We start from the raw sequence: 126302 nt of genomic DNA on the forward strand, positions 1-126302 counted from the left end.
TAAATTAAATTAAACAGTATATCAGCTGGACCAGAACAGCTTTTATAAAATGTATTAGGGATAGAGTAGGAATGAGGATGGACAGGTCTCTGCTCTGATTCTGTCACTGTGGTCCTCACATAGGTTACAGCTGTGCAGGAACTGCTCAAATGTGATACTACCCAAGAGATTTCCATCTGTTCCAGGAGAACAGGAACACGATACCTCTCCCTCTCTGCACCTTCCTTCTCCCTGTGTAGAGTGCAAGGAGCACAGTCTGTCATCTGTGTTCACTAGCAATTCCCTAGGAAACTGCCAGCACAAAGGAGAGAGATGGATAGACTGTCCCTCCTGATGTGATACAGTGAGCAAAGTACACTGCAGAAAAGTAGGAAGGCTGGGCCCAATTTCTGGCTAGGAAGACTTGGGAATATTTGTGATTGCTTTAGAACCCTTGAATGAAAGATACTACCCAAAGGCAGCCTCAGCTATCAATCTTCCAAAAGGCTTCTTTTCTGAGGAAGAATACCAGGACAGCAGTAATCCCATCTCAGTTTGATGTCCTCTGCCAAAGTTAATGAGAGAGATCAAAGCTGATTATGACACCATACTTGGATATTGTGGGACAAAAATATGTGCTGTAGGTATATTAAAAGCCTTAGCTTCAAATTTCCTAAAGAAAGCCTACAAAATCTCATATGCATTTTGAGGATCTGTGAAGCTACAGAAATGTCCTGTTTTATAACTTTCTCCAGTAGAACATTTTATTTTTTTTAATCTATCCAAATCGAATGACATTTTGACAGAGAGGAATATTTGTCTAATTTAAGGAAACACTGATCAGATCTGCTTCGCTGTAAAACTTTTTATCATCTGCAAATCTCCAGCCATTCAAGTATCCAAGACTGCTTTAGAAAAAGACTTCAGGCATTATAATTTTACAAGAAGTGAGTAACTGCTTGGAGAGTTTTGCAGAACAAATGGTTTGCTTCTAAGCAATCATAGTGATGTTTTAGCTTCCCTAATGAGGTAGTTCCCTCAAGGAGCTGGAGAATACTGACACCAGATACTCCCTCTGTTGTTGCAGCAGATTCCTCTGGCATTGACAAATAGCCTATCTGAGCTAGCAAAGTCAGATGGACAGGAACAGAACAAACAAGAGTGCCAAACCCAGAGTAGTCTGGTATTCCTGGCATTCCTAAGCAGGTGGGAAGACGGCTGAACACACATTTTTGTAATTTGGGACACTTGTACCTTGATCCTTGACAGGTGCTTCAGTCATATTGTTTACTTTCTATACACCAGGATGTGTCCAGGCACTGAGTTTATTCATGCAGAACAACCCTCTGAATCCAAGAATCCAGTGACACAGTATGAGCTAAGAGCTCTCCACTCATGCAGTAGAGACAACAAAAAGTTGCAAAAGCAAAAATTGGCTCAGAGTACCTTCAGGGATGCATTAAATTCTGCTGGATTTAAAGGTCTCTGAAGGAGTATTGCTATTAAAGGATCACCAAGCAGTGCTGCCCTGATCTTTGCTCCCCTTAAATTTCAAGGACTAGAGCAGAAACAGGTAGGGCCAGCTTTCCTGAGTACATGGAGACTTTTCAGTGGCCAAAGCCATCCTGTTAGAGCATCTCTGGTCCCTGTATCCTCACAATTTAGCAGCTGGTCACCAGAGCAGTTGATAGTCTCCAGGCTTTCTGTGCAGTGACCCATTTGTGGAAGGGTTTATCCATATACGGCTACTTTAATGTTACAGAATTTAGGAGTCCAGATTTTAAATAGTAATTAATAGTAATTAATACTCAAATCCTGTAGCATATACAAAGCACAGACGTGTTTGGAGGGTTGTGTTATGGGCAGGACTGGGGAGCACAGAGAAGTTCCCAGTGAGACTGGAGTTGCTGTGTTGATGACTAGACACGCACAGCGTGAGCCACTCCTGCCCTGAAAGACTTTAGTATCCACACAGACAAAGCAGATGCGGGAGAAGAAAAAGCACAGAGGTACAAAATAACTTCTTTGCCTAAAGTTACTCATCAGCCCACAATGGCACACTGCTCTCCTGAATGCTCAATGAACTATTTAACATGGATATTAAAAGCTTAAGTGGGGAGTCATTAGGGCTTTAAAAGGCCCCAGCCCTAGATTTCTAAAGAAGGCTATCTAGAAGGAAGCTCCCAGATTTGTAACCACGTGGCAACACAATCTGCCTCATTTTGAAAGATGCTGAGCTGCCCGGTGGCTCCGACTGGAACCAAAGCAGCGCTGCCCTGGGGAATCCCTCCTCCCTGCGCTGCCCCTTCCCAGGAAAAGTCACCGAGCAGCCGGTTTGCTCTCGGCTTCAGCGGCTCCAAGGGCACCCAGGAGCTGCTGGCCCTGAAGCGGTGCCATCCCTGTGGGCAGGGCAGCACTGACCTGGCTCCACTGGCAGCGGTGGGCATTGTCTGATGCCTGGCATCTCACTTGCCTGTTTTCACAGGTTTCATCCATTAATTCTCAACCTCTACCTGGGTTTTTACCTATTATCCCTGATGATCACTCAGTTTTCACCAGATTATTTTTTCTCCCATCTTCTGAGAGGCAGAAAAACATTTCGTTATTTTTAGGGATGGACTCATGTCTCTGATTGGGAAACCACTATACAGAAAACAAAAGCAGAGTATTAAAGTCTTGAACAATATGAGGGTTTTTATTCCAACCATTTTCACAACAGACTTGATGAGTAAGGCTCCAGAATGCCATACATAAATGCCAAGAAATTGGATTTTCATTTCTGCTCTTTTTTTTAATGAGAAATAGTCCCTGGGTTGTTTTGGAAAATGAATGCTGAAAGCTGGAGATCCTGATGGTAATTGATGTTTTTTCATTTCCACATGTGCATCCTTCTTGCAAACTATGTAGCATCAGCACAGTAAATATCCTTTATGTAATTTAAAAGTAAAATGCAACATGGAGCATGCTAATAGAGCTTGATGGTAATATCATATAAACAGAAGCATGAGGGAATCTGAAATCATCCTGGGCAAATTTCTGCTCTTGGCTAAAATCCTACAACCCCCTTGAAGTCGGTGGCATTCTGGGCTTGCAAATACAAGAAGAATTTGGACTCTAATTCTGCAAATCTCTGAATGTGGGCATTGCAATGGAAAGCTGGCATTGTTGCTCATCAAGGCCACTGCCAAATAACTGTTGGGCCCAATTTCCAACAGGCCTCTGTAGCTGAAACTCCAGCTTATCCTGTTAGGATAAGGCTTAGAACAGGGGTCAAAGTACCTGTGGATAAAAAAAATCCAGTGAGACTCAGAATCAAATAAAAGAAAATTTAAGATACACTTGTTCAAGAGAACCTTGTGCTTATTTCTTTTATATTTTTATAGTCTGTCTCTCAGGAAGCAGGAGCTGATTCTGCTCTCAATAAACCTATGGTAAAAATCTCAGCAGAGTCAGGAGCTGCACATTGGGCCCCAAACAACAAGATTAGAACTGAAATGATGATAGCACTTAACACCAGATCCAAAGCCCACTGAGGTAAAAGAGAGACTTCCCATTTACCAGCTCTGAAGATAAATCTACCTCAAAATGAATACATTACTGAGATTCCTCTAATGACTTCTAAATCTTTAGCTAAAGAAAGAACAAGCTACTATAGCAGAAGCAAACATAAAAGGAGCCAAAGGAAAAGGTCCTCTGTGTTAGCAGATAGATTAAATGGATTTGGGAGAAGGGAGTAAAAATCAGAAGAAACCTCTTTCAGAAAAATTGTGCCCATATTTTCTAAAGAGGTATATGAATAGATAGTCCTTAAAACCATGAAAATAAGTTGTGCTGGGGAATGAAGGTGATGAGAGCATTAATATATGAAAGCAGATCTGAGTAATGTAGGTCAAGGAGAATAAACACCATTCCAGTTGTGACGTTACAGAAGAGGAAGTAATGTTCACTGATTACCACTCACCATTTTGCCATACATCATCAAATCACAGGCACAGCTGGGAAACCTTTCACCTCTCTCCTGGGTGTTTCAGCTTGGACTGGGATCCCCTGCCTAAATGTTTGGAGTTTCTTTTGGATTTCTCTGTCAAAGCAAAATGATGCCTGGTAGAATGAAGTTGTTCCTTAAAGGACATCCCACTGAATATCAGGCTCCCCATGCTTCAGGCAGTCCTGTGCCCTTCTGAGCATTTGTGGACTCTTAAAAATAAAAACTATTCTGATCAACTTAAGGTGGACCAATAGCCTCCAACTCCTCTGCAGTGGTCCACAGAAAACAGGCTTCTGTTTGCAGCTGCTGGCTCAGAATCACTTTTGACTTCTTCAGCTGATTTCAAAGCCAAAGATGCCCTTCTCTGGGTGGTTAACATCTAAGCCATTTCTCTGATTATACACTTCCTTTTTAATCCTTATCTTACTTGACTTCAGCAAGGTTTTTTAGCCTATCAGTCCCTAGATCCTCAGATCAGAAAACTGAACACTATTACTTCAATATTATGCTTTTCATTCACAGTAGAACAACATGTACATTTAATTTCTAAATGCATCCTTTATTCTACCCCAAGAATAAACCTGGCCATCTTCTTTGGGAATTTTCTTCCTCAGAGACAGCTTGACTACCGGCTTTTTTTTAATGCAAATGGCATAAAACTTTGTGTTCCCTTTTTTTCTAGAGGTTGTTTGCCTCTTCTGAGCTGTGGCAGCTTTTGACTGTACCAGACATAGTGATTCTGAATGCTCCAAAAACCCCACTTACTCCAGCATTATTGTAACTAAGGTTTCTCTTTTCAGCACATGAGAACTGATGAGCGTCACCCGCAACTTGAGTAAGATCACATTTGAACATTCTGCTGCTCCCCCTTGACATCTGATGCCACAACTTAACATTTGTTGCACCATGTGTTGCTGGTCAGTAACTCCTGGCGGGAGGTGTCCGTCTTGTTCACTGTTTGCATTTCCCTTGTATCGACGCTGCTGTTCTGCCAGCTGCTGTGCTGGTCACTCACAACTGCAGAACAATCAGTTGGCCTTTTCCTGAACGCTGAGGATGTTGTGCCCTACTATTCTGCATTTATATTTCCAATGATGAGATGAAACTTGACACAAAGAAAACAGTCCAGGAACAACCAGAGGGAATTAATTCAAGGTTTAAAAAAAATCATTTTAAAAAGAGATGATCATGGAGAGGTTGGGAGGAATGCAATCATCACTCCCTGCAGATCCTTGTGATTACTGCCAAGACCATGAGAGTGCTCCAAATAATGTTGTGGTGAATGCTGTGATACCCACATGCAATGCAGGTCATCTTCTGCTCATGCAACCTGGCATTTGGAAAACCGATTGCATCAGCGAAGACAGCCAAGACTGAATAATCTCTACCAAAATAGCTGTAAAGCTACGCTAGCATTTCCATGCTGGTTGTACTAGCATTTTCTAGTGTTGATCCAAGCTCTGATATTCAAAACAAACAAACAAATAAGGTGTTTTCTTCCCTTTTAGTACTTTTTCCAGGTTTATGGATCTACCTACTCAGCTCTCAACATGGGTTATAGCAAGCTCCTAGCAATGAGAAGCCTCTGCTTGGATTTTATCTTTGCTGAAATCTTTATGTGTCCTCTTGCAATGCCTTCCTCTGCTCTAAACAAGACCCCAAATTTTAAATCTCTTCACAGTACCTCTAGGAAATCAATGATTCTGATGGGTCCATTCCAGCTCAGTGATTATAGTCTGTGATTGTAGGAAATGGGAACATGTTTTACCCAACCTCAGCTTCTCTGGCTGCAAGACTGCACACTCTTCCTTCCCTCCTCCAAAACTCTCTGCAAACTCCACTCACCTCCTGCCAGCTACTCTAGCCTCGGCCCATTCCTCTCCCCTATCCACAGATAAAATTCTCCTTTTATTTGGTTTGTTTCATGTCCCTGGAATCCTGTACTCCATATCTGCATCAAGTCACTCATCATCCTTAAATCTCACCTTTAAAACCTGTGTGCATGGTATGGGCTGTGACAAGTGGGGAGAATGTATATTAAAAAAAAAAAAAAGGAAATATATCCATATATATCGGGTGTGAGCTGGAAATGGTGTGCATGTCAAGAAGCTGTAGTGGATTGTCTCAAAGCCCCACACGGAGAGAAGAAAACACAAGCAGGTGATATTACAGTTAAGAAGAAAGGCCAAGGCCACCGCTGCCTTCCCACAGGGCACAGAAGGCGAGGGGCCTGAGGACCGACCCCACACAGCGCCCTGAGCCCCGCAGGAAGCCCCGCCAGGAGAGACCTTCCCCTTCGCGGACCTGAAGGGCAGAGGGAGCGGCAGCAGGCGCCTCCACGGGTATTTTACAGCAAAATGAATTCATTGTGGGGCAGGAGGGCGGCTGCCGCTGCCCCAGCCCGCTCGTCCTGCCGCGTTCGCCTCAGGTCACCCCTGCGGGCGGGGGGCACGCGGGGCGGGCCGCTGTCCCTTTAAATAGCATTCGCTGGTTTACGTCGCCGCCGTCGCCGTGTAATAATTACTCGCGGGCCGTAGCGCCGCCTCCCGCTCCCCGCGGCCTCCCTGCCTGGGCTCCGCCAATCAGCGCCCGCCCGCGTCACTCCGAGGGCAACGAAACACGGAGAAAGGGGAAAAAAAAGTTTGGTGAGGAGCGAGAGGGGCCGGCGGGCGCGGCGGGCCCGGCGCAGGTGAGGGAGCGCGGCGGGGCCGGGGCGGCCGGGCCGGGGCTGCGGCCGCGGCCCCGGCCCCGGCCCCGCACCGCGACGGGGCGGGGGAACGGCGGCCGCCCGCCCACTTGCCCCGGGAGCGGCGGAGGGGCTGTGGGGAGGCTTCCCCTTCGTACCCCCGACCCCCGCACGCAGCGGGCGAGGGGCTGCGGGGCGACGGCGGGCGCGGGGCCCGCGGCTTTTTCTCTGCCTTTTTTGGTGGTTCCGTCCTCCTCTCCCCACCCCCGGCGGGCGGCTGCGTGCGCAGGAGCCATCCCGGGGCAGAGGTGTTTGTACTCGTGTCCTTGGGTGGAAGGGAGAGGCAGAGCCGGCCCTCCGCCAGCGCTGCGCCGGCCGGGCCCGGCCCTGCGCCCTCCGCACGGACCGCGGGGTTTCGGCGGCGCTGCCCTGCCCGCCCGAGCGTGCCCCCAGCCCGGAGCGGGCCCCGCTGCCCCTCGGGTGAGCCCAGTGCAGCGGGCTTGGCTGGTGTGGGGATAGGGCTGCTCGGGAATCAACATGCACTTTGTGTTGTACCACTCTTGTAGTTAAACCAAGGGTTAAGGCTTGTAAAGTCTGTCGTGCTTCGGCGTTTTGCTTTATGAGAAGTTATTGTTGTTGTTTTGGTGTTCGCCCAGGAAGCCTGTGAGATTTAACCCAATTTGCCTCCTAGGCTTTGCCAAAAGCCTGGAGTGATAGATAAAGGGTGTGAACATCCACTCGTGTTTCCACAGGATGTTAGGATTGGGTAACCTTAGAAAATAAAAAGGGCAGTTACCTTACTGCTAATAACAACAGCAGCAACAACAAAGTACAGAAGCTTCCACCATATGTGCTGGTATAACGTGGAGGCATTCAGCAAAACCGTGGTGGTTACTTCACCCTCTGCATGGCTTGACTTCAAGTGCACCGTTGTGTTCTGAAGTCCATTCCCGAGTGTTTGTCCGGGCTTGTCCTATAATAGGTGTCATTGCATAAGAGTTACAGGGAGCAAAGAGCGTGCCGAGTTTCTTTCACTCTTATAAGGTTCTGTGCTCACATCTTAACTGTGCCAAACTCTGCACTGAAAAGAGAAGGGCACAGCTTGGTAAGCTGCCCTGTGAAGTTCAGTGGGAAAAAAAAAAGAAATTCTCTTTTTCCTCCTACTTCCAAGTAAGTGTTTTTGTTTGTCTTGTGTCGTCTTAAATAATTTTTCGCACAGAGTGCTAATCCTCTTCTGAGCCGCGGATGATGGTAAGTCAACAATTGAGGAAGTAAATATGTCCATTCATTGCTTTGTCTCTTTCTTGTCTGTCCTCTAACTTTTACAGCTTTACTCTTTGAATTTTGTCTGATTTGTTTTTGTAGCGCTGAGGTACCTACACCTGTTCTTTACTATCACCTAACATAGAGCAAGGGGACTGGCTCTTTTCTGATCTGTCTTGTATTTGTTCAGGCCAAAATAAATGTATAATGGGAGGATTTTTGTTCCTTATGTACTGAATAGCCAAGTCTCTGACATTTCAGTGGCATAATTCCTTGAGTTTATTACTTTGCAGACAGAGAAGGAGATATTCTTCAGTAGTGGGAAAACTGTCTCCTGTATATATTTCATAGAATACCTCTTAAAATGTTTCTCTTAAAAACCTCTGAATCATGTTAAATTTATTTTAATCTGTTACTGTTGAGCTTCTTGACTAATCATGAATTTATGGCAAAAATTCACAACATTATATATGACAGTATACTTACAGGAGTGTGATTGAAGAATGTAAGTTTACATTTCAACTTCTTGTTACTTCATGGTCTCAGATGGCACATTCAAAACCTTACACAAATAGCTTGAAAGAGATAGTGGCAAGTTATCAGAGGGAGAGTAACATTAACAAAAACTACTGAAAAGTTGCTATGGTTACAGATAAAGGTAATCCCTGTTTCTGTGAAAGTGTGTCATTTTGTAACAGCTGTATTAATCGGTCTGATTTCTGAGAAAATTGGAAGTATACAAACTTCTGGCTCCATTTCCTTGGCAGTTAATTGCTATGCATTTTTTTTAAATACTGAATGGGCTGTGACTTGCTTTCAAGATACATCATTTGACCTACAAAGATTATTACAGCTTATGTATAAATGCACTTGGACTATGCTGAATTCAATGGAAACTGTAGTATACTTATTTTTTGCTCCACCCAAGAGATACTTAATGTCAAGGAAGTGTTTTTTAAAATGTCTAGATCCTTTTTCAAGGACTTTGGCTGAAGCAAGTGATGTAGTCCTCTGTCACCAGAGACCTTGGTTGTGCAGCTGTACAAGATACAGTTCCGTGTTCTGATTTAAAAAAAAAAAAGGACAAAACACCCAACCACATCACACACCCCCCAAAAACCCCAACAACCACCCCAAAGCAACCCCACGTGGCAGCTGCTGAGAAGCTGAGACCTATGAGGAATGTCCAGCTTTATAGGCCAGGAGGCCACAGGGCAGGGACAAATTATTCTATTAAGGGCTTTTTGCCTTTATAGAAAGAGTTGGGATGTAACATGCTGGAACTTTGATAGTATCTCAAGTCAGCTAAGCTTTGAGTGGTTTGAGATAGCTGCTAAAACAATCCAGTGGGATGTGTCTGTCTGGTGTGTCTGTGCTGCTGGCCAGACAGCTCAGCAGACCTCTCTGTATTTACCACATGCACCTCTTTGTTGTTTCCAGATCTGATTATTGTGGTGCAGTAGTACATCTGGGATTGAAAGCAGCAAGAGGAATCTCAGAAGTTCAAGATTACTGAAATCTCATCAGTCTGGTATGTTGTTCTCTTCAAACTCCTGGAATAGCAAGTTGAATTCTTTGTACGTGAGGGCCTCCTTAGTTACAGCTAAGGATAAGTTTCCTGCTAGGTTTCTAGGATCTTGGCTTTTCTTCAGCAATTTCATTCTCGGGAAGTAATGTGCTACTAAGAGCTATGAACTGTGTATTGTTGGGCTTCTGTAGAAGATTGTTTTTGGTAGTGGTGTTTGAAGCAGGACAATGAACCCAAGCTCTGGGGACCTTCAGTCAACATACACTCTGAACTTGTTTTCATTTTGCTTATCCAGCTTGGAAATTCCAGGTACTTTTGCAGACTTTCAAAACGAAAGTCAGGCTGGAAAGGAGCTACTGCTAGTAGACTTTGCAGAGACTGATGTGTTGAAGAATGCATAATATGAAAAGGAATGTTTGTTTCTTCATACAGGGATTTTTTTCCCTACTGCCTTTATGTAGACATGGCACTCATGAAATAATGGGATTTTTTAGGTTTGATAAAAAGCTTTATAATATTGTCTCAGAGTAATTTCTCAAATGCTAAAGTTCTGAAATTCCTACACTAATGTACTTTTAAAACTGATATATTTTAAGAAATATACAGCAAGTTTGGGAACTATTGTTTATAAATAGGATTACAGCATCTGAGGGTGTGAAAGGGATGAGAAGTTAAATATTTCTTTGAAAAGTGTCTCTAGTAATAAGAAAAGCTAAAAGTCTGAACTATAATAATAAAAAATTCAGCATGGTGTAGTGCAGACATCATTGACAGCCAGAGGGTAAAGTCCTTTATTTTAATGCCAGTTCAGTGTGTGTATGCAGCAGATCAGTTTCTTTGCTGTTTATTAACATGTACAGAATCCAGGAGGTGTCATGGATTCAGGACTGAAAGCCAGGTGCAAAATAGTGAAGAAAAGCTTTTGTGGTTCACACTGATCTGCTGGGGCCTGGATTGAGTAACCATCTCTTCATTAATCCCTGAACAGCCATCACATGTGGCTTTTGATCACTACTATTCTTGTCTCTGAACTGGTGACTTACAGAAGGAAGGCTCTGTTCGTGATCTCTTGAGCTGTCAAGTCTCCCAAACTTGCTGTCTTCTGTGTGTGTAAGATTAGAGAACAAATGGCCTTTTAGCTGTTCCATGATTACCATAGTCAAATGAGAGTCAGGTGCTCTCTTACTGCCCAAGTGCAAAGTTGGGTGGCAGCAAACTGATTTTTTTTTTAACGCTGCTGTGAAAGCTTCCCTGCTTAGTGTTCTTTCAGCTGCAATCTGCTGTTTTCCTTTTTTTCTGTATTGCTACAGATATTGTAATAGGAGCAAAGGCTTAACTTGAGCCTGAACCTTAAAATGTGCCTGTGCCGTTTTTCCAGAATGTATGTGTGTTTAGAGAGGAAATAGATGGCTTCTTGCAGAAGCTGAGGCTAAAAATTAGGCTTTTTAATCCAGTTTCACTACTTTTTCTTCAGTATGGGGTAATGACTTGAATAGCAATTTTTAAATGCGTGGATTCCCAACATTTAGATAGATATGTTTACCTGTGATTTCTAGTCCAGTGACCTTAGGGTCAACCATGAATCTAGTTTGGATACCCCACTTCACAGATGATGTGGGGATCTTCACTTTCATGAGGATAGCAAATTACTCTTGGGGCTTTCTTATTAGGACAGTACGGTATAGGTGTGTTTTGGTTTTAAATGAGATGAGGTGAGAAAATCTGGGAGGCCAGTGCTGAGTTTGCTTTGCCATCCCCCTTCTGCTCTGGGTAAGCCATACTCTTGCTCATCAGAGGCTGGCCAAACTTCTGCCAGCTCAGAGACTCAAGGCAGATGGAAGGGGCTGATTAGCACTAGAGCTGTTTTCAGGAGCTGGCCAGACTGCAGGGCTGGAGGGGGGAAGAGGTGGGGAGGAAAAGGGATGGAACATCTCCCCTGTAGTGATAAGAGCTGCTAGTTGCCTGTGTGACAGAAGCATGAGCTGAAGTGTGGGATGTTTGATGATAAAAATTATTTTTCATTGCCATTACAAGGTGGTGAGACTGCTGTGGTAGCAAATAGAGCTGGAGACTTTGGAATACTATATTAGGTTTGGGTTTTTTTCCCCTCTTCTTTTTAAAGAATCCCAACAATAATGTTGACTATAGGGTTGTCGTGTCTTCTAGCACTCAACAGTTTGGTTGATGTAGTTTGTGACTTGTGCTGCTGTTTCTATGGGCCTAAAGTTAATGTGCTCTGAATTGAAGCTTTCCAAGATTGGTTCCTGAGATACTTTATTGGTCTGTTTTGTTTGTGTGAGCTGTGTTCTTGGTTTTGATTGCTTAGATAAGGGTTGGTCAGAAAAAGTGTCATGCAAGTGTGAGTTATGCTCAGGGGACCCCAGATCAGCTTCCAGCAGTGCTGGCTCTCATAGGCCACTGAATTCTGATGCAAGGATTAAGGTCTGGTTGTTTCAGTTTATATTGTAGGTGTTGTGGAGGAAGGTATGTGAATATTGTTAATTCTATTCTTGTAGTTTTCCATACATACCAACTTATAACCAGTTGCTGCTTTTCAGTTGTACTTGGATTTGTGGCATGATAGGTTGATTTAAAGTAGGTAACACAAAATGTGCAATTTCATCGTTTTAGCAGAAGTAAATATCCTTCCTAAGGGTGTTTTTTATGCTCTTTTTGGTGTTATCACAGCTCAAGGGAGCACTTAGCTGTAAATATTTTCCTGATGTTGCGTAGTATTTGCAGTAAAGCAGTGTGCTGGACTGCCTTGGACTTCATTAATCTGTATTAGGGAAGTTAAAACTTCCCTGTTTTGTGGTATTGGTAGTGGCTGAAGTAAGGGAAGGCAGGCAGTTCCAGCACTGGGAAAGGTGACAAGAACCAGAAACAAGTTTTTCCTCTCTGCCTTCACACACGACAAAAACAGCCCCAATCTGCTTGTGCTGACAAGTGCTTTATCTTCCTCTAGCTTAATGTTTTTAGTTATTTTACACTAAACACGTGAAAATATTTTATGTAAGGCAGCCTTGCTACCCAGATAAGTCTTGTGTATCTATGATGATACTTGTGGGTGCAGGAGGGAACACTGACTGTGTTCTGGCTCTTCCCTGTGTTGCTTATTAGGATGGGGTAAGGTTTGTCTTGAACCAGGTGTCCTATCTGCACTTGTGAAATATTTGTTAAGCCTTGTTTTGTTTTTACTCATCTTTTCACTGGATAGCATAGGGAACCACATCTGTGTTTGCACGAAGGAAAAAGAACCACTTTCAATCTAAAATACAGGTTTTTGTGTAGTGCTGAGGGGAAGCTGTGCCGTGAGAAACGCTGCTGTCATAACGTGACCAGGATCTTGCAAATTTGTTCAGTCAAGTGAAGCCTGAATAAGCACAAAAAGTTTCTGGCAGAAGCCGTGGTACCTTGTGGGATGGAGACAGTCACTTCCTGCGGAGCTCCTGCTGACTCATGCTTTAAATGGGTGGAAGTCTTTGGAACCGGCGACCCGATGTATTTTTAGCCGGGGTTACTAATTTATATAGCGTGCTCGGCCTCCCAGGGTAACTCCAGTCACCCTTAAAGCGCGGATGGGCTCCAAACCCACAGCTAATTTTATCCCATAAGTGGAGCAAGCGGCAGTTGTGTAATTGCCGCGGGAGAAGCGTTCCCAGCCCGCTCGGGTGTTATCCGCTCTTCCACCCCCGACCCCCGTCGTGGAGCGAGGTGCCAGGAGGGGTGGGCGCCCCGCGGGGACCGGGGTCCGGGCATCAGTCCCGGGGTGCGCCCGCCCGCGGCTCGGGTTTGTCACGGCGGCAGCGGGGCACGGTCCCTTTAAGAGCGCGCGCCCGGGGTGCCCGAGCCCGCCCAGCCTAACCTGCTAGCAAGGAAAAGTTCTTTACGTGACGGACAGGCCGTTCCGCCAATCAGCGGGCGCGGCCCTGCCGGCGGGGCGGGCCTCCGCCGCCTCGACCAATAGGAGCGGGAGGGCGGGCCCCGTGCCCACGGTAGGTTGCGCCGAAGTGCAGCTCCAAGTGAAGTTAATCTGGGGTGAAGCGAGCAGAGAATTGTGGAGATCGTGTTGGTAGGAATTTTGCCCTTCTAATCGCGTCGGGTGGCGTCGTTCCGCCCCCCGGGGCAGTGGAGTTCATGTGCGTGGGGCTTTCCTTCGTCGTTTCGCTTTCTAATGATGGCAGGATATTAACATTTATGCAGGGAAGCAGAACAAAAGGGCTCTTTAGACAGGAAATAAGGTGCTGAGAGACTCAAACTTGACCGAGTTTCTTTTGTCATCTCTCGCCTTGCACTGGGTGTTCTGGCGTGGAAGAATCGAGCGGTTCCACATTATCTTATGGAGAAATGTTAATTCTAAAATAGCGTGGATAATGCTGCTGTTTTGGAGTTACACAATGTTACAGGAAGAGAGCTCGATTTTAACTCTAACTTCCCTGATTCTGATGAGATTGGAGGTAACTAATTATGACAGCTGCTCTGGGATTATTCAGTGATAGCATTTGCTCCAAGTCATTTGTCTTAAATTGTCCTTTGTTGTACCACTGAAGGCTTCTGTGCTGTTGTCTGTGTGTTTGTTCTTGATGAGAAGAATGTCTCGCAGGTCTTTAGCATTTAGAACAAAGATATGTAAAAACTATGTAAAACATGGCAATTTTTTCCTCAATTTAATCAGTTTTGTAGGGTGTCTGGGTTTGTAAGAGCTCTGATTACAAACACAGGCAGGAAAAATGAAGTGTTACTGCTCTGTGTTGCAGCTATTACCCTTCTAGCTAAGGGGAAAAAAAGGGGGAGGGGGAGAAATTTTATTTTCCTTTGGAATTGGTCTGAATCTCTTTGGAAACCTGTATTGCCTAATGGTAGCAGGTGTTTTATTTGAGGGAAGATTATTTTCAGTTTCTGCACCAGTTTTATCATATGTGGTATTTTTAGTGGCACTTTATGCATCTGAAAGGGCTTCAGGAACAGGAAAAGTATGAATTGCCATGGGTGGCATGGGATAGGGTGAGAGGGAGGAGAGCAGGAAGTGGCGAGGCAGGAAACAGGGGGGTTCTAATGAGAATGAAGACTTTCTGTTAATTGTCACCCTTTCTATATTAGATGAGGCCACATACAGAACAAAGCTTTCAGATTGGGAAATCTATTTTCTTACTTCCCTAAATACTTCCTGTTTTTATAAAATCACTTGGGTTGTTACACAGCTGCTCCTGGGAATTGGAAAGAAAGACTCATGTCCCCAATACTTGTTGAGTCTAAGAAGTTTGGTGGGTTTTGTATGATTAGTCATGGTGATAGAAGATTGGATGTGAAAAATTGAGCAACAGTCTGTCAAATGACCGTGGAAAGCAATTGCTTAGACCTTTACTGAATGTAAACAAGTGTTATTTTCAAAGTATAGCTCGTTCTTTCAGTTTTACATTGAGCCATTGTGTTTTCTCCTAAAATGTTGGGAGTAGATTGCTTTTATATATATTTATCAGTGTCTTGACACACTGGTGTCTTGCCATGGGCTAGTGGCTTATAGGCCCGAATTACTAATTTGCTCTTGCTGCCTTTATCTGTTTATGCCATTTTTAAATGTCCTGTATTGTATTTAAACCCTGAAAATACTATTTTAGAATGGGCAGTGACTATATATGGTCTTTTAGCAGAGAGCCGGGATAGGTTTCTTGTACTGGGTTTAAGACCAGGATACATAAGTGTTTAATACCTGGATATTAATTTCTTAACTTCCATGTGATGCTAGGCCTAAGACTTAAGTGGTTAGATCAGGTGTATGAGGTGAGGGCAAGAAGAGTTAGCTGGAATTTCTCTAAACTGATGAGTATGTGTATTAGAATTGCTGAAACTAAAGGAAGCCAACTGAAGTATTTGTGTGCTGTTAAATATTGCATTTAGCCAAAAACTGGTTTTATTTAGAACCAGATAAAAGCTGATGCATGATTCAACTTGGTTCCTGTTGCTTGATAAGTGAGCAGCCATGTTTCTTGAGTCCCCTCTAGCCCCCAACTTAGGAAAGATGTATTATCTGGGACCAGTTTTGCTGATTTATTCAACACAAGAGTGAAATGCTCAACTCTCTCGCCACATGTATACAGTTCTAATGCAGGCTGTTTGTAGAAAGCAAATCTGCCCTAAAGGATAAACATACCACTTTGCTGGCACAGCTGTACAACTTCTGTATTCAGGCTACAGCAAATGTTTCTTGCCTGCATTCAAAGCCGTTGCTGGCAGGACCCGTGTTGTCCCCGCACAATGATTGGTTGTTCCAGCATTTCTTGTTCATAAAAACCTTCTCCTGCACATGCTCCATCTGCAGATCTTAAACACTGTGAATGTGTTGTGTGCTGTGGGATTTATGTGTCTGCTTCTTGTGCCAGGATGGAATATACATCTCTGATGTGAATAAGAGATTCTTAAAATCCACTGTAATTTTATCTCCTTTCTTTGTGACAAAGGACATCTGTGCCCTACAGTCCACCAGCTGCTGGTGGCACTGCCCAGTGTGAGGTGGGTGGCCCAGCATGAGCTGGATGGTGACCCTGCACTCTGGTCCTGTTCTGTGCTACTTGGAGCAGGCTGTGTTTCTGCCATGGGCTGATCTCTGTAAAATATCCCCAAGCCTTCGGGAGGGCTGCTGCCCACCCTGAAACCAGGAATGTGGGCTTTGGATCCCCCCTGCTTGTTGGGCCCCCTCTGCCCCCCATGGGGCCTCCTGCACGCTCCCAGCAGAGGGGTTCTGTGAGCACTGCAGCCACAGTCAACTAGGCTGGCTCAAATTGTTCTCAACTCGTGGCTGGAGCCAGCCCAACTGGCTCTTTTCCCCTTCTCTTCCTCTCCCTGTTTCCCAAGTGGTTTAGGGATCATTTCTGCTAATTGCCCTGTGTCCAAGGCAGAAGGGAGGAGGGAGAAGAATAATGTCATCCTAGAGCCTGTCAGCCATACCCAAAAAGGGACACCTGCCCTTGCTTTTAGCTGGGAGGTTTGGCCTCTAACTGGTTTTCTTGCAGTTTCTAGGAAAGGGGTGAGCTGAGGAGGCGTGATCAGCACAGGGCTGCTGTTGCAGGGCAGATTGGTGCCCAGGACCAGCCCTCTCCTGCAGATACAAGGGCTCCTCAGGAGATAGTTGTGTGTCCTCCTGTGGTGTGGAGCTCGCTCTGGGTGGGGCGGATCATCTGCCCAGTGATGTTTACACTGTAATAAGGTTTTGTGAAAATAAGCATTTAATTGCACATGACCGACAAAGGAATAAAAATAGTTGGGATCTGTTCTTGGTTTAAAATCCACTTAATAGAGACATGAAACATGTTTGGGATTTTTAAACCTGCTTTGTTTTTTTTTTTTTTTTTTTTTTACCTTTAGAAGTATCAGGAACATTAAGTCTTTCTTCCCTGTTCTTGTTGGATCTCTCAGATGTGTCATAAGCTTCTCAGCCCTTAATTGAAGGGGTGGGGTGGTATATTTTTAACAGATCCCTTCTTCCAAGTGTGTTTATAGGGCTTTTGAGCTAAACAGAGATTAGCTAAAACAAAGCTTTGACAGTGCAAAAACTGTTTCTCCTCAATCACGTTGGGAATCTTTGCTCATTCTCCAGTTGTTGAAAGAAACTGAGGGTTTTTTTTCATTTGAGAAGTAACTTTTTGTCTATTAAATTATGCATTAAGAGATAAACTGAGTTAAATCCTAACCTGATCCATCTTCTGCTCCATTTAGATCAACTTAAGACAGTATTTTGAGAATTACTTAGACAAATGAATACACTTGTTTGAGTATTTCCTAAAAATAGCTCCTTTTTAAGCAGCAGTTTTATTAAAACCACAGTTCTTCCTTTAACTTAATGCCTCAGCAGTCTTGCAGGAGTTCAGACTGTCTCTGTGCTGAAGACCACCCCTGCTCAGCTGTTCTGCCCTGCCAGGATGTATTTATGTCACAAGACTCTAACCTTCAGGATATGGTATTTCTCAGTCTGAAACGTAATAATCCTGTATCTGGAGAACTAAACTATAAACAGTGTGGCTGGCTTGGCAGGCCCTGGCAGCCACCCCAGCAGTTTAGGTAGCCCAGGGTTTAAGGCAGCACTGTACCAGTGTGTCCTGTAATTCATGATGCTACTGCATCTTTATCTATGTGAAGGATTAGGGAGACAAATGTAAACTTCATAATCAAATTGGAATGGGAGCTTAAGAGAGGTATTTCTGAGATGGAAGTGAGGTGTTCTGGGCTCGTTTAAACATTTTGCATTGTGTGGGTTTTTTAAGCAAGGCCTGAAGTTTTTACCATTAGTTTGAACAATGCAGGAGGCTGGATGATTTTCATGTGTGTGCTATGGAATGTAATTGTGTTGATGAAAGTAGAATATTGCATGAGAAAGGCAGGTATTTTCCACTTAATGTTTAAAATATGTTTGTAGTGAGAGAACCACTGATTCTTCAGACAAAAATGTAGCATTCTGTTCCTAAATTGGACATATTAATGCATTTTATACAGAACGCTAGCTCTAATTTAGATTGCCAGAAGAAAACATTCAGTGAGTTGTTGATCATGCTGGTTGCAAGGATAGGGTGATGGCGAGGATACAAGACTGCAAAGAAGGATAAAATTGTTTCTCTACTACCCCTTGTATGAATTTTGTATGAATTCAACATGTTTTTCTAAAATAATATACAATCAAGTCCTTGATGCAATGCAATGTTGTCATGCACCAGAATATTTTCTGTGCAACAGGATGACCTTGCATTGGCATCTGCACCCTTATCAAGGTGGGGGCAAAAGAAGTGGTTGTGAGTGTTAAACTGAAAGGTTTAGAGATTGCTCTCCTTGCCCACCTCATTCAGATTCAGGTGAGGTGCTTATCAGATAAATTTAGTTGCTGATACCAGAGAGTTTTCTAAGTGAATTTCACCAGACTTCTCATGTTGGAATTAAGCTATCCAAATATCATGCTGTTGTGTGGCATGCTGTTGGATATTGGTGTCAAGTCTTTAAATGATTTTGTAGGTATTAATTAGAATTAGTTATCAAACAAATTTTGTTCTCCAGGTGAAAGGTGACAAGAAAAGTATTTTAGTGTTTTATGATACCAAAATATTTGATTACTAATGTGCAAAGAAAGAGAAGAAAATTGTGGCAACATGGAAGGACTTTGCTGAAATGCTTTTTAGGGGAAAAAAAAAACTTCAGAATGGCTCAGTAGAATTGTTTTGAGTATCAACATATTTTCATTGGGTTTGTTTAAGTATCCTTGGAGAGGAGGAAGGCAGCATTAGTAACAATAGGTCAAGGTAAGTGTATTACTCTTAGTTACATAACAAACAAATTATCAGTTGTGTGTGACAAACCATGCAGGGGCTAAGACTAGTACTGAGATAAAGGAGTGTTGGATTTGTAGAATGGTCTGGTATCTGGGCATGACTTTATTGCCTTCTTAATAAATCCAGTCGAACTTGGTGCTTTGAGTGCATTTAAAAGTGATTTTAAAACTTCTGTGCATAGCAGTGGAGTAATTGCTTTAATTTTTTCTTCAGTATAACAACAAAAAAAATCTCATTTCACACTCTGGTCACTTGGTTGATTTTGTTGCCTTCCTGCATTTGCTTTTCTCTTACTTGGTGTCTGTGAAGCTTTTGGCTCTTGCCTCTGGTCTCACTTTCTGCAGGAATTAGCTTGTTATTCTGCAAAGTCATAATGTGACTGTGACCCATGGTCTTAAGTTTATACCTAGTCATTCTGTATATAAATAAATCCCTGATTAGTTGCTACCTACTTATCCTTCTGTCTTCAACCTCAGATCCCACACTACACAATCAGAATGCTTGGAACATTAGTCTTCTCTGAATAATACTTGTGTCCTTGCTGCTGCTCTGACACCTTAATTCTCAGACTGTCAAGGCCTGAAATGAAGAATTTTTTTAAACTTTTTTGTATGGCCTGAAAGCTCAGCCTGGTGAACTTAAACAGGGTGGCATATGCAGTGTAAAATGTGCATTGCAGTGTTGCTGGGTTTCCTTGAGCAGCATCAAGTGTTACAGTGGGACAATTGATTTTTGAAATGCATGCTTATGGGTTAAAATTAATGTGGTTTTTTTAAAGTAAGGGATACAAATATTCTTCAACAGTTGTGTGGGGATTTTTGCCCTCACAAAAGGAGTGTGAGACAGAAGGAATTTCTGGGAGACAGTGTAAGGTCACTGGGCTTTTCTTCAAGCCGTAGTGAGGATGCCGTTCTTGTGGAACCAGCGTAGCTGAAGCTGCTGTGCCTGTGGCTGCATCCTTAGGCCCAGCTAAAGGCCCTTGTTCTTGCTGACAACCCTCCTGTTTCTGACCCAGTACTGTAATAAAAAGGAAAATACTTTGTTCTTTTTTCCACTGTTTCCTGATAGTAGCCCTGTTGGCCATAGTTTGTGAATAGAAAGGAATGAGCATCATGATAGGAAGCCACATGTTGTTGACAGTTGAAGCTCAATATCCTGTGAGCAGATTTTTTTCTCTCCCCATTTTTATCCATTCTGAAGTGTGACACTGCCTTTAATAAGCCAAGCAAAATAGTTGGTGATCTGGCCTGCATTTTTCTACGTTTGTGTACTTTCCCTTTATATTGTGAACTTTTTTTCTCTAGAAAGTGCTGTTACTTTGCCATGTGTCAATCTGTTCTCTGGCAGAATAAAATCACTATGGCAAGAGGATAAAAAGAGAAATTGGATCTACTTAAGGAGTTGTTCAAAATGCTTCTAAAAATGTAAATTTATGTTTATGTGGCTTGAGGAAAAAGGGGATATCCCAGGGCACTACTTAACAGCTTGGCCTTCTTGATTACAAGTCCCTCCTGTAAAGCCATTTATGGCTTTATTTTTCCATGTAGAATTGTAGAAGAAAACTCTGTACAAAGGTAGCACAGTAATAAGTGGGGAGACAGTGGCATCCAGCCATGCTATTTTTAGGTGATTTTGTTCTTAACTTGCTGATCTAAGTGTTGTGGACAGTGAGTGGGGGAGACATTGTACTAGAAATGTGTGCTCACATAGTGGAATCTTGTCTGGAAATAGAATGAATAACAGCCTTGGTCATCAGGAGGGCAGTTCAGAGAGTTGTAACTGGAGTATTTTGTAGGTAAAAAGGATGCCCTAGTGATTAAAGCACAGTGTTTGCAATGCAGACTCTTACTTGAGAGCTGTCAGCTCTGGCTTTCTCCTCAGTTGAGAAACTGAAATAAGTGCAGTCTGTTCTGTATGGGCTTAGGGAAGAAGTGTAAAAAACTGTTTTCTGTTCCATGATGGCAGTGGGGGAAGAAATGCCAGTTGTCCTCAATCAAGTTGCTTCCAGTATTTTTTTAAGCTTTTCTTAAGCAGTGACCTCTCCATCTGAGCAAGTGGTGTACTTCTGGAAACCTTCAGAAAGGAGAGTGTCTGATTGCAAATTTCTGATAGTTCTCTAGCCCCTTATCTGTTAACTTGACACTTGGATAGTTAAAGCTGACACAAGGCAACTCTCACTAATTCATGCTCTGACCTCCTGGTGATGTGGGCCTTTTTCCTTGGCTTAAGCTATAAGTGAGGCTATGCCTTAAATTTTAGTTCTACTACTGACTTGGTAAGGTTCACGTTCATTGTTAACTTTGACTCCTCTGGCACAGAGCTGCACCATAAACCAGACACAAGAGCCAATCCAAGCTTTTGAAGAACGAAGTCTTTAGGGTAGATCAGCTCCTGTCCCAGCAATGCTGTGACAGAAGTGTTTAATGCCCCCAATTAGCTGTATCATGAAATCATTGCATTAGTTGCATATGAATAGATACTGAAGTGTGTGTGTATAGGCTGCAGTTGGATGTTTACATGTTCATTGTTTCAGGGAGTGTAAAGTGACAGCTGAGAGGAAAGGAAAGATGCAAAACTTCAGAGTGTGACCAGTTGGTCTGTTCGTATCTTGAGTGAAACTTGACAGTGTATTAAAGTGATGGATAAATACCAGTTGTCCAACATGGCAGCTGCTGATCACCTGTGAAGTATTTTCCTATGCTTTGTGCAGAGTGATAAGTTTTAGTATGTAGACATCTACATAGTACATGTAATTTTTTGGGACCGTGTAAGCTGGCTTCCCCAGTGATTGAAATAATAATTAAGGGATTAAAAAAACAGCAACCCCCCCCCCCCCCCGAATGCATTGAGGTTAAAACAAAGTAATACCTTTGAGTCCCTTGACTAAATTTAAGTGTATTGCAAGAGATGAGGAATGCAGCTTTGCCACAGGGAATGCTGTACTTAGATCTCTTCTGCCAAAAACTTGTCCTTACGTACCCTCTTTCTTTGGTCAGGCTTTAGCTTTAGGTTGAGTTCCCCATCAAACCACAGTATGGGTATTGTATAATTTTACACACTTAAATTAGATACAATGCATAATTCTAAATAGAACTACACATCACACATGATAATCACAGTGTTCTTGGAAGTTAAGCTGAATTCAAGATGCCCTAGCCAGAAATGATGGTAGTTTTATTTATTAACACATAGGAACCCCGATATTAGAGCAGGAGCTCCCTTAGCATTAGGCCCATGTAGAGCTGTAGCATTATAAGCTAATTAAAATTCTACATAGTGCTGTTTATGAAAACAAATTATAATGTGTTTTGTGCTTACTGTCAGTTCTCAGCAACAGGTGCTTTGTTAACAAGAAGCTGTCTATTTTGGGAACTTGTGTTAAAGCGGCTTTTATCTCTTCTGGGTTTGATATGCTTAAAATAAGTGAAACTTATGCTGTATTGAGAGAAGATTACTTATTCACTGAAGCTCAAAAGAAGCGATTACTGAATCTATTCTTTCAGTAATTATGAGGGTAATCTTGTAAGTGTTTGAATCTTTCTTACAGATTATTTCTCATCAGTGTGTTAAGTCAAACCTGTTTTAAAATACAGCACCAAAGATAGTTTATGGAGTTGCTCTCCTGCATCCCTGTTGGCCTGGTATTCTAAAGGAATTTAGAGAATAGAAAATTCTAGAATCTCCTGATTCCAATTCTATACAACCTCTGATTTCTGAAATGGCCAGCTTCAATATGTGGTACCAGAGAAAGCAGAATCCAACCCTGCCTGGTCTGTTTCAGAGTAGCTTTCTTGCCTTTCTTAGAGCATTTTAAAAGAAGGCATTTCTGTTATTTGACAGATTGCAAGTAAACCTTAAATTTATGGGACTGTGAAGGGCAGCTCAAGTATTCCTGCAGCACCTGAATGCTAGAATACAGGTATGAGATGGCACAAACTCCAGAGGAAAGAAAAGGGCTCCTCAAGCAATGTCTGTGACTTGTACGGCTTGGCACCAGTTCAGCCACACATGATGGAAACTGTGAGCTGACATAGCCAACTGCTGATGAGCAATTACTGACATGGTTTGATTTTTCTAATGGGTGTAACTTCTGAATTTTTATTCCACTTGAGCAGAAATGCCAGAGCAAGCACTCTAAAAGGGTGCTCTTTTAAAAGTAGCTGTGCGTTCTGTCACAAGTGTAACTTCACGTAAGGTTTCAGTGTCAGTCTTAATCTCAGAGACAGCTATCTTCCAAAAATGGGCCTGCTCAGCCTTAAATCTTGGGTGAGCTGGGGAGGCTAAACTGAGTAAGTATAACTTCATATTTGGGGGGAAGGACACTCTTCTCTGGCTTGTGCATGGACATAGGGTGCTTTGGGTAGGGCAGCAGGACCAGCGGGGTGGCTGGCCAGTGTCCTCTCTGTGTTCCTCAGATATGCCTCTTGAACTTCTCTCACCATGTCTCCCCCAGGGATGCAAGATCAAAAACTAGCTTCCTGAAACACATGATGACTCTTGTCTGGTATTGACTTTTCTTTGTAACTCACATAGACCTTGTCTTTACTGTGTACTGAACAGCTATAGTTACTGCATTTGCTCTCAGTGCTTTTAATGTTTAACCAGTTATCTTTATTGAAAGTCCCTGTCATGGCTCGCTGTAAACAAGCATGTCTAGCTCCAAGGGTTATTTGCTGTTTTTTCTCTTGAACCCAAGAAGTGAGTTTAGTTATGTGTCTAGGTTTTGTTTTGTTGTTTTCACTTGCATTCAGGTTGACCTCTCCAAAAAGGCAGCTTTGTCAGCTTGGATTTTCTGATAGTCATCAGTGGAGAGACAGAAACTTAGAACATGCTGGTGGTGCCTCTTTCTGAAAGCATTTCTGTGTTGCTCTGGACTGGATTTTGATGGATGAACTGGGGGTGCCTACAAATGTATTGTGCTACTGGGGAATAAGAAGCTTTTAAATTTTCTAAGATGAAAAAATGATTTTTCTTTGAGTCTCAGGAAGTTTGTATGCTGTCATATGCAAGGGTCTAATTCTAGTGGTGCTACAGTGTTAGTCTATAACAACTAGGAAGTCCCAATGTACAGGCTTAAATGTACAAACAGCGATAATCCTTGGCTTCCTGACTTGTATTTTGCTGCTTTAGACTCAAATTGAAGTGCATGATAAGTAGGAGTGTTGAAGGCTTTTTACAGAGTGCTGCACTTAATTTTTTAGGCGTCTTAGCAGATGCTCCATAAAGTAGTGGTCATTCCTGCAAAAAACCCCCCATCACACCAGTAGATCCGTGTGGCAGCTTTCTGCCATTCAAGTGCATATCCTTTTGTCTGTACTCTGCCTCTTTGAAATCCAAAATAGATAAAATATTATTCTTCCTACTAGGTAATAAAATGTATATCTTACATTGCTTGTTAATTGCTGGAGTTTCATGGAATTGGCCCTTTATTTGGTGTATTGACTATACTAGAAAGTTTGGAAATTAAATATGAAAATTTTGCTTACACTTGTTTTCGCTTGTAGACTTTAAGTGGTTACTGCACGCAATTAGATACTGTTGTATGAGGTGAATGAGAGTCTGAGGTACCACTTTTACAGAAGTTAATCTTTGGGTCTGGTAATCCATGCTTTGCAAAGGTTAAGCGTGGTCACAAGTAGTAATTACAGTTTCAAAGTAACATCTATTAATAGTGTATGTAGACAAGCATGGAAAGCTGAGTCCTTACTATCAGTGATCTCCTTGATACCAGTATAGAATCTGTGCATCTTTGTTCTTGCTTAGCAAGAGTGGAGAGGTTGTAGTGAAATGTTCTCTTGTTCCTCGTGTAACCTTGAGTACAAGAGCAGTCAGCTGTACTTAGAGCATGCATGCTTTAACAGTGGAGGCTTTGTCTGTACCAGGTGTTCCTGGGTTTATGATATTCTGGCTCAGATTAGTTATAAAAGTTGCTAATGTTTTGTTCCTTCCTAAGACCTCAACTGTCTCTTTTCTGTCCATCTGCCACTTTCTCTCATGAGCGTATCTTTTTTTTCCACTAGTGTGATTCTTTCATAGTCTTTCTAACATCTTAAATCTGAGATACAGCTTTCTTAAGATTCCAGTTTTATTTATATTTTAGTTCTTGTATGGAAGGATTTAAGCTTGCTAACTAATAAAAATTGGAAGTGAAGAAAAGACTTCTCTAACCCTTTATACCTTTTTGTAAAGTTTCTGCTAGGAGTGTCTAGTATAAGTACTTGATTGTAGCCTAAATTAAGTGTGTGAATGAAACAAAAATAAAAAGCTGTTCAACAGGAATAGACAGGAACATAGTAGATATTAAATGACTTGTCAAGTGAGTTAAAAGAACATCTTATGTAAGTCTTCGGTCACAAGCGTGAGTATTTTGTTTTTGTTATGAAGTCATATAAATTCAACTTCACATTGCAATTTAAAACCTTAGTTTGCTTGAGCAGGAAGAAAACTGGAGACTCAGTAGAATAAGTGGAAAGCTTAAAATGTATGGATTCTCTTGGTGCTGAGGAAGTTGGAACTCCAGTGTTTTGAAAAATGCAGCAGCTGTGTGTTCTGCTGCTACAGGAACAAAGAGGTCGCTGCCCTTACAGATCTGCTTGCATAGCTGGTCCTTAACCATATTCACTTTTTTTAACTCAAAGCATTCTGATGAAACTGGGTCAGAGTGTAACTACACATGTAGCTGTGCTGGCAAATGTGAACCAGCTGCAGTGCTTTAGCAAGGGTGAGCTGTAAGATGAAATGACATGTCTGACTGCAACCAGCAAGCTGGGCTGAGCTGTAATGACTGAGGCCCCTATTCAAATCTGCCAGTTCTTCTTGGCTCCATAGCAAGTTGCTGGGACATGATAATGCCTTAAAGCAGCTACTGCTCAGTGATGTAAATTGGAGCCTTTTGGGACACAGCAATGGAGTAAAAAAAAACAGGACTGTTCTGTAGCTTGCTACTAATTTGTGATTCTATTGCTTTGTACCCTGATTAGTGTCCTGCTGGAAGCAGGACACCTGAGCAGCAAATTCCAATACTAATCCTCAATCACAGCCAGTGCTCTGGGAGCTTCTGCAGTAAGATTCAACAGAACTTTATTCTTGGGCTTTTATTTGCCCTTTGTTTTTATAAGCCTGTAGAGAAATGCATTTCCTATTTATTGCTTTTTGTACCAGCCTGCCTTTTCATATGGTGGGACAGGTGGTATTGGGTATCTGGGCCAGTACATGCTACAAAGTGAAGTGTATTTTTGTGTGCCCAACTTTGTGTCTTATTTGTGCTTGGAATGAAGCTTTGTATGTCTAAGCAGCACACATTACCACTTCTGCAGCTTCTATGCTTCATTAGCACAAAGAGAAAATGACCAATAGTGTTGATGCTACTTCAGTCAGTGCTGAGCTGCTTCATTATAAAGGTGATTATGACAGAGGAGGGAATATTTTAATCACTTGTTAAAATTGGATTTATCATTTGAGGTGAGTGTCAGGTAAAACTGTCAGTGTGCTGATTTTGACAGTGAAGAGTAGCTCACACTGTGTTCTGCTTTCTCTTTGAGCAGCAGTTTCAAAGCTGGCATCAGAATGGTTCAGACTGTGTCTGCTGTGCTGCTGAGGCACAAAGCTGTTTGGGTGGTCTCAGCATTAGCTTTTGGGAGGGATCCTTCCCATACCAGTCACAGATTTTAGGAGTATTTGCAGAGCACAAGACTGTACTGCAGGATGTGAGGATCTGCTTGTTTTCCTTACCAGAACTTGAAGGTAACTGGTATTCAAGAGACCTTTTTATTTGTGAAGACAGATGAAGAGAAAGCTGGCTTCTGTGCCAGATTTTTTTTTCTTGTCTAGAACTGGTGGAGGGGGGGCAGCAGTGAAAGAGATTATTCTTAAACCTTGTGTGTTTAATCCTGCTAAATGCTGCTTTCTCTGATCTTACTGATTAACATTTGAAGCCTATAAAGCTAGGGTATCAGTTATTTGAAACTAGTGGCATATAAACATTTTAATTAAAAGGAAAAGAAAAGTGGGGGAAGGGTGGGGAGGAACACCAGTATCACAGTGCCTGCTCTGTGGGGAAGAGATGTCCATGAGTATTTTGTTGCTTGCTTTACAGAGTATTGGAAGATGTGTCTCTTTCTCTAGAGAACTTGATGTCCAGAAGATTTGCTTTTCTTTCGTGTTTCTACAGCTTCAATTCTATACATTTTATAGGCATGTCCTTTGCATATTTTTTGCTTGGTACAGAGAGGAATTTACTCTGAGGATGTGATGGTGAAGGAGGAAAGACAGGACCTGTAGCAACAGGAGCAAGAGGGCATTATTAAATGAATGAAGCTGTGTATTGCAGGAGTAACAGGAACAGGTAGCCTGTAAGCACCTTATTTGTAGGAAAAGGAAGACAGCCTGCAGAGCTGTGTGTTGCTATGCTTCTAGTGGCAATAAATATCTTTAAGAACACAGAGGTAATTTCAGCTGAAGTTTAGCAATTTTTAGCTAATACAGAAAGAGGGTGTTTATTCCATAATCTTCAATGAAGTAGATGTTCTGGGGTTGTACTGAGAGGAGTTGTTTAAAGCTCTTGCACTTCCCTCTTGTCCCTTCCTTCTCATTAGGGCTCGTACAACTGGTTATACAACTATATTGTAAAGCAAAGCAGGGAATGTGCTTAAAACATTGTAAAGAGCTCTGTTGTTTTTGGTTTTTTTTTTTTTCTTTAAGATAAATCAATTCATTCAGAATAACCTTCAGAATTCATAGCATTACTCTATGAATCCTATGTAGGCAAAGCTCTGGGGGAGCAGGCAGAGCCCAGAGTCATTTCCAGGAGCTTGACAAGCTCCACATTTGTTTTGTGACACCTCAAACCATGAGGGTCATACACGTAGTCATGTTGATCCCAAGACCTTGTTGTCATTTCAGTTCTGAAGCTGCTTCAAGTGTCATACTGAAGCCAAGCTAGGGGAGGCCATTTTTGAAATTATGGATAGTGTATGCACTTGGGATTTATTTTACAGTAGGCTTGATACTCAGCAAGGGCTTGCTGCCCCTAATAAAGGGTTGTCCTATTTTTAGCCATGTCACTTCCTGTGCAGTGTATGTCATTTCTCTGGAGTTGATCTTCTATCCGATGAGCAAGCTCTCCAGTGCACCAGAAAAAAATAATTGTGTTGTTTCCATGAGATGGCTGAGCTGATGTGGCCGCAGGCAGGGATGGGGGGCAGCAGTGGCCAGGGCTGTGGGAGCATGCCTGCCCCTCTGACAGAGGTTTCAGCAGTGACTGCTCACCTTCACTGCCTTATGGGATGTTTGGGCTCAGTGATACTGTGCGTCTTCCTGCATGAGGCATTACGGTTTTGAAACAAAAATCATCTGACGCTGAGCCAAGAAGTGCTGATGGGAGGTCCTTCCCTCCCCCAAAAGCATCTGCTCAGTGATCTCTCGCTGCTCGTGTTTGCTGCGATGGGGCCAGATGGGGCCAGAGTCCGGCTGGTGGCCTTTGGCCTGGGGCCCGGGGTCCCTGCGGCAGCAGCGCTGCGTCATCAGCCCCTGCCCTCCACGGGAGTGTGTGTGTGCAGGAGAGGCATGGCTCGAGTGCAGTGGCAGGAACTGCCATTACTTGGGTCTCTTTCGTTCTGTTTTCAATGCCTCTTTTTGGCTAGTGGTTCTCTTAGCAGCTCTGCTGCTGAAACAGGCATTTCCACATGTGTCTGCAGCTAGACCCTCTCCTGCCCAAATAGCACGCACGTGACAAATGAGCTCAGAAACCAATCGGTGTTGAAACTAATTGGCAGAAGGTGGAGTGGTTGATTTTTTTTAAGTTTGATCATTTCCTTGTTTCATATTGGTACATGTGAGCACTGAAAGGGAGGGCTAAGCATGGGTGTGCTTATTATACTGGTTTGGCATTCTGTGGCTTTAGGGTTCAAATAGATCAGTTCAACCATCCCAGGAGCTTACAGGCTGCTAAAGCATGTGTTGTCCCTCCTGGTCACATGTCGTCCCTCACATCGATTCCAGAGGTTCTCCTGTGTTGGATTTTCTACTTGTTGTGTTTCTGCATGTGAACTGATTAAGCTCACTGAATTGTCAGAAAACTTTGTGCTGTTGATGGTGCTTTCTTTTCCTGATGGGTTTTTTTTGGTAGCTCACAGCAGTAATTGTGTGGGTCAGGTGGATTGTACCCAATTGTCCCCTTCATACCCAACAAGCTGTTGTCTTGGTGCAAGGTCTCCTTTGACTTCATAACATTGCATCAGGTTGATCCTATCTCTTATTCATTGTATTTCTCAAATATTAGCAACCAATGAAAGATCTTCCGCTTCCTGTAGCCCTTATTAAAACTCTTCAGAAGAATCCCTGGCACTTCCCCTGGAGATTGAAGTGTTCTGGAGCCTCATGCCAGTGGCTTGAGCTTTGACTGGTGACAGGATCCACTGGTTAATGAACTTGGGAACTGGCTTAGCTGGAACTCGGGCCAGCTTTTCTTGTTCTTTGTCTGGGCATCGTTGGGTACCTTTCACAGTTTGTTTATTGAATTGGAGCAGAACTTTTTTTTTTTCTTAACATCCATGTTAGAGATTGTTATTTCGTGTTTGCGTTAGCACTTGATCCCTTCAGCAATGTTGTGTTGGGGAATATTAGCAGTGGCTGGTACTGAGTTCCTGTGTGCTGCTTGAAGCTAATATTGAACAAAAAGAAAATAATGGTACAGTCTGGAAGTTAGTGTAGGGCTCTTTAATATGCTGCTGCCTAAAGTTAAAAGGATTAATACTGTATTGTGACATTGAATCTCTATTAGCTCTTGAAATATTCAGTTGAAAGTGTTTTTAATTAGTCTTTCAATCTTTAACATTCTATGCCAAAAGTGACTTGCGTAAGGTTTCAGCTTTAAATTGGTTCTGGTTACCAAAGCACAGCAAACTCATATTCATTTGCACTTCCCTGAAATGGCTTCTCTGAAATGTTGGGCCCAGCCTAAGAATTAAATTCCACATGCACTACTTGCAGTTTCATTCTGAAAAACTGTCTGGAGAAAAGCAGGAATGAAAGTGCTCTTTCAGCTACAAGCGCAGTACTTCAGCAAAAATCAAATTTAGCTGTTGTGTGAGGTCAATGGGGGCTTTGTATGTTGAAAGCAAGTGATTCTCTGTTGGGGTAGGGGAGTGTAGTCAACAGCTGAAATAAGCTTAATTGCAGGTTGAAGCTGAAAAAGATACTATCAGATTTTGGTTGTCTTCCTGTCTGTACATCTTTCTTGTCTTAGATCTTGAATCCTTCCTCGTCCATAGAGTACCTTATTGCTGTGAGCAGAAGACTTGACTTGTTTCTGTGTTGCTGTTGGCTTTGCAACCCAGAGGTTTGCTCTTGGTATCAATTTCTTATGTTTTGGGGAAATAAAAACAAAATGCAGTGGATGTGGGTGTGAGAAGAGATGAGGAGATTTCTCTGGAAACAAAATAATGGAAATGTTTGTGTTTGGCTTTGAATACATCTTATGTAAAAGGAGGTCTTTTTTACTGTGGCACTTCTTACTGTGGTTTCATCTAATTTTATAACATGGCAATTGGTGAAGTGTTCAAGTATCTTGAAACCACTTTCCCTCTGTATTTTTTTCTTTTTGTTTGAAATGTATGCTGATATTACTTACAGGATTGATTTTATTTTTCAGTAATATTGCTTCTCTTCAGCTTGACTTGCAAGAATTAAAATTACCTATTACCTATTGCTTCAGCTTACTTTTTAATCACGAAGTAGTAGACCTAAGTTGATTGTGAATTAAATATAAGTAACTTATACCATGATATATCTAGTTTCTTAATGTGAAGCTATGTTTTTCTTTCAAAATTGTTAAAAAAGAAATGCAGCTGTGTATTTATGGAGGGGGAAAAATGGAAAATTATTTTATCTCCTGAAGTAGCGTCAAAAATTATTTGGAAGTTAGACCACTTGATAACAGTTGGAGCCTCAGAACACTGGTGGATATTGTCATTTGTTTTAATTTTCTTGTAATGTCTTGCAAATATCTCTAAACTTGATTAATACAAGCCAGGGGAAAAAATGATACAGTCTTTTTAACAACGAAATTTAAGGATGTTGAATAATGCAGCAGCTCATATATCTCTTAAGTCGTATATTTCTTACTTCTCATTTTTATTATATTTTCACACAATATTTATAAAAAGAAGGTTATGTGTACATGGTCTAGTATTTTTGACTGTAAGGGCAATTTTCTCTTAGTGTGTGAAAAATCACAATACAGGGTTTGTGGTAAGCAGTTGTGTCGTCTTTCACTAATGATGCAGTGACTAAACAGTGACATGTGAATTCATGTGACTGTTGTTAATTATAATTATGCAGCAGGTAATCGTGTGTTCCATGGCTTGTGTCTATTTTACAGTTCTCATGCATAGTGTCAGGTGTTCAGGTTTCAGCATAAGTGTTCCCTCTCCTACTCCCCTTACCTGACTGCCAGAAACAGTAATACTTCCAATATTGAATAAAATACTTTTCTTTGTGGGGTATATATTGAAAATAAATTGGTGGGGCTGGGAGGGTGGGTCATGCAAAGCCTACGTATGATGTGAGTGTTATTGGGCAGACTTCATAGACTTTTTGGGAAAGGGCACTGAGTTACCCACAAGGCATTTTTTCTGGATGTTCTTTTTGCTGAGTTTTAGGAAATTGCAGATTTTCAAACGTCAGCTGTAAAATAAGGGTTTTCTCAGGCCTCTAAATACTGGGTTGTGTGTATCAATTTCAGGTTTATAGAAGAAGGGAGAATGGCTCAAGAAACTAACCGTAGCCAAGTGCCTATGCTTTGTTCCACTGGCTGCGGATTTTACGGGAACCCTCGCACAAATGGCATGTGTTCAGTGTGCTACAAAGAGCACCTTCAAAGGCAGAACAGTAATGGTAGAATCAGCCCTCCTGGTAAGTAATCCCAGCACATGTGTGTGTGTCAACAGCTCAACCTGACACAGCGGGCAGCAGCTTCCTGGCTGTGTCCAGATACTGATTGTCGGAGCATTAGTGCAAACCATTTCATTCCAGCATCTTACCTTATGGAATGAGCTGGGGTGGAATGCTCATAATGTAATTGTGTTGCCACTAATCTGCTCAGAAGTAGACTCTCACTAATACCTTTTGTATTCATTTGAGTGTTTCTGATTTGAAATTACAAATGTGCAGAAAAAACACAGCAACATATTTTTGCTGAAATTACTGACAGAGATAGGATTGAGTTTGGGGAATGTTTGTGAAAGGCATTTTAAGAACAGGTATTTCACTTCTGTGACCTCATTCTGAAAGATTAACCTGTAAACACTTGATAGCGATGCCTTTTCCTTTTGAAGGCTTTCAGGGGCTTTTGTGGGCATCTTTCCATAACAGCCCCTGAAGGCCTTCAAGGAAAGATCTGCTCTTACATTACCTCCTTACTAAAATTATCTTGAGTTTCATTTCCAGGTTGGGAAAAGGCAACAATAGTTTCTCCGTAACTTCACATACCTTCTGTTCTTTTTGGCCCAGTGCCCTCTGTACTGTTGCCTTTCCTTCAACCTGACCTTTAAATAGAAGCAATATCTTCTGTTGAAATCTGAAGATCTGGGTTCTACACCTTCAAAATGCATCTGGAGTTGGCATTAGGATGTTATCCTGATGTTCTCACAGATCCATCTTGGTTTTTTAAACAAAACATCAGTTTCTCATGTCAGATTGCAGCAGTTTATGCTGAGAAAGCTGCTTGTAGATGGTTTAATTAGTAAAAAAATTGTAACTGCTTTAAAACTCCAGCTTCAAAATTTTCTGCAGTGTAAGTTCTGGGGGCATAGGGCTGGAATGAGGTCAAAATATGGCCAAACATAATTACCCCAAAATTAGGGGTCGAAGAGTAAATGCAGTGTGTAACTTTTGTAATCCCAGGAAGCAGCATAACACATTTTCCCTGGGTGTGTCTTGCAGCAGCCTCTGTCAGTAGTATCACCGAGTCCTTACCGGTCCAGTGCACAGAGGGCAGTGCCCAGGAAACTCAGTCCACTTTAGATTCTACATCGACTCCATCTATGCAGCCGAGGTAAGGTGCTTCAGTCTGCTCTGTGTCTTTATAGGAAAATCCCTGCCAAAATTATTAAATGAAGTGTGCTGATCCTGCATAATTGAATGCTGGAACCAGGATTAGGAAAAGGTGTAAGATTTCAGTGCTAACTTTAAAGCATGGGATCTCAGGGTGAATGCTAGAAAATCTCTGTGCTTCATCTGGCATTCAAATGGAAATTTGTCTTTAGAATTTAGCCTCAAATAGAAGTTGTCAGCTTCTGTTCTACAGAGATTTGTCTGGCTGCTCTTCTGCTTCCTCAACTTGCAGTTGTACATTTACCAAAGGAGAATTCTTTTCATCCTAGAAATTTGAGGATTTTGTAAAATGGCAGGGAGCTGTTTACTAGAGCTCTCATAAATAAATGTATGATAATGTGTTAACAAGCCAGTTGCTTTGCAAGAACTGGAGAGTACTATAACGGGGTAAAGACCCAAGTCTTGGTACAAGTTGTGCTACTGAACTGATCTCCTATTAAACAAGTAATTTCCATCTGGATTATTCAAGGATACATAATGTCCTCTTATAAATCACTCAGACTCACTAAGTGTTCTCCATTTGTAAAAGCTAAATATTTGTTTATATTTAGCAGCTCCATTTCAGTTTAGAATGACACAATCAACAGCACCTTAAGTGCTTTGGAAATTTTGAGTGAAAAGTGTTAGTGTGTTATATACTATGGAAGCTAAACTTGCAGTAATACTCATTTCAACTTTTCTTTTAAAAAATGAATGTAGTAGAACACAGGCCAAGGGCGATTCCATCAATTACTGCTGACTGATTCTGCTCAGACTTTTCTGCTCCCTAGCTTTTTATAGGAGGTGTTATCTCATGCTTGGATCCTGCATATGAACTGAGAGCTAGGTGCCATGCTTGATGCTATATTTAGTCTTTCCATGCTGAGATTTATAGTTGGGGTAGAAAATACATATCTTACCCTGAAACAACTCTTCTGGTGTGTGTTAAAAAAAAAAAAAAAAAAGTGCATCCAGGTCAATGCACAGACGTGAACCAATCACAGTGCCTTGCCTTTGTTGTCTCACAACTTCAATAAAATGAAAGGACAGAAGTACCTCACTGATCACTGGCTTGATTACTGGCTGCAGGAGAAAGGAGTGGATGGTGACTGGCACTTGGAAAAAAAAAATCAGTGTCACGTGCTTGGGTTGTTGTTTTCAAAAAAACAAAAAAAAAAAAAAAACAAAACAAAAAAAAAAAAAAACAAAAAAAAAAAACCAGGAATTCAACTTTAGCTCTGGAAATCCCTCAGACTTATGATACTGAGGACAGATAAAATTAATTGACAATGCTGTTTTGTAGGTGGCCAGACGGGCAGTTCAAGACCTACATGCAGTTCTTGATGATTAAAATTGCAACTCCACTGCTCTGGTTGTGCCATGGAGTGCTGGTTCATGGGCTGCTGGATAATCTGGTTTTTGCCTTCAGAGTAAATTCCTCAGTGGAAAGGAAGAAAAAAAAAAAAGCAAATGAAATAGTGCTACCTCTTGCTTGGGACTTGAGCTCTGTCTTGTTCCATAGCTGCTGGATGAGCAGCTTGGCTGGGAGTCATGGCTAGTGTTGAATTGCTCTCTCTCAACTGCTCAGGGTGTTCATTGGTGAGTGTTCAGCCATGCTGTGGTTTAGCAGTTTGGCTAAAGGGTTGGGAAGCTTAGCCTGCACCACTTTACACTGTGAAAATCCAAGGGGTTCTGTGTGCAGCCACTGCAGCTTTATTACTGGAAACATTGACATGCTGCAATTTTCTCGTTCATATCACCAGAACACTGAAACTATCTCCTCTACAATTATCTTGCTGACTTCCGTTATAAAGATCCTTGCATATTGAATGTTGTGTTGTTGCTTCTGTGTGGAATGATGGTATGCCAAACCAGCCAAAATATTTTCCCTTTTTTGTAGTGGAACTGTTTTGTTGCATTCAGTATGAGTTTAAAAAAAATGTTTACCTTTTGTGTCAGTTCAGATTGTAGCAGTTTTAAGTGGTTACAGAAACAACTTCAGAGTGAAATGTTCTGGGATACCTTTTCATCAAGAGGTGTTCTAATATATTTTACTGGAAAAGAATGTGGAAATGCATCATAAAAATAATAATTTTCTTCTTTTGCCCCTCAGCCCTGTGTCCAGTCAGTCACTTTTAACAGAATCTGTAGCATCATCCCAAGCGGATAGTACGGCTGTGGACAAAACAGTACCTGAGACAGAAGAGTTGCAAGGTTGGTGCCTAGTTTTCAGTGACAGAACTTAGGAATAATGCTTTTTAAACTTCAGCTGTTCTTTATACACTCCTGCTCAAACATGTCTGATTCTCAAACCTAAATATTCTGTGAAATCAGAAGGCAAAATAAGAATAAAATTTCTTTTCTTAAATGGCAAGTGAAACCAAAACCTTATGTTTAATTGGCGATGTCAGTGTCTGCCATACACAAGTGTTTTCATTGGTGTTGGAAATGCACATCATAAATCAACATCCTGTTCTGTCTCTATGCCATGGCTGTTACACCTGAGTAGAGTTTTGAGTATCTGTTACTTCTCAGAGTAACCTTTTACAGCACATATCTGAAGTTTATGAGTATATTTGTGCTAGAGGGTGTTTGACATAGCCATTGCCAGAACAGGGTCAGTATCTTTTATAAACAGGAAACACCTATAAAAGTGCCTTTCACCTCTGAACTGTAGTGGTGTAAGATTTTGGACTACTAAAATTCACTTATCAAATATAAAATTACCAAACCACAGGCTATATTTGCTGAAAGTACAATGGCTAAGAGAGTTAGCTATATTGGCCTAAAATCCTTTTTGCTGGTACAATGTAAAGTTTCTTTTCACTTTTTTCTTGTTTTCTATGTGAAGACTTTCAGAGCTTAAGACTAAAGAAAATTTAGTAGTATTTCTTAGGAAATGCAAAAATGCCAGACAGTATACAAAACGTGCTCAGACTGGTAACCTATAGGCATTATGAAAGATATTTAAAGGTAAGTCAGTAAGTGTTCTGCCTTCTGCTGAGACAGTTTAGGTTTTAGTGGGGAGGATTATTTTTCTCTGGACTAGTCTAAACACAGAAGTGTGGGTTTTTTACAGGTACAACTTGTAATTCCACCTAAACATTGTAAATATTAGTTCCTTGACTGTATCTCTGGTATCAAAGCCTTGCTTCTCAGATACTTTTCTAAACCTGACCTGTCCCTTTCTGTAGGATGGAATATAGGTGTCATTAGTCAGCTACTGTGCTGAGTAAGGCCATCTCCTTGGTTAATAACCTTGGGAGATAGGCTTTTAATTCCATTTTTTTACCACTTTTACTAACCTTTGAGTTTTCGATTATAAACATGTTTACTCTTGAAAACATTCTAAAGATGCACTCTGCATTCTAGATATGCACTCTAATGCCTGTTAGAAAGTTTGTGTTCTGGAGCCGAGAGCTCTTGTCTCAATTTTGACAATGCATCTACTGGCTTTTCACTGGGAGACAGAGGCAGTACTTTACTGACCCTGGCACTGAGGTGTCTTGGGCCTGTGAAAAGACTTTTCCCAGCAAGTTTTCAGAGGCATGTCTTTCTTCTTATACACTTGGATAAATTTGTGCTGCTTCTAATTCTCCATCTCTCAAGCTCATTCTCCTTATTGAGAAGATAAAAGATTTCTCATCCAGAAGCTTTGAATTTAGGGATGTATCTGCAGGACCAGCGTATATCAGGTGTTTAGGTTACTCAGCTGTGTACTCTGTCCTTTTCTTTGTACTCTTCATTTCTAAACTAAGAACATCACCAGCATGTAGTTGAGTTCTAAATTACCATCTCTATTTATAACTCTCTGGCAGGGTCAGCATTACTTCCTTAAGAAATCCTTCTGTGTTGTCCTTTAACTGCAAATCATAGGAAATGTAGTGTTTCCAGTTTTAAAGTTTTTTTTTTATTTGAAAATGTTAGTTTGGAAGGAAAGCAGCTTGGAATGGATGCTGAGAGGGATTTTATTGAATTGCTGTCATAGTTGTGCATCCTGAAGTTTCTTTCTTTTTTTTTTTTTTTTTGAATTGGAGTTTTAGGTTGCTGACAATACAAACATGTGAATGCAAGGGGTTTTTTTTAGCATTGCCTAAGTTTCTAACATTTAGGAAAAAAAAATCTCAGCAATGTGCTAGTTGGTCCCAGAGTGAAGTGTGTCCTAATAGTACTTCTGTTGATGTAGGGGAACAGGAGAAATAATGTCAGTATTTATTTTGATAAAATCTTGCCTTGTGGGAATGTCTGTTCTGGGGCGAGTTGTTCTATGCTGCTGGTGTAAGTTAATGTATTGTGTTCAACTGAGGTCCCTTTAACTTGCCATTTAACAAAAATTACCAGGCTACAACAACATTGAAGGAAAGACTGGTGAATAATTAAGCTTTCTTAGATTACTATTATTACTCTTCTAAAGCAGACAGATAAATGTGACTTGAGCTGGGTGCAACACAGTCCTTGCTGTTTGCAGTCAAGCTAAAACTACAAAGGGATAAAATTCCCAAAGAGCAGTTCAGATTTGTCTTTGTTGGATTGATGCATTGCAGAAGAAATAGAGGACAACTCTAGAATATGTTAACAAGTGTAGACTTTAGAGCTGGTGTTTGTATGATGATGCTTGTGGAACAGTGCAAAAGCCCAGATGCTCTAAGATAGGGACTAATAATTTTTTTTTTGAACTTTAATGTTCTTAAATACCATGAACATACCATTAAAGATGACCTGAAATGAAACTCATTAAGTACAGTCCAGCTTTTCTAGCAGCTTTCTTCTATTCTGAGCATCTCTCCAAGTCATTTTAATTACCTCCTGGGCTATTGTACCTTTTGTTCAACTTGATGGCCCTGTTAGGATTAGCCAGTCAGGATTCCTGATTTGTTAGAGGATTAACAGGGCTGCCTCCAGGCAAGCCTGCAAGCAGGTAAAGAGGTGCTTCACTTCCCTGGGGTAAAGGAGTTAAAACCATCCAGGTTAGGATTCATGCTTCTGGTTCAGGGAGGATTTTAAAGGTAAATGAAACTGTCATGGAAGGCAGAAGGACTCCACCACAAGCATTATGGAGCTCCTACAACTGAAGCACGTGGGGATAAAAGTATAAATCCAACTAATGGATGGACTCAGCCGCTCTGAGGCTGAAAACTTCTGAGAATGAAAATAGCCTCCGTGATTTTCAAGCTTGTTGTGAATTGGAGAGGAGCATGTACTATTAGCATTGCAAAATGCCATCACTCACGTCATGTGGTGTGGTTATTATTTGAAAAACCAAAGTACAAAGTTAGATTGGATTAACTGTCCAAAAGGTACAGGGCTGTTCTGAATGAAGTCACCTGATTTTGTGCATATCTGGATTTTAGTGAGGTTGAACAGTGAAGTTCAAACTAAGTTTAAAAAACTTGATATTAAAACAATTAGGTTGCTGCAGAATTTTATGTTGGGGTTACTTGGACCTAAGGTGAATGCAGTGGAGCTAATGGCTTCAGTGGGCCTTATCAGGGTTAGCTCAGTAGACAGTACTGGAAAGGAATTGATGGATGCTTCTCACTTTCGTGGTAGTACCGGGGACTCAGAGGTAGAGTATGATTATGATACAAGTGTATCAAATAATACAGGATATCCTGATATACTGGGTGAATGCTCCAGGGGGAGAGGAAACACTCAACAGAAGGATTTAAAACTAAATTCTGTGGGTGAGTGTGCTCTCACGTAATTTGTTTTGAAACAGTGTATTTTAGGCTGATTATGTCAGTTTAAAATGTTCACAAGTAGTGATATTCTCCTTTAGATTAACTTCATATTACACTCCTCTGGAGGTGTGGGGATTCTTCTTACTAGGCCTAGTGAAATGCCCTTAAGAAGTAAATGTAGCTGTAAATGCTGTTCTGTAGGAATGAGAAACCTTTTTTTTTTTTAAATCTCTGCCCAGTAAGGCAGGGTGATGAATGTAAAACATGGAGAGAGAACAGGTGAGGCATTGGGTGTCTTGCTGCACACACAGAGCTGTGTTGTGTGTGCCTGCAGGGGTGCAGAGGCTGGAGTGCATTTTGTCATGTGGCTGCTGTTTCTGTGGTCAGTCAGAGCACACTGAAGCTCAGGCAGGGGTTTGCACTAGCAAAGCAGTAGGAAAAGCTTGTGCCTTTAGGAAGAAATCCAGGCTCTTCTTGTTTTGGTCAGCTAGGAACATGTTCTGTAAATTTGGGAACTTCTGGTGACCAGCCCAACTTGTTAACTCAGAAATATGACTGTGTTTATACTTTACTCCTTTTTGGTTAGTTGGCAGCTTGTACTGCTGCTACCAGGGCTTCTGTTCTTGGGCTGGGGCTGGGAGAAGGGATGACTTGGTTCAAGGAAAGCAGGCAGCAGCATCCTGGAATCCAGGTGAAATCCAGCAGTTGGGAGTGGCTGCAACATATTTCCTGCAAGCTCCAAGCTGGACAGTATTGCATCTTACTTGGCTTTTTTTCTGCTGTGGTCATCACTGGTAGCTTATAGACTGAACAGTGGCACTGGGTCATCTAAAGTGGTTGGGATATTTGTGATTATCATAGAGGATTTTGGTTCAAATCTCTAGCTTCTATTCAAGAGCAAATTGAGACCTAAAATTTATGGTCACTACAGCAGATACAAAGTGACTTGTGGTGCAGTAGAAGAATCTTCCCACTCTGTTCTACTCTGAGCAGTAGCTCTTAAATATTTTTAAACCTTTTTAATGCGAGAGCCATACGCACAATGAAAATGTAAGTAAGGGTGTATGAGAGCCTTGTTATGCAGGGAAGAGTGCCAAGTTTTCCTAAATTTAGCTAATAGTTACAGAGGCTCTTAGTGAAACTTAGATTGAGGTAACTGGATTTTGCTACAACAGGAAATACAAGCTGGAGAATGTTCGCTCATGGCATGAATACGTCTTAATGAATTAATAAAGACTGCAGTATCTGTTTTCTGTAAAACTACAAAAGTTCATTTGAGTAAGTCTTACCACTTCTGGTACTTATCTCACCTCTTTTAGTCCTTGCTGATTCAGGTTCTTACCTTGCAATCCTTTTGCTATTATGCCCACTTAGAAATGTGCCCTTTAACAGCCCTGTAAAGCCATTGAACCTTTTTTGTTTTGCAAACTATGAATTGTTATAAATTTCAGGAAAAAGAAGCTCTGCTTGTAACATAGATGGTGATTGAGAAGGATTTAATAGACCATGTATAATAGTATCTTTGCTAGATTAACCTGTGGAATATACTGTCCCCTCAGGCAAAGTCTTTGCTGATGATCAGGTATCTTGCTATCCATTGATGTTGCTTAGTACAATGTTTTGATACATTGCAAAAGTGATGAGTGCTTTTTCCTTAAAAAAAAAAAAATCAGAATAGCAGCACATGAAAAACCCCACTGGATTTGTCATGCAGAAGAGCTGTCAGCTGGTGAAGAGCTAGCACAGAACTACATCTGACAGTCTCTGACAAACAAAAGTCCAGCTGCACAGAGATGCCTGCAGCCTTTTCCCTGACAAATGTCTGAGCTTGCTGTTGTATTCCCTTCCTTACAGCACTGGTTCTAGCTCTGCTTCCATCCACACTCCTCCCAGCTGGAGCTTGCTTTTGTTCTTTGCTGCAAATACTCCCAACTTCTGTGTGTCTTACTCACTGGAGACTTGTTCTGCTGTGGTCCACCTGTGTCTGGTAGGCAGAGGTTGGCTCTTAGCCCTTGTTGAAATGAAGTTGGGTGTTTTTTTTTGTTTCTATTTCTGCTTTGTAATGTAAAGAATCTGCAAATACTTGAGGAAAACCAGCCAACTTCTATTTTTGACTCTATTTTCTGAGTCAGGCAAATACTACTATTACTTGTTCATACTCTCCCACACAACCTGTAACCTGTTTCTTTTAGATGTGAGAGAACACTAAAGCAGGTTGAAAGATGCCTTAGGAGAAATATCTTTAAAATTAGGTTTTTACCTGCTTCCTTCTGGGCTCCAGTGCAGCATAGTTCCACCTGTAGGTCTGGGTCTCTTGAGCTGGTGTTTCTCACCCCAGATAGTGACTTCTGTCCTGTGTAGGCTTTTTCCAGGTGTGCAAGAGCAGCAGCCTCACGCTGGTAGAGATTGTTCTGAAGCACTGTGTTTTTGCGTGGCCTCCATGTTGCAGTTTTCAGCAATAATAATGTTGATTCAGGATTTGAAAGAGGGTGTTTGGCTCAACTGATCCTGTGGCATAGAGTGCTTCTTGCAAGCAGATTTTGGGAGCTGGGCGAGTAAAACTGTGGGAAACACTTGGCTGTTGGATTTTCTTCCTGGATCTAACAGTGCTGAACCTTGCTGTTAAACCTAATGCTTACTGTTTTGGTTGGTTTTGTGGTATTTTCAAGGATTTGGTGTGTTCTTTTCTTAAGTTATATCAAAGGTCTACAAGGAGGGAGTTCCAGTTGCTACGGAGAGACCAATGCACTTCAGACGTGGAAGCTGCAGCAAAATGGCCAAATGTACACCATGGGCCTTAGATTATTGTAGAACTTAAAGGCAGAGACAGACTTTTTTCTCCACTGTTCTTACTAACTTTTTTAATGTCAGCTTCAGTGTCAGAGAATGCAGAGCCGACACCTGAAGAACAGGACAAGTCGCTTGACAAACCAAAACAGAAAAAGAATCGTTGTTTCATGTGCAGGAAGAAGGTTGGACTGACTGGTAAGAATTACTGATTTTGGTTTCCTTAGGCTTGTTTAGGCTTGGGCCCTTTGAAATGTTACCTTAAAGGGAAAATAGGGCATGGTCATTTGATATTGATTTGAAATAACAGTCAAATAAATGTGCTTTCAGTTGACTCTTACTAGATTAGTCATTCATGTATCATTTTGTTTTTCAGCCTCCTGTCTTAAAGTGCAGTTCATAATTTCAAATACTTCCTTTTGGAAGTCTGCTTAGCTGAGGAATTGGATGATAGCTTGCTGCCATTCACTAGCCAGCTTTGCAGTGGTCCAGTGAAAGGGCTTGAGTTCTGGAGGGTGAATATTCATAAACATAGCAAAAGAGCAGGAATTCTCTAGGAATGTTCTGTCCTAGAGTGTCATGTAAAAAGAAGGAATGGTCAAGTCAAATCTTGCTGTAATCGCTTAAAAATGTATTACTTGTGATTCTTATGCTTTCTGTAGCAGAGGCTCTTTGGCTGCTTGATTGACACTGGTGACTGAGATTTATTGCTAGTGAGTGAACACATTCAGGATTTCAAGCAAACCAGTGTAATTTAGAATGTTGAAATGCCTGAGCTGCTGTTTCTGTCCACAGGGTTCGAATGTCGGTGTGGGAACGTTTACTGTGGAATGCACCGTTACTCAGATGTACACAGTTGCTCTTACAATTACAAAGCTGATGCTGCTGAGAAAATCAGAAAAGAGAATCCTGTAGTTGTTGGGGAAAAGATCCAGAAGATCTGAACTGCTGCTTCTGCTGGAATACAAAAATCTTCTGACCATCTGCAGATTAAATTGACTTGAGCTTTTTTCCTTAGTCATCAGGAACGTAGAGCAGTGTATCTTGCCTAGACCTTTTAATCATGCATGTCATCAGATGAATAGATTTTTTTGTTTTCGTTTTTTTTTTTTTTGTTGTTTTGAAAATGACTCTGAACATTATTTTCATTGCAGTTTTCTGTGGCTGAAGACTTAAGTAAACTTTACAAGTATTATCCTTTAAGATCATTTTAATTTTAGTTGAGTGCAGAGGGCTTTTATAACAAACATGGAGAAAATATTGGAGGGCTGTGCTTTTCCAGGATAAAACATGCATGCGTTAACTTTGCAGTTTATTTTCTTGTTGTATATAGCTTTTCTCTGCAGCACAATTTCCTTTTTTTTTTTTAATTGATAATGCCTTGTATGGCACAACTAGTTATCAGTAACTGAATGTATTTTAATCATTATGGCTGCTTCTGGTTTTTTTTTCCCATTAACGAGGGGTTATACATGTTCGCATATTAGCTTGTTTGCACCCTCTACCTATTTATGTATGAATCATTTGTAATGAGAGTGTGTGCTGAGATTGTGTGGGGTTTTTGTTGTTTTTTTTTTTTTAAATTGGGGTTTGTTTTTGTGTGTGTGGGGGGAAGGCTGTATGCACTTCATTGACTGCAGTTTTCATTGGGATTACATCCATCAGTTTGTCTGTACACAAATATGAAGAATGATCTGAAGTACCTGTGCTGTATTTATGTTTATCCACGTCTTAACTTTGATTAAATAAAATTAAAAAAAATCTGAGCCCCTGTGGCTGTCACTGGCATATGTAAGTTGGATTTCTCTTCCTTTATTTTAATGGGGACCTTCCATTGATGGTTTCTTTACTTAAAGTTTATTTATTCACAGCTACCACATGTATCCAAATGCCAGTTAAATTCTGATTTTTTTTTTTTTTAGTATTTTCACCTGTAACTACCAGAGACACTGCAGATTCCAGACCTTGTCTGTTGATTTTAAAATTCAGAATGCTCTTAAAAAGCTATGGCTGGCAATTAGTAGATAAAAGACTACATTTAGGATATAAACTGTGCAGCAGAAGGGGCTTTCTCTGGTAGTTAAAGTAATCTGCAAGACCGAATAATAAATGGAGTAGATTGTGCTTGCAGAAATGGCCTAACCACAATCTACGAAGCACATGGAGTTTACAGTAAAGGAAGGAAGGAATAAATAACTTACTGGCAAGTTTCAGTAATAGTCTGCCTTATCATGGGTCAGAGATCCTGTATTTCCTCAAAGCATTTGCTAAACTTCCTCTTACACAGCACAGAGCGTGGAGGAGCAGCAGTGTCACCTTTGGTGGGTGTTTGTTTGCTTTCCTCTTTGCTGCTGTTTCCCTGTTCTCTAATCCTCACTTTGAGTTCTTCTTCTTCCCTATTTCTGGTCTCTCTCTTTTCCTTTTCTCTCTATGTGCCCTCCTGACCAATCTGCCTTTCACCTGACAGTGATGCTTCTGGGCCAGGCAGAGAGAGCACACCACAGATTTCACAAGGTGGGGGGAAGCCTGGTATGTTTGTGTGTTCTGGTGCCTGAAAGAAGAAAGGTACAAGAAAAGTATTCACATACTTCCTATCTGTTGTATAAGCTTTCATTTAGACTGGATGTCCACCTCTCCGTGACACCTTAGAATTGTGTGTCGTGTTTGTTTTGGCATGGCCCTGTGTGTTCTCCTGGTGGTTGATCTGCACTTCAATCTCTATTTTGTGTCATTAGTTTGAGGTTAGCAGATTAATATCTTAATTAACACCAGTACATTCACAGCACTACAAAATGCTTGAGTCTGTCTCCTCATGTTGGACACTGTATTGGAGCAGGTTTTCAACATGGTTTTGTTTCAGTTTCGGAATAAGCAGGTTCTATAGCCCAGATCTTATAATCTGTCCCCAAAACATCTTCACTGTGTTTAAAACATTTCCAACAGTCAGGGGAAATTTTACAGGAAATCTTCCACAAGCTAGGCATTGTGATGTTTAAATAAGACCCCTTTTCAAACAGCACCTTGTGAGCTTGTGTCTCAACGAGTGAGCAGCTGTCACAGATGATGCTGTTATATCATCTTGCACTGAATCTCTGCCTGCACCATTTGCTGCATTTCTTCTAATGACTCCTCTGCCAAAAAGAAAAAAAAAGGTTGAGCAGCAAACCAATTCTTTGGCTTGGCAATCACAAGTGTCTTCCTGTTTTTATTGGAAAGATTTGGCTTTTGCTATTTAGTTCTAATTTCAAGGATGTTCCCTCATTGGTTTCTACTTCTGACAATGAGTGAATTTCCTGCTGCAAGTGGAAAAATGCTGGGACTGGGAGCAGAAGCACCAGCTTCCCTGTTCTTTTATTGTTGGCTGCGCATATGTCTCTGGTTTTAAGATGGTGGAACTATCTGGAGAAAATGGAAGAACTTGACGAGGTGCAGCAGCATTGCAAAACTAAAAGCCACATAAGGTGCAGTTTCAGGTGTGAATTGTGCAACTTCCCAAGGCCTGCTGAGCTTGTGGTGGGAGAATCAGTGTGGACATAATCATTTCACTGGGGCCCTGGCACATAAGTGACCCCTCCAAAATTAAACCAGGGCAGTTACCTCTGCTCTTAGAGCTGCTGGGTCCTTCACCCCCAGCAAGTTACCTGTTACAGGAAAGCCTCGATTTCATGTGAGAGTTTGTAAAATCATGGAAGTGTTAAGGTTGGAAAAGACTTCCAAGAACATCAAGCCCAACTGCTCACCCAGTGCTGCCAAGTCCACCGCTGAATTAAGTGCCACATCTACACATCTTCTAAATACCTCCAGGAAAGGTACCTGTGAGGAGGAAGACCCCCCTCTGGCCAGGGTCCCTGCCTGTCTGGGAACAATTAACAGCGGCTGACTCAGGCAGACCTCTGGCACTGATTAACCATTGCCAGGGCCCAGGCAGGGGGCGGGATGGTGGCAGAGCAGCGATTGGTTTGTGCCTGAGGACAGGGTGGGATTTGATGCCCCTCTGCTCTGGCTTACAGCAGCTGGAGAGTGGGAGCTGTGTGTAAGCTGGGGCTGCTCGGGGTTCAGCATGTCTTTCATCCAGGTAGACAAGGACTCAGATTTTCCTCTCCAAAACCTCCCCTATGGGGTTTTCTCCACGAAGGAGGAGGTGAGTAACAGCAAACTCTGTTCTTGGGCTGTTGTAATTGTTCCAGGGCTATGAGAGAGCAGAATTTCCCAGCAATATGGGATAAAGGGAAACTTCCCAGCCTGAGACACTCATGGGCTTCCTGACTGATGGCAAAGCTGTAGGTGGCACATTGTCTGTTTCCTTAGTGTGGTTATTTTGATTACAGCTTCTTTGAAATTGCACAAAAGAAATTGGAAGTGTTAATACTGATGAGAAGTACTTTGGCTAATATGTACAGTAGTTCTTGTATGGTTTCCATCATTTCTGTGACATCATTAAATCTATGTTTGACCCTTCCACTCCTTATGTAGAGGCACAGCACGTTTCACACTCAATTTTTTTGTTTTTAACTCAGTCTTTAATTTTCTCTGTGACTGTAATCACACCATCACCCTTAAAAAGCCCCAGTAACTACTGCTCTTGGGGAGTTTTGTTGGTGGCTGCCAAAGCATTAAACCAGGGCGTCAGATGTGTGTTTTACCTGTTTTTGCAGCTGACCCATTGTGTTCTACTGAGTGTATATTTATGCAATGCTGCATTAAATGTGTGCAAATGTGTCATGTTTAAAGCTGGGCTCAAAGCCTGCCAGTTCAGTCAGCTCCAGGCCTTCTGTTTTACTACAATCACAAAAGAAAATGTGGCTCAACCTTTCTACCGAGGAGGTAGCTCTCAATTCCCAATTTCCATGAGAACTGAGCCTAGCTAGGCTGAACCTCACACCTCTGAGTGCCTGACAGGATGGAGCTCCAGAGATGTGTCCTCATGGAGGTAGGGAAACAAGCAAAGAGCTGCTTCTCAGAAGGAAAATGTGGGGAATTTATTTGTCATTCCTTATGGAAACTTCCTTGTTATCTTCTGGTTTCTGCTAGTTATCCATGTAGGTTTTAAAAAAATGAACCAGAAGATTGTGTTTTCTGATGTGGTATTTTCTGAAGATAAAATGAGATGGTGTGTTTAATCTATTCTGAGATGTGCATGCTGTTATCTAGCAATTTTGGATTATTTTTCTGCCTTCCTCAGTAACTGTTCTCTGAAAAAGACATCTTCACTCAAACCCTATGAAATGACAGGCAAGACTTACAGAAATTATTTCGGAGAATAATGTTCTGATAGTAGCTGAATGTTTTAATGATTTCAGGTTAAAACAATTGGTGTCATTCCTGACTATCCCAGTTACAAATTAACCTGACATGACCTTTTAGTTTTTTTCTGCAGGAATGCTTGCTGAATAAATGCCTACTACCACATTTGGAATCTTGTTTGGAAATTAAAGGTTGAAAAATAGGTTTAATAGCATGCATATTTGAAGATGGCTATTTTGGTGAGCTGCTTTTCAGAGTGGCTGTAATGGTTTGTCTCTCTTTGCCCAAAGACACAAATAATGGAGGCTGTGGTGTGTTCTTGCCCCGTGCAGCTGCCGTGGGTCTGTCGGTGCTGCTGCCCCGCCATCGCCGCCAGCTCCGCACGCGCCCGGGGCATGAACAGGAGCTTTGTCTCCTGGGCTGCATCTGTCCCATTTCCCCATGTGTGGGATGCTGTTCCTGCAGCGAGGATCCAGCAGGGATGCAGGCTGGGCTCGTTGTGCAGGTCCTGAGCTCCTGGTGTGGTGTGAGGACGGGCGGTGTAGGGCAGCCTCATCCGACGAGGCGCAGAAATCGTGTGCCTGGGCATGGAGTGCCTCCTGGTATCACCAGGGGAGTCCAGAGCACCCTCGGTCCTCTGGGGAGGACCTGGGGTGCAGAAATGGCTGTTTCTCCAGTGGCATACCCACAGGGATGGAATTCACCCTGCCCATGGCCTCTCTATGCTTCTGTTCCCCACTTGTAGAAGGAGCAGTAGTGTTTTCCTACTTCACAGCGTATCGAAGATGTATGGGCTTATTCTGCAATGCATGTCGTTAATGAGGGGTGTTAACGAGCAAATCAGCCTCTTTCTGGGGGAAAGAGGGCAGGGAGAAAAACCTCTCTTTGTTGTGCTATCCTTTCCCCAAAAGATGGGGATGAGGTTCTTTTCTACCCCTCAAGGTCTGTAGGGAGTCTGCAGTGATGCTCTGCCCATAGGGCTTAACATTTTTCAGCAGCCAGACTCAGACTGGCTCTTGAAGGTCCATTGCTGTGGTACCAGACCTTTGTCCTGGATGGGTTAAACTCTCTGTGGTCACTGTCTTCCCCTATGCCCTCTTTGGGGCATTTTTGGGTACAAGCATAAACTCTTCTTCTCTTCCCCCCTCCTCTTGCTGCTTTGCAGCCTCGGCACAGGCTTGGGGTAGCCATTGGAGACCAGATTTTGGACCTCAGTGTCATTAAACATCTTTTCAATGGACCAGCTCTTGCCAAACACCAGCACGTCTTTGACCAGGTATTTATCAGAGTCTGTTCTAATTTCCACAAGCATTTAAAAAATATTCCATAAGGCACTTTAGCAACTTGTGGTGAGATAAAGAACATGAACTGGAAATATGTTGTCAGGCAGGTTCTGGCAGAGCAAAAACCATCACAGCTGTGACAGCAAGGAGAGCAGGGGCATCGGGGGTCCAAAGGTCATTTTCCAGGAAAGTGTCATCATCCTCTGGCACAAAGCCTAAATGTTAATTCACTCCTGCTTGTACCCTCAACGCTCCATGGGTGGGATATTAATGACAGGGAGGTTGTGTTAAGGATAAAAGTAAATACAAACAACCTTTGTCTACAGCTGGCTGAGATCTCAAAGCCAGCGGGGTGCTGTGTAAGGATGGGGTGAGGCCACCATGCGGCAGGGCCTGCTGCAGAGGACTGGTGGGGTGTGATGGGGGTGTGGGCAGCCATGGGCAGGGGAACGGTTGACCTGGGCAGTCACGGCCACATAACGCCGGCCACGGGCATCCAACACCGGCACGGGAGTGTGGGACATCTTCCTGCATGTGAAGGATAAGCAAGATGTGGTCTTTTCTTTGCCCCTGCACCTCTGGGCCACTGTCAGCCCACCCTGAATGCCTTCATGGGGCTGGGCCGGCCGGCGTGGACCGAGGCCAGGGCTTTCCTCCAAAAGCTGCTGTCAGCTGGAGAGCCCACCCTGAGGGACAACGCGGAGCTGCGGAGAAGGTGAGGGAGCAGAGAGTGGCTGCAGGCACAGGGAGGTGTCAGCTGTGCCCTGTGTCACCTGAGTGACAGGACACCAAAACCAGCAGTCTGACGTGGCCACCTGCCTCCTACGTGGGAATTAACTGGGGTTTGTGCACATCGAGTGCTTCCTTCTCTTAATTACGTAAAGATTAATCTCTGATTAATCCTGTGACTGCCCGCAGATCCAGGGTGTCACCCTGCACCTGGAAACAGCCAGCTCTGCCCTAGGGTGTGTCCAGACCTGCTGCCTCTCTCTGGGGGCTGGGCTGGTCCTCTGGCCATCCCCCTGCACCTTGGCCTTCCATGGAGACACTGTTCAAGGGTCTCCACCTCTCCCACCTCCCCCGGGGCCTCCGTCCCTGCCTGTCACACCTGGAGCAGGCGTGGGGACACCCCCCAGTCTGTCCTCAGTAGCCGCTCGGCTTTGCTAAAACTGAGCATGTGGTCACAAGCTGGCTGCAGGTCTGGGGCTGTGCAGCGGTGTGGGGGCAGGAGGGGAGGACTCTGCTCTGTTCTGTGCTGCTGGAGAGCGTGCGTGCCCATTAAGCCCACACCTCTCGTTTGGCTGGAGTGCTGCTTTAGGCACCTCAAGTGCCTGCCCCGGCAGTGAGCAGGACTTGTTCCTCCCTGTCCTGCCAGGGGGACTGGGAGGATTTAGGCTCTCATGAGCGGGACAGGGGTCGAACTGCTGCTTGCCACGTGGATGTTCCTTGAACGGGGCCAGCAGTTCAAATCAGACCCCCCCAGGATCCACGTCCTTCCCAGCAGCAGAGGCAGTGGTGTCCTGGGCACGGGCTCTGGCATTTCTCTGTGCCCCTTGGGAATCCAGCCAGCCCCAGGGCTGCCCCCTCCCCACTCACACCCTGGCAGCTGCTCCTCTTGCTGTAGCCATCCCAGCAACAGCGGCCTGTGCACTCACCAGCTTTTCTGCCACTTTTTTATTTCTGCAAGGCTTTGCAAACTAAATTAAGGAAGGAGCTGGGGGAGCAAGTCAGCCTCTTTCATGCTTCTTACGGGTGGGAGCTGCAAGTTTTCCGAGATCTGAAGGCATCATTTTTCATTTCAGAGCACTTGTACCTCAAGCTGCTGCGACGATGCACCTGCCTGCCCACATCGGTGAGTGTGGGGGCAGCCAAGGGCTCCTTGGCGCTGCCCTTTGCTCCCACACGGAGCAGCTGCTTCATTTCCAGCTTGCTCAGACAGACAGATCATAGCTGTGACAGGGAATGGGGTTTGCAGCAGCCAGAAGTAGATTATTGTACATAATGAAAGGTAGGTGCTGTCCGTGGCACAAGAATAAAAGCCTGGGGAAGCTCAATAGCAGCCAGAGTACTCCTGGATGCAATTTCCACTAAATCAGGGGTGTCTGGTGGTACATAACTCCTGTCATCAGCTTGGCATCACCAAAGGCCTTTGTGACTAGAGCCAGGAAAGAAACAATTGTTCAGTTTCCAACAATTTCCCCTTTTGCCATCAGAAAATATTTCAGGTGTTGCAAAGTTTCCAAGGCAGATATTCCAGCCCAGCCTCATGAACAAGTATGAGTTTCCACTCCCCGACCATTACTCTGCATCCCAGATCTTGCCTCCACTCCCAGGAGGACTGCTTTGGGATTCCTATATTCATATAGATAGATAATCATTTTCTGGTTTTAGCAGGAGTTTGTATTTGGACCCAAAGCATCTTGATCAAAGTCACTTGAGGGCATGACCTGCACAGGAACAGGGCTGTGAACTTGCCCATTTTCTATCCAAGCTCTGTTCTGAGTTGGCTTTTGCCTTCCTTTGGGCACAGCCTTGGTTTGGGACAAAGTCTAGCCTGTCCCAGAGGAACCATGAGGAGTTCCCATAGGTGTGATACCTTCCTGAAAATAGTTTCAGGTTGAACATGTCCTGTCAGAAAATTGCTGGCTGCTGGCTCCCATGACTACTGGGAATGGACTGTCCTGGTGGGACTGGACTGAGCACACAGATCTGAGGCATTTAGGATTCCACAGCCCTTGGGTGCTGCTCTGTCCTGTGCGTGGTTCCTGCCTCTCCTGGGTGGCTGGGTCCTCCTCTGGGAGCCCGGAACTGCAGGGGATAACTTACTGCTGGATCCTCCTGGAGCTGCTGGATAACTACTGAGCTCACTAACCAGCACAATGCAAATGCACCCTCCCAGTTCGTGATTTCCCCTCACTGCCTCCGTTTTCCCGTGGATCCGGAGGGTGGGAGCTGTTTGCAGGGATGGCAGCAGAGGGCAGCAGATGTCCTGAGTATCGCCCGAATCCCTGAGCCAGCTGGAGGAAAAGCAGCGGCAATTGCCTTGTCTATGGAAAGGGGGCTGCTGCTTTATGTACTGCTTTTTCCCTCCTCTTCCCTACTGGCGACTCAAAAAAAAAAAAAAAAAAAACCAAAAAAACCTCACAAAACCACAACCAAAAAAAAAAAAAAAACCCAAAAAACAACCAAAACAAAAAAAACCCAATCAAAAGCCATTTTTGTCTGCATAATTTATAGGTGAACTGTTAATCACCCCTTTATGCTATTAGTGACATCCCCTGAGTTCTCTCACTCTCTCCTTCTCTTCTCCTTCCATTCCCAGCAGTGTATGACGTGCTTTAACCCCTGCAGATGAGGGACTTTGCTGCCACTGATCCCTGTTTTATGGCTTTTTCCTTCGTGCAGGAGATTACACTGACTTCTATTCTTCACGCCAGCATGCCACAAACGTTGGGATCATGTTCAGGGGGAAGGAGAACGCTCTGATGCCCAACTGGTGGGTGCCCAGGCTTGGATTGTTCTCTAGTGCAGCATTATTTTGCAGGCTTATCTGTACGTATACATATGTTTCAAAGGTCTGAGTAGTTTTTCAGGATCACACTGGTTTCAGTTCATAGCAGATGAGAATCAGTGATGTCCAGAGTTCAATACCAGAACCAAGTTCCACACATTCCCAGCCTCAGCTGAATCTGTGCTGCCCTTCATTGCAGTGGCCACACCAGTTACTGTGCAGCCCCCCCAGTTCAAAGACAAATATACCTAAAGAATTAGGTTTTGCTGAGGGACAAGAGGACAGAATTTAAGATCCAAGGAATTAATTGGAGCAGTGGCACAGCAGTGCATTAAGACTACAACATGGCTTTGTTATTATATTATATTTCACTTCCATCCTTACATGAGAGTAAGGTGCTGAGGTTTTGTGCCCATGCATGCAGAGCTCCTTCTCCTTGTACCTCACACTCCCATGGTGCTTCCACCCCAAAAGGCTGATCTGGCACCCAGCTAACCCAGGCACTGTGGTGCTCTTTCTCGAGGCTGCACTTACCTGTGGGTTACCACGGCCGGGCATCGTCTGTGGTGGTGTCTGGGACGCCCATCCGGAGACCTGTGGGACAAACAAAACCTGACAATGGTGAGTTCTGGGAGGATTTTCATCTGCATTCTTATTTCTTTTATTCTTTAATTTTGCTCCATATCCTAGAGTAGTAGAGTGGAAGGGTCTGGGATGCCTTGCCTAAAGCCCAGCCTGGGGTCAGGGCAAGAGAAAGCCCTGGTTTGAGTCCATTGTCTGCTCCCTGCCGAGCAGCACCAGCTGCTGCTTCTTTTGGCCATTACTTCTATTTCCCTAGCTGCCCCTTGTTGTAATATATTCTTGCTTCTACCCACAGACAAACCTCCAGTGTTTGGTGCTTGTAAACGTCTGGATATCGAGTTAGAAATGGTGAGAGGGTTTTTTTTTCTCTTTATGACTTCAAAAATATTAAAATAGAAACAGGGAAGAAAGAGTGGGTTTAGCTTCTTCTAAACTGAATATCCCATAAGGTCCATTCCTGTGTTCCTCTCTGAGCTGTCTGTGCTGCAGGCAGTAAGGATTTCTGTGGAGCACACCTTTGCTTTGGATGAGGAACAGGGTGCCTTAGCTCACTGGGAGGTTTGCTCATACAGCTCTCAGGCTGGAAAAAGCTCACCTGGCCAAAGCTGAGCACCAGTGGTGCAGTCAGGCAGCAGAATTCTTTCCATCAGCCACCACAGCCCATTTCCTGGTCAGCAGTTACCTCTGCACTGCAGCCAGGATCTGTCAATGGACACTGGGGGTTGGGAAGTCCAGGCTGTCTGCACCTTGTTCTAGAGCAGAGGAAGCCCTGAGTTCTTGGCAGTGGGATTCAAACTCCTGATTCTCCTGCCTGGAATGTTAAGAACTGTGCTGTGGGTGTTGTAAAAAAACTTGGTGGGAAGGCACATCATGCTGTGGCTTAGTGTGGTCCAGAAGGGTGGGTTTCATAGGATTCTATTAAGATTTATATAATTTTAATGGCCTATATAATTTTTGTATGTTTCATTCCCAATATTTTTCCCTTAAAAAAAAAAGGCATGGAAGAAGTGTAATATTGATGGAAATGGTTATAAAAATGTAGTGAAACTCTTTAATGCTGTGTGCTTTGCCAATCAGTGCTGTAAGGGGAGATGCAGTCCCATAAAGTGGGGTTCCCATGGTGCTGCCATAGCTCTGCTTTCCAGCCTGAGCTCTACTGCTGGCTGCTGCAAAAACAGAAGGAAAAACTTCCATATTGTACAGAGAAAGAGACAGCTGAGTTTTCTGATAAAATCCTCTGCATCTGCAGGCTGTGGATTCCTAAGGGAATGAGTGCAGGCACCCAGTTCATGCCCTACTTTACTTAGTGGGCACCTTTCTCCACCTGCCTGTTCTTGCCCACTGTCTCATCAGGCTCCAGCCACGTTCAGTATCCCCTTGGATGACTTTAAACTCCTTCCTGTTCACTGTCTGCAGCAATCAGTCCCTTCGGTGGGCAAACCTGTTCTGCATCCGGACTCTAATTAGGAGGGACCATTTGTTCCTCCTGCCTTTTGACAACATCATGCCCTTGTTTAATGCCTGTCTCTTAGCAACACAGAGCTCTTAAGTAATTCAAGCCTGCCAGCTCCATGGAGGGGAAGAAAAGGGGAGCAGGCCATGTGTTTTGTCCAAATGTGTGTGGGAAATGGTGCAAAACTGATCCTGTCCAGCCTCTATTGCTGTTGTCTGTAACTCTCTGTGCAGTAAAGACTTTTAGCTTCAAAAACATAATCAACATGTTGCTTTTTGATTTCAGGCATTCTTTGTAGGTCCTGGAAACAAGTTTGGGGAGCCCATTCCCATCAGCAGAGCCCAGGAGCACATCTTTGGGATGGTGCTGATGAACGACTGGAGTGGTAACCAGTGCTGTGGGAATCTGCCTGGAGAGGGGGTTACAGCTCCACGGGAAACCCTAGAGAGGCATAAATCACATGTTTTAATAGTAGAGTGCTGATCACTGAAACCACTGGGTACGAGTGAAAGGGATGAAAATGAAGTGTTGCCTGTATCAATCCATCTTTGATCAATTAGTAGAACCAGAAATTGCTGCCTAATGAAGATTTATTTACTTATGAAAGAGCTAATATCAGTCTGGTTTCTTCTGGGCAGGGATGGAGGAGTCCTAAGAATGGTAATATCAAGGATGGTGATTGATTTCAGTGTCAGGAAAAGGATTTGGCAATCACAAATGCCTCAGTCTCTGCAAAGATTTAACTTGTTGAAATTCTCCCTATGACTGGCAAAGACCATTAGCTGGGTATAAAAGGAATAATTAAAGTAGGGGTAAAAATACTGGTTAAATGGGGTTGATCTGGTTTGTTTTACTTATTGCTGATTTATCATCCTAATCTAGTTGATCTAAGAAATATGGGTTGAAAATGGACGGATTCAAATTAGGATTTGGGCACAACAGCTAGAAAAGGCTGGAGGTAGCAATTTCAATTCATGTTACCCTTTCATGGGTCTGATGGATGTGCAATTCCTAGTATATGTTTACCTGCATTGCTTTGAATGTTCTCTTCCCAGCCCGTGACATCCAGAAGTGGGAATATGTTCCTCTGGGTCCTTTCCTGAGCAAAAGCCTTGGCACAACCATCTCTCCGTGGGTTGTCACCATGGAAGCTCTCATGCCATTTGTGTTGCCAAACCCTGTCCAGGTCAGCAAGAGAAAAGGTTGAAATAAAGGAAAAGCAGTGCTAGAAAAATGTCAGCAGAACTGAAAGGTGCCATCAGTAGAAATCACTGAGCTGCCTCCATACCCAGGATTGTCTCCATGGAATTTACAGTTGTGATTCTGCTTCTGAGCAGATGAAGGCAACCAGGGCCCTCTGAGTTCGAGTGCTTATTGATGTCACTGGCCCTGGCACATGTTGAGCTGTCATTCTGCTTGAGGAGGGCAGAAAAATCAGTCTTTAAAACACCTGGAAAATGAACTAATCAGAGCTTCTTCTGGGTCTTTGGTAGCACTTAGCATCTCCAGTAAGTGGTGGAGAGAGGCTGGAGTCAAGCCAGAACACTTTGTTCAAGCACTTCCAGTTGTCTGCATTGTGTAGGTGGTTAAAACTGGGAAAGATAACAGAGGCTTGCAGAGACCAGACCATCTTCTCTGTGCAGGCACAGAGCAAAGGTGTGCTGGCACTCTGTGCTGGATTAACATCCACGCTGAAATGATGGGCATGGCTTTTGTGAGCCTTGTGCAGAAAAAGGAATTGGATTACAAGGATATCATGTCTGTTCAGAAAGATCTTTAAAAGTGTGTGCATGAGACCAAGAAAAGTGATAATCTGAGCAGTAAGAATGGTGAAATGAATGGGTTGTGCAGCACAGGCTGGGTACACCAAAACTCACTGGAATGTCTTGTGGATTTTTAAATTCCTTTTTATTTAGATTATGATGTGTTTTATGTGCTTTTAGGATCCTAAGCCGTTGCCCTACCTTCAGGATAAAGAGCCCTACACTTTTGACATCAAGCTCTTTGTTGCCATTAAAGGTATGGCAAAGCTGAGTGGGTTACGAAGCTGCAATTGCCAATTAAATTTTCTGGCACCACCACAACCTTCAGGCACTTTGCTCTGGGCCCTGTGCTCCTTCTTTTCCTGCTTTGCCCAGATTGCCCCTGTCAGAGGAAGGGGCAGAACTCCTCCTGCTCCCTGCTGGCTGTGCAGCAATGTGCCAAGCAGGGAATGCCCCCGAGCTGGTCAGCTCCCCTTGAGGAGGGTCCCTGAGGGGTCTCCTTGCATAGGCAGAGGTCATCAGGGCATGGAATAAGCAGATTTGTGTGGGATCCAGATGTTAACCCAGCTCAGCCCCCACCTAAGGGCCCTGCTGACCACTAGGTCCAGGTGTTTCTCCTGTAGGAGAGCAGAGTGGGAAATGGGAAGCTTGATGCTACTCCAGTGCAACACACACACTTGTTTTCTATGAAATCCTGATCTTCATAGCAATAGAAAATGTTATTACTGCTTTCTCGCTAGGGATCACAGTGATAAAAGAAGTCTCCATCCATCTGTAAAATAAAAAGACTCCAACATCATTCATCCAATACAAATTGCTTCTCTCTTTTTTATCCTTTATTTTCTGCAGGAGAAGGAATGAGCACACCAACTACTATATGCAGATCCAATTTCAAGGTAAGACTCCAGCATCTTTTGTTTATTTGCAATCTCGCTGATGCCATCAGCTCCAGCCCAGGCAATTTCAAACACTACTTTTTGCATTAGACTCATAGAACAGGATCACAGAACCACTAAGGTTAGAAAAGACCTCCAAGATCATTGAGTCCAAATGTTAACCCAGGACTGCCAAGGCCACGACTAAACCATGTCCCTCACATCCACACACCTTTTGAACACTTCCAGGCATGGTGAATCCCTCACTTCCCTGAGCAGGCCAAAATTTTCAAAAAAATGAAAAACATTCAGTTGTTTCTACCTCACAGGGAAGATGGTGATGGTTCCCCCCTGTGATGCTGATGAAGGGGGCTGCTCTTTCTGCTGCTCGCTTTGGGGTGCATCCTTAGCTCTGTGCCCATTTGGCAGGGAGCCACGAGAGCAGAGGACTACAGGAAGAGGGAATTGTCTTTTGCAATACAGCTCTGCAGCTCTAATTTAGATGCCACACACTGCTGCCAGCCTGGGTCTGCCCCATCCCCTCTGTGGGCAGCGCGATGGCTCTGCCTCCACCCACTGATTGAAGCCAGGAGATTTATGTGCCAGCTGCAGCAATTCTCAATCAATTTCATATTCACATTTGGCTCTTTGCATAGTAATTACCTTAATCAGTAAATCAGTAGTCAGCAAATCAGTAATAAGTAGATTTTTCTACAAGGCTGTTAAAATACTGGAGCCTGGGTCAGCAGTACTGGTCTTAGAGATGAAGAAGAGGAAAAATTAAATCCAGCTGAAATAAGAACAAAATTAAGGGACTAAATTGCATGTTAAATTGTGAGTTTTATGAATGCCATAGGCCAGGCCACATGACTCCATTCTGCACAGCCTAATGGCCCACCAGAGAAGTTTGTCCTTCGTTGCTTCCTTGCTTTAGCCCCTCTTCCTCCTTCCTCCAGCACATGTACTGGACCATGAAACAGCAGCTGGCTCATCATTCCATCAATGGCTGCAACCTCAGGCCTGGAGACCTCCTGGCCTCTGGCACCATCAGTGGACCTGTAAGTGTTGAAACAATGACAGTCACTGGTCAGCAAATCAGAACCAACAGAGCAGGGCTTGGGGCTAAGCCCTTCCTTATCTGAGTACCATGAAACCATCTGCAGCTCTTTCCCAGGCACTCTGGGGTGCTACTTTGGTAGCCCCAAATTCACACTGAGCAGTGGTTTGGTTTGGGTAAGGTTTTTGCTTGGCTGTTTTTTTTATGTTGTTGAGTTTTGGGGTTTTGATCTCTCCTGTACTTCTTTCCCTAAGATCTATTTTACAACAGATGCAAATTAACTTATGTGTGGAATCATCCTCACGATCTATTTACCCTCTATGAAATGCAGCTTTTTATTTCTGAAAAGAATGTAAAAGGTGCCTGGGTATAACTTTAAGCTGGAGCCAGCTTCACAAGCTGCTTCTCCCCTTGAACTGCCATTTGGACAGTGGCTGCAATATATGGGCAAGCCTCACTTTCTGAACCACCAAACACAAATCTTGTACATGCTGTCACAAAGACAGCCTCAGGTAAGTTGTTTGCAAGCTGGGATGCCTGTACTTCACTTTTGAGCATTTCTGAGGTGGTTTTGAATCTTCAGATTATTATACTGCAGAAGGCATTAAAGACACAAACACCAGCTTTGCTCTTCTGAAGAACAAAATGTAATTAAAAATCTGAAACATGATTACATAAAAGCACTGGACTTGTAGAATTCTCCTCCACTTGTTTCCGTTCTTCCTGTGGCAGACCCAAGCTGCTTTAACAGGTTGAACACTATGTTAAATACACCAGATAACAGCTGTAAGCACCACTGCTAATAGCCAGCAAGAAATTAAAATGCAAAGTCAGGAAAAGGACCCAATGTATTAATTCATTAAATCAACAGTAAAACTCGGTTCAGTAGAGGTAACATACTTGTGTGTCTGCTCCCAGCAGCAAGAAGCTGAACAGCAGGAAAGATACTAAAAAATTGTTTATTTGTTTATGAACTCTTACTGCAGGAGCCAGAGAGCTTTGGCTCCATGCTGGAGCTGTCCTGGAATGGAACAAAAGAAATCCCTCTTGGCAGTGGGCAGTCTCGTAAATTCCTGCAGGATGGAGATGAAGTAATTTTGACAGGTAATGGCTGGATAAGTGCTCTTACACTGCAGCAAGGGCACTTTTCCATAGGCTGATCCCAGCAGGACAAGCCCCTGGAGTGGAGCTGGGCTATTCTGTACATACCTGCCATGCAAGCAAAGTTGTTTCCATCCTACCTGTGAGGAGGCTAAAGCAGGTGGAACGAAATTTCCCTGCCATAAATGCTTTCTAGAATTATTATTATAGGATTGTTTGTTTTGCTAAGTCCTTAGTACTCTTGCTATGCCACTGTGTGAGCACCAAGGACATGATGGAGGTAGGTTTGCCTTTATGGGTAAAAATATCCCAGGACTAGGAGCAGTTGAATTGTTTCCACCACAGTACAAGTTTGCATGTGGAGCAGAGCTTGGCAATTGCTAAAAAAAGTTATTTCTCAAGTAATATTTCATTTGCAACCTAGGCGTATTCAATGAAGTGTGTTGCAAATCAAGTATGTGGGAAACAGCATGGAGCCTTCTAGAACAGCTGACCAGCTCCCCTCTGAAAAGGGCTCTGCTTGAGAGCTGTTTCATGCTGAGACATGGTTTTTGTTTTCATCTTGATAATCTAATGATTTTATGAATTAAAATCTACCACGGTGTTTTGTGATCTAAATCCCACTCCTACTTCTTTTTAACCCAAAGCCTAGTGCAAAACAAATTTATTTTTTCCTTTCCTCTCATCTTTGGGACGGCAAATATTTGGCAAGGACACCCATGAGAAACTTTTGTCTCAAGCCTGCAATGCCTTCGCTGTGTGACCTACTGGGATTTTAGGGAGTGTCCTTTGGGATGTTGTGTGTCACCAGCCAGTGCCACACCTGGCTCGGAGCAGCTCCATCCTGCTGATGTGATCACAGATGCCTGCACAGGAACACATGGCTCAAGCAGTGGAAAAAGACTTCACAGGTGTAACTGAGGGCAGAGAAAATGGGAGTGACAAACGCCTGGGCAGCTGCCTCGTGGTGTGATGTTGATATGTGCCTGTGTACCTGGGCCTGCTCAACCCAACCTGGACTCCTAGGATTTTTGACAAAACAGTTTAAAATTATAAACTGTTTTTCTCTGACAAAAAATTAAGAAAAGTCAAGAATTTCCTGCGATTTAAAAAAAAAAGTAGAATGTATGTGTTCCAGTTCCCTGGCAATTCCAGTGCCTCCTGCCTGGTAGCCCATCCAATAGCCTTGAAAATCGTGTTTCTGTGAGCTGCTGCCAGTTTGACAGAGGAAGATGCTGAGACAACTGGAGGCTGAGATGTACTAGGGAGAGCCATAGGTGATGAACCTGAGGAGTCCCCAGTGCCTCGGACACCCTCCAGCCTCCCAACAGCCCAGTGACTGCTCATGCTGACACACACAGGCATCTGAGACTGCTCTCTACAGGCTCCTCATGCATCCAGGGACACTCCTCCAGCAATGCAAAGTGCCACACTGCCCTCCAGAGTCCCCAGTAACTATGCCAGGAGCCCTAAATTGGGGTACAGTGAGGGATGATGAACATCCCTGTGGAGTTACACACTCATATCCCTTTTGGCAAGGAGCACCTCACAGTTTGGGAGCTGCTGGCATGGAGAGCCAGCCTGGGGACAAATGTGACCAGTCCATGAGCCATGCTCTTCCTGCCCAGGACAAGCTATGTCAATTCATTAAATACTTAGAATCCTGAATGTCTCTAATCTTTAAAGATGGCATGATGGCATTGCTGCTAAGCTGGGGAAGGCAGTGGGACAGTGCCATGTCAATGGATCTGCTGGGCTGTTTCACACGGGCACAGCTGGTGGCTGTGGGCACCACAGCCCACACCTGTAAAGAGCCAGGGTCTGCTGGGGCCATTTGGGAGCTGCTTCTGTTTATTTATTTAGTGATGTATGCCAGGTCCAGGGCCTTAAGGCACCCTTGGGGCAGGGCTGGTGCTATTCCATCCTCGCCCACACCTGTAAAGAGCCAGGGTCTGCTGGGGCCATTTGGGAGCTGCTCCTATTTATTTATTTAGTGATGTATGCCAGGTCCAGGGCCTTAAGGCACCCTTGGGGCAGGGCTGGTGCTATTCCATCCTCTCCCAAGGAGCTGCCATTAGCTCTTGCCAAGTGCTCAACACATCATTTCTGGTTTCCTGTTTCAACTTTGTATTCTTACTCCCCACGTGGGACCTATTTCAGCGCATAAAATGAGAGAAATGTATTTCTCCCAAGAAGTGTCTCAAGGAGGGAGCACGGCAGGGGAAGGGCTCCTGGTGCTGTTGGCAGCTGCCTGCAAAAACCCCTCAGTAGCTCCTTGGCACACATAGAGCTCAGGCCAGGGCTGCTGGCAGCACAGGGCTCACTTTGTTCAGTGTGCTGCTCCTTGGTGCTACTCTAAATTGTGCCTGACAGCAGGGATAACCAAACTGGGCTGAAATAATGAGCTGCTGTTCAAAGGAAAGCTGGCAATGAAGCCTAATGAGGCAAATGCAAGCTGAGCTGAGCCTTACAGTGCCTTACTCCACGGCTGCTTAAGGATGAGGATTACCTGGCGCATACCAGGATGGTGTCTGTGGCTTTGCACAAGCACTTAGAGACACCACTGTCCTTGGAAAACTTAATTTCAGCCTGGCTGTGAGAGCTGCACTGTGGGTTAGGGCTGGCAGGGTCTCTCTTTGTGCTGCAGTAACTTTGGCTGCCCTGCAGCCTGAGCCCACCCTTTCTCTTCCTCAGGGGAGTTTTCCACTGATCTGTGCTAAGAGTGGGTCTATTCTGTTGACCTCCTTCTTGGCTTCTTGAAGGCAGCTGTTTTTAATCACATGCAGGTGATGTATTCCATCAGGAAAATGCATCTCTAACTATGAAATCAGTCCTTAAAATGCAGCATATGCCACTTGTCCTTCCTTTGATCAGCTGCTGTAGCAGAAGGCTACAGTAGGTCTCCTCAGCTGTTCTTCCCAGAATAGACTTCTCAGAGGGGCCAGAAGGCCCTGGCTGTGTCCCCTCCCCTGCGTGGCCTGCAGCTTTGCTGGTGGCTGCTGTTTGTGGAGCAGCTTGGCTGGGCCGTGGCAGCAGGAGGAGCTGCAGCAGCCCTGTCCCAATGTCATCTCCTCCATCACGCAGGAGCAGGGAGACACAGAGCTGTCCCGTGGTCAGGGATGCTGTCACAGCCCCGTGAGCTCTGCAGCAGCAGCCAGCAGAGCTTCCACGGCCTCTTATATAACAGAGGAATAATGAGAACTTGGTGTCAGATGCTGAATTTCTCATGGAACTAAACCACTTGACTTTAGCAAGCAAAACAGCTTCTGCAAGGGTAGGTGCTGCTGTTTGAGGGGGTTTAATGAGTGCCTTTCTGGCTGTCAGCATCCTAACATCCCAAGAGCAGTCCTGATGCTGCAGAAAGAGAATCCAGATTTATTTGATTAATTACAGGGCTGGGCCAGGCAGTGAATCAGTTTGCCAGGTAGATTGATGGTGCTGCAGGTTAGGTTTGAAAACAGAAATATTGCTGGCACATCTTGTTTGTTCTTTGATCAATTCACTGAACTTGCATATTGCTGTGTTTAACAGTTTGTGCTTCTTTTTTTCCTCATGTTCCTGGGTTACTTGAACTCTTCCAGGTGCTCTGTTTTTCTACCCCTCATTGCATATCTGAGATGTTTTCACTTGGTTTTGGTCTCTTTATGCCTTTATTCACTTTTATTCCTGGCAAAATCCTGCTGTCCTTACAGAACAAGCTGTGTGTTGTTTTTTGTCCCTAGGTTACTGCCAGGGCAACGGCTTCCGTGTGGGATTTGGCCAGTGCTCAGGAAAAATCCTTCCAGCCCTGTCAAATCCATGAGGATTGGAGTAATATGACATCCAAGGAGGAACCCTCCTCCCACCTCTACCAGTCATCCTGCTTCATTCAGATTTATTATTTTTATATGAGTGATTGTAATCTTACTATTTTTAATTATCAATAAATATCTTAAAGATGAATGTGGCTCTCTGGTGTGATAAGAAAAGGATTTCAGTGCTAGCTTAAAATTCTCAGAATATGAATAAGATGATTGAAATGGAAAATGAGATTCTTAACTCTTCTACCATATTAATGTTTTTTTCATAATTATAAAAAGAGGCTTTCAAGTAAGCTTAAATATTCAGAGTACTAGGCTGATGATAAGAGCTGAGATTCCATGCTGACTTCCTTTTTCCACAGTGCTAATATGCTGGAGGTGAAATCCTGAAGGCGAGTTGCATACGGTTGTTAAAACTTGTAGACCTTCCTAAGCAAGAGTTACATGACTGTGCCCTAAAATAATTTGCAACAAAGCAGTTTGGAAGTGTGATAATCAACACTACTGAAGGCAACAGGCAGGATGTCCCTGCTCCTCCTGCTCTTACACAACCAGCGGCAACTCTCCTGCCCCAGACTGATTCCAGCACAGAGATGGGAGACTGGGTTGGGACGCCCTTCAAAAGGTCAAAAGATCACCCTTGTTCCTCCTGCCCTGATTTCGAGAAGGGAATTCCCTGTTTCACCCTGTACACCAGCATCCCTTGGGTTGAGGAGGGAGGGGGAATTTCATCACTGGAGTGATCCCCAGGCACTCCCTGGTGACAGTCACACCCTGCCACTCAACAGGGGCTGTGGACAGAGGACACCAAGCAGGCCAAGCTGCACCCTAAAAGGCATCTCGTGCCACAGCATTCCCCTGCAGCAGCCAGTAAACACAGCCACATGCCACTTTCCTCAAGTGTAAAGGGCATCTGCTGTCTCCTGCTGGCCTACAAATCAATTTAACTCCATGGCCCAGTGCCAAATCACATCAATTAGAGGATATTACTGACTGAAGGAGCTCAGGAGACCGGATAATGAACTGTGGTGTAGTGCAAGGGGAACTTGTTAAATATTTGCTTGGTCCTCAAAGTGAAGAACCTGATGAGGCTGCTGGCTCCAAGTGGTGACAGCAGGATGAGCCCATGCTGCTGCTTTTCCAGCAGCTGTCCCATTGCTGCTCAAAAGCTCTACCAGGTAGTTCTGCTGATGTGGGCTGTGAGGACATTTGATGTCATCCTGGGGAGCACCTGGGGCTGACCAGGAGCATGAACCTTATGGCCATGAAGAGGAGGAAAATGAATTTGAAATGAAAATTAAAGAAAAAATGTGGCAGTGCATATAAATCCCTGCTAATGGGGCATGTGCACTGTAATGGGCTCTCTTCTAGTGTGCTACAATAATAGTTCTTTAAAGCATGATGCTTGGAGGTTCATCCCCAAATCAAGGATGACCTGGCCAGGAAATCAATGGCTCTTTGTTGTTTATCAAGGAAAAGCTATTTTGCCTTCAGGCTGTTGGAGCTGAACTAATAGGCAGATATTTATTTAACGTACTCTTACTGGATCATCAATTTATAGATGCTTTGTGCAATCTTTTGACCTCAAAGGACAATTGTGAGTTGACACCTTCCCCCTTGGATTTAGAAATAACCCATCCTGTTCCTCTGAGCACAGCCTGGCTTTGCTCCTGGCAGCAGCAGGAGGACACACAAAGCATTTATCCAGGAGAGAAATTTCTCTGCAGAAGAAACATCTGTGGTACCTTGGCATAGCTGATGTCCTGGAAGTGCAGTGTCTGAGGAGGGAGACACAGAGCTGATGTTGGGGCAATGTGTCATTGGCCATCAGCTGTGACCTTGATGCAAGACACTGCACGGCCAAGAAGGACTGTGGTGTCAAGGCTTTCTGGGTGCAGGAATGCTTGGGGGAACTGCAAATCCATAGGGCTCTCCCTGAACTTTGAGCAAGGTGAAGGCAAGTCCTTACACACCCGATGAATTCCTCTTCCAAAGAGCCAACTGCAATTCCTGCCAGCAAGTGGGAATTGGGCTTGTTGCCTGCTCAGGCAGAAGGTCAGTGGTGCTGAGACCCCAAAACTGGCCAGGATGGAGGCACCCAGCCACGGATCCTTCCAAGCTGGTTTGTGCCCCAGAGCCAACCAGCCTCGAAGGAGGAGGTGGCTTTGAAGTGGCCACTCTGTACATCCCCAGGCCAAGCACCCCTGCACCATGCTGGGGATGGGTGGGAGGAGGGAAGGGCTCCCTGTGGCCCCAAGGTGACTGAGCTGAGCTTCTCTAGCCTGTGGACATCTGGAGAAGTTCCAGATTCCCAGAAGGTGGGTATTTTCTGGAAAGGACCTCAGGCACAGCAGGTTTTGGAGGTGAGCTGGACAAAGTCCAAAATCTCAGGACAGAGCTCAGAGTCATCTGCTGCCTGCTACATGGATGGGGGCCAAAATGCCAGGAGATGATAACAAAGGAGACAAACTTTTCTGTGTGCCCAAGACCACTTTCTTCCCCCCCAGAAGAATGCAGTGGGCTCTTTCTGGGTGGGCACTGTGGAGAAGGGGGGTCCATGGCTACGCTGCCCTCGCCCGACGCGGCGAGCCCAGAGCCACCAGCAGTGCTGATTCTCATCCCTGTGTCAAGGGAGAGCAAAGGGCACACCTGTGCTGCATGTGCAGGGCTGCCCACAAAACAGCTTTGGCCTGGGACCAGCAGCACCCACTGCCTGGGGGGAAAGCAGCCTGTGACCCAAATTTTGGGAAACACACAGGTGGTATGGGCACCTCCTGCTTACTCCACCTCCCCTGGGGCAGCTGGGAGCAGTTTGCACCCTTATCCTTTAAAATGAAGATGATGGATCTTTCTTCTGGTTGTGGGGGAAGCTGAGGACAGGTGAAAAGATCAGGCTGTTGGAACAAGAGAGTGTTTAAGCCTAACAGGCTGACTGGGTGCTTGGAAAAAGTTTATTTTTGAAGTGCCAGTTGATTGCCTCTACAAAGAGCTTCCCATGCATTTCTGGAAGATATTGTTTCAGTTAGGGTTGAGCATGGCTGTCTCTGCTTCTAGAGATTACTTTTTTTTTTATTTAGATGTATTTTTTCTTAGTTTGCTTATAATCTGGCTTCAAACAAAAGTAGAAAAAACCCACAAAAAAACCTCACTGCTCCTTTTTCACTACCTTGTCACAGCACCAGGTTTGTGGGTTTGTAACCTGTGTGTAGAACAAAAAAATCCTTCTTGGATCTTCAGAAGCCTGGAGGCAAAAATAAAACCTTTCTGCTGTGTCAGCCACCTGAGAGGCCTCATTCAGGGTCATCCAACGTTGTGTGGGGAGACAGAGCATCGCTCATGACCAGAGGAAATGGAAATGTGTGTCTGAGTGGAAGCCACAGCTCTTGTGCTGGCCTGGAGCATCCTTCTCCTGCCCGGTGTTTCCCACTCAGCAGAGGTCAGCAGTTCCCAGCAGCAATCCGTGCTGGAGCACAGTGATCCCAGGGGTGAGTAGTGCTGGGCTGTTGGAGGGGTGCAGGAGCTGCTTCTGGGTTGTGCTGCTTTATCACAGGGTGGACATAGAGGCAATCAATCATCCTGCCTGCGACTATTCCACCTGATTTTGTTATTTTGCTGGTAGCAAAACTAAAGGCAGCCACTGTTTAGTACTTTGAGATGCATTTTCTTACAGATCAAAGCGTCGTCTGGTTGGTGTGTAATGAAAAAGCTGGGTGTAATTTATAATAGTGCTGTTGGTATAATTAAGTGTCAAAAAAAAAGAGCATGGAATAAACCCTTAAAATGTATTTCAGAATTTAAAGGAACCAATGGCTTTTTGCTGTGAAATGCAGGCACTCTTCACCTGAAGTAGTTTTCTGCAGAGATTCTAATTAGAAATGGATGCGATATCTTGGGAAAAAAAATAGTTTTAATGTAAGCGTTTGGGTCAGCAATATTCATAATTCTTTCATTACCCAGGCAGCAATAACTCAAAGTAAAACACTCTCTCAGTAGCTGTTCAGGGTCAAGGTAGTGACTTTGTGAGGAGGGACAGGGCTGGTAGGTGATACTCACGTAGCTTTTGGTGTTAAGCAGTGAGGCAGGAGACCATTTCTCAGGTTTGATTGCTGCTTCTGTTCAGAATGCCCACACAGTTGCTGCTTAGTGAGAAAGAAGGAGATCATTCTGGGATTTTAAAATTGATTGAAGGCTTTGGAAGTACGTGCGGGACATGCTGAGATACTGGCATCATGCTGCTCCATACAAATCTGCTGTGAGCTGTTCCTCCTTCTCATCTTCCCTCATTCCCAAGAACTTCTTCACCTCGACTCTTTCTGTGTTGCACAAGTGCTTGGTTTCTATGACCTTTTAATCAGACCTGTGCTTTCTGATTTTGCTCTGTTTGCTCAATATTGTTTGCTCCATAAGCAGCTGAGACAGGGCTGGTGTTAACACAGCTAGTGAACATCCAAGGGAATGCTGCAGGAGCAGACGTCCCTGGTGGCAGCTGGGCATCCCTTGGCTCAGCCTGGAGGATCAACCCCGTGGTCCATGAATACTGAGGGGCTGGCTGGGAGCTGCAAGCACAGGGAGGGTTTCTTGTCCCTCTCCTCACTGTGCACTGGGTCCAGGGCAGGTGTGCTCAGGGCTCAGCCCTTGCAGCCAGCACCTCCAGTGCCCTGCAGAGCTCTGGGTGTCCTGGGACCCCGTCTGGGGGGCTCTGGGATCTGCTGCAGGGGCTGAGGTCTGCCCAGCTCTGCTGCCTGCTCACCCCTACCAGGTACTTCCTTTGATCTGCAGAGGCAAGACAGCAGCTGCTGAAGAAATCCAATCAATCTTAAATATAAAATAAGTTTTGAAAAACTTTGCACTCCTTATGGCTTTGGCACACTTAATGCAATTTTAATACATTTTTGTTTTCTGATTTCCCTGTGTGGGCTGCCTGGCTAGGTTCCAGTACAAAACATGGAGCTTTGTAACTAAGAATTCTGTCCTTCAATGTTTCTTAACACTGTTGTGAATTGAATTATATATGATGACCTGAGAATAAATGCAACCAGCATTTTCAAATTGTTTATTGCTTTAAAGATGGGTGTGTGAGCAGAGTTTTCCTCCTGGCTATCAAGGTATTGACCATTTTTAATGAAAATGGTTTTTAAAAAAATAAAAAAGTCTGAAGGAGATGGCTGAAGTCTGAGCACAGCATTTCCCCATCCAAGTCCTGTGTTGGCTCTGAGCTGAAGCTGCCTGCTCAGACTGTAATGACCCAGCAAGCTGGGGACACCTTTGGCCAGAACAGGCTGCAGCAGCATCATGTGGGTCTCTGGCTGGCCATCAGTCCCTGTTTCTTCCAGAAAAGCAGTTCCAGGGTGTCTGCTCAAATTCAACTGCTGCTGGCCTCAGTTCAGGTCTGCTCTTGCCTTAGCCAGAGTAGCTGTACAGAAAACAGTGTAAAGACGCCAGCCCCTCACTCTGACTAGGAGAGAAGTAAGGATTTGTCAGTGGGGCTTAGTCTTTGTGGCAAACTGGGTTCCAGGCACAAAGATCCTGCTGCCAGAGGACTTGCTGCAGGGATAAGCAGATCTATAAAGCACCCAGCTTTCAGGCAACAGAGCCCTTTTTCAAGATGAAAGAATTAGCAATTTGTCTCTTCATCTTTTTCAAGAGGAGGAGTTCCCTAGGTGATTTTTACCCTGCATATCCCATACTCTGGATCTTCTTCAAAGAGACCCCCACAGATGCTCCATGCTCTTCATTTTCAGTCGCTAGCAGGAGGGATTCTGGTCTCAGTGGTCCTATTTCTTTTGGTATGCAATTTGTTACTGATAATGAATTGCTGAAATACAGATGCTGCAGTCCCCCACTGAGCTGAAGCTCAGCTGAGTGCTCTTCCTGGCCAAGGGAGTGATCTGAAATAGCCCCTCTGGAAAGGCTGACCTTCTGCAGAGCCACAGGAACACTTGGGGCTCTGTCAGCTCTGCCCTGAGCTCCAAAAATCTGTAGTGGTGCAGCTACACAGGGAGTTGTTCTCTGCTCTCACTCTCCAAGGAAGGCTGTCGTGAATGTATGCCCTTCTTGTAAATTATGTTGTGGAACTGTTTTTAAAGATGTCCTGGCAACTGTAAGAAAACCACAACAGAGACAGCAAGGAGGTTTTCCATGTCGAAGCTGTTTATTATGTTAGATAAATACACTTGCAACAAGTCTGACTTACATCCTCTGAGTGCAGTTGCTGGTAGTATGGCACAATGATTAAAAAAGAACCAAAACTAGCAGAGGCACTTGTTGCATGCAGCTGGAATTGCTACCAAGCCCAGTGATGCAGCTCCTGCTGACAGAGACCTTCCCTGGCCGTGAGCACGGCTTTGCCAGCGGGGCTGGCACCAGCCAGGGCTGCAGTGACACCCCTTGGGTGGGACAGTCCTGGCCCCAGGGGAAGGAGCTTAACCTGTCTGGCTTAGGCATGGTGTTCAGTATTGCTTTTGGTTAAAGAGGACTGAGGTTGTGTGATTGTAACCAGTGGGGAAAGGCAGAAATTAGAATGAATCCTAGAATATGCTGAGTTGGGAGGGACCCATCAGGATCATCAAGTCCTGGCCTGGCACAGGACATCCCAGGAATGCCACCTTGTGCCTGAGAGTGTTGTCCGAAGGCTCCTTGAACTCAGACAGGCTTGAGTCCTGTCACTGGTCACAAGAGTGAAGAAATCAATAGATTTACATTTTCTCTATAAAAACCAATCTTGTTGACTTTTATACAGTCATGTATGTGAATATCCAGATTTTTATAAAGATATTTTTTGTCAACAGAAGGATGGACTTGACAGGCTATGCCAGAAGAACAAGTGCCTTTTTATTAGAAAATAATGCTACCCAGAGGGGCCTTTTCATTAGCATTTTCAGGAAAATCCATTAAATGGTTTGTTCAGCTGGACAAAGAGAGAAAAAAGTGGCAGCCATCCTTGCAAAGCAAATTTGTCAATTTGCTTCCTCAGCATTTGTAACCCTTCATTCTCAGACAGGCTTTGCTCCTCCAAGGACTGTGTGCTGCTGTCCCTGCCCTGCCAGGGACATGCCACAGGACTGACCCTGGTCTCTGTAGTTGGGCAGCCTGCTCAGAGGCTTAAACTTAAGCACCTGAATAAGTCCTTAGCTGAGCTGGGGCTTGTCAGTGACATGTGGCAATGCCAAAGAGTCCTGCATGCAGATAAACACCAAGTGGAGTTTTGGCACTGAGAGGTGTGAGGACAAGCTCTGTCCTCGCTCTGCACCAGCTGTGAACTCAGCCAGGTGACCTGCACACTGAAAGTGTCCCTAGCCTGGATGTAATTTTGTTATTTTGCTTATTTTGTAAATAGCCCCACTAGAGGGATACAAGTTTTAACAACAAAAAACAGGTTCCAGGCTTTATAGCCCAGGGAACAGAAGTGTTGTTCTTTGAGCTGGGACATCCATTCCTGTGGTACAGATAGACTTGCTCTCCAATAATAGAGAACTGTGGGTTTGCTTTAAATACTATCAACATTCAACATTCAAGCCTGAAAAAAGTGCTCTGTTACTGGTGATTACCTGGCTAGTAGAAGCTGAGGCTAAATAACAGCCTGAGGAGCAGTCTGCAGTGGGTAATGGAAGCAGTGGAGGTCTCTTGCTAGAGGACACCAGGAGGAAAGCTAATCTTTGAATTTCCTGCCTCAGGAATGGGATCTCCTACAACGGAGATCAGCAAAAATTGTGTGGTTCAAAAGACCCATGCAAAAGTCTCCATGTGCCTCATAGCCTGCTGTTTTGGGATCTCTGTATTCGCAGTGCTGAGCACCTTACATCCTCAGAAATCAGTGGGCTATGCAAAAAAGCCAGGTGCCATTTGGCTTGGCCCAAAATACTGCAATGAGAGAGCAGATGAGGGTCTGGACAAGTTCTCTGCCTGTATAACAGAGTCCTGCAGTGTAACAAGACCCAGACCTTCCTTGTTGGTTTTAGCAGGAAGAGGTGTAAGTAAGAACCTCATTTCTGTGTCCCTGTCTAAGGCTCTCCAGGTGCTTTCTGGAACTATTAGATAGACAAAATGAGGTGTGACAAGATGAAATTGTTGCACCCATTTCACTGATGAGTAGACTGAGGCATACAAAAACTGACTTGGGTGATCATCAAACAAATCTGCCAGAGCTAGAACAGTGCCTTACAAAGTCCATGTCCCAATTTTCTTATCACAGCCTTTGCTTCCACCTTTCCTACCCACTGTGCATTGTCTCATGGCAAGAACCTGGGGGTCAGGTAGGATGCTGAGGAGGAGAAATGCCCTTCTTGAAGTTTTGTGCTTTCAAGCCTTGTCTGTTCATGGTGCTAGCTGTGGTTGCAGTACCTGCTCTGAATTGCTCCCTTTCAATCCCATAAGTTGAACATGGAGTCATGGAAAAAAAAGGCAGGCATGAGCAAACCTTAGAATTTGAGGAATAGAGAACTTTGGAATGCTGCAGTCCCCACTCTTCAAAGGTAAATAATAAATTTCCAGTGCTCCCATGTTCACTTATGCCTTCTTGCATAATGGCTGTCTTAATGAATTGAAAGAAATGTACCTTACAAACTCGTGGGGAAAATCTTCCTTTGAAGGAGATTAAATTCTCCGAGGTAGAATGCTTATTATTGTGTGTGACTGTAAATGTTATGCTGAGGAGTCTGAATGACAAAGCTGGGAGAAAAGTCTCTCTGCTTATCGTCCTTGTCATTCTAGTTCTGTCTCATCCCACTGAAGTACACCTGAAGCAAAAGAAGGTGTAAAAAAAAAAAAGCAGCAAAAAAAAAGCATGTGGAATCACTCTTTGAAAATCACAAGTTTTATGTAGCTGACACCAGCAGTGTCCAGGCTCTGCTTCAGGGATTTTGGTGCCTACCAAGCTCAAAGTCAGTGGCCTGACTAATCCAAGGGCCCATGATGGATGAAATGGCTGTTTTTTGCATGACTAGGATAGAGCAATGTGGTGCTATGGGGTCTACAGCAGTCCAGGACCCCCTAAGTGTGAGTGCTTCTGTATCCTGCTCACTGGAAATATGGCTGCAGTGTAGGGAGTGCAAGTGCAGAACCAAGTGAGGCAGAATTAATCTGATTTTATAATTCTACTTAGCCAGAGGTACTTCAGCATTTAATGATGCTCTGGTATATGAAATCTGGGCCTTTCCTAAAATGCACCCACAATGACAGAGGAAGCAATCAATACTTGAAGCAATCTGTCTCCAGGAAAGACAGAATACTCCTGTTGCTTTTTCGTGGTACTGATGGTAACCCTGGGTTTGTGGGTGATATTGAGGGTGGGACAAACTGCTAGACCAAGAGTTCTATTAGGAAAATCTGGAGAATCTTGTGCTACTTGAGTTAAAATGACAACTGTAAAGTAAGAGTTGCTGCATAGTAGTAAACTCTGCTGCCAGAATGGCTTGCTGATATCTTGACCTGTTGAGCAAAAAGAACTTACACTATGTGCTCTTGGAGATATTGCCTTTGCCCTGCATATCTGAAGATGGCTGTTTGTGGGCCAGCCCCCGCCTGGGACAAGGCCTCCAGGACCACAGCATCCCATGGCTGTGTTTGGGGAGCCCCTGTCAGTCGTCGAGGTGCTGCTCCTCCCACGTGGACGTGGGGATGGCACTGTAGGGGTCCATGATGACTTTTGCACAGCGGATGATCATCACAATCAGGAAGAGGCAGAGGAAGACAAAGCATGCTAACGTCAGTCCCTTGTCCACGTCAACGTACACGGGCTCTGGGGTTGGCACCTCCATTGCTTAGGCCACTCTTCATCTGGGTTTGAATTTACTCCTAACATCATCGAGCACCTGCAAAACAAACACAGTGTCAGGCACAAGGGATTGCTGTTCCTGGCCATGGGGAAAATCAGGGATTGTACTGGATGCTTGTTACAGGTCTGATAAATTCTTGCAGGGAAATAAACCCAATGGGAATGTTGTAGCTCAGTTGACTGAGAGCTGTGAGAAGAAGAAACCTCCATCTCCACCTTAATTTAGCACACAAATGCTTCTTGCTAAAATATTAGACACTGGAAAGAGATGTTAACAAAGAAATGAGAAGCAATAGTGAATGTGCACTATTCGCTTGAAATATCATCTCTTAAAAGAGGCACAGACACTGTTCCTGTCTCAGCATTTCCTAATCATAAAAATATTTCCATTCCTCTGCTAGTGTGGAAGATCAGACAAATGGCAGAGCAGACTGTTTCTATCCCAATTTTCCTCTCTGTCCAAACATTCTCTGTCTCTCACTGGCACAAAGCAAAGTGAAAATTATGCATACTTATTTTCCATAATCTTTTAATCTCTGGTACTCAAGGTTCTCCAGGCAGTAGAAGATCTTCGTAGGAGCAATATAATTTTTAAGTGGATGTTTTATCAACCAGAGAGGTACAGGTGATTATGTGATTAGAACAAGAATTATCTTATTCACTGCAGATGTCTGCATAGCTGAAGGTCTCTCTGGCCTCCTCACCTGAATCCATAACCAAAATGACTTCAGCAGTGATGGAATCCCTCTGAAAGTTTGATTCTGGACAGTTCACCAGCAGATAACACAAACTGCTTTGCACAGTTGTGCTGAAGGAGAGGAACTGACCTTACAGAGAATTGAGTCGCTGCCCAGGGATGGGGAAACCTCCTGACATCCATGTTTGGCCAAGGTGGGAGGGAGAAGTGTAGGGGATTACAGTGTAGAGGGTCAGGAATATGGAATGCCTCTTTACAGCAAACAAAACAACAAAGTTTTTCACATCAAATGCAATAATCAACTGGAGAGCCAGTGTCTGCTTTAACTGGAGAGGAGAGAGGGGAACAAGAAGATATTGAGCGATAGAGAGGATTTGGTGAAACTGGGGTATCAAACAGCCCAGCTACTCTCTACTACTACACTGACACAGTGAGGAAATCCCAGCTTTTATTGCACAGACAAGTTTGCCTGCTTGTGTTTCCAGTGAGCTGCTGCTGCTGGCAGGGCCGTTGCAGTGGTGGCTCACATCTGGCTGGAGCGTTTTCCTCCTGCAGCATCGTGCTGTGCCAGCTGCCAGTGGGTGTCCCAGAGATTCCTGAACCCCTGTGCCCCGCAAATCTTCCTCAGGGTGAACTGAAGACCTTTTATTTTAAAAACTCACAGCTTCTTCCCTCTCTCATAATTTGCTCCTTTTCAGGTGGTTTTCCAGCTTCACAACCTCCTAGATCCCACAAGGCAAGTACAAATCAGCTGGGCTCTTGAGTCTATTTTTAGCACAAGGATGTCAGGTTTTTTTTTAATTTCCTGAAAGCATAGAAATTACTGCTACAGCCAGTCCTGCAGCAGGGAAGTGAAAGAAGCTGATGACACAAAGTGAATGAAACCAAGCAGACATCTCATGATCGCATGTATTTACCAGTCACATCCTTAGGAGCTCATGAAGAAATCTCTGAGGAGTAAGGTCAGGCTTGTAATGCTCACCTTGCCTGGTCAGAGGTCTAATATTCCTAAGAGACTCTTCTACCATTCTGTTTCATCAGCCAAGAGATCTTACATTGCAGTTTATAACTCCATCTGATGAAAAAAATGTTTGTCAGCAAAGCTGAGTATTAAGTATGAATACTTTATGAATGCAAAAGAAAAAATTGTTATCAAAACTGCTAATGTATCCCAGTCTTTTCCTGCAGTGCTCTTGTGAAGGTCCAACAAGGATGAGTGTGATTTTAAAATTATTTTTCCCCTCCTGACATTCTGGCTGTTGTACCATGTGGGGTCATTTCACCCTAAGTTACCACCTGCAGAATAGCAGAAATACTTGGTAATTTCCATCAGTACTGATCTTGGAGGGAAAAGTGCATTTTCACTCAAATGTACTTTCTTTGGAAAGATGAATAATTTACTCAGAAAATGATCAGAGGTTTCAAGTAAAGATCCATCCCCTGGAGATTTTTCTCTTCAAAATGGCATCACTCAATCTCATAGAAGTCTGGTTTAAGTGCTGCATCCCTCTGCTTCCCTCCATCCCCAGGACTGTGCCTGGAGGATTCTTTCCTGCTGGAAGGGAAAAGCACATTTTGGAAAGAATAGCCAGGCAGAGAGCAGAGTGAAAGGCTGTGACATCTGAGCTGTAGTTTGCATGGTAAATTACAGTGACAGCTTGAACCTAATGATTTCATGTTTATCTTGATCTGTTTTGACAAAAATAGACATTTTTAGTGGGACTAAGAATATTTCTGTCCAAAAAAGCTGTATTCTTGAGGTTGTATAAATCATGTTTTCTCTCCTTCTGGTCCCCCACAAACTCAGTAACGTTTTGATGCTGAGCACTGCTCTGCATGCAGTCACTGCTGATGGCCAATGTGTTTCTTGGGGCTGGCCAGAAGGATCTGGCTTTGACTGTCCTCGCTCTCAGCTTGGCTGCTCACCTGCATCTGTCAGAGTGGAACCTCCTCTGCAGGTCTGGCTTGCCAAAGGGCTCGTGTGAGTCGGGGGAGGTTGGTGCCAGCAGGCACTTGGTGGTGTTCCATGCTGTTTGTCACTGCACCTGCATTCCAGCAGGCTTGGCAGGGCAGGAGTCCTTGGTGCTGAGCAGAGCTGGGTGCTGGAATGGGGCTGTGCCTGGGGCAGCTGTCTCAGATTAATTTATTGTGGCTGGAGCTAATCACTGTTCTAGGTCAGAGAACAGTCCACAAATGCAAAAGGAGTTATTGCACGTGTTCACCAGGACTGTTTCCTCTTGGGAAAGTCCAGCTCCCAAATACTACCAGGGACACGCTGTGTCCTGCTGTCTGCCAGGTGCTTGTGGTCCTCCATCTCTGTTACAGCTGCACAACTTGTCCTGCTTGATTCCCATTTCCCTGGCCAGTGCCTCCGCTCTCCTTTCTCACTCCCCTGGTGCCCAGCAGTACAGCCAGGCTGGAGTGGGCTGTGGAAGAGCCTCCCAGGTTGGAGCAGATGGGGTCCATGCTGGATGTTCTGCCTGCACACCCTGCCCTCCATCCCTGCCCTGGGGATGTGCTGTGCAGGTGAGCAGAAGGGTTTTGCAGTTGGTTTTTCTTGGTCTGGTGTGAGAAATCCAGCAGTGCTGTTCAAATTAGCTCTCTCTCCAGCTACAGACTGGTGGCTGGATGTTTTGCTCTTGTTTACTAGCAGGGCTGATGTTGACAGCATTGTGTATATGGAGGGGAAAAAATCAGCAGAAACAATTATAAAGTTTCACACTTGAATGATCAAGTTTTCTCTGAATAGCTGAATTGAAGAAAATTACTTTTTTTTTCCCAGCTTGACAGCAACAAGCTGTAGAATTGTGTTTTTTAAAAATTCTTCAGATTTGTTGAAAATGTGATTAGGTCTAAACAAAGAAACAATCCCTGGTTCCAACTAGGCAATTTAGCCATCCTGAATCTATGTCTTCCTGTAAATCCCTGGGTGTTTCAGTGCACTCTCTCCCCCTGGAACTTCCCTGAGAGTAGGTGTGTGCCACAGGCAGGCTCACCCAGGGATGGAGCTGTGCTGGGTGAGTAATTCAGCACCAAAAGTGACTCTGTGCCCTTGGCTGCTTGAGGGTTGCAGAGGGCCAGCACCAGGCAGCAGCTGTGTCTCTTCAGAAGGGCTGGCATCCTCAGTTTTGGTGCCCTGCTCCCCTGGCTTGTTTTGTGTCTCTGTTCTGGCAGTCAGGAGCCCCTGGAGCTGGGTCAGGGATGTGGCCCAGGGATCAGGAACCCTGTACCTCACTGAAGACTCCATCCTGAGCATTTGTTCTTTGCTGGTTGTTTTGTTTCCCAGTGCCCTTTTCATGAGGGATTGCCACAGAAGAGAGATTATATTTAATTTTTATGACCTTATGCAGGATGTTGGCATCCTCCTTAGTGTTTCAGCTCTGTTACAGGCTCTCTGTAACATTTGTGCTCATCAGTGTGCCTGAATTTTGCAATCAGCTCTACCTATGCAAGATATTTTAAAAGATATATTTTTAGTTTTTTTTTTTTCCCTGAGCTGACACTCTTGGCACTGTCACTTTAAATATATACTAATAATGAACCACATACCTTGCAGAGAGCTGCTTCCTATGCTGGTTAATCATGTTTCAACTCATCTCAACCCTTAGGATTTATTTCAAAACAGTCTCTGGTTTTGGTTTGCTGGTTTTTGTTGTTTTTTCTTCTATACTCTTTTCCCAAAACAACAGATGTGCAGGGAGGGAAGGGAAGGGAAATGATGAGATTTCACGTATGAAGCAGATCCATACCTTCCAGACCTGGGTAGGAAGCCTGTCACATCCCAGCATAGCAGCATTGTGGAGATGAAATCCTCCCTGTAGTCATATTTTAAAAGTTTTGTCGGTCAGAGGGGCTTTAACGGCGTCCGGGCTCTGCTCAGGTTCACCTCCACCCAGACCTGGAAGCAGTTCTCACCAGGGTGTTCTGAAAAAAAAAATAATAATTGACAATTGCTCCTCACATGGGATGTGGGCGGGACGGGCTCGTTCAGCGCTCCAGAGACAGCCTGGGGCCGTCGGATGCACAGCATGGACTCGTTTGTCACACATTCCCTGGAAGAACATTTATGAGAGGAAAAGCAACGTTTAAGCCTAAGGTCATATCAATATTTCTTCTTAAACGAGGAGAAAATCCTATTTTTAAATCACAGTGAAAGATCAGCCAGGTTTGAATTGATGCTGCATATTTATTTAGGGCTTGGATGGTTTGTTTAAACAAAACTGCTTGATTTATCTGAACTGATACACCAGGACTTAAAAACTATTAATTATTTGCCTTTTTTTTTTTTTTTTTTTGTCAGTCTGGTTTGGGATAATATTCTTTTTTACATGCACACAAAATAGTTTCAGCCAGCAGCACTTGCTGGATGACAAACCTGGCTTTTACACATTGTTGTGGAAAGGAGTTCTAAGGTGTAGGATGGGAAGGCTGAGAAGAACAAGCCAAAAGATGAGCCCAAATCCCTTGTGAGGGCACTCAGCAGGACAGGGTGTGCTCAGGCAAGGGACTAGAGGTGAGTGGCCAGGAAGGAAGGTGAAATGCTGCTGCAGACAGGTATTGTGTGTGTTTGTCAAACGAAGTCACCTTCAATTTGAAGTTCAAATCTCCACAGAAATAGCCTGGACACTTGATCATACTCTAATATTCTTAACAATCCAGTTTCGATTAAAAACTCACTGCCTCTGAGCACAGGAGTCAAATGCTGTAGATAGATACAGACAGATGAGCTTCTTGCTACACCCAGAGAGCAATAATGTGACCGTTAGCTTAGTCTAAAAATTAATTGTCCTTTCATACTTACAATTCTTTCAGCAGAAAATCAATACTTCATTTCAGTAACTCTGCCTTCCTATAAGCATGATTTTTCCTGTATAGCTGAAGGCAGGTTTAATCTTTGTTTTTAACTTACTGTTTGGCATTTTGTTTTGGTTGTTGGACTATTTTATTTCTTGCTTTACATAATGACTTTAAATCTTTATGCTTAGCTTAGTTTATACAAACTCCTTTATTCGATCTAGCCCTCAGTTACGGTCAAGAGACAAATAATCTTCCCTCCACACTTGCTTTTAGCCAGTTGTAAATCACTGGATGCCAGTATTCCATCAGAAGACTAGAGACATCATTTACAAGAGCCCAAAAGTTGAAAACAAATAAACACATAAATCAATCTGGGGAAAGTTTTAAAAGTTGCTGTTGCACAAATGTTTCCTTCCTACATAGCCCCATGGCAAGAATAACATTAATCTTCACTGAGAAAAAGATGCAGCATACACTTAAAAATAACTGTGGGCTGCTTATCATTTGAGAGCATCCTAAATCAAATAATCATTTCTCACTCACTTCAAGGAGCATGTGGAATTACTCATTAACAAAGGATTAAAAAAATAGATGGTTGTGCTTGGGAACAAGTCGCTTTTCAGATCTATTGAGTGAACTGATGGACAGCTGGGATCTGGAGTAAAAAGTGTTTCCAGCCTCCCAGAGCTCAACTATTGTGAAAAATCCGTGATTAAACTTTGCTGAGATGAGAACATCTGGGAATCTTTCTCAGAGGCTGGAAGTGGTCATGCAGAGGTAGGAAAGAGGGGTAGGATCAGTGATGCACTCGATGGGTTGCTGGCTGGACGTGAGAGTGGGAAGTGATAGGAGTACCATAAACAAGGGCAGGCAGTGCAGGATGATGCTGTGATGCTGTCTTTGATTCAGCTGCTTTATAAACCACAGGGGAGCAGGAGGAGAAGGGAAATCCAGTGCTCCCTCACACCCCAGCCCAGGGACTGTGCCTCCCCTCCCTGGTACTGTCCTGGGCTGGGCAGGCTCATCCCTGGGGAAGGGAGCTCTGTGATCCTGTGTGAGCTGCAGGGACATTCCTTTGGTTCCCTGTTTGTGTTTCTGCTGTGGTGGGAGAGCTGCAGGGACTGTACAACGTGGTTCAGCCCATCCTTGCAGTGCTGGCTCCCACCCAGGGGCTCTTGGGAACATTGATTCATCCTTTAGGAGATAATGCCCGGAAAATGCAAAGCAATACCTGTGATATGAAAAGTTTGGATGAGCTTGAGAAGGAACATCTGTCTGAGCAGGACCATCCTTCAGTCCTTGTGTATTTTGATAAGGGGGCTGAAGCTGCTTTCCTTATCACTGCTGTGAAGCACTGAGAGCATCCCCTTTCATCAAGGCAAGAGGCAAACATAAAGGAGTCTTAGAGAAACAAATGGATTAGGCTTTTAAGCCAAGGCTTGTAAGGTCTGAATAGATATGATATAAACTCATTTTAATGGAGTATCTGCTTTTTAAACTCTCTGCTGTTTAAATCCTCTGAAAGGAGACAAACATGCCTGTTGGTCCTGGCAGTTACTTTATAAATTAAACAATGACTGTTAGCCAGGAGAATTATAAGCAAAATTATGGAGAAATTTTTCACTGCAGCAAAGCTGACAAGGAGGAAAAATGACCCATATTTTTCTGTACTGCTCTGAATTATTATTTTTCTTTTACAAAAACAAAAGGCTCACTTCAAGGTAGAACAGCAACTCCTTTTTACATAAATATTACCTTGTGGTGATGATGTTCAGTGTTCTCTAACTTGTAGGATACTTCTCAGAGACACATCTTTTGCCCTTTCATCTTGAAAAACTACATACAGATCAGATTGAGGCTGTATCAATATTTTTACAATTGAGGAAAAGTATTGTGGATGAATTCACAGCAAAAATAGCTGGGTTATGCCTGTAGAACTGCCACAAATATAGGCAGAAAGGAATCATATAGCCCTGCTTCTTCTCTGAATCACTTATTTTAAATCAAAAGTAAAATTCTTGCTAATGAAGGTAACTCCTAGTCAAGAAAGTTTTTATAAATGAGCAGCAAAACACCCAAAATAGTTACAGGTGGCTTTGCCATTGTAATAGCTGCAGGTACTCTTTAATCCATACTGATAACTAATTAATACACTTTTTTTTTAATGCAGGCCTTTCTCAGATACCTCAGAAATTTGTGGGGAGAGGGATTTGATCAATTAAACATAAGCAAAAATAAAGCTCAAAGTCCAGAGTGTGTTTTGGCTCAAAACAAGACAAACTGACACAGGCTTTACAAGGGGCTTCCATCAAAGTCACTGCTCCTGCCTGTTCCTCTTCTGAACCAATCCCCCCATCTGCAGGGGATGCTGAGGATGGATGTTTGCAGCTTGTGCTCGTGCACAAAACCTCCTGTGCTATTGCTCGGGTGCCTCGTGGTGATGCAACCAGGGCTGTGATGCCAGCTCAACCACATCCTACCTTAAAGTGAAGAAAAAAAAATCTTGCAAAGGAGTCCTAAAGACTGAATGAATAAGTCTGAGTTGTAGTAGAAATATGGAGCTGACTGCAAAGCAGGACATGAGGTGTAACCCTGTCAGCCTCTGTTGCCAGGTCACTGGGCAGAAATGGACCCCCAGGAGGAGCAGCCCCAGAGCCCAGAACTGTTGTTGGGTAAGGATGAGAAACCCTTAGAAAACAATGGCAAAACCAGCTCTGCTTACACAGATTTACCTCTCCTTGCTGGTGTGAGGAATAGGAGGAAAGAATAATTGAAGGTCTGAAATGAAAAGTTAGGGACCCCAGGGGATCCAAATGAGTTTGGGTTAGGGCTGTTCCAGGGAGCAGAGCCTTGTGCTACGTGGGACACTCACAGCAGCTTCTCTCTCTCCAGCTGGAAAACCAGAATTGTTGCAGCATGTTACCTAATTCCAGCTATAATTTGCCAACAGGAGAAGCAGAAATATCATTACTAGTTTTTCCCTGTTTTCTTTTCTCAAGAGGACAGTTTTTATCCTGCTACTATAAGAACTGTGAGAATGAAAGTTGGCCTGTTTTCAGAGGCACTGAGTGCCTCCAGCACCATCTGGAACCAGGGTGAGCAGCCAAACAGCTCAACAGCACAGAAAATCTTCCTGTTTTCAGACTCCCACCCCTTTCTGCACAGCTCTGCACGTGAACACTGCACAAGAGATTCTTTCTGATGAGGGTTTAGTTGGCACCCACATAAACTGTATTTTCCACTGTCTCCCAACAGGGATGGATTGCATCTTCCTTCAGAGAGAGGCCAGATGATTTTTATTACAAATGAACCAAAACCTTGAGTCGGTACATGCATTACATTTTCCATGACAGCCCTGGCTGGAGTGAAGGATCCTGATAAGAATTTAAGGATAATTGAGCTCTAGTCTATAGCCCTGTAGGTAGGTAACAAATATAGCAGCCTCCAAATTTGGCATGTCGCCAGGCGAGGCTGGGCGAAAGGATAAATGGCCCATTGCTGAGATGAGTGAGGAGCAGTCAGGATCCTGACTCTGAGCCCCAGCTGCTCATGGTCTCTGTCTCTTGTCCTTCCCAGGACATGTGGGCAATTTCTATTGCAGTAAATCAAATGTGTTCAAGGCTGGTTTTTGGCATCAAGGCTGGCTGGTAAAAGGCTGCCTGTGCAAATGGGGACAAACTTTTTAGCAGGGGCTGTTGTGTTAGGATAAGGGGCAATGGTTTCAAACTAAAACAGGATCTGTTTAGATCTGATACAAGGAAGAATATATATTTTTACAAGGAGGGTGGTAAAACACTTCAGGGTAGTGGATGCCCCATCTCTGGAAATATTCAAGGTAAGGTTGAACAGGGCTCTGAGCAACTTGATCTAATTACAGATCTCCCAACTCATTGCAGTGGGCTTGGAGCTTGATGACCTATAAAGGTCCCTTCCAATCCAAACCATTCTGTGATTCTATGAAATTCTGCTAAACTTGGCCTCTGTGACAGACAGATTGTTATGTTACAATGTGGTTTTACAGAGGGATGACAAATTAAACTTGTAAACTTTGAGTATCTCTTAGTAGCAGAATGTATTTATTAGAAATGCCAGATGGATGGGTATAAAATGCAGTTTGTTTAATCAAAGACAGAGAACAGTCAAAAATGATCTCTCAGAATGGTGAAACAATGGGCCTTTTCTGACTGGGTGGCAGGAGGTGGGCAGAACACCAATTTAGTGATGACCAGCACAGCCTGACATTGAGGACTGTCCAAGCAGTGAAAAGCCCCCCCAAGATTATCAGCCTGGTTGTGTTCTCATTTCTGGGGCATGTTCCCTGGGCCACCTTTAGGTGAGTCCTCAGGTACCCATTCCCTGGGGGGTTGCTCCAGGCCAGGCTCTAATTTGACTTCCCTGCAGGAGTTCTGGTCCGCGCTAGTGATGGCTTTGGCCAAAGCTTTGTTTGTTTTAGGGGTGACTGATCCTTTTTCATTCCTCCTTCCCTCTCATCACAATCTGTATTGAAGGTATTCCCAAGTATAACCATGGCCTGAGTGCTACCTGTGTTTCTCCATGGGTTTTTTTTCTGATCATGTACACTCTCTAAGTATACGTGCAGCCTTTTCATCACATCAAGAAAGGTCCTTTCCTCAGCTGGAAGCTCATTGACTTTTCTATAAAACTTGTAGTCAGAAACTCTCTTTAATTAAGACTGTACAGAAAAGAGCTTTGATTCCAGACGTGTGCTACAGCCTGATGTTGTTTTCTCTGTCACTGCAGCAGATTACTGGAAGTGTAGTCCTTGATTAAAAAGATTGTGAGCAATTACATTCCATCTCCACATCTTTAGCTAGATCAGAAGCTTGTCAGTGGGTCACTGGGAATCAGACTGCTAGAACCTTTGTACATGTTCAATTTATAAAAGACTGGTTTTGGCACAGCACCCAACAGTCCCAGACAGCCAATACCTTATTAATGCACCATTAGCCACAAGGAACATTTTTAAGTGAACCTAATGTACAGGGAGCCACGAGGACTTGCCTGACCTGACTCAGCAGTTTGGAAGGTCTTTTCTCCCTTGCAGGGAGCACACTGATTTCTGACTGTGCCCAGATAAATGCTCTTTTAACCCTTGTTGTCATTTTTTATTTGTTTTTTTATGGACTGGGATCACTGTGGTTTGAAAGCAGAGAAGTGGGCTGAGGAATAGTTACCTGCTCCAAGGGAGTTCTCTTTAGGATAACTAAAATTATCAAAGGGATGATCAGTTCCTTTAAAAGTGTCTGAAGAAGATGGGGAAAAGGTGGCTGAGGAATCATGTTTGAGATAAAAAAATCACAGATCAGGTGAGTGGGAAAATTGTTTTCTCCCAATTTAAAAAAAAAAATCACCAGTTTACAAAACAGGTAAACTTGGGGGCATTCAATGAACTAATAGACAACCAGCTTGTTATTGAAAAAAGGGCTTCTTTGCTCAGCAGGTAGTGACTTCCCAAAACTTGCTACACAGAGGACTGGAGGCAGTACCAGCAGGCTTTTTGAACTGGATGAATTACAGACAACTGGTCCAGAAATAGACCCTGAAACCACTAATCAGGGCTCTTCCCCATGACTTCCTAAAACAGCAGTTGTGGGTGTTGGAGGATGGGCTGCCAAATGTGACACACTGTCCCTAAGGAGCATCTCCCCTCAGACCACTGGGCTGCCCAGCAACAGGTTTCTTATGTTATTTCTTGGATTGCCAATGCTTTTGGGCTGCCTCTGGAAAGTCCCTTTAAGAGAAGAAACGATATTTAAGATCTGATCCAATTTCAGCTTCAATCTCTATTTCTATCTGTAAGTAATACAGCACTAATACTTTTAAAACCGGGCACTGATCTTTGCTTCTAGTTTAACTTCTGTCTCTTCATATTTCCTGAATGTATTTATATTCAGTGCAATAATGAGATTCCTCAAAAGCTCTTCATGCATGAAAAGAAACTAAACTCAAACAGCTCAGTCCTATGAATAATAAGGTGAGATGTGTCCCAGTGGGTCTCTGCCTGTCCATGGCTGCTATTTCTTTATTGTCACAGGCCCGTTTTATGCCCATGCTTTTGGAAGTTTAATTAATTGCAAATGCAGGCAATGGAGAGTTGCTTTGCAGTACAGGTGACTTTGGGCCAGAAGCAAGTATACATCTAACATAGAGGAATTCCATCCCCACATCTGTGTGTGCTGAAGAAGAGACAATTACCTTTGAGCACCATCTCACCAGACACGTACAGAGCATCCAGCCAATGATCTTTAAAACTGCGCAGGGAGCACGACACGATGACACCATTAGGATTACATTTCCTACCTCATTTGGTGTACTTCTGTGTGAAGATTTATGTTAGGACAGGAACTAACAGGACTGCAGTCATGACTCAGTACAAACTAGATTTTTCTAAGGCAAATTTTTATGTATGGGCAAATGCAGATACGGAACTGATTTTTTTTTTTTTTAACTAAGTATTCTTTGTTTCCCCTTGGACTGTTTTCCCTGCAAGGTCTTCTAGATGATCCTAGTGCTGAGCCTGATGTTCGGGGATGACTCCAGATCTCCCACAGGTTCAATGTGCTGCAGCTGAGCCTGGAGCATCTGGAAGGGCAGGACACTGAGCTCAAAGCAGCCCTTGCGTCTCAGTTGCTCAGCAGCAATTCTGCTGGTGCTGTTCCATCAGTGCTGTGCTCAGAAGCTGCTCCTGCTCATGTGCCAGCAACAGTCAGACTTCTTAAGGCAGGGGTTTCATTGAGAAGGGGAGAGTGAAGTGGCAGAAGGCGATTTATAACTCCATTGTGGTTCAGCATAAGTCTTCTCTTAGAAGGCAAACGAGGACAACTGGTTTTGTCCAGTTCTGCATTGTTTCTGATTCACAGAAAAAAAGATTCAGATCTTGTGCCATGTCACTGTAGATTAACACAAAGAACTATCTGGATGCTGTGGCTGGGGGAAAATGGTTCCCTCTATACTAAAATATACATTCTCCTTTGGGTGGAAGCCTCTGTGTAGGTACAGCCTGGCATGCAGAGGTGTGGGAGATGCTCAGGGTTTGTGCAGGGGCAGCTAACACAGTCATGGCAGGACAAGGCAAGGGAACAGGTTTTGTTTCAAGTTGTCCGTTTAGAGCAGGATTGCTCAAGCCACCCGTAACAGCAAAGCACCGACCTCAATTCTAGCTGAGGTTAGGAGTCAACACTTCCAAAGGAAGGCAAATAAAATCTTATTGCTTCTATTTTTCTGGATTACTGAAACTAATAATTTACTGAGAAGACGTTAAGCAAAGACACAAGGAAACTCTTTTAACGGCAGAAACCTCCACCACTGCCCCCAGTCTGTAAGTCTGGCCTCTGCAAAGTGAACTTTGCAAATGGAGATTTCCTCCAGCATCTCTATCCATGTACATGACTGCCCCAGCTGCACCCTCAGCTCTGAGTGCTACAGAATTCAGTTCCTGTAAGTGTGGCAAGCCTCAGGTAGGGAAGTCATGTACGGGCTGGTGGCTGAAGTGGATGGAGTTGGGAAGGAGGCTGGGGAGCCTGCTCACACACAGCCTGATGCATGTCCTGCTACCACGGTCAGCAGCCCCGGAGTGACACACCGAGTAAATGATGGGGCTGCCTCAGGCGCCTTTCCTGGGCTGAGGGAACACTGCAACTGCAAACCATTCAAAAGCTCTGAGATATACAGCACTCAGCAAGAATATAGCTCTTTATGGGCATGCTAAAATATGGCCTGCACATGGCTGGGTACCTCTCTTTGAATGACTTTCCCCTGGCAGAGAAAAACGTCTGGCTTCTATTTACATGACTGCAAGCACCCTTGAACTAAATTAGTTTTGTAAATGTTGGACAGGCAGTGGGAGGGTTGATTTCTAGGGAAATTCTTTTAATAATAAAATGCCTCATAAAAACTGCATTGACTTCAACCAGGCAGACCGTGGGCACCTAGAAACTTCTGACTGCTTCACTTTAACCCAGTGCTTTGGGGCTAAGCAAAACACAAATGTCATCATGGTCGTGGTAAATGTCCCTCATGAGCAGGAAAATCAAGGGCAGCACTGTTTACATCTGCTGGGTCAGGGCTGAGGACAGTGTGATACTCAGTGAGTAAACTTGGTGCTTCCAAAGACATCTCCATGGAATCAGTGGGATGTATAGGCTGGCAGCCTGCACTTGGCATTTCCCACTTTGTGCAGTGGTGTGACAAACACAAACTTTAGACTTCCTCCTCCTCAACCTTTTTTATTCCCTGCACTGACTCACTCCTGACTCTGCAGTGAGAAAGACAGTGGGGTTTGTGCATTGCTGGGTTCATATGTCTGAAGGTACCATCTCAGCTTCTTCCAAGGCCTCCATAAAATCAGGTCTGAGAGCTAAACAGTTTCAGGAAGCCCTGCTGAACTTTCTCTCTCAGGAAAGCCTTACTGCCAGAAAGGATGCTCTGATGGGAACACTGCTTTCCCAAGCCAAATTGCCCTTGGAATCACTTCCCCTTGTCTGCCAGCTAATAAAACCCTAATTTTCTCAAAGGGAAGTTCAAGCAGAGTTTTGACTTTGAAAAATAAGGGCCAGCAATTATCTGCTCTTTGATATAGCCAGGTCTATTGATATGCAATATTTAATAGGAAGTGTTTAAATATTATAGTAGCAGCATAAAAACCTGCACCTGACCACAAAGAACAGTGTCCAAATTATTCCTTTGGCATCTACTGAAGGTATAGGTTAAAGTAAATCTTCCAGAAATCTGATAGACTGTCTTGTTACATCTTAAAACTTCTCCTATGAAGTAGTTTCCTGAATGCAGCCCTGGGGTGGGTTTGGGGTTTTTTTTTTTTTGTTGGTTTTTTTGTTTTATTTTTTGTTTTGTTTTTTTTTCTTGGTGACCTACTGCAGTGGACACCAATTAAAGCATTTGGCAGGTTTCTCATAAATATAACCGTGAAACTGTGGAGCAATCTACTGGTGAAAGGTGGCCAGCCTATGCATATCTGTCCATCAAGTGACCCTGTAGATGCCGTGGTCAGGAAGGAAAGCAGATTTAAGAAATTGGGGGTATCCTCTCCACCCACCACCCTGGTGCACAGCCCTGTCAGTTCATACTGCAGGGACTCCTCTCCCCCCCTCTTCTATTTCAGGTCTTCTGACAAAGCTAATTATGGCAGAAAGTGACTTGCATCGATGACATTCAGGGAACACAAGCATTTGTGGGCTTGGGAGTTCTTGAGCTTTGCCCTGTCTGCAAATTTTCCTTCTTCCAGTGAAAGTGTAATGGTTTGCTATTTATATATGCTTAGGAAAACTCCTTTGCTATACATTCACCTTTTCTACTTTACCACCAGTCTTGGATAATTAATAGCCTCAGAGACCTGCTCTGTTACAGGCAGTGACTCCACAAACTATCTTCCCTTCTGTTAAGTATTTTTTTAAGCTTGAGAAGCACCACTGCTTTTCTAACCCTAAAAACATAGCCTGGGAACTGGATCTAGATTCTTTGCTGCCTCATGAATCACCACACAGGGACTGATTCCTCACTGGAACTTGGAACAGCCTAATAATTCAGGAGCCAGGAGACATCCTAGCTCCCCCCCACACCCTGGCCTTACATATGGCATTGCTGCATTGCTACTGGATATAAAAAGCCTACAGGATCTGTTTCAGTCAGGAAGCAGCTGGGACTGTGAATGCAGATGAGAAGCAGACTTAATTCACTCAAGGAAAACGAGGCCAATAGAAAACGAACATTATTTTCCTGTCTATAATTGCATTTTAAGTGCATAATAAGTAGATGATGGTGACTATGTGCTAAAGGGTCCAACTGTTCTTAATTGATCAAAATAGCTTCTGAAGGCTGTTCTGCTGTGGATCTAGCACAACATGGTATTACACCATTGCACCAGGAGGGGTTTGCAGTTGGCTTTGTGTCTCTTCTCTGGGTCAGAGGGTTTTCCACAGTTCAGAGAGCATCACTTGGCACTGACAGGCACCTGCCTCTGTCCCACTGACCTCAATAGAGGGGCAACTGCAATATATCAGCACCAAAACCCTGCTGTCTCCCATGCAAGCTGAGTCTTTCCCAGTGGTTAATATAATGCTCAGCTTCTAGAAATAACACAGATTGGTGGTCAGACATGCTGAGCTGGGGGCATTATGCCCAGCTGTTCTTTTCTTTATTTCTTTCCCTCTACCCTAATGGCAAATCTATGATACAAAACTCTGTGGTGTTTCAGTTTGGATGTGTTAATAAAATTCCCCCTCAATAACCCAGAGCTGGCCTGGGAGCAAGCACAGGACCAGCCACACTGGCAAACTGCAGGGAGGGGAGGGGACACAGGATTTGGGATGGACAGGTGGAAAAAGTCATTTATCCCAGGCCAGCAGGGCGAGGGGGACCATGCCTGGCTCTATCCTGGCAAATATTGCATTGAATTAAAGAACCATGGTGAGACAGGAACTGGTTTCCTCCTCTGTTGGGATTTCAGACCTGGGACTGCATCTGTTTCTGAGTTTTATATTTCATATCTCAGAGATGGGGGGGGGGGGGGGGGGGGAAGGTGAATATTTTCCCTGTAAGATGAGGTAAGAAAATCAGGAGTCTCTTCTCTGTGCAAGGAAGATACTAGGAAAAGTAGTTTTCTGTAGAGTCCTAGAAGAAAACATTATTTATCCGACCAAGGCTTTTATTCTCCAGCCAGAGAATGAGGAGTGCAATTCTGAAGTGTCTTGAAGTTGGCTGCAGTACAGATTGCTCAATATTAATTAAAAAAGAAATAACAACAGCATAATCATTATGGCCAGCCCAGTGTTTTATTCCACCTTCTTTAAATAGACTAAATAAATCACTGACTTAATAAATATTTTCCATGAAGTAGCATGGCAACTGCTGCAGTTCACTGGCAGGTGTGCAGACAGCAGAGTCCTGGCAGAACCTGAACACTCACATTTGAAGGCAGCATCCCTGGGCCTTGTCGTTAATTGCAGAGCCTTAAATCACACAGCTCATCTTGCTCTAGGCTCTGTGTCTCATCTGTGTCTTTTGTTAACCTGTTGTCAAAATAAATTTGATTTGCAAACGTACAAGAGCTGGGCTGATACTTTAATTTCAGATCACTTATCTGAATGCAGTTTTCATGCAAGGATTTAAACACATGCCTGGCTTTAAGGAGGTACTGAGGGCAGACCTGGGAATAAAGCAGTGAGGACAAAATGTGTAATTGCATTTAGGTTCCTAATTTCTTGTAGACTTGCTTAATACTTCACAGATTCACAGAATGTTCTGAGCTGGAGGGGACCCATGAGGATTATTGAGTCTAGCTCTTGAGTAAAGATGAGCCCACAGCCTTGGTCTCATCAGCACCCTGCTCGACCCAACTGAGCTAAGATTTGAATGAGAACAGGGCTTTCTAGGAAGGATTCAAGAACCAATTTATTCCTCTGCCTTTGACATTTAACCTAAGTCCAACTAATAGTGTCAGATTTAAGGTATGTGCTTGGTTTGCTGGATGGCACCTGGAATTGCCTGTACATTGCTTTGTACTGGACATGGCACTTCTCCCAGTCTCCAACTTTATTACTGAATGTTGAGGCAGGAAATTGAAGCATTGCTAATTAAAGTAGTCAGGAACTTTTCAACTTTAAAAAGTAATGCATTTATCTGGAATCCTCCCTGGAATTCAGATGTTTTCCTCATATCTCAAGAAACAGTAACCATCTCTTTCCTGTAGGTTAATGTGTATGAATTAATTTTAATCCATGTGATAAGTGATATGAGATTGAGAGTAAGAAAAACCCAAACCGTAAATCTGTGCTGACTGTGCATATTTTTTTAAAAAGACTCAAAATAACTTGGTTAGTAAATGAATACAAAGCCTTTGACATCATGGGTGCTTCAGACTAACATCCACACAGCTGCTAAAATGGAAGTTTGTCATCCCAAGTATTTAATGGAAGGAAGGTCAGAAAAATTAATTAAACAAATATATAGGAAGCCTGACCTAGAAACTCAAATCATGTCATTAGAAATTCAAATCAATGGGTATTTGTCTTGCAGGACAAAACCACTACTGCTTACAGAAACATTAAAGAACCATGGACTTGGACCAAGTAGATAGAAATCTATTTTGGAAGGCTTTTCTTCCTAGCACAGGACATTTTCAAGAGCATTTAATTGCACTTTTTCATTTTGGAACTGAATGGTAAATGCCATACCACATTGACTGAGACCACAGCCTCATATAACCCCTGCAGCAGCATTTGCCCTAAAGAACAGTAAATTTGTCAATGCCTGACTTCATTAATATGAAAGCAAGAGTTCTTGTAGCAAAAAGAGAACTCCCTGTGATAAGTCATTGGCCAGGGTTGTAACAAGCTCCATTTTAAGTTTCAAAGCACAGTGATGTTAGCAAATGACAAAATCAGCCTTGGCCCCTGGGATGTGCTGAAGTTCATGAGTGGCAGTTCTGTCACTGTCAGAATCAGTTTCCCAGACCTCTGGGAAGCATCCCCTCCACACCTGGAGTTCCACATTCTTACATGGGAGACATGCAGGAAATAACACCAGCACATACTCATTTGTAGCCTTCTTTTGCATCTCGGTAGAGAGGCTTCTGCCAGTTCCAGTCATGTTAGGATCATGTCTGCAGTGTCTCTGAACCCTTTCCAAGAATGGCAGCAGGCTGCTGAAAGGGCTGGGCACCTCGTGGTATTGCTCTTTGTACCACAGGCTGCTCTTAGGTCTCTGAAGGATTTCCCTCTTTGTATCTCACAGGACACAACATTGGTAACTGCAGTTAGATGATTCAAGTGCTAATCTTTTTAAGAAGAAAAGCTATTTATATTTCAGATTTATTTGCTTATGGCCTATATGTTGCCAGACTCTAATTGTAGATAAAGTTCACCAAATGCTGGACTTGGTGACAATAATATAATTTGGGAGTGTTTCACTGGAAGCTCTGAGCAGTGACTGGAAATAAAACTTCTCCCTGGCTGATGTGGTTCAGCTGTAGATAAATAAGCACTATCTGCTTTGGTACATTCCCTGTGCATTCTGCTTCAGTGGTTCACTTCCTCTTATTTTGATTTATTCTTCTTTTTCCGGCATAAACTTAACATAAGACAGAGCTGTGCAAACTTGATAACCTTAAAGAATTATTTGGGACACAGTGATCTAGGCATAATTCTCTCCTCCTCTATCCCCATAAACAACGAGGACCATAAATCACCTTCCATCTGCTTTGGCATGCAGTGGCACTCAGGAAATGCTATACAGAGCTCTCCATCATGCAGATCTAGGCTGGGACCCTGTGGCCAGTGAAGTCTTACTTCCAAACAGCAAGTCAAGAAAACCATAAGACTAAATCTTGATTCCTCATTCCTTTCCTGGCTTTTTTTTTTGTTGGTTTTTTGGGTTTGTTTCTTTGTTTGTTTGGGGGCAGGGCTTTTGTTTGTTTGTTTGTTTTAAATTTGGCAGGTTTTTTTGGTTTTTTGGGTGAGGTTTTTTGTTTGTTGGGGTGTTTTTGTGAATAGAAAAGAAACAATCAAACCAAATCACACAAAACAATGCATGCACATACTACAGCACCTATATATTGGTCTGCCTTTATCTTAAAAACATCCTTTTCCTCATTTGACAGCCTCTGAACTTGGTGAATTTTATGAAACCTGTTTTAAAATATGGGAGAATTGAACTGTGTATAATGGCAGCTTTCTTTTGGGGTGGGTGGGGTGTGATTTTTAAGAGGAAAGCTTCTTTTTAGGTGTTTGACTCCAGATACCTAAAGTGATTCTCCTCTCAGTCTGACAATGTGCACTCAGAAACTTTAAACTACAAACTGTAATATTCAGTGGTTAAGGCAGCAAATTATGTGAGCAGGGTGTTTTACTGCTGTGATTTGAACACATTGGAAATGCTGAGGCATATTAAAATATTTTGAAGGCATTTAATGAATAATAAATGTCTTTATTATTGCTATGCCACTCAAGCAGGGAAAACAACATCAGCTTACATGAAAATACGTCGGCAACTGCTCTGCAGCAAACAGAAGTTGATTATACACAAATCTTTCCTGTGGCTGGGGTAGAAGTATTTTCTTGAATGCCTTTTACACATCATTCCTTCCTTTTTGCAAAGAAGAATTGTGGTTTTCCTCTTGGCATGCACTTGCACTTCCTTGTCTTTTTTAGTTCTAGCAAGTGGAAACTATTTCTTCCTCCTTCTTTTTTGTAACCTGGTGAAAAAGTGCCTTTATGCCTTCACAAATTCATTTTCTGAACAGTAGCCAGCAAGGACTTCACGGGGCAGTGATTTTCACAGCACCCTTTCAGCGTCCCCAGAGCTCTTCTGCTGTACAAGCAAATGCAGAGTATTTTTGAGAAGGATTGGAAGTAAATGACTTCAGATTTTCTGCTCTGCATTCACACCAGTGTTTTAAGCACAGCTTCTCAGAAAGTTATGGAAAGCTAAAAAAATATCTAAAAGAAAGAGGTGTAAAGAATCATCTTCGTTATTTTGATGTGATTATTATTCATTCAAAGACATTCTTGCCTGCTAAATGTATTTTTACAAGACCTTCAGTAGTTATTTAACACCCTGGATGTTAATTTGTTTATGGGCCCAATAAGCAACATGCTAATGCAAATTTGTATTAGCAAGAGCTGTGTGGGAAAAAAAAAAGAAAGTGCCAATACAATGAGAAGAAACGGTAAGAACAGAAATCAGAAAATTTTGCTGAGCAAATCTGTTTAGAAATAGAATTCATCCTTTCAAATAAAGAGAGGAAACTCTTTAAGATAACCTTACGAAGAGATCAAGTGGGGAAAAAAATGCAGTAGCTTGCCCATGTTATGTGATAAAAGTAAAATATTGTAGAAACTTGATTGTTCCTCTCCTTTTTACTCTGACATAAATTGCAGTTAGAGCACTTACTGATTTTTATTCATGATAATACAAATATGGGAAAGAGTATAGTAAGTACTGGACCAGATCCCATTTTCCTTACCTCACGTGTTTGATCTTCTGATTTTATTCCTTATTTTAAAATTCTCTTTGATTTGGCTTTCAAGGTGAGGAATATTCTTGATAGCAGCAGTGACATGGCACAGCAGCAGGACTGGCACAGCCATCTGAACCTTTTTTGGAGTTGCTCCTGCTTTCTCCTCCCTCTTAACATTTTGCAAAGATCCATTCTTTTAGAGAGTAATGCTTTAATAATGGAGGAAAAACAGAGTTTTAAAATAGACTGTTGTTTGCTGCTATGAAGTAAGGTGGAAGATTAAATAATAGATCATGTACAAGAAAGGTAGAAAATTAGTCTAATCACTCAAAAATTCTGAAGGAACAGCTAGCTATTCTTATTTTCCCCTGCTGGTTACTACTCTGTTTTATGGTTTAAGCTGCTTTAAAAAATGCTGACTTTCTCTATGCCATAGAACTTCAAAATATTTCAGAGAAGTGCTATTGGGCAGTTGTGTAATAAAATTACTGTCTGCTTGCAATCATATATTCTGCTGCTGTCCAAAGATCATCTTCTCTCAGGACACCCACAGAATTTAACAGAGCTGCGGGAGAAATTTTTCTTTTCCTGATCAAACTTATCACATTTCCCTGACAGTAAAGGGGTGGGACACTTTGTTGGATCATGTGGTGAAGAGGGGGAAAAGCAAGGAAAATGTCCTAGCCAAGGAGGTTTGTTTGATACTTTGATACTAGCTTGGTGCTTTAGAATGATTCCTTCCACAAGCCCCTTTCTCCCCGAAGAACTGAGCACCTTGGTGGTGCTGCTCCAGCTCTGGGTGAGGCAGTCCTGGTTTTCTGGCAGAGAACAGATTAGAAGAACTGTATCTGCTGTGCTGGTTATGGAGCATGATCCTTTCTCTGAGAAACAGTGATGACAATGCTCTTCGAGAGGTTCCCAGAGCTCCTCTGCCTCTTCTCCCCCCATCCCTGAGAAGGGTGACCTGGAATCACCTGCTGTGTGATTTTTGGGGTAGGGTTTTGAAACACCACACACCTTGCATTGGAGAAGATGCTTTCAGCTGATATTGAGCCATTTTGAGGAGCTCTGTGTGCCCCCAGACAAGGTCCCCATCTCAAATCTGGCCACTTCGCTCCCCTGAATGTGCTCAGACTCTAGGTTCCTCCTGACACACAGCTCCTGTGCTTGCCACTGATTAAAATCCATTGTTATCTCCTTAGAACAGACCTAACCATGGTGCAAACTATTCTGCATATCATGAATTTTGTGTGAGCAGATGTAACTTGCAAATGTAGGAAGAAAGATGTTGCAGGAAACATTTTTTTTTTTAAAGAATTAATAAAAAGTAGGTGAGGCAGCACAGATTCCTGTTGTTCACGGTTTTTCTCTCTTTGTGAGGTGACTTGTTCCATTGCCTCCTGTTATGTTTACTAATGTGTAGCTTAAATTTTCAGTTAAGCTACCTCTAAATTCAGCCAAAGGTTTTAATGTAGGAACATAAGGAGATTACAGGAACAAATTGTCAGGAGAAAAGAAAGCTAAAGACAACGATTCTGATCCCTAAGCAAATAAGGAAGCAAGACTTTCTTTACACAGAGTATCCCATTCTTACCAAATCCAACAGAAAAAATTCTGCTAGACTGCCAGTGTTATTTCCTTCTCTGCTATTAATTTTAAAAATGCTGCAGGCATGAACATTTTGCAGATACTTGCTTTAAGATACAAATAGTTGTCCAAATGCAAATAGGAAAATACAATATTTTTTTTCCCTGGGAAATGGAAAATCACTTGGAAAATTCTTCTGCACTGTGTCCAAAATATCAGCAAAGCATTTGTGCACTTCAGTGTCCCAAGGCAATGTTCTGAGAATGATGCCAACCATCATTGATTTCCATTTCGGAAAGATTCCTTTAAAAAAGTGTTTTGGTTTGAACAACCAAGAGCAGGCATAAATTATTTATTTTCTCAACATTCTCATGCTCATTCTCCGACAACTATCAACATAAAAGCTTTATCTTTGGTGGGTGGGTAAGCAGGGAATGCAGAAAATCACAGGTTAGTACAAAAAGGGTGGGGTGTTTATTTTTCATGTGTGCATTTTCTGACAGTGTCTAGCACTCCCCTGCCCACCCAGGCTGTCACTTCAGCATCGCTTCAGCCCTACACCTGAGAAGGGTGGGCTTCACGACCACGACAAGTTCAGCTGGCTCAGAGTTAGACCTGGGATTACCCCTTTGTGACATTAAAATGTCAATAATGTATGCACCAACCTTGCCAAATCTCTCTCTGTCCTCTGCTTAGAAAGCGTTGACTCCACAAAACCTCCTTTTAGGTGCCAAATTCATTTATTTCAATTCCTGTGCTGGAGTCAGCTCCCAAACAGGCTCCACAGCAGTTTGCTACAGCTCCTGCTTCCAGCTGGCCAAGCTTCGAAGTGCACTAGAAAGGTTCATACGTTCCTGGAGATGAAAAGTTTTACTCTTTATTTCGTTCACCTGAAAAAATGGCTTTCAAAGCTGTGCTAGAGCTATTTCCAGCAAGGTCCATGTTGATGTGTTTCTGTTATTGCTGTGGCAGAGCACATAACATGGCCGTAACTGCAGATGGGGTAGGGAACCTCAATGAAAAGTATTACTTCCAATGTGGTAGGGTTATTATTATGTTTCCAAGACAGCAAGAAACTAAGGTCATTCATCTTTAGAAGTTACCTCTTGTCAGCCAAGACAGAGTAATACACTGTCTATGAGCTCTAGACCATCTCAGAAAACCAAATAAATTTAAATCACTAAATCAGAGTTCATAAAAAACCTCAGCCTAGGTTGGTTGCTCCTGTGGTTCCCTTACACAACCAGTCTGCCCCTTTCAGTGTTAAACTATAACTCCTGTGAATTTTAACTGAGAAGAATTCAGTGTGGCACTCTGCTGCCAAACTGCCCAGTGAAATCACTGGAGCACACAGAAATGGTTTTGAGGGCAGCAGGCTTACAAACACATTTAAACTTTGAATATATGGGGCCAAGTTGCTATGACAGCAATGGTAACTGCAGGGCAAAGGGTGAGACTGATCCCTTGTATTTGCAATGTGTAGGCTGAGAAGTTTCACCTACTGCACATGCAGCATGTCCAGACATGTGAAAGCCAGGCAAGCATCACAGAAGGGTTTGTTCCACAATCAGTAGAAGGACACTTGAATGCTAACCACAAGGGAAAAAAAGCCCAGCAGTTAGCTGAGGTGTTTTCTTATGGATGGTGACTGATTATATATCACATGAAAGCATAACATGACTTTTAAAGCAAGATCCCAGGTGCAGGGGAACCAGAAAGCTGTTCTGTAGAGTCAGGCAGCACATTTAGCTCCATCTCTGCTGTATTTAATCTATGCCCACGGGCAGGGATAGGGAGCAGTGCTTGTAAGGTGCAATTCCTTCAGGTCTACAGGCTCAGGGAAGGACACTCAGAGTGTTAAAAACAAAAAAGAGAATAGAAAAGCTCTGAGCTTTTGTTTCATGAGCAACTTAGTATTTTGTCTTCATAACATAGACAAATGCTACAAAAACCTTGTGTTGCTTGTGGGCTCCAAGTCCTTCTTAGCAGCTTGTGGAAGCCCCAAAATGAGTGAGCAGCTGGTGGAAACCCCAAAATGAGCCCTACTGTTTGCATCTGTGTGAGTGTGTACTTGTACACAAATATAAATTAAATGCCTTCTCTGTATTTTACCCCTACTCAACCTCTTCCTCTTACAGACAGTGACGGTTTCTGTGCAGACTGTGCTTCCTAACAGCTCCAGAGTGTCCTTTTGAGTCAATCCCAGTGTCACAGGGTAGTTTTGGAGACAGATACTGATGTCAGCAACCCTGACAGGTTGCTGTACAAGTCTGTCCAGCAGCTTGAAATGAAGCAGCACATGAACATACCCCTTCCTTGGCTGCTTGCTGAAATGTTCAGCTGCTTCATCAAGAGAGACAGGTGTGTCCAGCTGAGACCTGCTGCTTTTGCTCTTACATTAGGGACAGAAAATGCCTCGCACTAAATATTGCTTAAGGAAACTACTGTGGAATATATTCTGCTTGCATTTTCTTTCCAGATCTTGATTTATTTGGGTTTGGGTTTTTTTTTTTGTTTTTGGTTTTTTTTGGGTTTTTTTCTTTTTTTTGGTTTTGCTTCTTTCAGAGAAACTGCTTCATTTGTATGCACTTATTATTTCTCACCAAAATCTTGGTTGTACGAGGATTATATGAAGGAAATGCTTTAAATATAAAAAAGAGACACATTCCCTTGCTGGTTTTCTCTACATTTTGAGATCTAAGAGTGTCCAAAAGACTTTTAAAATCAAATCCCAAGCTATGGAGTATTATACAAAACACCCTCCTCAGGTGCAGTATTTCTTCATAAGAAAAATTTCTCCATCTACTTTAATTCTGTCTGTAACCAAATTTTATTTGTGTCTGTATTATGCTTTCATTCCTCTTCCAAAATATTATTTCTTTTGCTCTGCGCACAATTTAAATCAAGACAATATTAGAAAACAAGAGGAAGGAACAAAACTTCATTATCTGTAACAGCCCAGGCATGAATGTTTAATGTGTGTGGGACTTAGGCAAATAAAGGCCCTGGGGGGAGCTGGGTGTTTGCCCAGGAGGGGCTGCTCACCATGGCCAAGGCTTGGCAAGGTCACGAGCTCCTGCACTTCTTTTTTTCTGCATCATAAACATCACCAAAAATACTCCCAATATTCCTCCCATAAAAGTCTTTTAGGTTCTGATGCAGAGTCAGTGGGAGTCTCCTCACTGCCTTCCATGGATATGGGAGCAAGACCCAAATCAAAGGCAGCTGGGGAAAACCTCCTTCACCACAGATGCAAATCTGAGTTTGTTTTGGTTTTTTTTCCTTGCTATTACCAACCTGCTCCCATTCTCCAGGCAATTCTTAAAAGAGCTCATTACTAAGATGTGGCAGAAGGAAAATGATATGAAGTGAAAGCAGGTGTTCCCAAACAAGAGAATCTGCTTCTTCCCAGAAAATACCCATAGTGAGCATGGAGATGAGAACTGTCAGTGCTGAAATGGTGTGACAGGGTCTGAATGGGAGAGAATATAATGCAAGTCAACTTCAGTGTGCTGACCAAATATAGCACATGAAAAGAGTAAGGAGAGATATTTCTGAATACTTTTGCAGCTGAACAAGAATTGGATCAGCTTTACTTGGGTATTTCCTTTCTGGCTGCCTTTTGCTTGCAACTTGCAAAATTGCCGTGCTGATAGAGTGAACTGAGAGGCAGAGTATAATCCAGAAAACACCGTTTTCTGGGGGTTTGCTGATGCAGATGGTAGAAAATCTCTCAATTTCTCTTTCTGGGATACATTTCTACTGGCTGTAAGACACAAAGATGGCCATGTAATGTTGTGAAAAATAAAAACAATCTGGAAGCAAGTAATGTTTTGTAAAGTTGTGGTTCTCAATATAGGGATTACCTAAATTTTAACCTTTTGTGATTTTTATATGTGGTGATGCTTTTGAAGCTCTGCTGAGGTTACTGTGCAAGGATATAAAATTCTTTATTTTAAAATGCTCTCCTGTGCTTGAAGATGAAATCTTTGAAGCATAAATCCTTAAGAATACCCCAAAATGGAAGACAAAATTAATGCAATGTTTATTTTTTCAGAGTTCAGTCTTTTTGGTTTGGTTACTTTAAGTTTCTTGACTTTAAGCAATTATGACTTATCATTATTTGGACTTCTAATAATGGTAGACACTTTCCTGACAAGATCTTACTGACAAAAATTGGCTCCCTCTGTGCTGGTAGCTGAGGTTTCCTCTTCTTTTCATTCCCACTATTTTTCATAGTATCTGATGTGGCTTTTGGCTCATGGCTCTCACCAGGCTTTTTAAAAATCATTTCCCTGGAAGTGTTCTAGGAGAGGCTGAATGGAGTTCTGAGCATCCTGGTCTAGTGACCATTTTTTGCCCATGGCAGGGAGTTGGAATGGGATGAGCTTTAAGGCCCCTTCCAACCCAAAGCACTCTGTGATTCTAGAATTGGTCTCCTCCCAGCTGAATTATGCTCAGACTGAGGGTTGAATTCTAAACTAAACTGGTGAAAATCCAAAACAATTCCACAGCATATGGTGTGATATGGTTATTTGGTAAGAAGTCACAGATGTATTGGTGATGCTGACAGAGAGAATGGGAGCTTGAATTTGAATATGGAAAAAAAATTGGATAGGTGACATCAGCTGCCTTGGACTGGTTTATAAAACAAACTAAATGTGTGAAGCAGCAAATTCTCCAGTAATCATGAAATCAATCAGATGGGGCAGGGAGAGAAATGGAAGGCTTTTCCGCCAGGGAGTTTAGATTTGCTTGGGCATGTGATTCTTTACAGCCAGCAGCACTGACTGAAAGTCTAAAGCAAAGCCTTGAAGGAAAACCTGTGATTTATGATAAAAAGAAATAAATCATTCCCTGTTTCTAGCAGAAGAAATGTGAGCATCTGTGCTTTCAGCAACCTTCTGTCTCATTTCCTCATCTTTCCCTCTGAACAAAGTCCTGACTGACACTGGGGGTACAATGCTCCTCCTGTCTAGGAATCTCTCTGGCTGACTACTATGAATTCTGAGTATTGTGAATAGGATCCCCAGAGGCTCAGTCTCCCCGGGGCCGGATGAAATAGCTTTGAAACTCAAATGCTAAAATAATGCTGAGAAGAGGTGTGTGTCTCTGCAGCCATCATTCAAGCAAACCCTTGTTTAGTTCACACTGTTTCCTTTGTATTTCTGTTCAAGAGGAAAGAAAAGATCATTAAAGGTTCCATGAACTTGTGAAGATTCAGAGCTGAGCACACGGCATTTGGAGTTTCTTCCAGATGTTTCAGTGAAAATCAGATGCTGATTTGCAGTTTGTTGCTCAAGACTAAGTTTGTTAGAATACAGACTTCCACAGCCTCCTTTTAAAGTTCAATGTCCTGAATTATCCTCCAAAATCCAGATGCCAGAATTCTTGCCTAAAGCTTTAAGGAATAGATGCAGAAGGTGACAGAATTGTGGGCCAGCTCTTCTGCACTTTCTGAAGGTCACTCTGTCTTACCAGGTGCACTTTGAAGATACTTTGCCAAACATAGCGTGTGATCTTTCTAATTCTGCATGGTTTTTGTGTGCATATCTACACCTTTTGAACAGCACTTGGGAAAGGAAGGTACGTCACTTTTGCTCCTGTTTTAAATGACAGCTGAGGCTGCAGGCTTTAGGAAGTACTCGATCTTAGTCCTTTAATCCTCCTTGAATGCTACTGCACTGCTGCTTTACTCACAGTAGGTTCTGGGGTTTGTGTGGGTGTGGAAAGTGAGGAGAGTCACTGTGGCAAATGAAGTATCCTGAACTGTAGCTATTACAGAGTATTAAGTAATTGCCCTTGGAAAGAAGTGATAGTAGAAAATAATAGCATATTCATTTTGAAAATGGACTGTCTAAGCATATATCTGAAAATCCCAGTTAAATTAAATCTTGATGCTCACAGTAGATAAGTATAATGAAGATTCTAAGAGATTTTCTTTCATACATATGAATAAAATAATTACTATGCAGCATATCTAAGTAGTTGACACCATCAGGAAGCCTACCCTTGAAAAACAAGAAAGGAAGAAAATGTCCTTCCTTTTGTAGTCAGAAAGTATTGACTATGTATGTGGCACATTTTGGATGTGACTGGCTGTAAGATGTATTTCTTTATAAACATGACAGTTCTACTAAGCATGGTACAAAAATTCCCCACTCTTGTACAAACACAGCTAAACTTATCTCTTTGAGAACGTGCTGAATGTCGCGTCTTTTAACGTGACGTCGTCTGCACCATTGCTTCCTGGTGCAACAATGACACACACTTCCACTGGGCTTTGAAATTATGCAGCATGTTTATCCACCCACTGTATATTCTTTTATCCAGTTTTGTACTGGAAGTTTTGCCTCTGTTACTTAAATGACAGTTATATTTCTTACTGTCAGGGAAAGCTGTCCATGCCTCTACGTGTCAAAAACAGTGATGCAAATTAAAGTAGTTCAGGTGACTGCAAATGTTGAGCAGCTACTCTTCATTAATTAAATTGACTTACAGCTCATTACTGGCAATGTAGGACAAAATTAGTAAACTTCCCTTTGTGTGTTTCTCTCTCAGGTTGCAATGCAATAAAGTGAACTTGACTTCTGAGGCAAGGCTCCTGCCAGGGTTACTTACAGACAAAATGAGGTGAAAACATAATCTTTACTAAGATGCTTATTCTAGGCTGAGAAATTAGATTCTAGACCTAATGTTCTCCATTTTACATTTGACATGAACAATAATATTTGGCAAATAATTCTGAAGTTCCAGTTCAGGTAACACATTTTGATTAAAGACTCAGAATTGCATGAAAGCATAAAATCAGACATAATCTCCATTTTTGTCTTGTGATTCTCATTATGAATCCAGCGACTTTCCAACATCCAACTCCCTCTTTGCATTTCTTTCCCTCCCCTGTTTTGTACCTCAGAGGAAATATTTTGAAAACAATAGCTTGTTAAATTACTGGTGTTAGTTTACCTGAAAATATCTGATGATAATGTCATCAAAACTGTGTGTTCTGAGCACGTTTTAGCTACAGGTAAAATCCCTGCTCTTCCCTCATAACAGATGTACCAACACCAGCTTTATAATGCTCTGTCAGAGATATCTTATAATAAATTCTCATATTTTCCAAGTTTGCTACAGGCTTTGCTGGAAATCTAAATGGAGAAAACAGGGGCAAATGAGGCACACACAGACTGTGAACCTGTGACTGGAAAAATTGCACTGATCTTAGGTTCAGGTCCTTAAATGAGAGCAACTATAGCACCTATCAAAGGCTCATAAACAGAAGGGAAGAAGTAGGGGTTGGAGAGAAAGGGAGGAGGGGAGCAGATCAGATTCAGATGTGATCCACCCTCCTTGTAGATTTGTCCATCTTCAAAGTTGTGCAGCTAATGAAGAATAATTATCACTTATTAATTTTGCATTATCTTAGCAATTGCAACTCAATAACAGCATATGTCACAAGGCTTCTCTTAAATGAAAAGGAGAAAATTCTCTTGACTGCAGTGCCAGAGGAAATATCTCTTTTCAGCACCTGAGCGTTAATCTCAAGGAAAAAACTCCAAGACACGCATGTTGCACAGGAGTGAAAAGGTGCCATAACTTCCAGGGTATTTTTTGGTCTCATCAGCTATGCCTGGGACTAAACATTACACACATCTTCAGCAGCATCTCTGCAAAAACTCTTTTAGAAGAAGCTGAACTTTATTTGCCTCATTTTTGAGAATTATCCCTTCAAATTAGTGATGCTACAATTTTTTCTCAAAACTAAAATGACAGATATATCAGAGGAATATTTCTTTCTTCATTATGTGAATACTTTACAAGAACTAAATAAACCCCAACTTACAAACAAATATTGAGTGGGAAAACCAAGGAATGGTTTCATTAGTGCTCCTTTACAAGAGACCAATGGCTATTTATTATTGACATTTGACTGAGCAGCAAAAACAGAATCCCTAACTTTTGGTGGTTTCAGGTACTGCTCTCCTAAAAAAAAATTTGCAAACATTGCCTTAAAGAGTTAAACATGCCTGAAGCCCAAAATGGCAGTGAGGCTGAAGGCAGGCAGTTATCCTAAAGCCAGGGCTTGTAAGTCACTGAGGAAGCTGTACCAAGAAAGCAGAGGAATGAAGCTTGGTATTAGTTTCTAAGTAACAGAATAAAAACTATACGGTTAAATTTGCTTTAAATGCTGCACAGATCTTTCCAAAGGCCTGCAATTACTGCCCAAATGCTAATTTTGCAAACACTTTCAAACTATGTAAAAATCCTTCATCATATAAAGCAAACTTTAACTCATGCCTTCCCTCTCCTACTCAGTACAAACAGAAAGCTGCTACTGCAGAGTACAGAAACAGAACATCAGAATCTGAAGAAAGCCACAGCTCTGCTATGATAAAGTACTGCTTACAAACATTTATCTACCAAAAAAGCATCTGGAATTCTAGACAGTGAAGAATTTACCACAAACTAGAAATTAGCCATATCTGCTGAAGTGAAATAAAAGTATTACCCACCATCAGGGCACTCATTCACATAGTTTCAATCTACAATCCATCATCACCCAGAGGCACAGCCCCTGTAAATCCAGCACAGAGTACCTAGTACTAGTACAGAAAATAGTTTGCACCCAAGCCCAGGAAACATGCTGCATGATGAAGGAGAACACAAATGCCTGCTGACATTAAGTTATTAAGCACATCACTGTTCAAACCCTGTCCAACATGACCACGGAAAGCCCCCCCAAAGCCAGCAGCCCTAGTTCAGCACAGGACTTGGAGCAAGCACTGCCCTGCAACACCCACACAGCCACACAAAGCAAAGCCCACAGTCCCTGGCACTGCAAACCCACTCCATCCCTCCACTTCCTTTAGAAACAACAACAAAAATCATGCAGCCCTGCCACTGCTCCCGGGCTGGAGGTTGTGTCTCTCCCAGCAGAAGCTGCAAAGCTTCAGCTCCGGCTGAGCCCGGGGGAGCGGTGCCTGCTGCAATATCCCAGCACTTACTGCATTGCTTTTCAGCGGAGCGACAGGGGCTGCTCTTCCCGGGCACACATGGCTCGCTCAGCCGAGGGGATCTGTTCAGCACAATTCAGCTCCAAAGTCTCTGCATGTGGAGGGAATTGCCCGTGCTCGGTGCTGGGGGTTTCTGGCTGCAGTGGCTGCTCACCCTATCCATTGCCTCTGGTGTATGCTAAGTAAGCAATCCCCTGGGTCTTCATAAGGAAAGGATGAAGAGTCACAGCTTTGGAGAGCAGATAAGGTGTTCTGCCGAGAGCCTCTGTGCTTCCATGGCATTTTAAAGGCAAAGGGGCTGGGGATGCTTCATCTTGCTTTACAGTTCTGTATCGTGCAAGTTGTCGTATCCTGCAACTTACAGTGGAATTCTCAGCCAAACACTAATTTATATGTTTCAGAGAGAGCTCAAGTTAACAACAGAAATTCAAGCCCATGCATTTTTAAATGTTGAGGAATGCACTCTGTCAATTGAACTAAATCTTCTGCTTTTCAGAAGTACTAGTGAAGGGGAGGGGTTTCCTAGCTCTGAACTGCACTGTACCAGCCCTGCTGGATACAGCAAAAAGTAGTAGCCTAAAACTTCATGGATTAACATCTCGGATTTAACAGGCTCCAAGCATTGCTCTAGTCTTGAAGGAGAGACTGTCACCCTTGTCCTCTGTCTGCAGAGTGTCTGTCACTTATGGGGGCTCCTCCATGCAGATGTGGCAGAATTAATGAGCAGTAATAACAAAAAGGCAGAATGACCAGGAGCCACAGTGCCACTAATTTCTTGTTAGGGACCCTAATTTTTTCTGTAGTGCACTGAGATGTTTGACTCAGTGCCTTTGGGAAGCCATGGGGGAATTGCACTTGCTCTCCCCATAACCAGCTGGAGTGAGCAGATTTGTGAAACTGAACCACTGCCCGCTCCAGCCCTGACCTTCAAAGGGGCTCTCAGGAGAAAAGCCCCATTTTGGGGCCGTGCTTACCTGTTACCTCCTGCAAATGCTAATTGTGCCTAACCATGTGTGGCAAATCCGTGAAAACGAATGCATTGCAGTCCTGTGGGCAAAAATGGGGATACATTTCCACATAGGCACCCTGAATAGATAACACAGCAATCATTAATAAACATTTTCTAGGACCAGGTGCTGTGTAAGGTGTTGATTCACTCATCCCCCAGGGCTCTTGGGCAGGGGAGATTTTTCTCTGCTGCTGATGGGGGCATTAAGATACCAGAAGAGCAGCAGCTTTTTGTTGGTGAGGGAAGGTTTTGACCCCCTTAGCAAAGGCTTTGAGCATCCCCAGGGGCTGATTCCTTTCAGATAGCACAGGGAAATCCCAGCAACCAAAACAGTGTGGCTAATAAATTTTTCAGGATTATTAATTGGATTCTTTAGAAAAAGGACAGTCAAGGACAGGCATCTAGAAAGAGCCCATTTCCCCTTTGAAAAGTGTTTTATTAGCTGGACTTCAGTTTCTTCTGGAATTCCTATATAAATGCAGGTTTCTATGATACCTGTCAGCATCCTTGGTCCTGTTCCTATTGTTTTCTGTGCTATAATTTCTGCCTGTGAAAATGCCAAAAATACTCAGTCTTCCTGGCTGACAGATGTTGCTGGGAAGGTGCTGCTTTGCACTTTCACAAAAATAACACCTAGGAGGAGAGGGGAAACCAGCACATATCAGTGTCAGTGCCAGTGGATTCCTATGAAATGAGAAGACAATTCTATAGTAGCAAAACTGACTTTTTTTTCTCACTCTTGTTCTCACAACTGTGTTTAGCACCTCAAGGTAACAAATTTGTCGAGTCATAGAAAGCAAAAACCAACAAAGCTGCCTTGAATGTTAAGTTTGTTTTGTATAGTAATTATGCATTATGTGTGTGTCTTTACTTTAGAAATGCAGACAAGGCACAGTTCCAGTCCCAGGGAGTGTCCAGTCAAGTCAGACAAAATGATGCAGATGTAACAAGCAGAATTGCCAGGTGACAGCCTTGTTGTAAGCAAAGCAGGAAAACCTGGATGGATCTGGGAGCTGCAGTATTGGTAGCAGAAACAATTAACTCACACTGAAGGCTCTCAGCCTTTATAGGACCCTGTAGAAAGGTGCTCCAATATTGCTCTTTATTCCTGCCTCACCCTTTTGGAGTATATTGATCCTTAAAGTAAGTCCATTTATTTCCCTTGGTTGGGGATAAGCTATAATGGATTTCTTTAAAGTATGAGTTGGACAAAAATAATCAAGTCAGCACCATAATTAGGTGTGGACCTTCTCAACATTCCAGGAAACACCAGCCCTGGCCGCGGGCAGATAAGCAGTTATTCTAACAAGCATAATAATCTCATGTTCTGGAGCTGTGGTGAGGGAAGGAATATAGATTCCAGTGGATCATTTTCCTTTGGTTTTCTGGGCTCCTTGCCTCAGTTCAATAACACAGGAACTCTGCTATGCTAACACATCACTTTCTGTTGGTAACAGTATTTTAAACCCTGAAAACAAAGAACCAGGCACCTGATTTACTGGGGAGAGGCACAAAGCATGACAGCATGGACTCAAAGCCTCCAGGAGACAGTGAAAATCTAAAAGCACCTTCGTGCCCTCACCCAGAAACCTCTCAAAACAAAAAGGAACACAAAACTCTCTTTGCAGTCGTTTCAATAAAAAGCAAATATGTTGTAAGAGAACTCTTCCATTTAAGGACAGACCAATAAATAGCCTGGAATTGTGGGGCTGTCAGGCTGTTGTGTAGAGAGGTACCAGTGACTAAGAAGCAGTGTTGCACAAGATGATTTAACTGAGGAGCTTTTGCTAGCCAGCTGGAGAGTATATTGTATTTGCAAACTGCAATAAAGGAGAATTGAATTTTAACCTTCCTGCTAGAGAAATATAAAGGTTTATAATTGACTCTGGACGTGTAATATTGAAGAGAGCCATATAGTGCAGAGTGCTTGTCTGTGAGAAAAATAAACCAGTTCAGGTAGGAATTTATGTTTGTTGTAAATTTTTTTTTCCATAAATATGGAAATATTTATATAGTAACAGTATAACTGTGTCAAGAACAGGTTCTGTATGCTTAAAAACATTGGGAACAGTCTGAATTAGTGTTACAGGTTAATTGTGGCTGCATGGGATAGCCCTAGGAATACCCTGGCATAACTTGTGGTAGTTAGTGTACAGCAGGGTGAAGAGCATGGCCTGCACAGAGGGAAGCTGAACTACAGGCAATGTCTGCAGGAAGATCACCTTGCCACTCTTCTTTCAGCTGGGCAAAAGAAAAATGAGGGGAAAGACACTGAGCAAAGGCTGCTCAAGTCACTTGAGCCTTCAGAGGACTCAGAGAGCACAACTTCAGGTTATAAAAAGCTTAGAGTGTTCTGTGTCTACTTCCAAAGTTAGCCAAAAGATCATCCTTTTTCCTCTGATGTTTAAATAAACTGTAATTCAAATTTGAGTTATTCTCTTGCTTTGTCATCTTTCAGCTGGCTCCATGGTCAGCTGCTCACTGCAATCTATAGAAATAAAGGTCTAGAATAAGGACTTCCTTACTACACATCTCGTGACAGTAATTAGAGGAAAATCTGCCTGATATCGTGTCCTAGAAGAGAAATAGTTATAAAACATAGACATTTGCACATTAAGGGTTAGGACAATATTAATTTCTATAATGTGTGAGACCAGATTTGCATCCACACTGAATTAACTTGTCACAGTTAAATGGTGTTTAATGTGAGTGGGACACTGTTTCCTACCTTTAGTGCTGATGATCTGTATTTTATTATTCCAGAATAATTTAACCTAAGATGAAAGACAAACACCTTAATTTTCAACATAAGCATATAGCTACAAACAAATAATTTAGGAATCTACTTATTTCAGATTAATTGTCCTGAATATGTCTACATAGTCAGACCCTGTAAAAGTGAATGCGTGGGAATTATGCTTGTCTCCTCTAGCAGAACATTCCCAAATCTTTCTTAAATGGATTTCATTGTATTCCATTTGAGATATTACAGTTCTTTAAGATGAGGAGAAAAAGGAACTGAGTATTTAGCCAGCAAAACATCTCATTTGAATTAGAGACGTGCTTTCTAATTTAATGGGACACTTGACTTTGGGCAGCAATATCTTAATTAGCTTATATTTTTCTCTTAAATTAGCAGATTCCATACTCTTCTATAATCTGTTTCAGCTTTTCTTCTTTAGTTTCTCTGGGTGCTTGTACTCCTACTGTGCAAATAAAATGCATTATTTAATTCACAGCTTTTCATTCCTAATGTTCTTCTGTTAAACCCATGAGTTCAACTTTACTCTCCTTACTCTTTCTATACAGTTATTCTCTCTGAGGGCAAGAATTAGGAAAAACCCTCCTGTCACACGAATCCATGTATGTCTCCAGTAAAACTGAAAGTGGGATCATGGACTTTGAACCTGATCTAATGGAATATTTAAGATCTATTTACATAAATTATAGTCTCTGTGCCTAAAATTGCATTAGATCCTTCACAGATTATGAGAGGGCAGGCCCAGCCCTAAAAAATCCTTCAGTTTGGTGAAGATATGTGCTCTGAGAGGATGTGCTCTGGAGCCATGGGAAGCTGTGGTTTTGTATTTCAGGACAAGAGGGAAAAGAGCAGAAAGGAAAGCAGATGATGTGAACAGAGAGGTATGCAGACAGCCCTGATTGTCCATGAGATCAGAGAATGTCTTTTCTCCAAACACATTCTGCGTTTGGATCTTGCCACTGGAATTTTTGGGGAACTGCCTCTGAAGGCTCATGTGTTCATTTTGGAGGTGGCTTTGACTTGAAAAGAGACAGTGATAGGCTGAAGGGGGGGCTACGTAGAGAAGGTTTGATTTTGCCAACATGTAAGGCAGTGGAGGCAGTTGGAGCTACTGAGAGCCCTGAACAGCAGCTGAGGAGAGGGCTGGGGGTGTGGATATGGATATGCTGAAAATAAACAGGAAAGTCAGACCTGGAGTGTGTGAACAAACTCCAGCTATCCCAGACTATGCCAGGACAGAGGCTGGAAATTCACAACCCCGATGCAGGTCATGGGATGAAGCCAGGACAGGCCACTGGCCTCTTCCTGTTCTTCTGTGATAGTTATTCCCTGCACAGCAGGGAGAGAAAATGAAAATTCTTTCCCATTTGAACAGTATTAATTCTACCTATCAAGCCCCCTTTGGTATTGAAAATTCTGAGGAATAAAACAAATTATTTTATGTAGCCAGTCCCCAAAAGCCTCCCAGAGAATAAAAATTGAATGGGATCATCAGAGAAATATTTTTTTTTCTCTTTCCCCCATATATTTGGGGGAATAGATGATCTGATGAGCTCCTTATCTGTGAATCTTTATTCCTATTCTCCTCAGAGCTGAAGTCAAACATTCAAAAGCCTGGGTCAAAAGAATTGCAATAGCAAAGAAAGCAATCTGGCTGAAAATGAAGGAGTTAGCAAAATGGGGTTTTTATGCAGCCAGCTTCTATAAAGAGAAAGGCAAGTGCAGTGCCTGTGCTGTCCCATTAATGTTCTCTTGACTTAATTTAGCCAGGAGCTGGGATGACGGGGGAGTTCAGGTCTGAGGGTCCAGAATGCTCTCTGAAGCTGCCTGACATGCTGATGGTTGTCTTGGGCCAGTAATGCCTTGAAGAATCTACTGAGAAATATTTATCTATGTGTATATTATATACACACACATATAATTATATTACATTACATTACATTACATTATATTGTTTTTAATATAAAATATGTGAGTTACATTAACGGCCAGTGTTGGTCCAGGGCAGAACTGGGCTGCTCCTGTCTTTACAGTCTGTGTGTGGTGGGGCTGGGAGCGCTGAGCAGAGTTAATGAGCCCTCCTGAAAGCAGAGAGCTCCTGCTGCTTTGCAAAGAATGTGCTCAGTCTCTCAGTGGAACATCCATAATGAGTGTGGTTCCTGCTCTGGGAGGTTGGTGACCTGGGACTTGATGTTACAGTGATGGGAAGGACTCATCTGCCATCTCAGATGGTGACTGTGGACAGACACTGACTGTTAGATTTGTTTCAACACATGAATTTTAGCTTATTAGCTAATGTCTGAATACATCAAGTAGTTAATAGCTGGGTGTGAGCCCGTTTTTAATGCTTTGTATTAAGCAACAACTTAAAACTTGTGAATTAAGATGTCTAGGGAGCAAAACTAAATCAAAAAATAATTACAGCAAGTTAGATCTTCTTAAGAGATGGGAAGAATCTCAAACCAAAACTAGGTTATTAAAGGATGGATCATAAGACTGTCGGTAATGGGGTCATACATTATGTGAGGCTCCCTTCAAGTGTTTGCCATTGTCCATGGCATGTATCCCTTGGAACAGCATGCAGGTAAAAATGCATCATATCTGGAATGTGTAAGTCATAGATGAGGAATAACAGCTATGAACGATCTCATTCAGCTGGGCATAATTTTCAGATTATGTTGTTGTTACTCAGCATCACAAGACATTTATGACTGGGAGAATCAAATTGAAAAAATGGACTTGGAACACAAAATGGTTCATCATGCCAAATGCAAGCTGATTGTTTTTTGGATTTTTTTTCTAGAGAGCAAATCATGCATTCCTGCCATGGATGCTTTGGGGCTTCTGTGCAGGAAGCAGGCATCTCGATGCAGTTCAGAGAACTGCAGGGAAAATGTCTTCAAACAAAAACCCTCCAGTATGTCCTATTGGCAAAGGGAATATCTAAAAACCTACGTTCCAAATGGAGAAACCATAAACCCCAAACTGACTGGCTGTTTTGGAATGCCCTTCAGTGGATGGGATGCTCCTCAGGAAGTGGAATGGCCTTGAGTTAGTGAGCTGAGAGGTGATGGGCTTTGGGTAGGACATGTCTCTTCTTTGCTGTCATAGTCCTGTTTCTTCTGCAGAGCATTTTTTTTTTGTCCTCTAAAAGGCTGCACTTAATGCTCACAGCTTTTTTCATTAGACAAAATAATTTTCCAGGCTCATCCTCTGTGATTTCCAAGGGGTGCAGTAAAACAGTATGCCAAGCCCAATTTAGATAAGAACTATTATCTCTGAGGTTTTCTAGCTGATGTGCTTGGTAAGATACTTAAATTGCACCTGTGGGCTTATTATCCAGCCACACCACAAACCTCACTGTGGGCCTGAGATGAAGCTGCATGAAAAGGATTTATATCTCACTCTTGTACCCATTATATATTAGTCTGTTCTATAAGTCAGTGCTTGATTTGCCACAAATGATCAGCTCTGATTAGAGCTGCAGATGTAGAAGGAAGAGTAAAGTTACCTCTGTATCTTGATTTACCTACTACCTGTATCTCTTTATGAAACATCACAGCCTTTAAAATTACCAGGCAGTGTAGGGGAAAACTGCATGAAGATAATGAAGAGTTTTCTGAGAAATGCAGCTCATTCATTAGGACTTCATTCATTGCACTGTCATAGCAAAAGATGCAAGAAAACTTTCAGTTATTAGTTCAAATAAAATCAGCTCAGCTGGGGAATAAAATAAATCAACTTCAGGCCTTAGGCATATGACAAACAACAATTCCAGTTGAGACCTCCATTTCTTTCTGATGAGACTGTCAAACATTATTAAAAAATCATGAACACAATTTTTTTCTGTAAACAAAGAACACTTCATTATAATATCTGCCTGCTGATATTCCATGCCAGCATATATCAGCAATGAAAATTAAACGCCTTTCCTTGAAAAATGAAACAGGAAATAAAATTAACTGAATGTAGGTTTTTTTTACATACTTAGAAAGTCCTGGTTATATTGCCTGTATATTTATTCTGTTGCAACCATCTTTTTAAATCAAAATAAATCTCCATCTCTCTTTTCTGTTTTAGAAAAAAGCTCTACTCCAGTAAAAGTGAGCTCAATTATAACAGTTCATTACAGCAAACAAAAACTCAGTTCCCCAGAGAAAAATAACATTAAGAATGACGAGTTGTTAGCTGTTTTATGACCAAGTGTCTGTGAATGGCTCAGTACTGAACAAATTTCTTTTAATTTTTGCTCATATTGGAATTATCTGTCCTTTACTAAAATAGCTTTTAGATCTCTGCCACAAATTGAAAGACCAGAAACCAAACCTAGATCTCAGCCTTGTTATTGTAACACAATTTTTTTAAGCTTTTGAGCTTTTAGTTTTTTAGTGACCTGCAGCTTTTTTTCCACATTTGAAAATATAAGTGATGTTTGTTATCTATTTAGTGCTGCTAAATATTTCAGTGTAATGAAAAGACAAAGTCCAGAAAATCTGAGTCCTATCTCAGTTAGTGTGAGCCTGTCTGCACCACAGTAGCCATTCCAACGTGACTGATGGAAATCTGCATGGGAATCCCTGCACAGACTTTCCATGCACTATTCAGCTAAAAAAGGGAATCAGAGCTTGTTCAGACCTTTCTGAAGGAGCCTTTCCCATCGGTAATAACAACTTTTCTTTCTTTCTGCTATGATGAGCAGCATCCACACTGATGGATTTTTTTCATCATCTGCCAGGGAAAGGAGAATTAATTTCTCTCAATGAATCCCATTGTCTAGGATAATCTGAAGACATAGAACTGACTTAAAGGCATCCCAAAATCTGTTTCCACATCCTATCCCAAATATTTCTCAAGAGAAAGCCTTCAAAGGCTGGAAGAAGACTTTTCCCTGCCATAGATCAGTGCACAGAAATGGTCCTGAAGCTCCACAAGTGTTGCAATTCTCATCCATCTCTTTTGTTCCAAGTTCATCAAACACCTGAGGCTTCCAGCTGTACCGGTGCCAGGGCTCAGTGCTGGACCTCCTGGGGGCCAGAGGATGAGCAAGCCCTGGCAGCTGGCTGTGTGGGAGTCAAACTCCATCCCTTCTCCAGCAGGAGAGTCAGGCTCCATCCCTCCAAACGCCGCTGTGCTCACACATCCACACCGCGTCTCACACTCACCCACTCGCTCTCCAGTGGATTAACGCTGACGTTCCTCTTGGAAACAACGTGTTCTCCAGAAGCTCATGACTGGGATGTGTGGCTGCTCACAAATACCAGCATGCTGAATGCTCTTCCTGCATGGCAAAGGAACATTTCCTAACCCTGCAATGGGATACTGCATTTTGTCTAGCAGTTGGATGCTTTGTCTGGGTGGATTTTGTAGCGGCTCCAAAAGTTTCTTACAAAGTGCCAAAAAACTCCTGCTGTTGCAATTCCACCTCAGCGCTAAATTTGGAGAAAAGTGGTATCCTTGAACCAAGAATGAAGAGAGCCCCAGGCATCAGTAGAAGTTGACTCCAGATGGATTCAGGCTACACAAGGAAGGCTTTCTCCCAGCGTCACCCTGTTAGCAGTGGCTGGGGACACAGGCAGGGTTTCCAAAGACACAAAAGATTTTAATTCAGTGTTGTGTGGACCTGGACTGGGTGGAATCAATGACAGTTGGTGCAGCCTTATCTCCTCTTTCATTCACACTGCAGCTTTCTGTGGCATCACATCAGAGGTGTTCACCATACAGGCTGGCTGATAAATGACATCTGATAATTATGACATACACACCGACTGAAGCTAAACTTTTCCAGAAAAATGGAAATAGATTTGTAAGTTATTTTTCTTCTTCCAAACATTTATGCTCATTTCCTTATGTTTTAAGTCTTAATGGTAACTAGCAGAAGTGGGGAATTAGGCAAACAAGTAAGATGCAGTGTTTTCTGTTTTCAGTGCACTGCTTTACCCACAAAAAGTGTATTTTAGGAAGTCTTGAAAAATATTTTCCATTTTCTCTCAGGAGTTCCCACCACTTTTTAAAAGAAATATAAACAAATTAGGAAACCTCAGGCAATGTTGCAAAAAACATTCTTTGTATAAAATGGTTTATAAAAAGAAGTGATATGAAAATATGAGTTAGAGGGGAGGAGAAAAGAAAGACAAGGAAACAGATGTGTTGGAAAACTAGAAAATATTAAACAAAGGGACAATTTTAGCAAGTGAATGTACAAAGCATGAAATATGTGTGGTTTCTACTAATTTTTGGAAGAAAGATACTTGTTCATACAATACCTCAGGTGGCAACTCACCTACTCCCTCACTTCCCTATTCATGTGAATAACTGAGAAAACCTACAAAGGAGAGCAAATTCAGCAGTCAGAGACTGCAGCACAGAAACCTTTTCCACTGCTGACCTAACCTATAAATCTGGGAATTGTTAGTACAACGTTCTAGATAGCTAATCTTAACTCCTGTGGTTTGGAGAACCAGGGGAATTAAGTGCACTGCTTTCATGAAGAGTTTATGTGCTTCAGCCTGTGCATGTGAAGATTATTTATAGAGTTAAGTCCAAGAAAGCTGTTTAGTCTGGGAGAAGATGGAAACCAATGGGCAACAAAACAGCGATCGAGACATGATACCTGGGGTAAACAACTTCAAGGGAGTTAAAATAACAATAATTCAATAATCAGCTGGGAAAATGCTGTTTCCAGGCCTCAGGCAGTTACACAGCTGGCATGCCAAGTCTGAGAGCCTGGAGATCAAAAAGAATATGCATTTTAAAAGGATTGTATTGGAACAAGAAAAGGAGGAGTGAGCTGTGAGCAGCTGCCTGGGGATGAGAGGAGGAGTCTGATAAAGGAAGGGAATGCAGCTGAACCCAAAGGCGCAGATAACTGAACAGGCAGGGAAAATGTGGGCTGAAACCACACTCCTGCAGAGATCTTACCTCAGCAGCAGGTGGAAGTAAGTCCTAGCACACCTGGGCACACAATAACCAGAAATACCTGATTACCACAGGGATTTGCACTGGTAACCTGGGGTTTGATGGAGTTTGGTTTTCAGTGGAAGAGGGCAAACAAAAACTGGAGTTGAAATTCTCTTGTAGTTTGGAATTCACCTTTTTGTGCCAGTATTTCACTGAGCAAGCAAGACTGTTCTTTCCACATGGTGGAGAAATTTCTTGTCTACTGAAAAGGATCTATAGAGTGCTAATATTTTTGTTCATCAAGGAATGTTCATCAACCACCACGTGTTGGCTGAGGTGCAATAATAACTAGTGTTTCTATCCATTATTGGAAAAACAAAAGCCTTTAAGATATGCTTACATTAAGTAAGTATAATAATATATTTTGTTGAAACTGTCTAGGAAGAGAGTGCCTTTAAGTTGAACTTCTCTGGATAACACATTTTGTTTGAACATGATTGTGACACACTTTGTTTTCTCCTCCCTTTTCCTTTTTCCTTCTTTCCTTCCTCTAACACTGCTCCTATGCCATACAGGCCAAGACAGGGCACACTCAACCCTTTGGTAAATTGTGATCATCCACATCATGCAGCACTTCCCTGAAGTCAGTGTCACATCTCCAAATTCATCTCCTGGCAATTATATTCAGAAACAATAAGATTTTCTACTGAAAACAAAAGCTTGTTGACACAACAGCATGTAAGTACAAGCACTGTTTGTGTGGGATGAGAGTTTATGTTTGGAATGACTCTCTTTGAAGCCTTGAAAACCTTAATAAATATTTTGGAAGTTGTTTCCCTGACTGGGCTTTGTTTGGGATTTTTTTGAAATCCCATCGTGCCTGCCTCCCACCCAAACCCACATATTTGTGTTGTCTGTCTGCTATGGCTTGTCAGCCAAGCTTCAGGCTCCATGGATTGTCATTATCTTCATGTTTCAATGAGCTGCCCACCACATGCTACAAAAATATTTGCTATTAAACAACAATAACAGCTCATCCAAGTGGTATTCACTTAAGTATTGAGTTATTGCTTTTGAATTTGGAATCTCGTGTTCAGATCTTCAGGAAAATAGTACGTTTTCTGAGAGGAAATTCCTCTGCAGTAAACAGCCATAGCCCACAGCAGAACAGGGGCTACCAGATAGTGACTTCCTCATTAGGCTGCTAAACTGCATAAAATAATTAGCATTTTCTATTGAATATTTGATGAATATTGGAATAAAATTTGTATTTTTATGAGTGCTTCAAATTCTGCCAATGGACACTGCCAAAAGCCTAGTTTGCTGTGCAGCTGCCCACAGACCCTTATGGTGTAGCTGAGTCCATTCCCCCTCTCCCCATGAAATGCACTTTGTGTTAGAGCCAAACACCTGCCCCAGTTTGTGCCAGTGTGGGCTCCATGTCTAGGCCCACCCATGGATTAATGTCAGCATGGAATATTGAGCCGGGCAGGAGCTCGGGTTTTTCCATCTCTGTAGAGAGCTAGCTTAATGTTTCCACTGAAGATAAAACTATGCAGCTCATGCAGCAGGGGATTAGGAAGTCTATCAGAAATCCTGTGCCACTGAGTTTTCAGAGCAATGCACTATCCTTGTTCATCTGCTTCCTCAGAATTAACATCCACCTGAGCAACTCTGCACCTTGGCTAAGGGCCAAGCATGTTCTCAGCCCAAGGCAGGGAAAAGGAAGGCTCAAAGACTGCTCCCAAGAAACTGCCACCACATTGACAGCCTCCTAAAACCCATGGAAGGCCAGGTCTTAAATCATCACAGATTTACAGCTTTGATTGTTACTCAACAGGATCCTGCCTGGAAGAAAGATGGACTTGGAAAAAGTGAGCCTTGAAACATGACTGAAAAAAAGGGATGGCATTAATGGTTGTGGCTCTGCAGAGTACCCAGACAGAGCCTTCTCTGGCAGCTGCCCAGTGTGTGCAGGGAGTGGGCAGGGCTGTGGAGTCACCTGGGGCTTTGGTACTTTGATTCTCAAATGCCCTGAAGCAGCCCTGAGGCTCAGGGACCTTTTCCAGGAGGACAGACCTTTGTGCAGGGGCTGCAAGCAGGGGAATGTCCTCTGCAGCACCAGTGGCTGCCAGCTCAAGGGTGTGGGAACTGGGAGCAGCACATCTGGTTTCAGGGCAGTTCATTGTGTTCTAGCAAGAGTGATTTTCAGGATTTCTGCTGCAATTTTGCTTTGGCTCCAGCTCTTGACCCTTTCCCATGCGTTCTCTTGCTTTTTTCCTACTCTTGTTCTGCATAACGGGACTAAGCATTGTGTTTCATTTTCAAATGCAATGAATTTTTCAAACTCACCACCTTCTTCCTTGGGGGAAAAAAGGAATTACAAATAAATAATGAAATGTTCTTAATCATCAAAAAATGCTCAGCATCTCTGACTGATGTCATTAGGAATCTTCCCATTGACAATGGTATAATTTATTTATTTATCACTGGAAATTATGCATTATGGTTAAATATACATTTTTAAAAAATCTATGCTTTGTTGAAAAGTGACATAGAATATGGGACACAGAGAAAAAGTTTAAAAAATTATCTAAATAGATAAAATAATGGTAATATGCCTAAATAGGTAGGACGAGTTATCAGGAACTTCAAAACAGCTTGCTGAAGATATTTAAGACTCTCAATCCACTCAAAAAATTATTTTGGATTTTGACAAGAGGAATAATATATTGTCCAGGAGACAGCACATGATCAGGACAGTCTATTTTGTTTTTTTTCCCTCACTAAACATAGTGCCTTGATATGTATGAAACAAAAATGTCTTCATTTTGATCTCTAATTTTACTGCAGGATGGAGGGAAGCCTGTCCTATGGAAGGGTGCTCCCATGAAAGTCTGAAACATCTTTTCACACAGTTATCTAATAATACACACAGTCCCTGAATATCAAGGTAAAATTGTATTTGCTCTGTCTCCTGACAGTCATTCTCAAAGAAGGTACTCACAGAAAGCAATTCCTTTCATCCACTTACACTATTTTGACAATCTGGCTCCCTGTTTTATCCCCAGATTGTTCTAACATGATCCACAGGATAGAAACATGGTGTCGCTGTCCCTGCCTCTTCTTCTCCCAGCACATATTTCAGTAATCTTGTGTGATAAGTAAATAAATCCAACAATGTATATTATTACTTCTTGCTGTTCTGCATCTGCTAGCCAACATTACTTCATAATCCACTGAGTTTATTAGGGGATTTTTAGAAGGCATTTCTGGAAATGCTGGTCAGATGTAATTCCACTGGACTTAAAAAATATTTTTTGTCTTTGTGCTGCTGTGTATTAAAGCCAAGTTCACATCTGGGTAGACATTACTTGTTTCTTGTTCCAAATAAGACAGTGATAAAACAATACCACTGTCTGTGCATTCCTCATATTTAGGGATCACTGGTTCAGCAAGCTCTTACTAACAGGCTGATATTTGTCTCCAAGAAGCATATGAGAGGTGACAGAGCCAATGCCAGAATTTACTTTTGTGGATCCAAAACTCTTTTTCATTACAAATATGAATTAGTGATCAGTGACAAATCTTAGCACTGGGACTGTATTTACCTTTGCATCTTAGTTCTTCTATTTGCCTTGTATTCGTCCTTTGTATCAAGGGTACAAAAACTGATGTAGTATTATCTCTGGGTAATTTGGATTTTTCAGAACTCCTGGAGGTCCACAGGAACTGATCCTGCAGACTTCCTTGTTCACACCAGTGAGGGCCTTGGAGTCTGTCCAATGCTTCCATGAACTCCAATTCCATCCTGCTGCTGCCCACAGGTGGGTGTGAACTTTGGGAGAGCCACACTCCAGCCTGTCATGTGCCAGTTTGGCATTTCATCCTTACATTTTATTTTTAATGAAAGCATTTCATGGCATGGGATCCTGCAAGCACTCATGCTAACCTGCTTTAAAACTCATCTATGAAGTCTTCTTAGCCCTTTAAAATGACAAATCTACAAAATTTTCTGGGACCTGATTCTTCTACTTAAGCATTTACACCTTGTGTTCAGAGTAATACCTCCATTCCAGTGCTCATGGACTAACAAACAGTCTAACCTGCACTATGAAAGCAGTATCTGGGCATTCATTTACCTCTGTATGGCACTTGTATAATTTAAATAACCTCCCATGACCCTTGTGTGAATGCTAGAGTTCATGTAATTACCAACAAAAATTATCTTGCCCATAAACCGAGTGAACTGTGTATAAATCCTTGATGTCAGGGATAGGATTCTGAAATGTAAGTTATATATAAAAGGAATATAACATGCAGAAGAAATTACTCTTGCCAGAAGAAAAATTGATTCACTGAGTTCTATTTTGCTTTTAATTTATAACAAACTAGCCTAATCTCAGTTTCTTTAGCTTCTGTAAAAATATTAAATAACATTATTATTTCAAATACATCCCCTGTGACATTAAAGGAAATGGAAAGCTTAGGCACACATTAATTGCATTCCAAAATGTGGCATAAACCTTAATAAACCTAATTTAAAGAACCTGAGAACAATGACATTTATGCTTCAATTAGAGCAAAGGAAAGCTGTGCTGCACACTTTTACATAAACAATTTTTCTTGTGGGACTCAGCCTTTCTGGCAAGGTGTACATTTCCCTGCAGTGTGCCACATGTCAGACTTCTTCCAGAGGCAAAACTTGCTTCCTGGAGATGGACTCTGCCACAGCAAAACACAGCAAGAGCAAGCACTTTGAGAACCAAGCAGACAGTATAGGCAACCTTGAAGCAAGGCTTTCTCAAAACCAGACTGGACTATCCCAGGAAAATGAAGTTATTTCCTTTTAAGGAGAACACATTAAAATGGCCAGATATGCACCAAACCCAACAATAACAGTTTAAGATGATAAATGTTTTTTTTAATGATCCTTATCACTCTGGTATTCTAATCACAGCACATACGTTTAAAATGGAAAACATCCAAATCTGCAAAAAACCATTTGACATGAAATTAAAAAAACATCCAAAATCAGATAGATTAATAGATCTAATTTACTTTAGAGGTATTCACAAACTGTTACAAAAACCAGTTGGGTCATAAGACTCTAAGTTGTTACCATATGCATCTCACAGGTTCTGTGTTACGTTCCTTATGCTGGCAAACTGACTAATGAATTCAAGACTGTTCCCCAGACAAGAACATGACAATTTGTGTGCTGTGCATTACAGCACTTTGTGCTCTGCAGCAGAATGAAACATAAATTTTGTGGAAGAATTTAGATGCTCTTTCACAATCTGCTCTGGTAAAAAGGAAATTTTGCAGTAGCTTAATATATATTTAAAACTGAGAATCTCACTGAATGCAGATGAATGATGTAATGCATATACTGCACTTGTATTTGCTTTCATTTCACTTTTTTAATCTTTGACTGCTATTGCCACAATCTCAGTGTCTCACTATTGTTCAGGTCTTCATATTGTTAATTTCTGTAGACACTTTTTCTGTTTTCTCAGGAATGTCTGCTGTTTCTCTACAATTAGACAGAGTTTGGAGGCACTTGGGACCATTGGACAAGCAGAGCAACCAGGTAAACCTGTTGAAAATAACAGCAATTTATTTGTTTACTCTGAAACCTAATGGCACTAATTTAAAATGTCAATACTGTCAACAATTCAACAACATTATCAATTCCAAATACAGGAAAGATAGCCAAAGTATTATTTTCAAAAAGCTGATCGTAAAATAAAATTGCAGCTCCTTATGGCATTGTAGCCTCTCCAGGACTTTCCTTGGTATCAGTTTAAAACCCCTAACTTTTAGGTGAGGGGCTGGTGTGGCAACAATGCATTCAAGTCCAGAAAGCTGCCATGACTTACTTCATTTAACAGGATGGAAGTATTTGATGCTGACTTTTGAAATTAATGATTTTGATAGGACTGAAATAAAATTTTAAGTAAAAATGCTTCCACATTTTTGCAAAAAACTGGTTTTTTAGGAGAAAAAAAAAAAAAGTAGCATGTTCCAAAGGAATACTTTGATGAAACTGCAGATTCTGTAAAAAGCTGCAGCATTGAAGAAATGTCATCAACCTCTATCTTGGGGCTCATTCAGGCAATTTAATGAATACAAAAGCTAACACTTGTAATCAAGAAGGACTAGTGATACCTTTTTTAAAAGGGAAATTAATTTTGGAAAACGCTAGAACTCTAACACTGTAGGATGTCTGTGGCATCACGCCAAATACTTGATATTAGCAGTTAATTGGCACTCAAATTCTCATTCTTTATGTGGGCATGTGTGCCTGAAAAGTGATGAACCAAGGGCAGCTCTAAGCAGGACTGGATGCTAAAGGAGTCCCTTAAAACCATTCCTATAAATGGTCACACCTTGCTAGCAAGAGGCAGACATCTAACATCCAAATCCTGGTAGAACAGAAGCTCAGAGTTCATTAATCCTAACTGTACCAGCCCCAAGCATCAGCACAAAGCCCAGGTGGATAGGGAACATGTTCCTGTGCTCCTTGGGATGAAAATGATGATGCTGATGAGCTATGCAATGGGTGTCAGGTGATTTGGGAGCAAAGCTCCAACCCCATGTGATCCTGTGGTGAAGGAAAGACAGGAATTTTCTGAGTATTATTGCTGCTGTCTGGCAGTGAAGACAGGAATGTATGAGCAGTTACTAATGAGTTCTCCTCTATTTAAATCCTGTGACATGACCCACAGCATCACATTTGAGAATTTAAAAATACTGAATCATGCCTTTGAACTGTGGATACCTAAAACTTCATTTGACTGTGGCAGATTTTTTTTTCTGAAGATACAATACAGAAGACCAGAAAATGTAAAGTTAATCTGTAGATAAAAATGTGGGTTGCATACAGTGTGAGTGCCAGAAAAATCATTGGTATTTTAAGAAATTCTTTTTCTTCCCTGTTACCTCCATGGCAGTGTAGCACAATGCAGCAGAGTTGGCTTTGCATGTGCAACAAGTGATGCTTAGTTGATTAGTAACATAACTTGACCTTCAACTCCATCACCCACAGACTGGTAATCACACAGCTTATTTCTATTTTGCTATTGCTTTGGGCAGGAGAAAATAGAAGGATTTGCCTTCTTTGTGAATACCTTAACAGCAGGGCTAATCTGATTCCATATGGTAGTAATAGAAGTTCTTTTTTTTTTTTTTTTTTTAATATTTGAAAAATGTCTGAGAACAGCATTTGATATTAGTCATGGTAGTATGAAAACATTTTGTCAATATTTTTTCCATGGGAAATACTGCAAGAAAAGATGCATTTTGCAGATTCTGGTCTTCAGGACACATTCCTGCTATTCAGTCACCTGTGCCCAGGGGTAAGGCAGTGAGAGGTACATCAGATATCTCAAACACGTGTGTTTGGATGTGTTCATTGGGAATGAGACACAGAGTATTCAGTCCTATTTTTAATGGCTGTCTTTCATCTCAGGAGGAGATTCTCCAAGACCTAATTTGCTCAGGCCTTTTGAAGACCATAAATTCAGTAAGGTGTCTGAGGATCAATGGCGGGGGGCAGAACTTACCCAATCCATATTTTGGCCTTGGAAAATGTCTAAACCAACTTTTTCATTCCCAGACCTTGACCATTCCAGAGGTGACTCTAGCCACGTGCCCCTGTAACATTCAGCAGCTTTGGGGCAGTCAGATAATGACTGGAAAGTCTCAGTGTTCTCCCTGGAAATAATCTGTTTCAGGCAACAGGAGCAGCAGAAGGAAACATTAGACTGATGCTGAGCATGATTAAAGGCAAATTTAGACCAGGACCATCACCATTCCAGCTGGAAGCACTGAGGAAGTATGTTCCTGTGATCCCATATTATTGCTTATGCCCTGACTAACCACATTTCACAGCTCCCCCTGCACCTGCTCAGTGCTCTGCTCTGTCTCCATCGTGCACAGTCACTGCCATGGACTCTGCCCATGTAATTGGAACAAGGGGGGAACCTGTGGCAGACAGACAGAGCTGCAGAGCCTTAACATCCTCCCCCCTGGGGGCTGGGAATTAGCATAATCTCTGTGCTCCTCTGTAGCTCCAATGCACCAAGGGCATTTCTGGAAAATCCTGTTCTCTGATTTTGCCTCCCACCACCGTTCAATACTCTAATTGATAGATGAGAACTTTGAGGTGAAGCACAACGTGCTTGGAATGGGAAATCCCTGACAAAACCTGTAAACGTCACATTACTAAAGGGTAGCCCAGGCTCTGAGGAATCAAGGCCCAGCCCACCATTCTTCTGATCTTTTTGGCTTTGTCTTTCTGCCTCACACCAATGGGCAGAATAAAACACACCATGAAAGAGGCAGTATGAAAAAACAGTGTCCTGCTTACCCCTTACCAATAAAGCTTTAAAGCTATGTCCTTTCCAACTGAGCTGTGAGCATGCGGCCCTGCAGTGAAATCCATGTGCACTCAGGGAAAAATGTTGCTCTGGAGTGGCAGAAAGTGGCTCCTCCAGAAGTGTGAATTGTCCCATGAGCCAAACAGGAGAAGACCAACTTAATATCCCAGCCCTCATCACATTCCATTTTGAAATATGGAGACAATTGTGAAACAGCTTACTACTTCTTATTCTTGTTTTCTTAGACCAGGATGAGTAGGAAAAGAAGATGCTGATTTTCCAGCTTCCAGACACCCAAAATTTATTTGAGGAATATTGTCTGGGAGCCTTATCCTCAAAATGAGGCTTATGACATTGTGGCTGTGAACACTGACATTGTGAATTCAGATGAAATGAACACAGTAGATATCCTGGATAGCCAGGATATGTAGTGACAAATTTTTTCACTATTTTGTACACTTCAAAGCACACAGCTCAGGCATTGCTATTCCACAGTCTTTTCTTTATAAGCATTCAACTCAGTTGCCATGCAGTGCTATTTGCACTGTACTATTACTTCCTACCCCAAAAGATGCAGCTGCCAAACAGGAATCTGTGTGCCAACTCTATCACTCCACTGCTTAAAATCCTGACACTCAGCCTCCTGTTTGAGGGGAATCAATGCATGACCCGGCCTGGATGGATAGAAATTAATTGATGTGACATTTCACAATAAATTCAGAGCACTGGGCTAATGCTCAGAGTAGATTTATTTTGCAAATGAAAATGAAACCCCCTACTGCATGATTTCTTGTAGTTGCAGTTTGCTGGAAGCTACAAGAGTACAGCAGAGGGAAGTATAGCTCAGTATTTGCCTTGTCTCTGCCTTCTTTCCTCAATTGTTGCAGAGTTAGTGGGCATTTTCAGAAACAAAATGCTCAGCCAGCTGCATCTTTGGTCTGATTAGTTTTTATATGTTGGCAACTGTTTTTAATGTAAGTATATACTGACACAATCTTATTTATATAAATAAGCAGATATGGTAGAAGAATTTTATTATATTCATGGTGAACTGGAAGAATAGATAGGAAAGAAAAATTATCTATGGCTATATATCCAGCTATCCAAGATAGTTGTTCCTTCTTGTTAATGCAACTGCAAGAACCATAAAGCATATGGTAAGGGATGCTCCATCACTTTTAAAGAACAGCTAATGCAGAAATTAATTATGCTGCATTCCATAATCCAGGGATTCAATATTTGAACATAATTAAGCAGGTACTGCCTGGTCTTTGAGACACAGTTTGTGTGTTTCAGAAATAAAATCAAGTAGCGAGCCACCAAAAATATTTTGTGCAAGCTCTTTAAATAAAAGGGTCTGCTGAAAATTTGCATAATATCTTACTTGTGAAATGTAAAAACTGTCATAAATCGTAATTCAATTTATAAGACAATTAAATGCATGTGTTTCTGTTCTCTTTTATGGTTCTTGGAAATCATTATCTTGTGTAGCTGGAGAAAAATGGGCTAAAGAAAGCAGAGAAGAATTAAAATAGAATTAGCATTAGAACAGAGGGAAAATATCAGACAGTCACTTCCTTCACATATTTGTTTTTTCTAGCTGTCCTGAGCTCAACTGAAATAGCACAGCATGCTCTGCATTCCTCCGAATTTCTTATTTTCCTTAGGACAGAGGTTGCTTTCTATGTCTCATGGGACTCAGATGGTTTTGCTGCAATTAACTGTGAGAGATTTTCTGCCATTGTAGTCTCTTTGCAGCTTATGATACTCATTAAATCTCTCTGATGACATAAAGAAAACCCTGTAAAGATGATAGAATGTTGTTTATAAAACTTATGGAAACACTCTTCATAAATTCTCATTTCAAACAAGGCAAAGGTGTCCCATAAGTTAGCAGCAGTATTTTTCTAATGTACCATGTTCTAAAAGTATGTTTTTCAAACAGCCTTGCCATAAATGTAAATGTGTCCTGGTCCTACAAGTGGTTTTATTGTATGTCAGAACATATCCATCTTTTGCTGGTTACAAATAGGTCAAGTCTAGAAATACTAAAAAACTAGAAGTCACAAACCAAGAAATGAAAAAATGTGAAAACTTTCTCAAGATATGTAGTGTGGATTTTGCATTACTTGAACCTTCAGACTTTACTACATTTGCAGACTTTGCAATAGAGCAGATGGGGCAGCAGGAATCTGGGAAAATAGCAGTTTGGTCCCACACTGAGCAGTAAGAGAAAAAGGCCCTTTTCCATGCAAAAGCCCAGCTCTGGTTTTATCACTCGTTTGTACTAAACTGACTGATCTTTTACTCCAGCTTGTATTATAGCACTAGTGAGTAGGGTGATGTCACACAAAATTGTTGAAGAAAAAGTCTTCACCTTATTGGAACTACTACTGATGTGCATATTTTTGTTTCTGCAGAATTTAGTTTCTTATTTCTGAAGGGCAAAAGAGATAAAGATGTTCAAGACTCTCTACTGATGTGGAGCTCCATTTCTGTGTCTCCAGCTCAACAGGTCTCTTTAAATTATATCCTGATTAAAATGTACCAGCAACATATCCCTTCAGAAGAAAAAGCTTTTAGTTCAACATGAGATATATGGCATTTGGGGAAAAAAGGCTTGACTTGCATAGGTCTGAGCTCAGTTGCTGATTCACTGCTCTTCCTGGGATCTATCTTTTTGCTCGTGTCTTGGGATTATGTAAGTAGACCAGTACTCTCTATACCATTTGGTTTTTTGCCCATTTGCTTTACAGAATGGTTTCAGGGCTATAATTAAGAAAGCAGTGTGAAAAGTGTATTCCCAGAAGCCTTGTGGTCAGTTCTGCCTGAGGTAACCACCAACAGCCTCTCTCAGCTTAATGATGTCTACTGGCAGTGCTTCTGCCAGAGAGTGAGGTTAATGTCAGGAAATGAAATAAAATAAAATCTGCTTAGTAAACACTGCAAAGAAAACAGGTTATGTGTTAATGTGCTTGCACCAGCTATTCCTCTCTGAGGCTTTATTTTCAAGTTTCGTTGTTTAAATTTTGGTTGGTCATACATGGTTAAATTTCTACAAACTTTGAAGAAGCTCAAAATGATAGAGATGAAATTAAGAGATAAAAGATGTCCGTCAGGTGTTTGGCTCCTAGTCCATACTTCCACTAGCATAGGAACACCTTTCTGATCTCATTTGAATTTCTTAGGAAAGAGACATCTGCCACACACATTTCACTTTTAGAAGGGTTTCTCTAATACTCAATGTCATTTTCCCTAAAGGAAAACCACTGCAGAATTTAACAGCAATAGCTGTAGAGAACATAATAGAAATTACATTTCTATACCTGCAGGACTGAATAGAGATTAATATAACTTACACATTCCTATCGAGGTGTTTTATTGCATTTTATAGGAAGAATACAATTTTCTCTTAAATTATATGGGATAGTTTAAAGAACAAGGTTGTAATTTCCTTAACAAATGCTTTTAAGACCTTCCTATGATAGTTCATGTTTTAAATTTCATCACTGTCACTATAGCTTATTTAGGCAAGTGTGGCCACCCATATGTGACGAAACAAATTAAAAAGGGCACATAATGTTCCAGTTTCAAGTACTTGGGTGGATGGTGTTGCTTTAATATACATATTTCATACTCTTCCAAGCTATCAAAGACCTTTGGATGAATTGGGTGCAATATATTAACTCAATTACAATGGAAACACAGATCAAAGAATGTAGCTGGGAGGTCTTAATAAAGTATGAGACTTCATTAAAATGTCACTGGTTTTGATTATACTGGATTAAAGTGTCTGAAATTTCACTTAACTTCTTCATGTCCCGAGAAAAGAAAATTCTGCTGGGTAACTGTAAGTTCACAGTTTCAGAACTTGTTTTGCAGTGTTGTTATTAAAGTGGACTTTTCATAAATTGGTAAAAAACATCAAAGATATTTTTTGTTAATTTCTGACTCTGAATATATAATGTCATTTGCTTCAATTTGTTTTCTTTTTCATTTGTGGTTTTCGTTTCTGACTTTTACTCATTCACTTCCATCTTGGAAAGACTTCAGTTTTTCAAAGGAAATAATAATAAACCCCCCTACTTTTCCTCTATTTAAAAGAAATAAAATCACTTAGAAATTACTAGTTTACGTCATGGGATGAACACATAGAAAGGTATGAAGTCCGGTTTTTTCCAACTGGCAGAGCAGTGTTGAAAGGAAAGGTGTTAATGGGGAGCAGCTTTTGCATGCTGCAGTGCTCAGCTGATCTATTTCTGCCTCTCCAGCCAAGAAACAGAATACACATGTATGCTGAGCACTGCTCTCGGTGGTAATAGCCCTTTAAATTGGAAACAATCATTGTAAAAGACACCTAACAGACATTCTCTGGTACATAATAACAAGGTTGAGACAAAAATCACTTT

The 126302-nt window shown here is 42.6% G+C and overlaps 3 protein-coding genes and 4 long non-coding RNA genes across 13 annotated transcripts; 3 read left to right on the forward strand and 4 right to left on the reverse strand.

Moving 5' to 3' along the window:
• Nucleotides 1-3091: 3091 nt before the first annotated feature.
• On the reverse strand, nt 3092-4281 carry LOC137481571 (uncharacterized). Its single transcript, XR_011003551.1, has 2 exons — nt 3731-4281; nt 3092-3258 (listed from the first exon to the last, which is right to left on the reverse strand). It is a non-coding gene; the product is annotated as an uncharacterized lncRNA (long non-coding RNA).
• A 503-nt stretch (nt 4282-4784) lies between these two features.
• LOC137481836 (uncharacterized) lies at nt 4785-6362 on the reverse strand. The gene is made up of 2 exons (XR_011003707.1): nt 5953-6362; nt 4785-5072 (listed from the first exon to the last, which is right to left on the reverse strand). It is a non-coding gene; the product is annotated as an uncharacterized lncRNA (long non-coding RNA).
• A 154-nt stretch (nt 6363-6516) lies between these two features.
• On the forward strand, nt 6517-43080 carry ZFAND6 (zinc finger AN1-type containing 6). Of its 6 annotated transcripts, XM_068203759.1 has the most exons (7): nt 6517-6656; nt 9357-9447; nt 31498-31667; nt 32697-32808; nt 34960-35060; nt 41399-41512; nt 42110-43080. In XM_068203759.1, exons 3-7 carry the CDS (start codon nt 31517-31519, stop codon nt 42256-42258), a joined length of 627 nt encoding a protein of 208 aa, XP_068059860.1. In that variant the 5' UTR covers nt 6517-6656; nt 9357-9447; nt 31498-31516; the 3' UTR covers nt 42259-43080. The 6 variants fall into 6 exon arrangements, with proteins under 6 accessions (XP_068059860.1, XP_068059862.1, XP_068059865.1 ...); XM_068203761.1 differs by lacking the exon at nt 9357-9447 and having other exon boundaries at nt 6520-6656; XM_068203764.1 differs by lacking the exons at nt 6517-6656; nt 9357-9447 and adding an exon at nt 13415-13439.
• Nucleotides 7493-13263, reverse strand: LOC137481835 (uncharacterized). The gene is made up of 2 exons (XR_011003706.1): nt 9331-13263; nt 7493-7876 (listed from the first exon to the last, which is right to left on the reverse strand). It is a non-coding gene; the product is annotated as an uncharacterized lncRNA (long non-coding RNA).
• Nucleotides 43081-45295: 2215 nt separating the features above from the next.
• On the forward strand, nt 45296-62125 carry FAH (fumarylacetoacetate hydrolase). Its single transcript, XM_068203757.1, has 14 exons — nt 45296-45455; nt 47724-47834; nt 48435-48556; nt 49644-49693; nt 51247-51337; nt 51876-51973; nt 52230-52282; nt 53673-53772; nt 54443-54573; nt 55331-55406; nt 56000-56046; nt 56982-57083; nt 58069-58186; nt 61906-62125. The coding sequence occupies exons 1-14, from the start codon at nt 45375-45377 to the stop codon at nt 61983-61985; spliced, it is 1260 nt and encodes a 419-aa protein (XP_068059858.1). The 5' UTR covers nt 45296-45374; the 3' UTR covers nt 61986-62125.
• Nucleotides 62126-64980: 2855 nt separating this feature from the next.
• On the forward strand, nt 64981-72545 carry LOC137481838 (uncharacterized). The gene is made up of 2 exons (XR_011003708.1): nt 64981-65468; nt 72423-72545. It is a non-coding gene; the product is annotated as an uncharacterized lncRNA (long non-coding RNA).
• CTXND1 (cortexin domain containing 1) lies at nt 71316-103287 on the reverse strand. 2 transcript variants are annotated; one of them, XM_068203765.1, is made up of 3 exons: nt 102834-103287; nt 76202-76376; nt 71316-71792 (listed from the first exon to the last, which is right to left on the reverse strand). In XM_068203765.1, exon 3 carries the CDS (start codon nt 71736-71738, stop codon nt 71559-71561), a length of 180 nt encoding a protein of 59 aa, XP_068059866.1. In that variant the 5' UTR covers nt 71739-71792; nt 76202-76376; nt 102834-103287; the 3' UTR covers nt 71316-71558. The 2 variants fall into 2 exon arrangements, with proteins under 2 accessions (XP_068059866.1, XP_068059867.1); XM_068203766.1 differs by lacking the exon at nt 102834-103287 and adding an exon at nt 94494-94619.
• Nucleotides 103288-126302: the final 23015 nt, after the last annotated feature.

Source organism: Anomalospiza imberbis, chromosome 13 (assembly GCF_031753505.1).
Source record: "Anomalospiza imberbis isolate Cuckoo-Finch-1a 21T00152 chromosome 13, ASM3175350v1, whole genome shotgun sequence".
Lineage (NCBI taxonomy): Eukaryota > Metazoa > Chordata > Aves > Passeriformes > Viduidae > Anomalospiza > Anomalospiza imberbis.

Bases quoted from the DNA above. Each gene is read 5' to 3' on its own strand.
- ZFAND6 (XM_068203758.1), top strand. The intron at 31,668-32,696 runs GTAAGTAATCCC...TGTGTCTTGCAG, and splicing joins TGGTAGAATCAGCCCTCCTG to CAGCCTCTGTCAGTAGTATC. The intron at 35,061-41,398 runs GTTGGTGCCTAG...TTTTAATGTCAG, and splicing joins TGAGACAGAAGAGTTGCAAG to CTTCAGTGTCAGAGAATGCA.
- FAH (XM_068203757.1), top strand. From the start codon at position 45,375: ATGTCTTTCATCCAGGTAGACAAGGACTCAGATTTTCCTCTCCAAAAC. The intron at 51,974-52,229 runs GTGAGTTCTGGG...TTCTACCCACAG, and splicing joins ACAAACAAAACCTGACAATG to ACAAACCTCCAGTGTTTGGT. The intron at 54,574-55,330 runs GTCAGCAAGAGA...ATGTGCTTTTAG, and splicing joins TGTTGCCAAACCCTGTCCAG to GATCCTAAGCCGTTGCCCTA.
- CTXND1 (XM_068203765.1), bottom strand. From the start codon at position 71,738: ATGGAGGTGCCAACCCCAGAGCCCGTGTACGTTGACGTGGACAAGGGA.